Source organism: Hylaeus anthracinus, unplaced genomic scaffold, assembly GCF_026225885.1.
Source record: "Hylaeus anthracinus isolate JK02 unplaced genomic scaffold, UHH_iyHylAnth1.0_haploid 11997, whole genome shotgun sequence".
NCBI lineage: Eukaryota > Metazoa > Arthropoda > Insecta > Hymenoptera > Colletidae > Hylaeus > Hylaeus anthracinus.
In genome coordinates this window covers 6,099,935-6,244,113 of record NW_026534344.1, presented here as the reverse complement: position 1 = coordinate 6,244,113, position 144,179 = coordinate 6,099,935, and the positions used below count along the sequence as shown (strand labels likewise).

The following is a 144,179-nucleotide window of genomic DNA, read 5'->3' as shown; positions in this document are numbered from 1 at the left end:
AAAGACAATAAACGCTCGCGTCTCTTTCTCATCGGCGTTGTTTATTTCTGTCGGGGCTGACGCGTCCGGTTTCTTGGCCGGCAGACGTGTCGACGTAAAGCACGTGATCGAGAAATCGTTCGACTCTGCCGTATATGCGAAGTAAATGACACGAGCGTATCAGGTTCTGAGGAATCTGCAAAAGAGGCCAATCAAGGTTGCGACTGGGCGCGGTGTGCAACATCCGTGCAAACGTGCACACCGGGCCTTATCCCTTCCCCGTATGTGGCCCGATCGACTCGTTCCGCCCAATGTTAGCGAGTCTTTTCGCCTAATTGCCCGCTGCGTGACGCACTGTCCGTCAACGATCGCTTTTGTCCTGACAGCTACCGAACGACTATGGTCTCGTTCCGTTCTGGTCCCCCGAGGTGCCGTGTCCATGACGCTGCACATTCTGCTGCTGTCAAGGTCAACGCTTTAATTCGGTCGTTGATTCTTTGTGGTGGAAAAGCGCCGGCTGAGTAATTTCATGTCGCTAATAACAATTTGTTAGGACATAAATTACATTTGCAATCGTAATAACAAGAAAAGCGGTATAATATTACATAAACAAAATTCTCAAGCAATACTGTATAATGGACGTAATGATACTACATCTTCCGGCCTACAAGTTTATTTCAGTAATAAATAATTGTAATTAATTTTATTTAATGTATAGGATATAGTTTTCTTTCAAATACTTCTAATTTAAAATGAATTCCAGAAATATTCTCACTGTTCTAACCATAGTGTGTTAACATGATTTTTGTTGAAAAATATTATGCATCATACTTTTATTTGAGTATAAACATTCTAATTTATGTATCAGATATTTTAATGTAAATGTTGTACTTTAATAATAATAATTAGTACATGGAATACAATGTAAGTATCAAAACAGTTAAAAGAATATTTTTTATAATAAAAAGACTTCATGATGTGCTTGGCACTTAGTCATTCAATATTTCAACTTCGTAAGTATTGGTTCGAACATGACTTAGAAACATGAGTCGAAGCGTTATAAAAAATGTAGTGTTTACGTTGAGATTTACAGTATCAATTAATAAGCATTGGAGTCTCGTTGCAACAATGGTAAATTGTTCGACTTGCACGCCGATTGCGCAGGGCTCTCGAGTATTCCCACGCCACTTTTCGAAAAGACCGTGGAATTATGATCGGTGCAACACTAATCGCGTTCCATTAAATGAACACCCCGCTCAATATAACGCTGCTTTATATTGAACATCGCTTATGCAAACGCCATAGCAAACATTCCTGTAGCAATAATCCGTATTATTGAGCAACATCGATAATATTATTGTAACGACGTGATGCAAGAAGACTTCGAAACTTTATTTAAAAAAAAAAATCAGAGTCGCAAACTTGAAGTGTCGTTACAACAATTTGCCACTGAAAGTGTTAGATAATTTTCTATTAATGATTCATAACTAAAAAGTTTCAGTCTATCCTAATAAAATGGTTTAACAAATTTTTGGAAGAAAGGAAGAAAGGAATTGTAATTAAGAAAAATTTCGAAACAATATTATTAATGGAGAATCACGTTTTAAATTTTCCGTCCCACTTTATATTTTGACTTTTAAAACAAAAGATATTCTTCAAATATAAATACGTAAAAGTAAAGTAAAAAGTTGAATCATTTGTATATACTCTTCATTCTGTCGGTACACAAAGATCTGCAAAGTGTGCATCTCTGTTAATAAAAAAAAAATAAAGTCCCAGCCTCGAAGTGCTTCAGCAATAGCCTGAGATAACAGAAGTCAGGCATCTTCTTTTTAATGCGTTAACTCTAAGACTCTTCAGTGGAACATAAAAGCTTGGTGTAACCTGTTGAGAGCATTCGATGGTGTCGATTAAGTTTATGATTAAAATAAGGTAGCCAGAGCTACGATTGGACAATAATCGCTTCTTAAGCACCGCGTTATCTAAATTTTGTCACAACATTCCGGTCACTACATGTAGAAAATGCGTGAAATTTACAACTCAACGAAAAAGAGTGAAACTTAATAGCACCACGTTAAATACAAAACAAGAATTAGCTTGCTCCGTAGGCACCTTCGTTTGATTACAGAACCTCGTGTTTTATTTACCTGACACGTTTACCTGCCTTCTATCTACGATCCTACTGTTTTTCTGCGAATGCGAAATGTGCAATAACTTTCTGGCTGAATCATTCTCCTTCCCTCGGTCGTGTCGGAGTGCTCTCACTAACGAGATCATAATCGTGTGTATTTTTTTCTAACCGTGATAAACAATGTCACGGTGGAGTTGTTAAGCAGTTTGTCGGTGTAATTAAGTGGCCCATAAACCTGACTTAGTTTGAAGATGGAATGCTTGCCCTGGGATAACTATCCTTCTAAACCAGTGCTTCTCAAAATGTTTTGGCTATGCAGTGGGTGAAAGGAGTTTCGTAACTCGCCTACTTTATCAATTCTCAGGTGATGTTTTTCATTCTGATCTAGTTTATCTGGCTTCAACTGTTTCTCAATTCATTTACCTTTGAACGTTTTCTGTAGTTGATTTTCTTACTAATGATACATCGTAAATGAATTGTTAAAATTTTAATATGGTCTCCTCTTAAAAGCATTTTTTTTTCTCAAGAGTATTTCTCATAGATCTTCAGGTTTCGGAAATAATTCTTCAGCTCACCTTACATAAATTAACAATTAACAATTATGTGCTTTGATTGTTCTATCTTTTATAATTTTTAATTAATAGAGAAAATCCAAAAATTAAATGGCTTCAAATGATTAAAATACTTTTTACAAAGAAAAACAAAATTGTATATGGATCGAATAAAATGCTCGACTCATATGTAAGTTATATGACCTGTTCTAACTCAAAGATTAACCACTATAAATTCATAAATTCCCGCGTGTATGTATCATTTGAAACCGTGCACGCAGTAACGGAGGGGTTTGTCATCGATAAAAGTAAGGGTCAGTTTTCAATGTCTCACCAGCGAAAGTTTAACTAGCATGCGTGTACGCCTGGCAATGCTTACACAATGCACAGTGGCGTAATTTCGTACTCGGGGACACCGTAATAAATGTTTCAGTCCTCCCACACTCCAGTTCTATATAATTTACGTAAGGTGTGCGGGCGCGCTTTATACAGACAAACTGGAATGCAGTAGTTACGACTGGGTTCTTGTTTGTTTCGGTGAAAAAGTCGACTTTCTTAATCGTTGAAATAATAATTTAATATTATTCACGTATTCCACAATCATGAGAAAATCAAAAGAGAAAAACTGATATTAAACGTCGTATTTGCATGATAACCTTCATAGATTAAATATACAATAAATTCGATTTTTTCCATTTCTTTTTTCAATATCTGGATAACATTTTTCAAGTAACGCCGTGTTAAACGATACTATGAGACCAATTTTTGTTTGTTTGAAGGTTCAATAAAACATCATGAAAATTTTCAGACAACTCATCGTAGAGTGTATTTACAAAGAAATTTCTGAACATATCTTTATTTGGGTCCATTACAGTGTTGCACCCCTTCAAATTTGAAGTTAGAACTACCAGAAACCCTTTATATAATTAGTAGATAACATTCGCCCAATCTCGTAACACCGATCACAGCAAACCCGTCGCATCGTCGACAAACCGCGACGAACACCTACGCCGCTCCACGGAACCATCGATCAAACCGAAAACGAACAACGTCACTGAATCACGCACAGGGTCGCATGACCTTTCGCTCGGGCTGCAATAGGTCGCGCGAAGTGTGCCGATGAGCGCAAACATCGTCGTGGCGACGAAAGGCCGTCTCGTTTCGGGACTATTTTCGTTACACGAAAGCGACCAACCGGAGTAGATACGATCTTCCGATACGACGCATTTAAGGACAGAGGTGAAAACGTTTACGTACATTCTTTCTCCGGTATTGGATAATCGCGAGGTCACGAACCGGCACCAGGACTGACGAAGCCAGGAGCGCATCTACCTTGAGGCCATCGAAGCCTCGGCTTAGGCCTGCACGTGAAAGGGGGCACGAAATAGCTCCTTGTTTGATCATTTTTGCAATTTATTGCTATTTGAAAACAGGCTGGAGAGATAGTTTTGATTCTTGAAGAATGGCTCGGTTCGTGTGCAAATAAGTGAAATGGGTATGTCCGTGGTCAGACATGCGTGAAAGATACGAAAAATATAGAAGGAATACTTCCAGCGTACAAACTAAAAGTGCATTACGATGAATGACAATGTATGACAATGCATAACAATGCATGACAATGTATGACAAGATATGTTGATGCATGAGAATAATGGCGTACGAAGATATGTGACGATACCAAACGAATATATGACAATATATGGCTCTGCTTTTCGATGTAGGACACTGTATGGTAATATATGACTGTGCATGACAAAATATACGAAGTCGTATGCCAATACACAAATGTATAGCAATACGTGACAATACATGACAATCAAAAACACTGTATAACAACATACGGCGATGTATGATAATGTATGACAATATAAAACGAATATATGACCATATAAGGCAATGTATAATGACGGATAAAGATATATGGCTATGTATAATGGTGTCTGACGATGCATGACGATACCACTTACACATTTTCCATGCATCCTGCATTTAGGCATGAATTCCGCACACGAGTATATATTCCGATTGTTTGCATATAAAATATCAATCTGCATAAGCACCCGCAGTCTGTAAATAACTATCTGCATATCTGATATTGCAGTGGTTATTCCGCATTGCAAACGTGCGTACACGATGCTCAATCATGCTATATTAGAGAAGCATTAATAGCAAGTAATTCAGCATTATCTGAATAATTTTAGGAGAAACATCGTACAAAATACAAATTGTAAGATCCTCTTCACAGATTCTTAGGATTGAATCTCTAACTACGAAACGTGGTAACTGATCTAATACCTTACTCCAGTTGCGTTACAGCGATAGAAAGTTGCGATTGTTATAGCGTGTCTTCCCCTCGACGAGAATGCATCGAAGAGGAACGCTAATAGGAGAGGAACAATAAGAGAACAAATATTTTTATAGCGACAACTAATGTTTGCCTTTCATAAAACATATTATAAAAGGTACTGACTCTTCGAAGCAATCCTTATATAATCATCACATGTCGAAAAGTAGTCTTATATAATTTGATGTCGCCTGGAGCTGTAATATTGTTCTAATCTACTTGTGACCTGACGATTATAATATTTCGAAGAACATCTACAGGTCGAAGTAGACATCAAATTATTTAAATGAGCGTTTTTCTTAATCCTCTGTTGGCTTATCGAAACACTGAGTCTTCGATGACCAGCTAAAAATCCAGAATCTTTCCAAGTGTCCTGATAGAAGAAACTTGAAAAAGTTTAGGTATTCTCTTGAATTCTTAAACCTAGCATTTCTACTTTCAGAACAATCTAACAATCTCTCTCTTATTTATTGAGAACATATATCAAGAACATGTTCCTGAAGAATATATGCATATAGTCGAAATATTGAATCGAGTACGAATTAACATACTGTACTTGCTCTTATCTCCTAACAGCAACGCATTATTGTCTCGGATTAATTAGCTTCAGGCTCTGAAAACTTTATATCCGCCACTGGACGAAAGGAGAAGCGTTCCTTTAATAATGTAACGAATAGCCATGTGAAAAGTATTCGGGACATTGCGCGGTCGAGAGGCGCCTAGTATCGGATACATCATCCTAATGACTTCCTTATGCGTGGGCGGGTGTTTGGATTCTTCAGCGGGGGGCCTGGCGACCGTGGCAACGCGGTGACGACGTTTTCGACGCCTGGCGCCAAGAAATTCGATTTGTCTTGGACTTTCGTCATCGAGTCGAGGGAGCCCGAACTCAAAGCAATATACATATTCATTTTCACGAGGAGAGTTTACGAGGATTATAAGTCGAAAACGAGAAATGCTCGTATTCTGGCCAGAGTGAATTATGACGACTAACAATTGCTAAACGAAAAATAAAGTGGGAGGAAACGTGCGTTGCCCAACAGAAAACGTAGTCTTTATTCTTGGAACGTGGAAGAAAATAAGGGTTGCTCAAAAGATAGCAGCAGTGCATGATATCATTACAGGTACTGTAATTTCAATGAAACCTACAGTAACATCCTAATTAATGATAATTGAATTCGAACCAAACGTAAAGGTGCAACGACACGAATAAAATATCGTTTTCGATTAAAGGTCATAACCTGATTAAACATGAACGCAGTTGCCTGGGATGAACTGGCACTGGGGTGAACTTGTCAATTCGTCCAGTAGTGATTCGATAATAAAGAAATCCACGATTAATCACGGACACCAGCGGGAAGCCGCGACGACTTGATTACAAGGCATTATAGGCTCATCAAGTAATTACTCGCGATGCGGTTTTGCGTTACACCGGTTGAACGAAGGTTAATAAATCGTCCAGTCTCGATGCGCGTGTTCATGCACTCGTGCGGCGTGACTTCGTTGCACAGAATATGGCCGCAACGGGGGTTATTATTAACGTCGTTTCTTGTTTATAATTCGTGAAACACGGGACGATAAACGATTGCCACGACCAACAACACGAAACTTCTCGCGCGAATACTTCGGGAGAAACGATACGGAAACTTGGGGGTTACGCCATCTTTGTAGCTGAGTAGGTCCAAAAACTTCCTTTTCTATGAAGTGCATCCTTACGAATTGAGATATCTCAGGTTTCGTTCGACAAATCTTAGTAACGATCATGCTACCATTGTAGGGAATCAAATATCGAACAACCTAATGGAGTTGTGGCTTGATAAGTGGCTTACGTAGCGATAAGTAACGGATCAAGTGGCAAGTAAGTCTTGTCACCTTGCATTAATTCAAGGTATTATGACAGACACATTTCTAATCTCGAATTTTTTTTTCCTATCATGTTTAACTATATCCTGTAGTGGTTCGTTGAAATAAATGCTAGTTTTTTAGACAAATGCTGAAACCTCGTAACAAAAATTAAAATTCATGTTTGAGGCAGATGTTTATGAGAAAGAATGTCAGCAATTTTCATGGTTCACGTGGCTTTAGAACTAGAAACTAGACTTAGATTTCATTTACGCCAACGAATCAACTAGGTCTAACGACATTTGAATTTCAATGTTTAAGGCTAGTTTGTATGTAAATGACACGCCAACTAGCTTTAACGTTCTACATTTATTGATACCTGTTGGACAGAGTAGTTCGTGTCTGGCTACGTTCAGAAAGTATTTATGCCAATTGCGACATTTTCCTGGAACCGTTTAAGTAATAATGCGATTAGTTTACATGAGATTAATCTGCAATTAAGAGAGAGTATGCCTTCTGATTATAGTAATTGCAATGACTCGTCTAGCAGTCTTACATAGGACAACATTTTGTAGGTCACATGCTCCATATCAAAAGTATCGATTTGTTATTCTTATCGCCCATTTATTGTTCTATGATTGGCGTCCATCCATTTCTTTGTTACACTCATAGTAAGAGGACGTAGATTAAATAATGGTTCTTATATTTCTATCTAAAATCGTACTACTTTATATTTAAACGAGTATTGCTGTACAATTTTGTCGCATGTGATTGTACACGAAGGGCCTAGCCTTACGAGGAATGCGGAAGCGACATGTGGCCTTTCAATGCCAACAGGTTCCCTGCCCACCCCTGACCTAGACAATTTATAAGAAATCCATCTTTTCACTATCTTACAATGTGTTACGGGAGAGTTGTCGTAACTCTTGCACCGTATTCTTAAAGTACTCTGTGATGGAAGAGTCTCTGTGTACATGGCAAGCGTATAAAACCTTATTAAAAATAAATATTCCACGTCTTATTAGTGACGCTAACTAGAAAATGATTATACCGTTTATACTTCTATACAACTCTTGCATTTTATAATGTAATAGTTGATCATAGAGCAATGGATTAGCAACGTATTTTTAGACATGGAATAGTATCGTTTAAATTAGAAGTTGATGTTTTACAGTTCCATCTATTCAAGTAGAAAATTTTACTTAGAATGCAAAGGTGGATTATTTAAAATGTTATTCACCGACATAAAGGTTCGTTTTAATGGAGCTACAGAATTTTGTTATTTAATAATAATATGCCTCTGTCAATGTCGTCATGGTGGACACTTGATCGACATCATCATCATCTTTTATTTTGATTTAAGATAATAAAATGGGATTGAAAGCTAAAGCTCTTTATAATAAATTGTTTTGGTCAGAAAATAATAGCGTGGTCCTTTGGCTTCTGACAAAAGTGGGACGGCCTTTAACACGAGAATTCACGTGAAAACTACAGCCCTCGAACACAATTTGACGTACGTTCGTATGTAATTTGTAACAATTATCGAAATGAAAAATTTCAAAGGAGATCGTATCGGATAATTCACGATAATCGCTCGCGAGTAGCGCGACGTATTAAAAACGACAAATTGCAGCAGGAAACTGCAACGGATGGATGTTAGGTGAAACGTACCTAACCGTCTGGAATTCGCGACGAAAACAAAAGAACTGGCTCGGCTCGGATATTACGGAGAAAATATGTAAATTTTTCGTTATTATTTACGGTGCTCCGGGTTAATCGCGCTACTTTTCTGATAATTATCCACAACGATTTCTCTCCTGTTATAGTGCTTCTGGATAATTATCGCGCTGGCCCTTTCGATCACCGTGCGAATATTGATTACGACAATAAACGTAGTTCGGTTTCCTGTGAACACATTACTGGCAATTTATATGCTAATAATCCACACATTTTTTGCATAATAAAGCTGATATTTTCGGTACACGCCTACAATCGTTCCTCGCGAAATCACCGGTTTGCTTCTTGTGTTATTCGTTTTCAGTACGAAATTGAAAATTCCTCCGTTTAAGTGATTTTTTTACACCCTTATTTCTGATAGAGTAAATGTTAGAATTATTTTACCATCGCGAACGATTTCGTCCGATGAACAGTAAATGTTTCATTATAAGATTATAAGAAATATCGTAAGAAAAAGAAATTGTTTTACATTCACAGAAAGTTTCATTTAAATCAGAATTTTCAGGTTTGAAATCTTTTCTAATTTGACGTATATTTAATTAGCTGCCGTATTACATGGTTCTGTTAAACTATGGAACGTTTTGATCTTGTTATGCGAGGGTTTATTTGCGTCTACGTTGCGTGCAACACGACAACGCCGAACGCGTTCAAAGTTTCGCGGCAGATCGTTATGAAATCAATTGTTCCTAGCGTCTTGGCGACGAACAGGTCGTTGAGAACGATTTCTTAGCGCGGCCTTGCGATATTACGTCAGGAAAGCAGAGCAGGAGAGCAGTTTATCTGCGGATATGGGGTCTAGAACTCGCACACGCGAAACGTGAACCGCGTGCCCCGTGTCTATCCTAACGCGGTCTTTGATCGTGTGTGATCGTGAAAGGCTTATGGCAGCTACCACGTAAACACTATTAGACGACTGCCGGGACGTGTCGCGTTCGCTGCAGTTCTCATTTTAAGAGTAACTGCCTCGAAAGGTGAATAATATAATTAACCTTCTCGGACCGGCTTGAGATTATCATTTGACACGATAATTGATTTTATAGTATATCAAGTGTTACATGTATATAATTGACTTCTGTGCGAGCTCGTTTTTACGATAATTTGTGTTTGTTGAAAAGTGTTGCAGGTAGTCAATAGTAATGCAAAGCAGTAGTAATGTGAAACAACCCCATACCGAATAAAATTGTATAATACATTTAACACTGCTAGTATTAAAAAAATAAAATAGAAAATGTTACATATAATATATGTCCATAATTAACGTTTTCATGTTAATAGTATTAATACTTTATTAAGAGTTGCTCTATTTTACCAAAGAATACCCACGAGTGGGACATGTACGTGTGACACATAAAAGTCAAAAAGAAATGGAAAAAAACGGAAAATTGTAATTTCTCAAATTGCAAATACTTTTGCCTAGAAGTAGTTTTATTTGAAACAATAGTGGTTTGTTGGTAGAGACCATAGACGTTAACTGGGTAACACCGTCGGTCCGAGCGAACTTGTCCACTCGTGAAAGGAGAGTCGAACAACCTGCGGCGGGAACGCAGAGCCACGGAACGTAACCTCCTCCTTATTTCCTCCGTCCACGAGCTGCAAAGTAATTCGAAGACCGCCAGTTTTTACAGCAAGGTTTAATTGAGACGTGAAGGCTTTATACGACCAGCGCAAGGTCGTCAACGGACGTTCGCGATTCCTTCGACATGCAGAGAGCCATCTCGTTATTGGAAATGGCACCCCGTATCGGTCACTGTAAATATTTGCATCCCTGTTTCGAATTATATCCCAGGACATGCGTCAAGTGATTGAAATGGGAAGCAGACGGAAAGAAGGTCGAAATTCTCGGTGCTCTTCCTCGAACATCGTCAAGGGAACATTATCGGATGCAAGATCTTATAAACGATTCTTTGTAACAAGGGAATGTAGTCGAAGCACTACAAGTGAAGTTGAAGTGAATTTTTTTTATACATTTCGACCTTGTAATTAACAGTAGGTGGTCAAATTATTGTCTTCTCTTAAAAATTATTAATGATCTATTTGAAGATTGGAGAAGAATGGAATCGAAAATATACTTGATACGCAACAAGAATTTTTAAATTTTTAAAAAGGATATTATATTTAATCCTGGACAAATAACGCTTTCCCCAATTTTTTTTTAGGTAATTCGTATCAATGTTTTTCTACTAAAAATTGCCTATTAAAAAATTGCTTACAATTCACTACATCGTCTCGTTCTCCTTTAATTCCACCCAATGAAAATACCAGAACACAACATTTCAGTTCAAGTTTCAATGCCATCAGCATTTCACAGTTAATAATTCCTCCACGAAATCGAGAAATTGAATCAAAACGTCCAATTTGCAAGCGAGTAGCAATTACGGCTGTCGATCTCTACGCCTGTCGTTTAATTTCCGACGAAGTGGCTAATTGAATTTTGAAACTCTTCGAACGTATTAACGGACCAACTCGTAGAATTTATTAGTCGTACGTGAAATCCGTAATGCGAAACATGATATCGCGTTTATGCGGTGTCGGGCACGCTTTACGGTAGCCAAATTTGGAACCGTGATCTTATCGGCAATAATTATGACGCGGTTGTACATGTAAATGAGGAACAGCGAATTAAGCCAAACGCAAGCTCGCGGAACACTGTCTGGAAAATTGATGTCCTGTAATTGTTTCGGACGTTACTGTTTACATACTTCATACGTGGCATGTGTAATTACGCGTTTAATTAGTCTGAGTGGCACATCCGACTTTGACACTTCAAGTATCTCTTTCGTTTTTGCCGGTTGAAAAAACGTTTACCGCGAACGTTGTTTTTTTTTCTGGTATATGGTATGAAAGATATATTTTTCACTCTAACTTGAAATATTGAGGAGAAAATAACCTTGATTTTATTTACACAGTGAGTGGTAGGAGTTGCTGCCAGTATTTGATACCAGTTAACACGTCAACACTCTAGCTGTAAAGCTATAAAATTTATTCAATGAAGAGAAATTAAATGAAAAATATTCAACAGGAATAACGTTAAGAGGGAGTTTAAATTCTTTTCCGACATTAAAGAAGAGGAATATAAATTTAAAAGGAAATGGAAGAAAGAATTAATAGATAAAAGTTTCGGTTATCCAACGAATGCTGATTGTTAGTAGCTTGTTAATTCGATGAACTCAATTCGATTCCACTTAAAAAAAGAATATGCATCACAGGATTTCGCGAACGAAGTCAGTTACTCGTGACCCATATGTGAGCTTATTTAATCGAATTCCATAGATCCAAATATGTTCTAATGTTGCGATTGCATAAATATCTGCAATGCAAGAAAGATGCAACATTAGCCAGTCACGAATGTGCAAATGGGATTACACGCCGCCGACAGACTCATGGAAAATGACGTTCACGGTGGTCAGCGATTTATCCTCGAAAACAGGTCAACGTCATCGGTACACGTTTGATCTTGGCATTTGCGAGGAGTAACGTGTATCACGGTGAATTAGTGTCTTGGCTGTCAAAGCTGGTTTAGCTGGGAATCGGGTACAATGCCAGTGTCAATTGCTGTTTAGATGCTCCGAGTGCTACTTTGTATCCATTATATATTTGTTGTGCAATAAACATTTTCACTCCGTGTGTAGGTAAAGCGAACCGATTCACCTAGATTAGACACATCTATTACTTGATATTTAATAATATTCCACGAGCGATCAAGGATGCCCTCGCACGCGATTAGTCTCGAATAATCTTTTAAAGTTCACCTTATATAATCTAAAATCAAGCTGTTCCCATTCACAAGCTGACCACGGCTGCGGGTCTGCATACGTGCCCTGTAACTGTGATCTGTCTTCTTTCGCGATACGCTGCCGATTGCATAATCGATAAGTCGAGACAGAATTTCAATCGGTATTGATAACCAAACTGTTCACAAACATCTCTTAACAGTATACTATGTTACATAGTGCATTACGGAGAAATGGTTAAATATTGAAGAAGAGCATAAATTACAACAGTAAAAACATTTGTTAAATCGAGTGCTTGTTAAATAAAATTGAAACAGTTATACACTCTGGAAAGTCTAGTGAAATCAAATCAAAGAAAATTATTATTCATTCCTGTCTCAAAATACCTATCACCATCTTTTCGTCTTTAATTGCGAGTACTAAACAGAAATTCAAGGAATACAAGGAATACAAAGAATATCAGAACACCCTCTTTCCAATTCATAAAAAAAAAAACGCAAATCTAATACGGTTACTATCGCAATGAAAAGCAGAAGGCTGCATCAAGTAGGCTGTCGGTACTTTCACCGCAAACAATTTTTTCTAATTCTTCGGGCACATCTTCGGTAGCCCCTCACTGGAGTCCATGCTCCAATTACGCAACGTTTAAATCATCGGTAGGAAGGAAGCCGTGACTGGGCCAGCATCCACCTGATCGATCGATCGAACCATAGCCCTAACGATCAGGTTCCGACGAAGTGGGCAGGTACATCGCTCTGGCCTCGAATAACGAAACGTCTTTCGTGAATGGCTCGTTTTCGACAAAACGGAGCGTCCCGGCGAGAAGTTATTACTTCCATTGCTCCGCTGGAATAGATAGGCTAGATCTCATCTGGGAGGTGGAGTACGGAGAGCCGCGGCCTGGCATTTACTCACAGTTATGTGAAAGGCATATCGGCCGTACCAAGGTACTCCTACATACTTGCACAATACTTTGTGCACCGACGTTATTGAGTCCGACCGTCGCGTCGGTGAGACGGCAGAATAATTGTCCACGGTGGAGAAACTATGATTAACCAAAAGGTATCCTCCGTATGCCGGGTCACCCCCTTTCTCCTCGTACGGGGGTCTCTCTGATTCGCTGGTTACCAGTAGTTCAGCGAGGTGTTGGAGACGAATAAATAAGTAATAGTGAAATAAATCGTTGCTATGTAGTTACTCGCTTAAATAAAAAACAGAAACAGGTGTTGTAGACGAGATGCTGAATCTGTTGGTTGAAGTTTATTTTCGAGTGATTCTTCAAATTAGAATAGCATTCTTGTAAATAGATTGACTGGTATTTGAGTGTCAGTATTAATTTATAACTTCAGCTCTTACTTCATTCGATTCCCACGGTCTTCTTCATACCTTACTATTTATTCTGGATTTTCGTGTTATAAAGTCGCTTTCTTTTAGTTTTTTAAACACTATATTATGACCTGCAGAGGGATCCGAGAAAGCAGATTAAACGTATCCACATGATTAAAAAATACACTCCTTAATAGAACTTCTTTATTCATTATTCCTGATGCTTTAATAACTCAACAAGAAGGAAGAACTCGGCCTTGATATACTTGTTAATTTTATTTGAAGATCGTCACATTTAATAATTCGGTATCGAGAGTTTCTTTTACTTGCGACAAGTAATTCCAAATAAAATCGTGTACATGACATTTTACAATTTATCTTTCAACCTTGATGAGTCCCCTCCAGAAATGACTGTTTATCGAACAGGATATTATAAAGAAAATTAATGAAGACAAAGATGATCGATTGAACAAAGAAGATAGATTGTGCAATCATTTTAATGTTTCACTATTTAGTTAGCCTCATACCACGAAAATTATTGGTAAACACAAAAAAGTAATAACGGGCAATAAAGAGTTATTTTGAAATTGCTGTTCATTTTACAAAACACTCGCAAATATTCAGAAGTACAATAACAAAATAAACAATAGTAAGCAGTGTTTCTACAGGTTCTATTAAAATATTCATCGACAGTCAAGATTCAAATTTAAAAGAAACAGGTTCCTCTGCGAGTTACGTCGAAAGAATTTCCGATAAATATTTAAATTAATTTGTAGCGAACGCTGCCATTCATTTTCCAACGAATAGGAAAAGGATATAATATAAATATTTACCTCCGAAAGAATTTGTATGGGATACCAGAAATTCCTGTACGAAATTGTTGTGTTTCCAAAACTGATGTTTCTTTCCTTTATGCAGTATCGATAATAAATAGGACGCTGGTATTTAGTATATTAAGTCTATATTTTTTGCAAGTGATTTATTGTTTGAAAAAAGTGTAGATCATTAAAAGATATTTTCGTGAACATTCTTTGAATAGAAAGCTGTTATTTAATATATTAATCTTTCTTTTTCTGCAAGTGATTAATCGCTGGAAAGGAGGCAAATGTAGACCCAGTAGGAAGACCTTTTACATCGCTATTATGCCAGTTCCCGTGTATGTACACGTGTACGCGTGTGTAAAACGCCCGTGGACTTGTTGCGTCTGGAGAGTAATCGCGATAATCGGTGTAACGTTTCTCGTTAATCGTTCGTTATAACTCAATCGTGGTTGAAAGGCGGCCTTTTATGAATTACAGATAGACGTGGAAATAGAATCGCGGGTCTTGTTAGAGGCGCGCTCGTTCTTCAACAATGAGACGGGGGAAAAAAGACACCTCCGACAGGATTGATTTACGGTTCTCAGTCAGTAGATGTCACGAAATCGACGATCGATCCCGTTCGATCGTCCGCTAATTGGCGAACGACATAATAAACGGGCGTAGTCGCGAATTGGGAACCGTTAGGATCGTACGCCTTCATCGGACTTTGGAATAATAATTATGTCTCGCGATGATTTAACTGGTTTTAGCTGATCGAGTGCTTGATTGATTAGTATGTCGCATTGAAAATACTGAAGGAAGCAGTTAATATCATTTTGACGGAATGAAATATAAAGGGGTTTTAATGGATGCGTTAGAATTTAATTTTTAGTGCAACACAAATGGTATGGAACTATCTCTACTTGTTTATTTGAAATGAAAGTATGCATTGAAATTAAACGTGTATTAATAAAATACCAAAGGCGCTTTGTGTGTTTTTGTATGTTAATACGAAATATGAAATCCCGGTCCTTACACGTCACTTACACATGGAATATTGTAACTCAAACAATGTACGCTGACATAAATTAAGGGAATAGACCCGATGGCTCAACACAGTGAACTTTAATTTCTTTGTGATTGCCTAGACTCAGGCCAGATGTTTGACCACACAAATTGAGATAGTTAGGTTAATAAAAATCGATCCAAGTACGAATCGAGCGTCTTGTTCGTTCGGATAATTTGGGTCGAGATTGCGCGATTGATTATCTTGTAATTTACTTCTAAAGTAATTACCTTGTACTGACGTTTCGACCATTTGTATTATGCCCCCCTTTAAGTCCAACCTTAATACCAAATAAGCCAATAACAAAAGAAATTTCAGAAAAACGAAAAAGAAAATTATAAAGATTGTTACTTATAAATAAAATATCAAATATTTTACTGGGAAATTTTCTGAAAATAGTGTCCCGATAAATATACATTTCGGTACAGAAGCGTTTTGTTCGCACCAAGTCGGCAGTCGTAAGGATTATGTCATCGTATATTGTATCGCAATTAAACACAATCGAGTGTTACGACGATTACCTGCAGGTAGTAGGTTTAAGTGGGCCGAAGGTGGAATAGCTGCGATTGAATGCACGAAGTTGCAGCAGGTCGAGACCTTATCGGTACACTCGAGCGATGCATCGTATGTCTCCTGTTATTTCCATTCCCTCCACGAGATGCAAACGCTGAAGACGTCTTCTACGAGGAACTTCATACTTATGCGTGGGAACAGTCTTTCGTTTCGCGGCATTTAAGCTGATGATCTCTCGTCTCATTCAGCGTGAATGTCAGGGTCACGTACGAGATTCTTTCGCGAATGTGTCACTTCCGGTGATCGAAGAAAATTTATTTTCACGAATAAAGTGCACCTACATTCGCAGTGGTTTCGAGAAAAAATATTACTTCTTCTATCTTTTATCTTCTACCTTTGATAACATGTATACCTAAATTTATTGATATTGGTAGCATTGTAATTATTATTTTAGACGTGACAAATAATGATAAATTCGGGTGTGAAATAATTAAATGCATTAAATGCATTGCACTTTACACATCACTATCGTAATGTTTTTTAAATTTACATATTTTCGAAACAGTTAGGATTTTAAAGCTTTCAAATCTTTTAAAACATTTCAGATTTTCAAAACATGTTCGATTTACAAAATATACTATATATATATATGTAATCAACAAGGCTTTTTAACCTATTCTAAATACCTAATAAAAACATTCGCGTTGCTTACAATATATTGTGAAAATATCCTCGTTAATGTAAATTCTAACAAGGAACTCCAGTAACTATAACACTTATATAATAAAGAATAAATTATCTTCCAATCCTTTACCTATATTTTTAACAATTCTCTAACGTCACAATTTCTTTAAGCAAGTCCAAATCTCCTCCAACGGTGCCCTTCGTGATTTCGGTCGCGACAGATCCGTGATAGAGGGATTCGCATGACTATTTTACCTCGCGACCGTTACGCATAATTCACAACTCATTAGCCTATCATTCGTTTCCATTATGTCGTTTTTACGTCTTATTATAAATCACCGCGTCGCGTTACGAATCGCTTATGCGACCGTGACAAATTGTGCGAGATGTAAATCTGTTAATACGGTATAAAGGAACGAAGCAACAAGCCGGCGGCGCGACGATACGATCCGGGCGACAGCGGCTGAAACAACGATCCACCGAACCGTCTGATCGATCGCGGATGATTCCGTGCTGCCGAATTTTTCGATGACCGCGCAAGATTCAACGGTGACTGATGACAGCCACTCCCGCTATCTGACCGCGTAATGGATGCTGCATCGTCTTTCGGGCTGGCCATGACACCGTCTCGCGGATTCGCGTTCGCAATCCGCTTGTGAAACGCTAAAAACAATGCACCCGAACGAATCCGTTTGGTGGCGTGTCACGCGAGTTCGTTAACTCGCGACGTGAATTATTGTGGAACGGTCGGGGACTCCAGATCGACTTTTGGAAGTTCTGCGGTACCACGGCCTTGTGCCACATACATCTTTTAATTCTTCAACGTTTGCCGCACGGCCCTCTTAATCTACGCGGGAGATTATGTATAGCCTGTTCCGTTTCTCGTTTGTAACTGGCGAGGGTGTCTGCGAAACGCGATAAATCGATTACTGTTTGGGAGACACAGGAGAATTGGAGAGGATGGCCCATTCCATGGTAGTGCTTTGGATCGATGGTTAACCCTTTGCGCTCGATAAGAACTATTTATATCTTTATTGTTTGTTTCGATTAAAAATGCTGGATGTTTCCAAGCCAGAGTAATAATCTATTTTAAAGTTATAAATATTATGTGTTTTCTCTACCATTACATTCCAGTTACATTTCATTAGCTAGAATCGTTGTATGTTTTCGTATTAACTGGGTCTGATGTTAGGTCTACATTATACTTGATTTCTAATTGTAATTTTTGTTTAGATATTATGAAACTTGAAAACTTCAATCACTGTTTCTCTTCGGTCTATTTTATGGCGCTAATGTATTTTTAGATCTACTCTAGCGTTTAAGTATAATTTATTTCACTTTATATTAAAAATTTCATTGATTCTTAATTTTTTTACATCCCATTACAATATTTTGCTTGAAAACAAATGATTCCAATCCTCAATATAACCAACTTGCCAAAATTTAATTGGTAAGTATTCGCAATCGCTTGTTTCAGACTGCCTAATATCGTTTCTTATTTTTACACGAGTCAGAAAATCGTAAATGCCCGCGCGTGTGCACACGTGGAAACGGAACAAGAGACGAGGGTGTAGAACGGCAACCAAGCTTTGTCCATCGCGCCGCCATAAATCACGGGAAATACGAGGTGACTTTAATGGCTGTTGCGATTTTTATCCTTTGTCGAAGTGCTCTGCGTATTTTGCAGTCCCGTGGCAGAGAGAAAAAAGTAATTCGTTGCACGCGAAGTGTTGAAAGTATTAATACCGGAGGCGAGTGCTCGCTACGAATTACGAGAAGTTTCGTGATTTATATAGTCTGAATCATCCTTTCAAAATTTCGTTGCAAAATTCGACTAGCGAACGATATTATTTGTACGCGCAAACCAGTCCGATATAGAAACAAATGGCGACGAGTTGTGGCGTTGAATGAGAACTAAAGTGGAAATTAAAGAGACGGAATTCGTGTTTTCTTGAAATATGTACTATTTTATCCCAATCTTATTGTTTCGCGTGGACGAGGAATCTGGATATATTTTGCAGCTGCATCTAAGAATAAAGTAACGTGACAGGAAGATGAACATTGTTATTCCATTCGACAACGTTTATAATTTCTACATTCCACCAAACTGCAGATGGGACTCTTTCAAATTGCGTGACTCACTTCGAGTAGGTAATAATTTTCGGAACATTTGTTTAAAATAAAAGAACATGTTACAAGGTGCGCACGTATAAACTGTGAAAATTCTTCTCTTTGTTGCGAAAGGAATCTTGCATCGTTTTAAGGTTTCTTTTTATATCGCACTGCGCAATATAGTCTGAAACTCTATTGCTCACTCATCTTTAAAAATAACCTTAGGCTTTTAAGATAAATTTAATATCTCATAAACATATTTTATTCTCAAAATATGTTTCTTGACCAGTATGTGAACGTACATATTATTATTTCAAACTTATTGCCCATGGCGATGTCATCAGCTAATTTCTGTCGTGGATGATCTCAATTACTTTGGAAGAAAAATAATTTTCTTTTTCGAATAGTTTTGTTTCGCCATGAAGCAGATAATTGGGTGCTCCTCTTCGATCGAACCACCCTATATATTTTACAAGAATTAAATAATTCGATAAATATAATATTTTATTTGCTTCCTTACGTGCCAGATTATAGCACTTGAATGCTATAAAAATGATAAGGTAATTTAAATTATACATGATAACTATAATTTCTGTATTAAAAGAAATTATTTACAATTGTACAATTTAATATTCGAGATTTTATTTTATTAATTTTCGTCCACTGGCTAAAAACCACAATAGAATTTATGCTACACCTATCCAGTAACTCTTTGATGAATTGTTCAATGTTTATAAACGATTTAAATGCTCAATAAATTTAAAAGATTGCAAATAGTAAACTGAACAATGAACATTTCCGATCAATAATGTAGCCTAAATTCCAACTAATAAAATCATGACAGGAATATTAATACAGACCGCACTCGTGCGACTTCAATGCGTGGTAACAATGCGGTGACTTCAATGCGTGGTAATATTACGGGTGACTTCAATGCACGGTAAACGTACCGCTGGCCTCAGAATATTACGTTATAGGAATACGTTCTTTCGAGTACATATTTCACGTCACGATCTAACAATTGCCAATTTATGTAGTAAAATTTTTATTCCTCAATCACCTTTAATGGCGACGATAACCTAAATGCATCTCTAAATGACGTGGTGCGAAGTTGATGCTCGTAAAACACTTTAACTACCTTTGCTGGGGAAATGGACTCTTTTCAGGGCTCGAAACAGTCGAGGAACTTTTTCTGTAGGTTCAATTTCAAACGGAGTATTTTTAATAGGTTCCATTTGAACAGTTTAAATGGAATATATTTGATTGGTTTCGCTTAAACAGTTCGAGTAAAAGTTTTCAATACGGTAAATTTAATCAAGTTATTTGAAAAAGTTCTTCCATTAAATAACAAATTATACTTAAGAAAATAATAATTACTTAGATATACTTAGATATATATAGACCACGCGTCGTTCTCCACTTCACGGAACAAGATACACACTAAGGGCTCTATATTCGCGCATTGGAGAACGTGAGACTCGCAGTCGAATAAGGATCCAATCAATCATCTCTTTATCTCGCCTCGGTGGGGGTCAGTCCGACTGGCACGTTTCTTCATTCGCTGATTTCTTTAAAGTCTGAGTGAAATTTCAACACGAGCCTGACGCAAACGACACGGCTCTGATAAACCTAATACTTTTTTCTGGGAGCAGAACTGTCGGTGCACCACCGTGATCTTTCGCACGGTGCAGCGTTAATTAACAACGCGTCCGCTACACGTGTCATCCAGGTACGACTCTGGTTAACTCTGGAGATACTGTGATTGCGACTCGCCAAATGGATTCAGATTTACATCCTCGCTTTACGAGGCCATACTTATCAGCGACACATTGCGCTTCGTCTCGGGTGCTTCCGATCCTCCTTCTGGACTTTTTATAATTATCTTCCAGGTCTGTTTTACGACAGCCTGCGTAGTTCGGTGATTACGCTAAGGAGATAACGTTTCTTCATGTTTCATCTTGGTTTGGATTGTTTGAAATTAATTGTGGACTTCCAGTGGAGTTATGGCAAAGAGAAATACGTAATTAAGGCATTTCATTTATACTTGTTGGGCTTGTAGAGCGATCGGAATAATTGCACTGCCTGGTGTGCAAAATCAAAGAGTGTTAATTATATCTTTCTGCTCATAGACTGATTGAGGACGAGCATACTGATAATTGATAAATTGAGCTTAGTATTCATTTTGATCATTTTACTTCAATTTATAAATGAACTACATACGTGCTATATAAATATAAATATAATAAGTATAAATTTATATTCATTTATATCTATATAATCTATATCCATATAAGTTCATATCTATATATAGCAATATACATTTTAAATCCTTGATTAGACAATAAGTACGCATGTCTCACCTTGATTCGAAGGTATTTTCTTATTTCCAAAAGTAATGGTAAATTAATGATTGATCTAGTATGGCACCTGCGTTTCCGATTAAGATTAACTATAAAACATCTTCAAAATTTACCAACGATGTCGACGTACATAATTTTTACATGAACCATACCTGACATTTTCGAAAACAAAAATAAACTACACTTTTTAAATAATTTATGCAATTATAATATGAAAAATGGATAGATATTAATAATTGATTCGGTACAAATGGCACCGGCGATTTCGATTAAAATTGATTGCCAACGGAACGTCAAAATTCAGCCTCGATGTCGAGGATCGTAGATAGTCAACCGAGTATCCTGTTACGACTCTGGTTGAAGCGAGTTTGCGTGGCGGTTGGAACGTAAAAATGGTCCCCGGGTGTGTTGTCGTGGCAAGTGGACAAAGTACATGGACCCCGATTCGTGAAGGTCGTTCAATGCCGTCCCAGGTCCGATGGCTCTAAATAATTCCTGCTGGTATCCCGTCTACGAGTGGTTCTAACGATTCGCTTTTCCCTTTTCATTTTTTTTTTTCGGTGGAACGCCCGAGGAATCGGTCCTTTCTTGCTGGATTTATTAGCGGACCGATGCGAACCACGCGAAGAAGAATGTTACGGTTCTCAAGTGATATCTGAAATGGTCATTGACGCGGCAGATGAGTGGCCATTTTATTGCTCGCGGTTTTTTCCTCGGCTTTTATGCTTGTGGAGTGTTCGGGGCATTTTTTTTAAACAGTCGGCTACATAATTCTAAATTACATTTTCTTTCTTTTGCGATTCCCGGTACCACGGTGGCATTTTAACGGAGAAATGGCGCCTGCTCGGTGCCAGGACGCGATAGCACTTTAAAAATACACCGAGTCTGGGTCAGTGCACCTGATATCGAGAATTGTCAATTATTTCGTATGGTTGACAGTGGTTTGGGAAGAGCACTGTGATGTAGTGTTTCTTTTTTTTTTTGTGTAGCTCATTATCTGATGTCCATTTTAATTTTGTCTAACCGTTGGGGCCCAAATTCTTTTTTATGATCTACGTAGCAGTATCATGTTCCTTTCTTTTTTGATACTTCATCCTGTACTCAATTTTCCTTTTAACATTTTTCTTTCGTTTCTATGAACCTACCATTACCTCATTTTATTTGTGTATTTTCATACCACATATGAAATTCAGCTTTCAATCTACATAATAATACCGTGTTCCACAAATATTCTGACACAGAGCACCAAGCGAAGTAAATCTCGCCCGCAACACTTCCTCCATTATTTAAGGAATAAAAGTGCATTCCATTCGGAGGCACCCTGTATATGCATTGCATTTTACGTTCCCATATGCAATCGTGCAGATTACCGGCTCCTCTCCTTAATTCGTCGGAATGCATTGCACGTATTTACCGCGGAACTCGGCTGCGGATCCGGTACTGTAATCTGCGGCACCGAAAAATTCCTTTGGAAAGAGATTCGCGTGAATCCACAAAGAGACCGGCGCAACGAACGGAATAAAAGCCACCCTGACGCACGCACGTTTTGTCCCAACGCTGCTCGCCGCATTCGGCCCCGTGAAATTACACAGGAAATATGTCACATTGTGTTGTGGTCTCATAAAGACCGCTTAATTGCTCGTAAGGCTCTCCCGTCGCGGACCCTCTCGCGTATAGGTTATCCATCCGGTTTAAATGAAGTCTCGCAGGCTCACCTTGAAGATGGGATCAATTTAACTTCTTGTTAAAAACCATTTTTGACGTTGCCCTCGCATGTTCGTTTCATGCGGTTTCGCTGGCTTCTCGCCCGCACGGTGCTTTGTTCTTAAACAAACGCTTCACGCTAAACGAATACGATACCGACGTAAAATCGAATGTTCATTGTTGTATATTGACTTTCACGGACCAAGTTTATTGGAGAGAGATCATCGCAGCAATGGAGAGGCTCGAGGTTCCTCCGAACAATATGACTAAAGAGTACAAAAGTTACCTCGAATACGAGTGTTTATTTATTCTATGTGTTTTGATGATTAAATTCGAAGCATTTTAGTACCTCTAGGCACTTCAGTGCCGAGCACCATCAACTACTAATTTCCCAAAATATTCAATTTCCTCGAATCCAAATGCTTTTCATCTCGCCAACACCCGATTCCACAGAATTTCTTCCGAGAATTCTCGCCGTGGTGCAATTTCTTCATTCGCTGACGCATTTGTATTTGCACAAAGAACGACCCCACCTCCGAGCGAGAAACAGAATCCCGTCTCCCTCCCGAACAGGATACTTCGCGCCCCGTGGTCGTCGTCGCGATAACAAAACTACCACGGGCGGTGGCCGCCCGTCACCAAAAATTTAAATTGCCAGGGTAAACAGAAAGCAAACAGCAGACAGGAATTTCAGCGTGGAAGCTCGCTAGGGAAACGTCGCGTGGACAAAAGGACGAACGAAGACGGTAGGGATCGAGCCCAGGACACGTGGCTGTTTATCGAGCCATGGTTCAGCTTCGTCCTTGCGGAGGTCCTCCAACCCGACCGTGGACGGCGTCAACGGCCCAAATATATGACGCAAGGAATAGCCACGACGAGATAAGGATACCGCGAACAGGCGCGAGCGTGCCATGTTTGCAAGGGGGGCACCCACGGTCTCTAGGGGGGGGGGGGGGCGACAGAAATGATAAGCGATTTTTGAGAACTTGAGGAAAGATATTGGGAAGCCTTGGTTGGTGTAGCGTTAGTTTTACCTGTTTTTGGACCGTAAATAAAACGATTTGAGAGCTTTGAGTAGGGTAGCGTTACTTTTACGTGCTTTAGGAACCAAAATAAAATTATTTGGGAGCTTTGAATAGGATAGCGTTAATTTTACGTAATTAAGGAACCGTAATAAAATTATTTGGGAGCTTTGAGTAGGGTAGCATTAGTTTTACATGCTTTAGGAATTTAAATAAAATTATTTTGAAGCTTTGAGTGAGGTAGCGTTATTTTTACATGCTTTAGTGACATCTAAAAGACTATATAATTTAAGAAAGGTAGATATTACTACACTCTACGGGTCGATATTAAAAAGGAACATTCTCTTAGCAAAGCGAATGTCTAAAACAATATATAACTGATCGAAATGTATGTTTTCGAGAGGGTTGGAGTGAAATTTGACGGCGCCCAGGGACCAGGTAGCCTAGAAGCGTCCCTGGGTGCGAAGATCCTTTCCAAAAGTCTTGAAATCGACGCGCGAACGCAGTCACCGATATCGCGGACAAGCCCGGCGATCAACGGAGCAGGGAAAAAGGCGGAAAGGCCACGGATTAGTCTACCGTGAAATTCCACAGCGGCATAACTCTCTCGGGAATTTTAGCCAGGCGCAAGGAAAACCGCCGACGATTGCTCTTTTTATCAAATTCGCCATCACTCCGCCGCTCAGAGACGATTGCTTCAGGGAACCCGAAGACCGCGTCGGGCCTCTTGGGAAACGTTGCTGCGCCGAGTGTGAGAATTCGATTGCTTTTGCGCGATGCTTTTGCGCCGCGCAGTGCGTTCGAGATACCCAAGTACCGATTTTCAATGAAATTAATGGAACTCATGCAGCATACGGAGCGATTCTACAAGCCGCGGCAAGCTGTAGCACGCTTCTAAGGAGAGATACTAAAAATCGATGCCAGGAGGAAGTTAAATCATTCTAGGTACTGTGAATAAAAGTATTTCTTTGTCCTTACATTTTCTAAATGGAACTATGAATTTCGTTTTATATAAATCAGATCTTCTCATTGTTCAATATATAAGAGCGTTAGACTATACGTTGTAAAATATTTTATATTTTATGTTACGGGAACTTTTTAATATTGTATTAATTGCTTCTTTAGATTTATAATTCAGAAGCTAACGATGTATTACACTGAAATTTTGTTCAGAAATGTTTTAGAAGAAAGTAAACATTACATTTGTAAAGTTTGAAAACAAGGAAAGTATATTTATTAAAATATTGTATCCACGTTTTATGTGATAATATTATAGAAAGTCAGGTTTCATTCTGCTTTTCATTTGTGAATATGACAGGAGGTGCATTTAAAGTGGAGTATTCTCTAATTTATCAAATAAATAATTACCATTTTTACCATAACAAAATCCCTCCAAAAAATGCATCCACCATAAGAATAAAAATTAAATTCCTGTTTGTAATGGCTCATTTTCGTCTCCAAAGGAAGCCAGTTCCTCCCAGTTTCCTTCACTCGATCGAGATCTCCGCCTTTGGTGATTTCAACGCTCCCCGAATGGAACTCAGGGGAAGGCAGAAAAATCTATAACACGTTTCCTCGAAATTCCACGGGACTACGCAACGGTGGTTATTCCCGCGAAAAGTTCTCAAACGATTAAAGCGAACGATACACGAGCCATGAAAGAAATTACACGTGGCGATACCTCTCGATTAAAATAATTGGATTAAAAGTCGAAACGGGAGCAGCGTGTAACGCGATTCAACCGTGAATGTGACACAATCTTCGATCTACTTTCCAGCTGGCAGGAGGATTTACGAAGTGAACTCCTACGCGGCAGGCACGAAGCCCAGGGAGAGTTCGCAGACTAGCCAGATATTTTTTCACGACCTTCCTATCGGGGAATAAGTAATGGCGTGTCGTCGATGAGTTTAGCGCCATCGTGTTCCACCTATGTGTCTACACGTGTGGGTACAAGACTGATCTACAGCTCGACTCGTGTTGCCCATCGGCGTCATTTGAATGCTCGATCCTCTATCCACTGTTTCCCTCTATACCTATTTTTTTCTTGGATAAATCCCTGCTCGATTATAACTTTGCGATTGGCTTTAACACTTTGTGACAGGTAGATAAAGAAACGCTAAACGCTAAACACAATACTTTTAAATTAATTTTCTTTGGCTATTTGTCTCTTTCCTTTTATAAACAAACAAATTAATACAAAGCTGCCTACAAATTGGCATTAAAATTTCACTTAATCATCTCGTCGATCTCACTCCCCATTCGTCACTCCATTAAGAATCCTTGTAAGTTTCATCCTTTAACCAACTCCAATTCATATGCGCGCATTAAATTAAACATCGCGTAAAAAGGACAATTTGACGATGGCCAGAAGAAATTACAGCTTCTTTCATGGCGGTACGATGTCATAACCGGCGACATGCGTTTATATCTTCCGCGTCCGTTGCTGAAGAGAACGCAATAATCTTTACAGCTCCGACCCGCCCATGAAGAAGACGGTCTAGCAATTAAATGCATTCTAAAGGTTTTATTAACGAAACTTACGGTTTAGTTTTACGAACCAGGTGCTTGGAGTAACTCGCCCGTTAAAATGTATTGGTCGTTCGGACGGTGCCTCTTAAATCACGAAACACTGATAAGTTTCACAGTGAGAACACTTGTAGCTATTAACACCTGCGGGCATACGTCGCCTTGGTTCGTATTCCATACGAGTCTCATTGCTGGCCGAACTTCCCTTCCTTTTGGACCTCTTCCATCGTTTCACGCTCGGCCATTAATTTCCACCAATCTCTGCGATCTATTGCTCCTTTAAAATCTCGAGTCAGTACCTCGACTTAAGGCTCCTAGACCCGAACGTACACGGGAGTCAAAAGGAGCCGCTAAAACAGCTTATCGCGACTTCCACGTATTTTACCATCGACGACGTTCAATGGGTTCGTGGCTGGTGTTATCTCCATTCAATAAAATTGAAGAGGTTAGTCCTTGGCATAAATCAGACAATCGAAAAATCGCCGAAGCTCCGCCACGTGGGATTCAATCCTGAATTCACGGTTTATTCGTGGGGATTACGATGACGCAGTAGCGAGCGGATTTCCGTTGCGGTAAATCGACGTGTCGTGAACTTTTATAATGTGTTTAATACATCGATGTCCTTCTAAGTATTTTATTATTACTTGTATTTACGGTTCTCTTCTGTGATTTGAAATTCTTAATAAATATAATACACGAAGAAATGTTACATTTGGAGGTTACAGAAGAAAGCACCCTGTCTTATAAATATTTGTGAGAAAGAAGAGATTTTAAGTAATCAAGTACAATACTTAACGAAGGATCTTCCAGCAGAGGCTTTAAGATTTTATTTTTAATAAAATCACTGTTAGAGAACAAAATCTTGAAAATGAAATCATCCTTTACATCTCAAATGCTATATTTCGAGACATTTCAGGTACATGACCCATCTTTCTCGAGATTAACACGCTTTTTGAGATGCTAATCGCGGATTGGTCGCGTTCCAAGGACCACCATGTACACGGGTGTCCAAACAGACTCCCATAGGACGATTGGCGCACACCATTCCAGAGAACCGGTACAAATAATCTGCCCGCGCGACACCCTTCGCGAAACTCCACCCTGCGCTGGCATTCGGCTATATGTAGAAGCCGGAGAGACAACCTCAGTTCTATTAATAGCGGCGGGAATCCTCTGTCCACCTCGGCGCCACCCACGTCTCGACTCTTGACCGAGTGTCTCGCGGTCCAGGACAGACCTGCCCTTCACCAGCACAACCCCTCGAGGTCTGTGTGATCTCTGATGAAAATCTTGCGACAAACGTCTCCTGGTATCGTCAGAAGGGACTGACTGGCACCAGATGGGTTGTTTACGTACCATATTTCTTCACATATTCAGTTTTACAGCTTCACTAGCCTATATGTCACTTGTATCATAGATGGTATCAATGGTGGCCACTTTGACACTCTACACATTGATAAATAATAATAAATGACGAATTCAAAGCTCGGTTTAGATTTACATTTGATTGACATGACTGTATTTCATTCATTTTGAGTGGGTCATATGCTAGACTAGTTCTTGAATAAAATTTTAATTTGATTACGTGAAAATACCGCCTGCTTGTAGATGGAATATTATTTTTGTATTGATATGTCTCTATAGGATACATAGAAGTATAGGATGTTTGATAATTATCCACGTTAATCGTCCAGTAAATAAATAATATTATATGAACTCAAGCGATGTAGGCTTTAGTTTTCACTTCGTACTGAATTGAAGTAAACGCTAAAAGTGCCAACATTCTACTGTAAGACTATAACGCACCCTGCGTCTTAGTAGTAACTCTCGCACTCTTTGTAAGTTAATACCAAGTATCATCCGACATTTGCGTATCTTTCCTTGCGGATCACGAACGTCATTAATTTGTGTCTCATGCATAATGGATTCTAAATGTCTCTAAAAATGAAACTACGATGAAGTTAGGAGTCTTGACTTTGTGTACAGGAAATATATAGTCTGAATTCGATCAAAGCGATTTAGTTTCCACGAATATCGTGAACATTTGCGAAATCGTAGTTAGTTACTACGAATAGTTCAGTTTTTAAACAAAATGGGAAATTTCTGTCGTCAATTTTCGCGTAACGTGATACGGAGAGAAATTATCGCGAAACGAAACGTCGATTTCTGCCAATGAATTGTCTGCGCCGACTTTGGGAACCGTTTGAAATTATCTGCAGCTAGGATCAAATACTAGGCGCTTTCGTGGGGACCGCGCGTGTACAGAACAATGCCGCCTATCAATTTCAACGTGTCGCAATGATTTATCCGATAAATTGCCTAATGATACGCGGCAGTTTTTAGACCGAGGTTGATAGATACATTTGTATAAACAATGTGGTTGCTGCGGAGAACCGATCGCAACGGTTATTAGAGTGGCTAGAGGCGGACAAGAAAACTTGAATTTCCTACCCGAAAGTGGGACGCAATATAATTAAGCCATTATCTCTTTACATTTGACAATGTTTACTTGAATCTTCTAGGCTCAAATATTTCCAGACTTTAGTTACCAAAACTAATTTTATTTGACGTTATTAAGATTTGTTTGATATTATTGATTGCTCGATACATTAATTGTTTATTATTATAATTTGTTCCTGGTATTTAAATGTACTCGAATACTACTTGATATTTAAAGCGTGAAATTGAAACATGAAAACTATGAACTATAAAGTTTTGTAAAAGCTTACAGCGCTCGATGTCTAAAAATCTGAAAATCTTGTGGTCAAATTTAAACAGTTACCAACTAGGTTAATAAAATTAATTCTGAAGTTGAAATGTTAAAGAAAATAAATCTATATATGATTAATGAAGGTTTAGAGGGTTTGAAAATTGAGTGGTGGAAATTATAGGAAAAATTTAAGGTTAAGTAGAACACGCACTCCATTTGCAGAATAACTTGATCGAGTAGCGAACGTTCAGATGGCGGAGGTCACTCTGTAACGCCCCAAGTAACCCGAGAAAGCGATTCTGCAGCAATATCAATTAAACCACTTTCCGAGCGCTCATTGTCAGATCTCCGAGACACAGACGTCGAGGATCTAAGTCGCGGTTAGTGTTCGTAAAGCGCGCCGCATGAGTTATAGCTACAGCGGACGCGTAGGAGGCTTTTTCCGAGCTTCGATGCTGTGGGAGATCAAAGTGTGGCGAGAACGAGACGCGGGGGTGGCTGCGGGCGATCCGACGTTACGATCCTTGGGGCGACAAGCGAAATGTCGCAAGGTGGTTCGTTTGGCTGGGACAGTTACTCCCTGGGAACTCGTCTAATCGTTGTCAGAAAATCAGAATTTATTTTGTAGATGTAGATCAAATATTTGGTCACTCGATTGTGCTTTACGAAAGTCGAAAACGTTTGTTAATAATTACAATGCTTGATGTGACTCTTTTAAAAACGAAGCCATGCTTTTCTATGCCGTGTAGGCGAAAGAAGTTTTGTTTAATTTTTAACATTTCGTAAATATGCTTATTTCGTATTAATGCTTAATATTTGTTTTCGTTAATTATAGATAATTTGGAACACGAAGGGGTTGAAGTAACGCTTTTAGGACCGGAAGATGACAGCGTGGGGGGAACGTGTGGCGCTCTCGGGGCGACAAGCGAGATTTCGCAAGGTGGTTCGTGAGGATTGGACAGTTATTCGCTTGGAATCCGGGCCCGGTCTTTGTTATCGTTCAGGTTTAAAAATACCTGGCGCCATCCGATTCGACTGGCCCGAACACGTCTGGAAGTGTGAGTGCGGCCATATATTGTTTCCGAAATTGTTCTAGCGGCGAAAGTTTCGCACTCCGCGTGCCGCGTGTTTCCAATTTCGCCCACATTCTATTGATCCCTCTAATCTCCCTTCCACGATGGACTCTATTTACTCTTTTTCAAGTATGGTTGATTGGACGGAAAGTTCTTGTCGCACCTGGGCAAATATTTTGTGTTTGATTGGCCGTTTATAGTCCCGTCACCAACCTCTCAAATAACGCCCCTTTCATCCCCTTCGTGTTCCAAATTATTTATAATTTACATAAACAAACTGTTCATCGTTCTGACGACAAATATAAACATTTATCACGGTCGGATCATCCAACAATGAATTCTATAAAAACAGACCACGTTTCAGATACCTAAATCAGACAAAAATTGTTATTTAAACAGCACTGGTGATATTAACTTTAATAAATAGGTATCTAAAAAAGGTCTCATTAACTAAGTATTAATTTCAACGTTTAAATAAATTCACCACTGACATTCATTTAAGACCACTGACTTAAACGTAATTTACAGATCATCTCCAGCCCCAAACCAGTTATGAAAATTGATATTATGTCTCGTTCTATCGTAATATTTCGCGACAACAGTCGGTTCCTTGCACGATGATAATAGCAGTGAGGTATAGCTGATAGATGTTCCATTCTACACTCCCGTGATAAAAAAAAGGGTCACGATACAATTTGAAACAGGAACTATTGAGGAGAAACGACGATGCGTTTTATCAAGGATGCTAGATTGAATCAATTTGGCGCAGCGAACATTTGGTCATGCAACGACAGGAACTTGACAATACACGAGGCGGAGTTAGTAATAAACAAAAGCACTTCGTTCTCGTTATGAACTATTGACGGATGTATCTCGTTGCTGGTACAGGAAATGGGGTAAGGGATCACTGGCTGTGATTTATTCTCATGCGACTAGTGGAAAATGACGCAGCGTAATTCGTCAACCCTTCTCTTTCCCTCTGGAAAGTTCTTTGAAGAGGAGTCCAAACGAGATTCTGTAAATTACACTGCTTGAAACAAGCGAATTTATTACATTTATTATTTTTGTGCAGCATTAAATTGTTATACAAAATAATGTGGTTTCAAGCTTGTCAGATGAAAGAATTTTATGTAATAATTAGTCTATGCAGGAAAATGAACATTTTTTACTCTTGATCCATTTTACAAAAATGAATGCTATAAAGGTTGATGTAGATTATTAAGTGATGAAAATATCGATTACCATAAACAAATTTTCTTTCTGGACTATACTATACACTATAAATTTCCACGTTATTCCCGCATAACTCAAAATAAAATTTATAGTTTTAAATATTTCTTCCCCTAGTGTGTTCTTCCATGAATGAATTTTTAGTGTTGTAATGTGTTACAATAAAGAGAAAATTACGAAGCTCGAAGATAAATTGTAAAGATGACCTTACTCTTCGACCCGACACCCCGGTTATGGACCTTAAGGCGAAATTTGTAAACTTGCAAGAAATATCGATGGTTTGAAGGTTAAGCAGCCATAAATTTCACCTGTGATGAAAATATCTTTGTTTTAGGTGAAGGAGTCAAGAAGAAATGAAGGTCACCTTAAACTCTCCTTGTTTTAAGTGAACGTGTCAAGGAGAAGTGAAGGTTATCTTATACTGTTATCCTGATATGTTAAATATTCTTTATCATTTTTCTTCATCCTGTAGGTACCCTGTCATTTTTGATCATGTAAAGATTTGGTCGCGCGATAGTAAAAGTCTTTCGTACGAATGTTTTCAAAAATATTTTGATATTTCTCGCGATACATAATTGCTTCTCTTTGCGTGTATTTCAGTTCAACATTTTTATTTATAAATGCAAATGGCTGACGAAAAATTCCTGAAAAGCTCGACAATTAGTTTTGGTCCTTCCTCAGTATAATAATTCACCTTAAAATTTCATGTCATGTTGTAATATGTGTCAATAACCCTTAAGAAAACTGTACTCGAAACTAGTTTATGCTAAAACTACTTATACCATTGAAATCACTCGTTGGAATTCAAAATATTCTATTCCATCGTTCAACGATTTTATTATTATCCATCTCTAAATGATCAAAAATCGTCTTCCCTCTTCCTGAAGCACCGCAAACCTCCCGACTCGCACGCTGTCCTTATGCATTCCCCAGATAATCCGTGATCTCTCGAAAACAACGACCTCCCGTCGAACGTAATCTCGCGCGAGCGCTATCATTTTTTCCTGAATTGTACAGCGGTACACGAGAAATGGGCATCGTTTTCCCCGTTACGGGGTACCGTTACCAAACCACGACAACCTTACATGTACCCTCGCCACAATGCAGCGCGTGAATTCCGCGCGGCCCTAATGCTTGTTAACGGTACTGCGAGCAACAAGCCTATCTTCCCATTTCTTCCGCTTTGTTATCGAAAAACCCTAGGTACAGTTCGATACCTAGGTGGTGAGAACGCCTCTCGATACGATAGCTAAGTACCAGTTCGTTCGAATCGAATCTTGGTGAAAATAAATGTCTTAGTTAATGCATTTGCTTGCCAGGGACGAGCGAAGTTATTTTCGAACACGATGGATGAAATCAATGTTTTCATATACACATTTGTATAATAATAATAATAGTAATCCTACTTATACACTTTGATAATAACAGTCTTTACTGTACCTAAACAGTCCAGAAAATAAACGAAGCGATTAATGAATATAAAATGGAGAATAGTATGTACATAGAATAAAAAACAAATGTTAGATTATAAAGTTGAGGTATAGACTATGAGATATACAGGGTGTTCCAAAACTCGGGGAGGAGCCGGAAATGGGGGGTAGCTGAGACGATTCTGAACAACAATTTCCTTTGCAAAAATGTCGGATGGGGCTTCGTTAAGGAGATATTAAGAGAAAACCCCGACCAATCAGAGCGCACGTAGACCGTTCGAGCGGCCGCGGTAGCGAAGGCTACGCGCTAGGTCGATGCTTCGATGCACGTCGAGTCACTTGTCCGCGTGCAAGCGCGGCCACCAGCGCGTAGCCTACGCTACCGCGGCCGCTCCAAGGGTCTACGCGCGCTCTGATTGGTCGGGGTTTTCGCTTAATATCTCCTTAACGAAGCCCCATCCGACATTTTTGCAAAGGAAATTGTTGTTCAGAATCGTCTCAGCTACCCCCCATTTCCGGCTCCTCCCCGAGTTTTGGGACACCCTGTAGTCTAGTATAGACTACACGTCAAGTATAGACTACAAGATGTGCTCAACAAATCCTCGATTATACTAATTATAAAGGTACAGCAACGTCGCTGAATAGAAAATACCGTAACATCGGAATAGGACGTATCTAAGCGAAAAATAAGAAAGTAGACGATGCTTTCTACATGCAAATCGAACCGAACTTTTTGGTCAACTTGATGCCTTCGAATGCTAGACGTGCCATACATTATTCCGTGTAACTGTGCCCGGTTACGTTGTGACAGACACTTTCGTAACACTCGAGTTCCGGCAATGCTTCTATCGATCTTTCATCAAGCCTTACGTTTGTACTTGCAACACTTTTTCTTCCCTGCTGGACGTCTGGATTGTATTAGCACGAGGGAAGTGATATTGAAATCGAATCGACGTAGTTACGACACGAAATTTAAATTCTTTCGCGAAACCGTGACGTAAATTTTATCGATCCCGGGCTACTAGGGAGACGAAATTGCCTTCGTGTTAAGGAAACCGATTCTCGTTGAAAACCGAACGATTCAGGAAGTGTAATAAAATTGTTTCATTGTTGTAGGTAGGGTGCTAGTTCACAGGGATACTCGAAAATTCAAAAATGTAAAAGCTTTAGAATTTGCGTGGTTAAAATTAACATTTGGAGAAGCGAAACACACGGAACATTTATGAGAATTTTTACACGTTTTATTAAAGTGCTCAACTTAAGGAATCAACTGATCTCAGAAGGCTCTGAGTGTCTATGTGAGGTATCAAATTCTGGTTTCATTAAAAAGTTTTTTAAAAGAATATAATGTACTAATGTGTTTATATTGAATGGTTTTTGTATATGTGCATATTCTTCGGTTAGAATTTATGCAAAGACACAAAAAAGTTTGGAACGCCACAGGATGATTCTCATTTAAATTCATCGATTGACTCTAGGAATTGTTAGTACCCCCCGTTAGATACCAAGTCCACCTGATTCGACCTGACCTATCGGTCGTATCTAATGCTACACGCGGTTCATGAATCGCGTGATTTTATGCTTGCACGATCCTCCCCGCCATTAGCATTCTAGTCTCGAATTACCGTTGCGATGTTCCTTGAAAATTATTATTGCCCCGATCTTCGTCCAGCTGAACCATCGCGGGTGACCGTCTGCGAATTTCAACCCTAAAGACGCGTGCACATGAGCGACACACGTCAAAATGAATAAAATCACCGTGCGGAAACTAATTCGTTACGTTTATTCGATTAAAAGTTAGTCGATGATCGAACCAAGATTTCACACTATATTGAAGACTGTAAAATCACGCTGCATCCGAATGTTTTATTTCTATTTGCACACTCCGCTATGATTCTCAGCCTGCGTATTATAATGCTTCATATGAATCTATGCTCATAGTAGCTGTGTGTAGGGAGCCTAAACGAGTCGTGAAAGAAGCAAAGATCGATATTTGACGATCATCGAGGGATCGAGCGATCTGGTGGCATCGTGGTCTTCGTTATTTGTTTTCTATTGTATCGTTGGAATCGTTTCGCGGAACATCAACCACCGATGCCAAGGCGACGACGATAAATCCCTTCGTAATATTGGTAGACCGGTTTTCACCGAAGGTTTTCTGGAAACCTCGCGCAAGGCTGCTGCGTTTCAGCGATCCGACGGTCAAAAAGTGACCCGCGCGAAATTGAAGTTACGCATCCAGCGCAATTGGGACGTTTCTTTGGCCCATCTTTTTCTGCCCCGTCCCATTGTTTCGCGAAGCTTTAGCCAGTTGAGCGTTACGAGCTGCGCCGAGAAATATAGTTTGGCATTAAGGAAGTCGATTACTGGCGACTTGGAAATAGCGGTACCTTTTTGTTAAGAAGGAAAGAGTTCGGATCCGAAGGGAACGAAGAACGAATACGCCAGGGATTCGTGCAATAGCGTTCGAGTCCAGGTTTAGTTATCATCGTGTAGAATTGTGCATCGCGTTCCGATGGTATAAAATTGGGAAAAAATTCACAACAGGAGTTCTGTACGATCCTCCAATGCCGATCGTGCGTTCGTGTTTCACGCAGGTGCACCTTCGGATACCACACACACATAAAACAGTGTACCTGATAAGGAGTGCGGTGATTTATGCGTGAATTTCTGCAACCTCTGGAACGCGCGTTACAATACGGTGAACGTACCGTGATTGTTAACACGAAATGCTAGAACGACCGCAAAGTTCATTGTTTAAATTTCTGCTGAGAAGGCAATTCCACGGAATTCTTCTTGATAAGTATTCTGTGCTGATGCATGTTGAAGAGAATACTCGTAGAAATGAATAGGATACGTGAGGTTTATTTTTTAAAGATTGCCATGAAATAAAATCCATAGCACAAGAGGTTACAAATCCTAGAAAGCAAAGCACTACACTATCCCAATTTTTCCACATATTTTCAGCGATCCATCGAAGTATCAACCGATACTGCCACGTATGCACGATAAAACCTAACGACATCGTCGATGCGGCCATTGTGAAACGCGCCACGCGAATTTTTATTTAGAACCACTATTGTCAGCCACCGTTTCGCGATTCCCGTTTCGGCTTAACCGAAACCGATTTTTTGCCAGCAACGGGACAACGGGTCGTCGCTCCTTAACCTAGCGGTGTGTATCAGCGGTTTGTATCAATTTTCGCCAAGTTTCAGGACGCGCGTTTGTTCCAGCAGCCTCGCCGTTTAATTAACCGGTACAGAACCCACTCGAGCGCCCTGGATCGTTTGTCGTCACTTCCACGTCCCGAGTAGCCTTCGTAGGCTTTTCAACCCGAGCATCGTCTTTTAAACTGGCCATTATCCAATTATCTTGGACCTTTAAGTCTGGTGGCCCCGGTTGCCGCAATAATTAAACACCGCGCCGTGCGGCCGCGTACCGGGAACTAAAGCGAATTAAGAAACCATTCGGATGTGTCGAGGTGTCGCGTTTAATGCTTCAACTCCGTTATCGTTTCTCCTGGCAAACGTTTCAATTCGTCTTAGCTCGCTTCCCGATGGTGCTCGAGTCTGAACGGTTCGTGACTAGTGCGTTGAGATCATGGTCAGTATGTTACAGTCCGAGTCAATTTCAGTACCTGAAGCCCGAACAAGATTTTATAAACATTATAGCTGCGAGGATCTCTGGGATAATTTTAAATGACGATTCTGTTGTTGTTTCATTTATTTAATTTATTATTACGTCTTTTTAGAAAGATTTTTGATTAATTTAGAGCAAGGATAAACTATTATACAGTGTAAGGGTTGAACAGAATTAATTCACTGGCGAATTCATTGACTAATTCAGGGTTACTTTACAGATTTAACTTGAAAAAAAAAACATGTCTTTTTGGTTGTACGTAATATGAAATATACTTAAACCAATGAAGGAATATTTAAATGGCTGCACTATATTGCCTCCATTTAAATTACCAAATGTAAATAATTACTACAGACTGTCCCTATGATACAGTTCGAATTTCACATTTGATTGAAAATACTTAAATATTATTAACGAACATTCAATATAGATTAAACATTATACTGCATTTAAACATCCACTTCTGTGTATCTCGATACGCTTTACTGTCAGTCGTTAAGTGTTCCATTATTCAGCATATTAATTTCACATTTGCACTTACATCGAACAACCAAAGTTTGATTTTACGCGAGCATCGAGCGATTATTTTAAAACCCTCGACATAGTTACAAATTGGAAATAAATTCAATAAAAATTCGTACGTGGGAACTTGTGCCCCGAGAACCGTGACAGTAAAGCCCGTGTTTCGATCGAAGTACACCTCATCAATGGGTAATTTGTATAAATCGGAACTCCCGTGTTCGCCGCTTCATAATTATCAAAAGTACCACGCGCATTATTAATCAACCAGCCGAGCAAGGAATCTTTCGAAGAGCGGACTCGAGGTCGATTAATCGCGTTTAATCGGTCATTAATCTTCGAAATACCTTTAACACCGGCCATGGGGAGTGTCGTGGCGTCGTTTTGCGGACGCTAATTACACTCCGGTCCCCGTGTGATTATGTGGCCTGCATTGGAAACGAACCTGCCTCTCAACATGTGCGCACACTCGTCCCAATGCCTCGGATGCTTTTGGGGTAATCCCACGTAGTATTATTAATGAATGAAACGTTTGGAAATATGGGAAATTTAGCGATTTACGCAATACTAGAAAAAAATAATAGTTTTCAGGATACATCACTCATAGGACACTTTTTACATCACTTTGTAGCAAACAACTTCATTATACTTCGAAAAAGAAAATGATCTTAACTGAAGACTAACATCTGAATGTGACCTTGATCTTTTCTTGCAAACCAACCGTCTCCATTAGAAGCTGTCCCGCACTGAGAACATACTCCTTTCAACAGTTTATTTATATATCGGGAAATCTTGAACGTAACTGAACACATTCAATCATTTTCTAGAAATCATGACGGTTTTACTTAAGAATAGTATCATCCAGAATCTGTTTAACAATTATATAAATTAAATGTAATTATAATGTTTACAGATCCGAGGGTGGCTCGCATTAAATAGTCGAAACGTCGATAAATCGCGTGATCGTTTTTAAGGCTACAAGATGTGGTCTTAATTCCGATAATTTTATTGTGTCTCACTTGGGAGTATTTTCAGCTTACGTAGGAATTTTCGTATAATATTCGAACGAAAGTCCTGCAATGATGTCACAATTTTCAATTTCACTGAGATCAAGGCGCTACCGTGGATCGCGTTCACCCACTGGCATAATACAATGATTTATATTCCTTCGGTACATATGGGGGAAAGTGAGCACAACGCACAAAATTCGCAAACTGGGATTTCGTGGAATGCGTGAAACGACTATCGATTTACGGATATTTTATTCTTTTCCAAGCCAGCCCAGCATTCAGGTGAACTTATTTTCAACGAAACTGTGAAGAAACGTAAGACTTGAATGCAAATACTGCGTCGGCATTTGCAACATCCTGTAAGTTTCTAATTGTAGATTCTGGATAATAATGTTAAGAAATTTTGTGCTCTATGGAAAATAGTGGACAATCATTTCTTACTTTGGCAATTAGAGCAAGACAAATACAATTTTCTTTAGGGAAATTCTTTGTAGAACAAGAAAAACAGAATGTTTATAATATATATAAAAAAACGTTATAGAATAACAAAATTATTTGATTAAAAAAACTAGTAATAATAAATCCTTGTTCTCGTATTGATGAATGAGACTTCACAGCGAATAAAAATATAATAAAAATAACAAGCACGAGCGCAAGAAAAAACAAAAATGAATTCGACGAGAATGGTAAACGATGTTCCAGTGCATTAAATAGTTTCACTTCCATCAAAATGGTCGGCCTTCATCCACATTAAAAGACACACCGTCACGGATCAGACCTTTCCCCGATTTTCTAGATGACAGTTACATCTAAAACGCTCTGGGAATCATAGTTCCATTGCACAAGGCACGGGTCGACAACGCAGAGCCTGCGAGGCGTTTTCAAACGGCCCGTCAATCATTTTACGTATTGTCTGGGTATTGACGATGATTTTTATTAGTCGTTTTTCATATTTTAAGAAACAAAAACACACACTCACACCGTAGTCTTCGTAATAGATCTATATCTAAATTAGGAAAATCCCCTTGTCAATTTCTGATTTTGGTCTCGAAAACAAAAAATTGTGATCCAATGAACAAAGAACCTCGTACAGAATATTTTCAATGAATTCATGATCGATAGAGAAATGTACAAAATATATATTTTTTCGTGTTGTGACAAGAACGATGGAAGTGGTTCAAATGTTTAAATAGGGTAAAATATGTGTACCTTATAAATCACTCTACGCTACTCTAAAAATTTAGTTAAAAAGCTTTCGACTAAAGCAGAACTACTCCTCTCAGACATTCCAACAACAACTGCAATAAATAAAGAAAAGTATGGACAAAAGTCCTAGGATCGCTAAAGAATTAAAATAAAACCGCTGAATCCTCTTTTGTAAAACCTTCTGTAATAGGTATTCGTCGACCGTCGCCAGGATGTAACGTTGATGTTCCATTGTGGCCAGTGTCGCTATAAATTTTCCAACCCCCTAACGCAAAATAAAGCAACGAGGTCATAATCTTCCAAAAGAACCGCGGCGACTTGCCACTCCACACTTGCATAACGAAAGTGGTGTTCACCGGCAACGACATACGGCTTGCGCATTTGATCGCGAAAGCCGAGCCGCGCATGCATAGGCGTTCGCCCAGCGTGTATCCCGCGTTAAGTATAGCAATCACCGGCCAGATAACGCCTGTATCCTTGACTCTAAGCGCACACGTACCGCTGCGTGCGCCTCCGCACGCCGTATGTGAATGTCACCGAGGCGCGAGTGTACCCATAGATTTCAGGAAAACCGGAATAGCCGTGGCGATCGGTGGAATCGTCACACGCACAGTGTGACAGAATCCCCCGGAACGTAGCTAAAACGTGCGAACGGTGCTCCAAACCGAGCTTCGGGGGTTTGTTTAGTAACAGGAAAATAGATATGTCAATGTAGATCGTTTAAAAATCGATGCAGAAGTATGTATAACAATGGAATACGTATTTCATACTTGGATTTAAATGTAATGTGCTTCCGTTCTTGTCACTTAGACAATTTTAATATAATAATTACTAAACGAGTCTATATACATTTAAAGTCTTTTTTTTTTATGTTTAGGTTCTTTACAAATCCATAGAGATTACTGGATGAGTCTTGATGGTAGCTTAAAATTCTATCATTATTATGAAACTGTCTTTTCTTACATTCATATTAGTATTCGTGTCTGGTTTAGACCTATGTTAGCGATCTCTTACGTGTTATTAAATATTTTTTAACAGGGTCGATAACGTTCAATTTTACTTTTAATTTGATTTAAAATTTAAGGAGAACAAAATTATGACTGATGAGTAACTAGTTTGTTTTGTACCATCGTTACAAGAAAATGTAACAACGAATGAGTTGTCCAACGTCTGGGTGAAAAAGAGAATGAAAATTCGTGTTAATGTATTTGTGATGTCTAGATTCGTTGGTATCTACGCAAGTGATTCTGAATGCGAAAAAATTGATATTGGTGTTTGTAGAATATTAATGGTTACTATTTGATACTGCAAAGTTTGTACACACAGTGCCTTGCTCCGGGACACAGCACGGCGAGGTGGCGTGATTAGCATATCACCTTGGAACGAGCGTTATCTGCAAGAAATTCTTTTTCGAAAAGCCACCCGAGGATAGTGAGTGATGGCCCCAAGGGTGTAGGCCGAGATGACTAAAAGACAAAAAGGAGCGAAATTTGTTTCGGATGTCAGATAATGAAGATAAGTAACGGATAGTTAAACATGAATATCCTACGTACGTTATTTATATTATTTTAGATTTTTACTTTTAACTCTGTATTTTATGGAAGTATAATATTTCCTATATATATTTTTATTTCACTTAAAAAGTTACAGTATTTTGACCAAAATATTAAAGTAATTGTTATAATTGCAGTAATAAGTGTTTGTTCATGTAACTAAAACGAATTGGACGATTTTTTCACCTTGCTTTTTAAGCATAAATGTTTCTAAAATATAGATTATTTATGGCTCATTATTCGTTATTGAACAATGTATATCATAAATTAGTATTCCCAATCAATCAATAAATCATAATAAAAGGACTCGAAGAGTCACTTTTGTTAGGAATACGAGGATCTCTTCAAAATCCTTATGTAGGTCAAACTCCAGTTGCATCTAAGGCCAGGCTTATTAGGTCAGCCTTACTGACTCATTCACCAGTGAAACCTGAGTGAAACCCCAATTTATTTCTGTGGTTATCATACATTGATTGAAACTTTTAAGACTGGAACAAATTTTTGAATGATCGTAGTCATGTCTGTTTGTATTTCCAAGCATAATCGTGAAATGAGACAAATTCATTTGGTAGTCTTTCCTTTCTTTTAAAAATGAATAAAATAATATTAATTCGTACGTATTAAATTAGAAGGAATGTAATCGAGTAAGGATTACATTATCATTTAATTAAAAAAGGAACAAAATTATAAGTTTAATAATAAAGAACAACGAAATTCAAATGTCGAAATTTCGTACTTATTTGGCTATTTCAATGAATCGATCCAAAGTTGAATTAACTTGTCCCATTTTTTTTTTTATAGTAATTATGGTTGCTAATGCATACATATGAGTAATTTTCTGGAAAACGTTTAGCGTTAAACTTTAATGTTTTATATTTACTTCGCGGAGAGGAGAAGTGTATTTATTCTTCAAACTGAGAAAGCGCTGTTAAATATAGTACGAGAACATTGATGAAATCACTGTAGGAAATGTCACGGTTTGTATATAAAGGGTGGTGTTTCTGAAAGTATATGACGGCTCGCATCGAGGACGTAACAAAGGTTGATGTTAGCGAATTCGTGACATTTATGCTTATGATGTAATTTAGAGTTATTTAGTGTAGATGCTGGATGGTTACTCGGAGTTTGTGAAATAAGGAAATGGTATTCCTACCGAGTATATATGTTTGAGTTTTCTATTATTCATTATCAGTTCTATAGGTTACTCCAAACAGTTATTGCCGATGATAACTTGTATATTTTCAAATGTTTCATAAGCCTTGTAATTCTTCATCTAAAGTCACGCGGTGTCAAAGTATCGGGAACGTAGGATTATATTATTGTACAACAGATAGATTGGTCATTTGTATAAATGCATATGAATTGAATTGATTAAATAATAACAGTAAAGTAATGGTATTATATATCAAATTATCCAAGAATACAATATCACAGTCATTATACTTTTTTAATATTAGGTAGATTACATGATTCACTGACAAAGTATTAAATGTAATTATTAAATTCAAGCAACTTCATAAATAAATATATCGTTAAAAATTGCATGCAATTTATATTCAAAAATTAGCATAACGTTCCCGTTTATGTTAAATTACATGAACGTTTCTGAATTAGTTTAGTTAATTTAAAAAGGAAAGAATCCGGAACTCTCAGGTCAATTAGACATTAATTTCGCGTTGCTTTTATTCCCACGTACGTTCAAAATTACCGTAGGTCAGTGAGATGCTCCAGAGCTAAATTAGCATGGAACAAAAGTTGCACAGGTGTCTACGAAGCGTATGATCAAGTTTGAATTCCGTCGAGTTCACCGTGAATGTTACCATTAGAAAACATAACGTTCGGGTACTGTGCAATGCATCCTGAATGTATCGATTATCCTCGCGATATTTATATTCGTATCACAAGTGGCAACACACAAGCTCGTTAACCTTAAGGCACCTGGGATCTAGATTATTCTCAGTATATTCCATTTCCTTCAATTATCGGTATTTGCGTAATTTATTAAAAGGCTCCTTCTTGCATGCAAATCGTTGTACAGTGCTTAGAATTAAAGAAAGGAGAAATGTGAATACGAATTAATAATCGTAGCTTGGAAGTTCCTATATTGCACGTTTGAATTAACATTCGTGGATAATATTGCTTGACATGACTATTTTGCAATTACATGATCCTTAATTAATTTTATCCTTTCAGCTACGTCCTTCAGAAAAGTTTTTGTTTGAATACAGTCGATCATGCTGGTACTCAAGTTTCAATTTTTTTCGATACTTGCATTTGAATCATTACCTTATTTCATAGTCTTCAACTACTACAACTAGGCCATGCTTGACTCGAGAGGAGACAACTATTTATTTAAAAACGAATGATCTCCATCTCTGTCTATAAGGTAGAATGTCTCTACATCATAAACTGATCATTTGTTTTCAAACAAAGAAACTTTCTTCCGATTTAAAGTCGTACCTGACAAAATCCCAAATAAACATGTGATTGATCCCAGATGTTACTCCAATGACAACCCTGTAAAACTGATTCATATTCCAACCATATGAAGTGTTCCAAGCTCAAGCGATCGAGACTCGAATACATCCCCTAAGTGAACCCCCTAAGTGGTCTCGCATCGACGAAAATAAAATTCGCGACAGAGGTACTGGACACACGACGGACTTCCTCATCGTCGAGAAATATTGTTGCGCGGTCAATCAGCGATAACAAAGTCGCCGAGACTTTGAACGCACTCCTTCTCCACAAAGGACCTCGCGTAAAAAGTGAAAGTGCCACGTTCCGCGGTGGATCGTTTTATCAAACCTACTAGAACGATGCGCGGACAGACACACGCACACAGAGCGACAAGCATCCACATACGCGGGAAATAACGACGGGCAAATCGGTACTCACCAGCAGGAAAAATACCGAGCTCGTGGCAGTGGCTTCGAACGATATTCCGCACGCCATTTCTCGCGATCGAACCACCAGGCACCTCCTCTACCAGACCATCCTGAGACTTGTCAGCGAGGCATGCGGCTCCTGGCTACGTTGGGCTGCGGCGCGATTAACCTCCGATCACTTTTCCACCACAAAAACCACCACGATATACGAACAGGCCTCTGCTCTCCGCGAAACGCAATTTCAGGCTCCTCTTAATCATTAAAACTCCCCGAGTCGATCGCCGGAACGATTTGCAGCCGACGGTGTGTGTGCCTCAGCAGAGATCCCAGCTACGAACAGATCCTCGATCGCTGATTTCTCTCTCTGTCTCTGACCGCTGCTAGATCGATACCACCTTCCTGGAGATCGACTGCGCCAGGATACCGCTGCTCCCGTGGATCGATGCTCTATCGGATCGACGTGCCCCGTTTCCGATCGCCAGGCTTCGGTCAAAGACGCGTTGCGGAGCGAGGACTAGACGACGCGGACGTAAGCCCCAAGTCGATGATAATCGAGGACGATATACCGCGAGGTTCTCTCCTCGTCGATAAAAGGTGACGATTGCACGGTCCTAACCGTAGCACAGGGCTCGGGCAACTGACAGCGGGTCAGAGCCGCGGCACACGGCGCCACGCCGCTCTCACAGCTGATCCGAGAGAGCCGATCGCCTCTACTCGCCTCTCTACCCTCTCTCTAACACGCGATTCTCAACCTCCGCCACCATGTGCTCTCTACGATTTACCTTGGCTAACCGGAACGTCAAGTGACCGGGCTGACGAATCGGCTGGCCCGCACTAGCTGCGTGTCATTGCTGCACCATGCGGGCGTTGCAACCTTTGTGGACGGCGCACGGTGGTCCATACTACTCGGCACCGAGTAGAACGTGGCGTTTTTTCATTTAGTAACCGTGGCGACTGTTATACGGTCTATTGCGACAGATATTCCGTCTTCTTCTATGTTTAATAATATTGTATATTACGCATGGACAAAGGAAGGAAATCACGAGTCCATTAATATAAATGAAAGATATAAATGAAATTAGTTAAAATCACTGTTAATTATATACGAAATACGAGCTGAATATTACATAAACTTTGAAAGTACGATTGCGTCCTCTTTTGGATTTAATAGCGCTAAAGGTTCGCCTTTAAAGAGTACTTACATTCGAAACATCGTGTTCTGTATACGTGTCCTGAATACTCGAGTCCGCAGTGGGAGAGTTTTATAAAAATGGTGTTTAAGGTACTACAGAAAGAATTCGAGCGAAAGGAAAATCAAAACGATGATAAGGATTAGAATTTTGATTTTCAATAACAACATACTTTTTACTCCATATCATTTGCGTTTCGACAGAGAGTTAAAACCCTCACTTTTAACAAACCTTTCAAAAACAATGTTAATTCAAATTTAATGGAATCTGATTAATCACAAGCATTCATTTCATCGAATCCAATTTAACCTCTGACAAAATCATAGTTTGATTCACAGCAGACGACGTAAACTTTTGTCAACATTTACTGCAATTTAAGTATATATTTTCTCCTCTGTTAAACGCGTTCGTAGATAAGGTTACGAGTTGCAAGACGCGATGCAAGAAATGAAACCAGAAACACTACACCAGGGTGAACGACATCCCACGAAGGCGATTAAAATTTATTCCCGATACCATAGGAAATTTTCTTTCAGCCTTTTATACCTTCCGGTCACTCCTTTAACAACAAATCAAGCGTAGTAACGACCTGATAGCCATCGGTATATTTTTTCCAGGGCACTAGTTCACCTCGTTTATGCGCTAATGTTGTGGCCGTGATATTCAAGTGAAAGTTTTGTTGCAGTACAATAGTGTAAAGAGAAAGTATTGTGAAACACACATTACCGCACATTACAACGCGGTGTTAACCATAACGATTAAATGGACGTTAATGACGTCAAATTATCGCGTCTTAATCGGCCACGGCGAGAAGAAAAATGTGACATTGATGAATTGCCATGCCCATTTTCCTTTTTCTATCGAGTCGAGAATAATGGATCTGGCACGTCCAACCCTTAACGGTCTTATTGCTTTGTACGTTTATCGTGCGATACAATTTATCCTTAGAGCGTTTAATACAACTTATAATTGTACGACTAGTTATATCTCGGAACTCGAAATGTCAAACTATTTAAATTAGAGGCATTACTTTATAATATGCTTTAAATTATTCTTAATTACACTTGGATAGGATGTCCTGCCTGTCGCTCTAAATGTAGTTGAACAATTTATTATTACTAGAATGTGGATGTTTATAGATTTATAGCGAATCGAAATATCGAAACGTGTGTGAAAATGTGTGTTTTATAAACATCCGCAGTCTAATTATTACATTAATCCAATTGTCACATGTGATGACAATTCTTCATCTTCATAGTAAAAATTTGTATAACTAGAAAAGTGCTTCTCTTTCACTGATGTTTTTAACCCACCTATGTCCAGATTCACTACTAAACAAATACTCACCATTCAAAATTGTTTGAAACGGAGTTGTTGGCAGCGCAAAAAGCAGAACGTTCCTCCTGAACTGAAGAACCAATGGCAACTCTAAACGAGCTGCTGACATTGAACTGTTGTAAAACGGTCGAAGGCTACGAGCATTTTACGGACTGCACATCGGGTCGTGATCTTCCATCGCGAGGTCGGGGTCGCGGGTTGCGAATAATTAATACCTTAAGAATTATTTATAAAACATTAATTGCAACCATGCTCGGCTCGCTCCACGTTCCAGATTCGCGTACACCCCGTGGTGGTTTTACGAGCTTACAAAAAGATCTTCTGTTAATTAGACGAATAGTGCTCGTTACCGGGAATCGAAGGTCACGAGCAAACTGTCACAGTGGAGAACACTACGCGGCAGAGGTGCGCAACTTGAAGACGAATTGATTACAGTCTTAGGCGAATTGGAATTTTGTTAACAACTGGGAATAATAAAATTAACCAAACACCCTGAAGACCAGCTTAAACGACAAGAAATGCTTATAAAAAGTTATATCTTATTTACAAAGGTCAAAAATATCCAAAGATATATAAACAAGGATTAGCAAGACGATACATCCTTTTAAAATATACGTTTAATGTTAAATAGTATTTATAGAAATTTATAGTATTTATAGAATAGTATTTGTAGAATCAAGTCACGGTAGTGAATGATTATAGCAGGTAACATTCAAGGCTGCATGTAATGGATCCCTGCTCTACATCAAGTACTTGTTTGGCGTATGTACAGCCTTCTGAAAATGTCGTCCACGTGCCATCATCGTTTTTCTGAGAAGTAAATTACCCGTGAACCGATTAACGAAATTTTTAAAAAAACTTTTTTTATTCTGTTCTTATCGCAAACATGGCACCATCGTGGGCGATTGGGTGTATTTAATTGCACAGGGTATATTATATCGACAGAATGTACTTCTCGGTACGCGCACTGTCTGCACTTTATCGAACCAGTCCTCACAGAGATCTTCTTCGAGATAATGAAAGAGCGATAATCGAACGAATTATTCAAAAGTCTTGTTACCGTCAGGTTGTTAACAGAGAAGCGAGTATGTTAAATATTAAAAGTCTGATAACCATGGCCTGTACTAAGATTGACATCCGACGTAATACAGTGGTTTCCAAACTTTTTGTAACATGTTTTCCAGATAAGCGAAATGTACGTGTCTGAGATTTACAAAGAAAGAAAGCTTCTTTTAAATATATTCGATTGAATTAATTCGAAATTTCAATTATTAATTTTTGTTTAAAGAATTTTGCACTCTACGCAAGGAAGAAACATCTATCGGTTGCCGTGCTATTTAATTACTGATGAAATGATACAAATTCGTAGCGAATTATGTTTATTTTTAGACCAAGAACAGGCAGACATAAGATGACTCACTTGGATGGATTCTCCAAAAAATCATAAAACTGTATGGACAATTTACAAATTTTATCATACAAAGCGTCCATGGAAGGTCGTCCAAAGTCGCTTTTGTACAGCATTGAATCTCCTCGAGCATGATCCAAGCTTTTATTGCGCGCATAAATTCGGTCCTCGTAACAAAGAAAAAAAAGTCTCTACAAAATAAACTTAAAATCGTAACAACTGCGACAGATACAATAAACTTGAACGATGCATTCCTCCTTCGAACGGTGTTCGTTCTTAACAACATTTTGATATCGATAAAGTCGTTATTTATGGGGCATCGCCGGTTCTGTGGACTATCTCGCGTGATGCAACAAAAGATCATAAACCTCGGGGAGAGTGATTTCGCATCATAAAGCTACGTCAACGTTAATTTCATGAGACAAGAAAAATACGAATTTGCATGCTTGTAGGATAACAAATATTGCATGGCGATTAGCGTAGAGATTGTAGTGCAACAATTTTAAAACTAATCGAACTATCACTTATCAAAGTAATTACTTCAATTCAATTCATACTTTTTACAGTAATTAATTCAAAATTATCAGTACAATTTAAAAATTTGTTTTATTTATTCTTTATTTTCCAACATATTTTTTGACAATGTTCATCTTACCTTGTTCATGAACTGTGCTTTCGATTAGCTACACTATGGAATATATTCTCAATTTAAATATAGATTTTGCTATTTTAAATAAAAGAACACATTCTTAGAATTCAATATGAAGGATGTCAGTTAAGTGTCCGCCGGTAATCTGATAGTCATACCTTGATAATTAAACACAATATTCTTAAATATCCTTTCAAAAACCCTTTGTATATATCCTTCTCCGTAGTTCTTTCCTTTCCTTGTAATTCTCCTGGTGGATTGCACGATCAGACGGCACGGTCTCGAAATCCCCCGGAATCGAGCCACGAAAGAGTTCTGGTATGTCTCCGGGCGTTACGATAGACGGGCGCCGATGACTATTGGGGAATACAAAGCAACTTAATGAAATCCTTGTGCAATAAGCGCGGATGAATAACCGACCTTGCGTACAACCGGCACGACCTTCGTCAAGTTAAGAGCGCAAGTATCCTGCCAGTTTTTCACGTCACGACGGGCCGTGTCTCCGCTTAAGGGGGGATTCCCATTCAGAGGCGTAATTTTTACGATTTTTTCGAGAGAAATCCATAAGATCTTTTACAATGTGATTTTTCTTTACATACTAATGCAGGTTTCAAGTATTTAAAATTAATAGGTTTATTGTCAAAATTACAAACATGGACGTCCTAAATAATAAAATAATAATAACTAGTATTAAATAATAGAAACTGAAGTAGTTTCATGGTATTCATCATTCTGACTGTTCCCTTTATTCATGACAACAAAAAATATATTAAAATATGTGAGCTTTGCTAGCCAGTAAACTAGAACGGAAATGAAATGATGAAAATATCGATGGGTTCAATAGATTTTGGGATACCGTGGGTACCAATAGGAAAAGTGAAAATCCTGTTGCTCATTTATTCTCCATCCCATATATTTTCTAAATGCACAAAAGAAAAAAGTGATCCTTCCGAGCCTCTAGACGGGAATCTCTTCTTAAATTCGTGCGCTTCCAGGCATCGAAATCTCCGGGAATACCATGCGAACGAGACTTTAACCGTACAGTTCGGAATTTATCGCCCAGGGATTTTATTTCTCGGCTACCGTTCCGACCAGGATCGAATAAAATTCGACTAATATCTCGCCAGCCGGGTGCTATTAATAAATATATCCCCGTGACGCGACGTTCTATGGAAACGTAACGGTGTTTCGTGGGCCCACGTACCCGTCCCGTTGTAAAGCTGTAGGTGGATGGAATCGTGTCGCGTTAATGGTGTGTTTATCGATCCCGAGGGCCCCGCTGCAGAATATTTGTCTTCTTTAAGACGATGGGAATTTTGGTGATGCATGACAATTTTGCAGTGTCAAACGAGTTATTTCTTATTTATGTGTCTTTCCATTGAAGTTATCCTTAGATTTATAATATTAGGCAGACTGGAAAGTAATGTCGTTCCTTTTACACCAAATTCAAACAAATTTTTGATAAATTTCTATTTTTAAGCAATTACGTAATCGCCCTCGTTATCATCGACCACCTAGTGTCCGAATGGTACTGTTAAATTTACTAAAATTAAATGTGACTATAGAAGTAACTAATTATATCTTTCAAGTAGGAAACCACGATTGTAAAATAGAAAAACTTTTTATTATTTTAGATTATATATGTCTAAGTATCATTGTGAATCTGAAGTATTAATAATGCTTTTGCTTTCAATCAATCAATCTATCCTCTTCTATAAATAAATTAATGACGTAGACTAACGAAACTAATTGGTCTCTATACGACTATATCGACACTTCCTCCTTTAATAATAATATGCGAGCTCCGCACCCTTAACAAAGTTAACCTACAGCAACTTCCTGCATCATCCGCAAATTTCCCCGAAGACGACCCTCGACTCGAATCGAAATGACAAACCAGCACCGGTCGAACCGCCCCCGCAAACCACCGTCATCCTAATCCCTTCCCGGATACCCAATTTTTCATCCCCCTTAGCAGCTTCGTTTCTTTCTCGGGGCCAGAAGAGTGCCGATCGAAGCCCCATTCCGATCTTGGCGCTAAATTTTCCCTTTATCTGCATTACTCGGATGCCTTGCCGCGGCGTCTCCCCTTCGGTCGGCGCGTTTACTCGCGGCCGCGCTCGTTGGAATTCCGCCGGCTGCAGCAAACGCGTCCGCTTATATTGGAGGTCAGCCGCGACCTAGGCATATCTGGCTGCATTGTTCCGCCGACCGCGGCATTGTTTCGTCCCCGGTCAAGGGGTCAGCACGCGAACGCACGAACCCTGGATGCGTATCTCCCGGCCGCGGTACCCGCCGAGGGAGAATCCTTGCGCGCGCTGCGGACCCCTTCGTAAAAATCACCCCGTCCCCTCCGCCGGTGCTCGCGGATAACATCGGTGACTTTTGTCCACCGGTGGGGCACCGTGCACTTTCCGATATAATGAATGCATTACGCCGCGCTATCAGCCGGCAATAAATCCTGGCCGGCGCGCGGACGAAGGCACCGACACGCCGCGTCGCGAATATTACAGCTTCGCTCGCTGTGTAGCGGAGATAAACGTTTGACGAAGGACGTTACTGCGCCCCGTGGGCGTTCGCTGCCTTTTTTCCTCTCTGCTCCCCTTTTTTCCGACATTTTTCATCCATCGCGATTATTAATCTGTCGCGCTGAGTAATCTCTTGATCGTATCGACTCGAATCTTCTCTGAGGGGAGGCCACGGGTGTCTCGTGTCTGGGAAACTCCGAGGAAGTGGTAAATTAATGTTTGATGTTGGTGGGTGTTGGGGCCACAGGAAAAATTGTAAAATTGAGGACAAAGGAGGTCCCAAAATTCAGTCAAACATATCGGCTCGCTCGATAATCCACGATGGCGATATGTTTAGATTGTTTACCGTGAGAACTGAAGTTTCTTGTTACCACGAAGAAATAGAATGAAACTTCTCCCTTTCTAAAGTCCCTAAACAAAGAAATTAAGAGCGCAAAGGAAGGGAGGACTTTTCCACTGTTTCCTCTTGGAGAACAAAATTGGGAGATGAGAGAGTTTGGGCACATGTGACGATTTGTTATATCAATCAGTTATAATTAATTGAATTTGTAATTTCAGTTTACAAACTTCTAAACAATCCAACCAAATTTACTTCAAACACCGTTGAATACTATCATAACCATCCGTTTACCTAAAACTGTTATAGTTCGTACGTGTATAATTATGCTTGCATCTGCTTGTATGTCTCGAACGTTAGCGTAATAAAATAGCCAAAGATGTATGAAACAACCTGAGGGCTAATAGTTTTAGTATAGATAAATAAGCGACTGCATTGCTCGACAACCATGAACTCATAAAATGGTTCGAATACTACGCTGTAGGTGTCCGAGGCGATAGCGATAAGGTAAAGAATTTGATCCGGAAGGGTTTGTACCAGTCGAAGCGGTTCTCTCCTCGACTCTACCGTAACTCAGTAGTCTTGTTATTTATACCGACAGAAAGACGCTAACAGTCCATTCGGTTCTGCCACCTTGTGTGCAAAGCACAGTTTGAAAGCAACTGGTGCTTTCGCGGGCAATGCATCAGGCAGAGCAAGTGTGGCGACAATATGAACGTGTATGCGCCGTAAATCTCAACCTGGTGGTCAGGAGGTGTTTAAATTTCAACTTTGTCCTCGTGAGACGGCCGCTTGGATTATTGAACGAGGCCAGCTATGGGATCAATGCGGAACATAAAGGTTTCTTTCGAGGGGGGATTGAGGACTTTATTTTTTAAGAAAACACGAACGGCGTGGAATATATTCGACCTTTGTATTTCAAATGGCCAGTAGACATGATTATTTCTTAAGGTGAAAAATGTTATTTAAATGTCCACTACTGAGTGTTAAGAAATAAAATTGTAAAGTTCCTTTTAAAAAATCCTTCACATGGTCGAACAAAATTTCTTGAATTGTGAAAATATGGCAGCGGTGGTTTTACAAACATCAGTGACAGAGAGGTGATGCTATCTGTAATATCAATTTCTATCGTTCGAAAATAAAATTTTATACTCCCTTGTATAATAGTCTTTATTTTTAATAAACATGTGCATATTACACTTGCCCTTAGAAACATAAATTACACTACAACCTCCATACGACCATCATTAGACAACAAAAAAAATAAGGTTTCATACCCGCTTATTTTAAACAGAACAATCACGGAGTAATCAATTACTCCCGACTCTAGTTAACGCACCTCCAATCGCGTTAATCTCTTGCATCGTTCACGGGACATTAATCATCGTTCGAAGTTCACCGATCTTCATCTTTGAAGCAAATCCGCGCGCTCGGTTCGAAAGAAGGACGAGGCTCGTGGTCCTCGATACACTTCACGGTGCAGACGTCCGGGTTCGGCGTCTGTGCGACGAGGAAACAACATCCATACCTGTTAATCGTGCTTTTTCAAACATCTCCAAGGTTGCGCGGCAGCGTTTGTACCGTTCTCTGGTTGACAGAGGAAACAAGACCACGAAGACGCGGAGCTTCGTCGTTTTATTCGCTGAGCATGTTCACGGAACCGGACGTAATCAGTAGCGTGCGTCAACCGAATAGGGGATGTCAAAAGGGTTTCATTTGGCGATGGAACTTGTTTTGATACCATCGACACTGCGGGCGTAGCTGCCATATATCGATGTAACCGAAAATTGGGACTAGGATGATTGTATGACGACTACAGAATCACTGTATTAAAATGTCATAAACGAAATCAATCAAGGAATTGAATAATAGAGACACTTTTCTTAGAATTTGAATTAAGGACTTGTATATAATAATATTGTAATCCTAAAAGTGTTCTGCAAGCAAAATTAAAGGAGATATTAATCTACACAAATGTGGTAATTATGGATGTTAAAATAAATTACTATAATATTGTATTGAACAATTATACGAATTCAAGATGGAAAGTATGAAACCATTTAAATTCATTAAGAATAGTTAAATCATACCTGTATCAATTTTTTTAAATAATTTCAAGTAATAATAAGGAATTGTGAATTTACTTCTACTTCCATCCATCAAAACCTATTTTTTATTTAGAGTGTTAATATAAAGGATAAGTTGAGAAGCACTGACCTATATATGTATAATGATGCAGTTATGGTCAATCCGAGTTTTTCAGATGATGCAAGATGATTCAAAGATTTTACAATTAGAGAAGCGAAAGTTTACTGTATTTCACTGTTACCAGAAACTGCATGAGTCAAGGATCGACATGTGTGTTAATGCCACGGACACGTCGACAATATCGACGGCTGGTAACGGAGTATTTCATTAAGCAATAGCTGCAGCCTCATCGTCTCAATCATCGGTCCATTGCCTACCTCAAGCCCCAAACCTTGGAGAGGTATAATTTAATTATTCAACTTCGATCGAATCCAAGTGAAAACGTCACTGACAGCAGTCACGTCCACGCGTCGCTGGAATCCCTGTGATCCTCGTGATTTCATTCATGATTCGTCGGATGCTGTGATTAATATCGACGGAGGAATTTCATCTTTGCAATACCAGATACATCTGATTGAAATTGTTACGTAAGTTTGTTACGTCATTACGAATTAAGTAATGGTGTAGAATTGACGTGGCTTTTAGTTTTTGAGTACATTATTTTCATGACAAATTGTATATTATTGTTCGTATGTTATATATTATTGTACATATTGTATATAGTAATTCTTTGAAATGATAGTACGACATTAAATATGGTTAGGATAATACCTATCCAAAATGCAATTTCATTAAGTGGTTCACATAAAATTTTATAATACGTGCAATTGTTTGATGTTTGCAGAGGTATACCTCACGTATATTTCTAATAAATAATTAATTGTACTTAACTAGTAATTATTCAACTACTTATAATGTAATTCTTACTATAACATATTCTCTCTAAATTAAAATTCTAAGACGTTTTCTGAAAAACCTTCTATATGATTTTTCATATTACTCTGTATGAAGAAGAAAGTTTCTAAGGATAGTAGACAGATAATTCATAGAATATAACTGTACAAAGGTGGTTTCTTCACGTTCATGATTCATAGACCACAAAGAAGTCGGTTAACCCATTCGAACGCAAGGTTGAAGAAGGTCGTTACAGGTTAATTTCGTCCATTAGGTAGCAGAAATTAACGGCGAACAAAGGCCTTAGAATTCGTCAGACGATTACGATGGTTGCGTTAGAATTTAAATGACGTAAGAAATTCCGTGTCAGGTCGTCAGGGTTTGACGTCACAAGGACACGGACGAGAAAAATTAGCGAAAATCTACGTAAATAGAAGCGATATCTCCGCTCATAAGTACTACGAACAAGACTTTCATGTCAGATTGACACGTATTTTGAATTACGAGTAGAAATTAAGTTCTCGTGCACGCGAGATTTTTTAAATCACCACCAATAATTACACCGTTTTATGATTCACGGACTCAATAATTATTACCATTCGCGTCAATTTTGCTAATTTGCGTGAAATTGAGTTTAAGATAGTAACATCCGTAGAAACTTGCTGACGTAGGTATCCACGGCTGTTACAGTGAGATTTCAAATCTCAGAATATTTGTAGAATAGCGTGAGCAATTTTTGTATTAGGAAACGTGTTAGAGATTGACGTACGCGAATTCTTCATGCACAGAAATAAATCTTTTCCGTTTCCGAACATTTGCAATAATCAGATGAAGAGGTGGAAACATCGTGAATTGACATGAGACTAAATTGTGCTAGTAATAAAATGTTTATTTTGTTCTGAGAAGGATGGCTACAGCTTTTAGGGAGGAAAATGTGTATTCCTGATGTAAAAAATATTTTGTTCAGAAAATTTTTATCCACTGTTTTAATTTTCTATATATTTTCGCATTACTTCTAGCTCAAGCAAAGGACAAAGAAGTATATATATATATTACCAGTTTCAGAAATTATTTATCAGTGTCAGTTCGAACCCTTCCCGCGCGTTTGACGCGATTTCCTGTTTCAAATTAGCGCCGCAACGATAGGCGGCGATCAAGTGCACAGGTCCTGCCGTGAACGGCATTGTAAGCGCGCTCACGATGAAATAAAGCGCGATGACGCATATACGCGAGTGGTTTCCGTGAGGTCGAAGCCGACCGCGGGTTGTCTGTAACCATTACGCCTTGTCCTAATTGCACGTCGCGCAACGACAAAATCGCGCGTAGCTGAGCATCAACGTTGATCAACATTAATCAATTTTCATCAATGTTAATTAATGCTCATCAACGTTCATAAATATTCGTTATCACAAGTCTTCGTCGGTCTTCATCAATTTCCATCTTCATCGCGTGAATATTAATCATTTCGTTTTCTTAAAAATAATTCGATCGCCAAATAAGTCGATTAATGCACGAAGAAAACTAGTGAAGAACTAAGTGACCTAATGGCAAAGAATTCTATGTTCAACTTGATAAAACTGCTCAACAAATTCTATCAAAAGTAAACATAATCAACATTTAAGTGAAAAGAAAATTTTTCAAATAAGTTCGACAAATATGTTCAATTTTCCGGTTCACCACAAAGAATGCTCACCTGAGAATGAACACCCTGTATACTCGCGACATGATGAACGTCTAGTTTAGGACTACCTAAAATTTCGATAATATCCAAGTATCGTTTATTTTCCTACATCCGTTCTTTCTGCATAATTGATCCGCCAACGTTGCCCCAGGGGAAGATTGCCGGTTAGTCCCTGATCAGTTCTCGTTGTTTTCGTCCGGCGACGTAAGACGGTAGCATGCTCGGACCAGAGATTGACATTAAGATTGGATGCTGTTATTTATAACGAAACATACTGACCGTGCTGCCTGTCCCCTGCTCGCGTACCCATATTATAGACATCGTTTCGGGTAAAATATGACCGGATTATTATCATACCAATGAAATTTGATATTTTGTCCAATGTACGCAGCAAGTGTCCTAGAGAATACTGTCGCGCGTATAATACAGTGATAAAGTATGTTTAACTTGTAATATGTCAAGACGCGATATAATCTAGAAACTTCTTTTTACTCTGCTTCGAAATTTCGTCTGGAAAATCTTGGAAGAAAATTTTTAATTGGTTAAGAACGATCGATTAACATTCGACAGGTGTAACTTTTGTGTAAAAAGAGCAACGTGGAAACTATTCAACAGTTTCATGTTTAATTATTCGAGTACAATTAGCGCTACATTGAAGTGGACCCAAACGGAGTATTAAAACACTAACCGATAAATAAGTAATACTATGTATCGAATTGCTATAATTTTTACAGATTGAAAAGGATCACGCTGAGCAGTATAACACTGCATGACTTTAAACTCCTTCGAGTTGCATGATCAGGTATTCTCCGTGGCATGTTCGCCGTGTCTCATTAATAATTTCTGTCTATAATGGCAAAAATAATCACCTCGATACCCTTTCCGCTTTCATCGAATGATTTATACGGTTTTTAAACATGAGTTTACAGTTCGCCGTGAAACAGTTTGCCACGGCTTTTTCTGAATAAACAACACGACGAACGTGGAATAAATAACTCGACGGCGCGCTGAATCCGCGCGATACATTTAAACGAATCGAAGTTTTATTTACTGCCGAAAACACCATGTGTCGGACCAGCCAGCGAAAAATATAATTCATTCGCGTGGTTAATTTATGATTTTATCGTAATTGTCAGGATCATTTATATCGACGTCACATATTCACTGCGCGGCGATAAATTTCCCGTCGCGCTACATCATCCCGATCATTTTTCGAAAAATCGCGACTCCGTGTGTCTTTAAAAATTTCCGTGCTCTTTCGCTATAGCGACGGTGACGATATTTCTTCGTGGCATGCACGACATAATTGCAAACATTATGCACCGATGGAAATTAGTTATTTCTTGTTATTTATTTAAATAAATGTACGCTTGTGAAGTTACGATTCTTAATAAATACTACAAAAGGACAAGTTAATATGTATATTTACATGTATTTCCACTAATCCCGTTTTCTAAAAATATTGTTCGAGTAAATTAGAAGGTTGAACCAGAGGGTTTTATGATATGTTATAAATATTTGTGTAATATTTGACCAATATCAAATTAATTAAAAGAAATCGAATGAATCGTACCTATAATAATACTAAAAAATATTTCTAAAAAAAATATGTTAACCGAAGATATAATATCATTCTTTTAGAAACGATGAAGGTTGTGAGCCACTGAATTAAATCAAGAAACGAACCTCGAAAGTCTTGTCCATAGCTACGGGGTGCCAAAGGATGACCAATTCTCTCTCTCTTTCTCTTTCTCTGCTTGAACATGATCGACGAGACACGATGTTCCCGCGTACGATCGATTAACGTCGACACATAGGCCCGGTTAATAAATGCAGGTCGCACGAAATTCCGGCAGATCGATCAATTATCCGTGCGCACGACAGTCAGCTGATTGGTCGACGACAGGCGTCGGTCAGCAACCATGAATATTCACAGTTTGCTGCTTGGCCTGGCGACAGTTCGTTTAAAAGTATATTAATTATAGCTTGAAGCCTAAAGGTACTTAAATCGCCAGAGGATGTCGTTGGAGTCGTTCAAGTTTGTCGGTGTTTATTAATGGGACGAAACGATGCTCTTTAGCAACGTGTGAGGACATTGGCTTTGGACTTTGATGTAGTATGTAGTTTGTAACAATTGGTAGCTATTTGTGTTGGTTTACGTCAGTTGGAGTGTGAAATTTAAACCTAAACCTAGAAAGTCAGTTGTTATGGGATTCCTGTTTCTATTTTGTGAAGATTGAAAGCCGTTGTTCTAGTTGTGAGTAGTGTGGAAACGTTTGGAGCTGTTGGTAAAAGTATGAGTCGCTTAGAATGTAAAATTGCACGAGTTGCTCGATTGTATTGAGATTTCCATGTTTAGCATAGCTTTACAAATAATTGTTTCCAGTTGTTGTAATGTTTCACAAACATTGGTATTCTATAAACCTCTTGGTTTATGTTGTTCGATCTATGTATACGATGAAAGTAGGTGTCGCGTAGGTAGAATGTAAATAGTGGGTTGATACACGGATTCGTGTGGGTTTCCTATGAATCTAGAACACTATATTTGATACATCAACAACTTATTAGTCACAGTATGCTAGATACATTTATTCCTATGTTGTAAACTTTTTTCAAATATTATTTTGTGTACATAGAAGCGATCAACACATGTAAAGTCATTGAAAGAAATTTCTTAAAATAAATAAAAGAGGACTTGCACCTCTACATTATTTTATTCAGGTTTTACAAAATAGTGCGACAGAGATTAAAGAGAACATTAATCCACTCAAGTGTAGTTTTTCATCTTTTACACTCAATTCTAATCATTTATACTTTCCGTTACAATTTCGGTTTTATTAAAAAAACAAAATCTCAACTCCACTCCTACCCTTGTTATCCTTTATCCTTTATCGTAAACCCTTTATCGTTCTCAATCCTAATCAGACCTATAATCAAAGCATATGATTTCTTTAAAAAATCAACAGCTACAATTATTCAAGAATGTTGTATCCCAAACATCGGTGATAAATGGCGCCACCAAATGGTTGTCTCCTTCGGACGATCACTTTCTCACGTGGAAAAAACTGGGTTGCATGATCGCGTGTAAACACAATGGAGAGAATTCCGTGCATTTTTCCATCCTGGCGCCGTGCGAAAATTAACACGTTTGAAGGGAGCCTGACGGAGACACAATCAAGAAGAAAATCGACGATCTAGTTTCTGCCGCCGACGCCGACGTCCCGTAATAATTCGGATCGTTCTTTATGGCCGGGAAGAGGCACTTTGAGATCTGCATTTTTCGCAAGGTGAACCGGTCCTTGCACCACGGCGACAGCATGCGTTGCTCCCACCACGCGGCTCGAATTTCTGATATCCAGAGGCGCGGATGATTTTTCAAAGTCGTGCCATTCGAAACACGTCCTGATTTGCATAATGCGAGCGAGCGTGGCCCGCTTTTCTGCCCCGATTCCGCACTGGAGCAGAATCAACAAAAATTGAGGAAAAATTCAATCAAGTATTAAATGTGAAAGATGCTATTAAATTATTAGATTAAATTGATCGTTATTCAAGAACGAAATCTTAAAGATTTTAGGATGATCTTTATAATTTTAATACGTATTCCTATAACAAATTACCTATCTTCATTTCTGTTTTTCTAATATTACCATAGACCAACGTTTTATTTCATTTATTATTTTAATACATTACTTCCGGTTTTCTTAAGCAGTATTTCAATCATGCGAGAGTCTAGAAAGCATTTTTCTTCTCAAATTAAAATGACACTGATTTGTGGTAATTTGCTGGTTTCTTTTAAGCTGTAAGGTAATTAAGCCTAAAATTGAGCTTTTTAGTTTCGTGCTAAAGAGACTGCTCGTTTACGATGACGGACACGCTGGCTATTTAAATCGAGCCGGTACGTTCGAATATTCATAATATTCATCATTTCCGATGTTCAACACGCAGTCTTGCGTTAACGATCAATTATACTCGGACAAAAAACGGCGGAGGGGTAATTTTTCACGCAAGTCACGAGCGTACGTCTGCTCGGTGTAACATGTTACCTTGTCAGATGAACGTACAGGACGGTTCAGGTAAAGCGTTGCCAGTGATTTTGTGTAAGATTATCCAAGCAACCATTTCAAACCGACAAGGAATAAATAGTTCATTTTAAATACAACGTTCAAGTTCAGTTGCTTTCACGTTTTTCAAATCTCCTTCAATGACGCAAAACGCAATTCGCTTATGTTATTCAAAGTATAAAAAATGTTAATCTTAAAAACTAATTCGAAACTCAAATTTGTTTAGACTAGAGGAATATTCCATTTCTTCAAATTTAATACTCCTAATAAAATTTCTCATTTTCCAGAGATAGAAATTTCCAAGAATAGTTTCCAAGCCACGGAGTTCTCCTAAATCATTCTTCTAGTTTTCAAAACTTACTCATACTCTCATACAAAATTTTTATTTGTCAAGTAGAGAAAACAAGGGTCACTGGAAAATTTACACATGCCTCTGTTCTCTGCGTGCAATAGAATCTATACTATTCGAGCAACAATTTAAACAGCACGTTAGAATGAACGATAATGCGCTTTTGAATCCGCGAAAGTAGCTCGTGCAAACGCTGAAGCTCGCGTGAAATCTGGAATCACGATCAACGAAATTAAGTCGGTGTTCGGTTTCGAATCGGAGCATTCTGCATGGAAATTCATTGAATGCGACCGGCGTAATGATTACCCGTGAAAGTTCAGCGAAGAGTTTACGAAAAGCCGGTGGTGTTCATGAATATTCAACGACACGAGTCATGCTCCGCTCACGTTTGAGATGTACAAATAGTCGACAAACCTATCCGACAACTCGTTCCCTTGTCGCCATTAAGCCCACCGCAGTCTCCGTTTCCTGACATCTCTTTATGTCGTCCTCCTTCATTTATATTCACGCATATTTGCTCGATGCATCTGAATTTTTGGTCGGCAGCGATTTTATACGTTTCGTAAACAAATTGTTCGTCCACTCCCTTTTCTATTCGTAGTGCGAGGTATTTTTAATGCCATATTATATATTGAACTGATCAATATAATATTTTACTAGTATTCTTATAGTAATATTATATTCTAAAAAAATTTAGAATGTAATAATATAAAATTTTTGATATATTTGGTGGACACGCACACAAAATGTGGTTCAACGATTGATTGGCAAATTCATTGATACTTTAACATTTACTTCGCAGGAATTAAGATACCATGTCTATAAACAAGTCGTTGCTGAAACAAATGTAATGTTTTATATTTTCTCCAAACACTTTCATTTTGGAGAACAAAATAATAAATTTGTATTTCTTTTTCGTTTATTAACCTGTGAAAACGGCCACTTTAGAGAAAACATGTGAACAGTATGAGATTCTTGGAAATAAAATAAATTCTTATTGCTACAGGAGAAGCACAGAAAGGAATTTCGAAGAATTCCTATCTTTTTGCCTGTCCTTATCTTGTCCTACACGCGAAAAATGGCATCCATTTCGTAGATTTTAATCTGTATCAAGCAGACACGAATTCGCTGAATATGGACCGTTCTCACCTTTGTTTAGTTTATTTTTAAGTATTTCTCATTGTGCCTTAAGAAATATAAACGATACATTTAGAAGCATGAAATTTAATTATTCATATATCGAGTGATGTATTGAGTATCTATTCCAACATACAAAAACATAAAAAAATAAATAATAATATATAAACCAACTTAACAGCTTAGACAATAGTATGTTTAAGTAATATATAGAGAACCCAGTTTTTCAGACATTTTCATAAGATGATAGATAACAAATATCCCAAAGGAATAGTAAGTATATATATTCATTCCAATATATTTCATTCCACATCCCCAATTCTAATTTTTACGAAACGAATAAACGGCTGCACGTCATTTATTCGTTGCTCAACATTTTTATTTAAATAAGTCTTCCTTTGTACCACCAATAGCGCAGTCAGAGTGACTCAGATATATTCCACAATGCCGGGCGTCTTTTAAAGTGCGAACTCTACCGGATTACCCGACATCCAGATGAACCGTGTCCAGATTAAGGACGGTTTACCATAATTTGAATAAGCTGCGGTATTCAATCGTTTCGCTGGTGCACTCGTTGTACTCGGGTTTTACCGAAAAAAACTATAGGTGTCAAGGTTTCAACGTGCACCAGATTATGCGAAGACGAGCCACACCGGGAAACTGGACGGAGTGCAATAACGAATCCAATACCGAGAAGAACGTATCTGGGCAAACGATATTTCTAACTACTCATTCTCTGAATCATCGAATTTTAGTTCAGCAGAATATCTGGTCTGGACCTTGAAGTGAGATCATTTCATTTTATTCGCATTCAAGAGAGAGTATCGACCGTTTATTCGTGGGCAACAGGAAGCTCCCTATTTCGCATGATTTCATTCGCAATTAGTTGGAATCCTGGACTAATATTCGGAAAGGAATTTTATATTGGGTAATTCCAAAGATATCTGCTGAAATGACTAAGCAACATTGTCACAAGTTAAGTATCGCATCCGAGTTGAGAGATATTTGAGAAGATAATTAATAAATTAAGTTTTGTCTCCACCATTTAATCAAAATATGTAAATAATATTCTTATGGATGAACTAGATTCATTTTCAACTTGTTCGTAACTACGGAAATGTGTGTTTTCCAAACCATGTTGCATCGGTCTGAACAAATGATAATCACTTGGGGCCAGGTCGCACTTTTCGGTGATTTGATGCAATTGATGGTCGTTTTTCTATCAAATTATCGTGTAAACGCTTCAATTGTTGGCAATAACGTTTGACGGTGACTGTTTCATGTGGTTTTAACAACTCATAAAATATGACGGCTCTCTCTGTCTACACTAGTCTACAGTATTCGCAGTAAAATCCACGTATACATAAACAGCGGCTTTCAATGCAACCTCCTAATAATAATAATAAACAAGAAGACTAAATCAATTCCATGTACAACTTCCTTCGTCTTATCCTTTAAATTTAAATGAAAATCCGCCTTCAGATCGCCAAAAAGGGCTCAACTCTTTAATCGAATTAGTAAAGTGTACGTCGATACATTTCCAAGTTAATTTATTCGTGTTCCTCGCGGCAGATACACAGAATCCGACAACACTGCACGCGATGCCGAACTTATGGCGGCACACGCCTCACCGTTTGCATACGTTTGTCCGCGTTCAACCCCATAAAACCGTGTTTCGCAAACGCAGCGACCGTAACGTCGAACTTTAACATCTGCATCGACGACATATTAGGTCCTTGGACGATTTTGCGCGCAATGCCAACGAAGGAATCGAGCGGGACCGGTTGGACCTGGCGCTGAGAACGCATAGGTATATATACAGTGGCTGCTAAAAGTTTCTGCCAATACTGTAATTTCATAGGTATTATGAAATATACTTTGCGTATACATTCAGTTTTTCTTGAAAAAATGTATTTCAAGACGTAGTAACGCGATACTTTTAATTTAGGAACTCGACTAAGTATTCGAACAGTTCCCATGGGGAATCTAGGTCAAACACTAGGAGCATAAAAAGATTTTAAAGACTCCGCATCTCTTAGAACGTCATAATATTCTTGCTCCAGTAAAACCAAGAATACTAGTTTCTTTTCTTAATTGTAGCGAGGGTGTGTTTAAGCTGCACGTTCCAATTTATATACAAACCACAGGAAAAAATAAACAGAATAAACGAGAGAATAATACACATTCGATAAATAATTCCTTCGAGGTTACGTGACAGCTTAATGAATATTTAATGAACCGCATTCAACAATCTTGGAATGTTATTACTCGTCTCGTCTTTTCTTCCCGGTACGCAGCGAAATTGATATACACGCGCGTATTATCCACGTTCGGTGGTTCGATAAAGGCGAAGGCTGTTCGAGGGCATACATTATGGTCGCAATTACACGCGGTGCCAGCCGAGTTTAAGTTCAACGCGAACGTGAATCGTTACATCCTGAACTATCACCGGTAGCCGATGGCGGGGCTCTTAACGTTCTCTGTGCGTTGAATTCTCCTCCGTTTGTATCGACTTTGTACAATCGAGACTCGAACACTCACAGTGATTGCCAAAAATTTCCAGCTAAACAACTCCATTGTGTGCTATTCGGAATAAACCTACGAGAGACTTTAGAATTTTTTAATAAAATACACGTGGTATGAAATATATTCAATTTTAATAGTCTTACAAATAGTGATACATATTTTATAAGTATTTAAAATAATCTTATAGATACTCTGGAATATTTTATCGATACTCCCAAATCGTATACTTGTCATGCATTGCACTGATTATATTGAAATATAAGAAAGCAATACTATGAGACCATAAGTGTACACCATGACTACACTGGCGGGTACGTTCTTTTAAAAAATAAACTCTTAAGGCTCATGCAGTTAACACTTCACTTCAATTTGTATATATACTAATTTATCTATCTACAAGTACATGTATAAAACATGCCCCAAAACTGCCACATGAGTTTCATCATTAAAATTGTTAAAGCCCTTTTTAGAAAATCCTTTAAAATGTTTTCCATCTATAATTCGAACACAATTATTAGAAAAATTGAAATCTAACTAACAGCACAATACAATCAGTACAAGTTCATCCAGATAACAACGTAAACCCTTCCGTCTAATTAATTCCGTATGCAGTCGAAATCAGCACACTGGTCATTCTACAAACAACAGAAACGATTTTTCCGAACCTTGGCAGTGGCTATACCGCGAGTTTCCTTGCCATAATCGTAAGCTGGTTGCTTAATCGTGCTCTAAGCTCTATCAATTTAGTTTCGCCTGGGACGAACACAATCAGATACGGAAAATTACCGAGCCAACCGTGCCATTGCGCGCCTTATTACCGGCCATGAGAAACGTTTTAATTGGATGCCACACAGAATTTCCATTTGCATACGAGCGCCGCGGGAAAATATGCGACTCCGTGGCTTTTTAGAAACTACCAAGTCGGCGGTGGTATTTGAAGCAACCACGCGTTTAGGTCGGCGAACGCACCGCGTGACTCGTTTTTAGAAGTTTAACTGCACTGTTCGACGCTGAACACGGCGAAATTACTTGCTATTATGTTCGGTTGTCTGTGCTGTGCGCCGCGTCTTGGTTCGACAAAACATTAGGCGATTAGTTCAAATAAACGCCCGTAGAAACTGAGAGGTTGCCTCTTACGGGACACCTTCTTTCTTGAAAAATTGCATTTTAGTGTGCCATTTAACGTACAAGGTATCTAATGGGTAATTAGAGGAATGGGTTAGTAAGCCCAACGAGGAACTCAATTTCTGAAACATAGGTGGATGTTACGTGAACGTTTTAGGCAATTGCAAATTGTGATCCATCATTTAAAATCGTACACCTACATCGATTTTTTTTCTATATAAAGTACGAGTGCGTGGAAACATTAAATGTGCCAGTCGAAAGTCTTTTTTTAAACAACTCTATTGTTAATCCGGGCAATAAAATCAACTACATTTCAAGTGAGTTTAAAAGAAACATAGTAATACGTTTTTGTCCATACAATCTCAGGTACAGAAATACTCCCTCCATTTTAGAAGGGCGCCTTCCAAGAACAGAGTACAAAGTAAAATAAATGTGTAAATAATATATTCGATCGATGTAAAAAGTTTCTATTTCGCATAAATAATTCACGGTTTGCCAATAAAAATTTACAATGAAAAGATATTTTCTCCTGGAATATATGCAAACTTCAATGCCTCGTCTTCTTTTTGCATTTTAATTAATAATATCTTTTAATAATCTCCTTTCTTGAGATGCTTAACGACCGTGAAGGTGGATCTGTGATTGAATTAAAATTTCGATCGCTCAGGCTCGATTTCCTGGCAGCGTGTAACTTGCCGTCCGCCTTGTGTTCTTTTTTCTGGGATCTTATAATCCTCGAGGGTAGCAAAAACTTCTCGATTTAAGTCAATAGGAGGGATAAGACGTCGTTTCGTGAATTTATAAACGATACATATTATCTTTGAATGTCTTCAAATTCCATACCCTGCGTCAAAAGATTTTTTACGATATTACTTTAAGCGGCTTTGCATTTCGTAACGGCACTTGCTTTGTATACCGCAAAATCATCATAGTAATTATTATAATAACAGTAACACTGTACCATTGTGATGGTTGGAAGAATAATAAATAAAGGTAACTTAAGTTCCAACATTATTTGATATTACAACGTTGAATTTCTTCTTTCTTGCAACTCGAGGTTTTGTGTTTAACTAAAATATATTTTCATCGTCGTTCTTTGTTACAGGAAACCGATCCTCGACAACGACATCTTTCTCAGCTACCGAGAACTGCTAATTGCCGCTGTATAGTACTCACAAGGACCATAAAGCACGCCGATTTATACGCGCCGTCGTTCCAACAAAGCCACGTTTATTTACGTACCGATTCGGGGCCCGTTCGATTGCAGGTGCAGTTTGATTGCGATCCGAATACGCTGCCGCGAACAATAATTGGCTCTCGATTATGATATACGGGACAAAATAATTCGAACGAAATTGAACCGGTTGCGGATCGTTCCAATGCCGTGATTCATCCTTGATTCGAGAGCTAACCGTAAATAATTGTAGCTGCGGTTACCATTATCATCGTCGCGGAGTCTTGGAAATGAAACAAATTTTAACATATCAACGTGAATATTTCAACCTTCCTCTAACAATCTCATGTCATGCGTCTTATATATCTCATAAAACCCATTAATAATATATGCTCCCTTAAGCTCCCATTATAAACGAACAGAAATTCCCCCAAGAAACGAGAAAAATCGGTAAACGTCACCGAAATTATCCACTAAAATCGGTGGCCACATTTTATTAGCACCTCTTGTTTCGCTATGCCTTACGATTGCGCGATTAGTTCCACCTCGAGAACGTTAAGGCCCTCGACTGGATTCCACCGTCGAAAGAAACGATTCGAAGGGAGCGCGCAGTCGTAAAAAGTTTTCTGCAGCCTGTCTTCCTCACCCTCTCCTTCACCCACGCCCGAAAATCTGTCCCTAACCGCATACCACGACCGTTTAACTTTGTAACACGACGACGGCATTGACAGTTACTGCCGCGGCGCGGCGTCGCGTTCCACCGATGAAATACACTTGGGGTATACGCGACGATAATATAGGCGAAGTGCGCGCCGGAACGATAATTGCCCTTTCATTATACGTCGCCTTAATCTGTTTTATGTGACGTTTCAATTTCGTATATCATGCGCGAAGCGCGGGTCCGCAACGGTGGCGCGAGGAACCCTCGGCCGAGGTCTGAATAGGCCCGCTAATCGAGATTTGTGAATTAACAGAAGATATGGGTAGATTAATCGTCGACGGTCACGGCACCGCGCGGTCCAGTACGGCCAGTATACCCGATAAAGAATCGGTCGAGTCAATTAAAGTAATTGCATGAATATGCAACGTTGACCATTATCGGGGCGAGTTTGTCTCATCTTTTATCATCGAGTCTCCTAATGTGGATCTCTACGGTGGGTAAGTCGCAGAGGACTTGCGTTAGACTTAGGTAGAAATGAGAGCAGAAGTTTGTATAGTGCTGAAGACTGAATTATGGCTGTTTTTTGATTATCATTTGTTATCGTGGCAGACGGCTGAGACCAATAATTCTTGTATCGGTAGAAATAGTAAATCTACGATCGCTTATTGAGAGCAGTTTAGATCTAATTGTGCTTGCACGCGGGCTGTCAGATTCGATTCAAACAAAATTCAAATTGCAGAGCGGAAATTTTTCCATCTATTAAATACTTTGTATCATTGTTAGATACCCTTAAATAATTGTTTTATTTATCGCTACACTGACCAGAAATATGATTCTTGTGTAGTAGTTGATACCCTGATAGTTAACTTAGCGGTTTCAGGCATGTAAATATTAGTATCAAGGACATAATAGGATACTATAATGAAAACGTTAAAATAAATATGTAAATTACGTAATAATAATATAATGTTTAACAAAATCCAAGCAAACGACAAATTCATTAGTTCCACTTTGCACCTGATCATCGACTACTCATTCTACTGCGCTGCTTGAACATGTACGAGGAGAAAGGAGCCTGTCACCAACATTGGGTCAGCCTTAATGTTTCTTGATATGAATCATGGTCAGTTTTACAGTGTATAGATTTTTGAAAATTTATCGATAAAGAGGTCATTTAAAACTGTCTTCTTCATTTATTTCAAATTTTTCAGTTTCCTTTAGTTATAACAACATTATACTCATTTGTAACTGTAAACAACTGAAAGTTAACAAAAATTGTTCCAAATTGTGTTAATTTAATTAATGTATAATGTATATTATAACGTAATTGTGATAATGCTTATTATCCTATACCTATACTGTAAGCTTGAGCTCATTTCTTATTTGTTTACTGGTTTAGCTGTTATAATTTATTCAATTCTTAATAATACTATGTTTCAAGCAGTTATTAGTTTCAAGAAGAAAAATGTTTCACAATATTTATTGCAATTTGTAGCTCATTCAAGTATTGTTTCGCTATCTTCAATATGCAGCCTTTTGTCTGTTCTCATTCGTATCGCGCAGTAGAATTGGTCAGCCATGATCAGGCGCTGCGTTCAACTCGCGATTCCAATTGTAACAAGGTGTCGTTACCTTGCGGTGTATCGAAGAACTTCGTTCACAGCAATCTACTTGGTTCTCCAGACATTTCAATACATGTACTCATCGTCAAATAATTGTTATCATTACATGTACTTTGCTCTATGTATATTTAAACTTTGGAATCATTGCGCACTGACGTAAGAAATAGTAGATAAATCGAACTGTAAGTTTCCTTTATTACCGTAATTCAAAGTAATTTTTATTTTTTTAATATTTGTTTGGAATTCCATAGTTCGTTACAGATATTATAGCAAAAATAAATATCTTATAATTATTATTTAGCGAATCCAGTATGTTCGTATCTAAAAATATACAAAATATGTGTAGGATAAACTAATGCAATATAAACAAAAAGTGCATGTAGAATAAATAAATAATTCATTTTGCATAAATGCATATATTTGGGACACATTGAACACATATTTTTCATATTTGTATAAGCTGTAAATTCGAAGTTGCAAATTGGATTCAATTAGAGCAGCAAATGCAGGGTCTACGAAGAGACATTCTTGTATGGGCATGTATCGCATAACTCTCCAACTGATACCTGAACGTCAAGAGAAGGAAACGATTCGATAAATGACGGCGTCGGAGTTAGGGTTGAACGACGTCGTGGTTACAGAATGCGAGCACGTTTGAACGACGTTTCTCGGCGAAAACAACGAAAGTGAACGCCTCCGTCTTACTATGATAGCACGAACGCCGGCATTAATATCGAATTATAACGCTATTGCGTACGGGTACGTAACGGCGTTGCATAAATGAGACAAGCCTAACGTCTCTGCGACGGACGAGCATTGAACTCTCCTACTGGCTCCGGCACGATTGCAACGAAAACGTCGCGCTCGCTTCGACCGCCTTGTTTATCATTCCATGAATACAAATTCCGGAGCACTGTCCTTTCTTACTTTCACTGCAACTGCACGCAGATATTCCCCGCGACAAATCCATTTCGATCACGATCGCTCGCGAATCGCTGGACGATTTTAAATGGTAAATTGTGCGACGCGACGAATCTATTATCCCAGGAATGAAATTCAGATAGAATAGCATGTGACCTCTAAATATACAGGCCTAAAAAATGATTCATTGATCATCAGTTGATTCAGGAGTTTCCGGATTTTATTATTCATTAGTTTTAGACTTTTACTTTTGTTATTTGACTTTTTTTGGGAAATACTTTGTGACTAGTAAGTGAAAATGACAATATAACAAATGATGACAGGTAAATGATATCCATTGAAATAAAATGAGTGTTTGATTCTAGGAGTTCTTTTTGCTTAGTGCAATGGAATGTATGAAATAACAGGAAGTACATTTTTTATTAAATTCAAACAATGACTCAGTGATAACTAATATTTATTTTAATACAATAAATATTGCATTCATTACTTAATTTTATAAATGGATAAAAACATTTTAATTTCACGTGTGTATTAAAATTGTTATTGTTGATCCAATGATGGGAATGCCTAAGGGAAGTTGTGTAACGCCAAAGAATCGCTTAAAAAGATATTATACTTCTAAACGTGAAAGCTATTTCTTCAGAAATTGATTCTCACGAATCGAGCGGTTGGGTTGCAAGATTGCAAAGTGTATATTTCACTCGGTTGAGCCTTATAATGCCCTTAATACTATCACTATAAATGTCAAGAAGTTCTCTTATATGATCGAGAAAGTATCCTCTTAACCGACTATTTGTGTAATTATAACCCTACAACTAGTCTCTTATCTATGACCGAATTCAGGAAACCATAAACAGGTGGAATAATAGAAATTCTCTTTGCATTTTCAAGCACAGTTTTATCTGTATTTTTGTTCGAGGTATATACAATATTGCATACGATGTCCTTGCGAATACATCGTACTTGCCCTGAAGAAGATCACCTTGGAAAGTCACGTTTCTGGAAGCGTAAATGCCCCATATAAACGTATGATCAAGGACTTTCCCTGATTGCAACTATAGTCGTTCCAACGTAACTCGCGGTAATAAAGTTTAATTTTGCAAAATTAATTTCAATCTTACTAATCATTACCCTATGAATATCGAATTCATTTGTTATCATATTAGATCATATGTTTATATAAATTAAGACGAATTAAGAAGACACTCTTTTTTGGAGAGGTAGATAAATTTACTTCTTTTATATAAAATACATTACACGCTACGTCCTGAACTAGGATATTTTCATTATTTTAAAAGTTATTATTTTAAGTTTAATAAGTATAAAAAATTTCAAAAGTCAATTTCAAAATCATGAAAATTGCCTCGAAACTGGTTAGAATAAGAGTACTAGCATGTTTCGAGACAACTGCCATACTGCGCGACGTTGCAGCGTAATCGATTTTCCTATTTTCCGCGTTTATGCAAGAGGAATGGGCGCATCAAAAACCGGAGGCATGTCATGCTCGACGGTGAATGAAAATTGGCACTTTAGAAATTTTCAAAGTCGCTCCTCGGTGCGGTGAACTCGCGCGCTGAGATCGCTGCGAGGTTGAGGCGGTGGTCGGGCCCATGGGCGGGCCCCGCCGCTCCCGAAGGGGACCTATATAAGTTGCCCCGCGGTCGGTGTAAAGCGATCCTATAATACAATCGCGTCTGCCTCATCAGCAACGAGACATGCGTCTTCTCGTGAGTACTCCTCGATTTTCCTCTTTCTCTGACAACAGAGATGGGCACTATTTTTATCTGGATAAAAGTTGCAAACAGTGAATACAAAAATAAAGGTCACCTATTAATTCATTACTCGATAAATAAAAATTTGAATTTGAACAAAAAGATGAAATATACCATTGTGAAGAAACAAGTCACGTCACATAACATCACAAATAAATTACTACATGTTGATCTTATTGTCTATTACAATAAATTCCACAAATAAATTTGTACATGATAGTTTCTTTTTTTGTTATCTATTATCTAAATAAAATGTTGCCCATCTTCAGTTGGTAGTGTCTCATTGATGCCCCGTTGTGGAAACTTGGATTTGTTGTATTGTCATCGACAGTGTTTTTTCCCATTTTTTTTTTCACGGGACAGATGTTTTACAAATAATTTGCTGTTACTCGAATTCAATTGTTTGGATCATCGATAGTGCATCTTTACGCGTTCGTTTCTGTGCGAATTCGTTCTTCAGGGATGAATTATTCCTATCGTTGTTAATATCAGAACTTGGAATTAATACTTATTCGTCATTTTTTTTTGTATTATTTCAATCAGTGGTTTTCCTTCTAACTGTCTGGATAATTTGTTAGTACGGTGTTTTTCTTCTCTAATTGTCTTAACGACCTAGACCACTGCTTTTTCCGCTTCAGCTGCCTCGACGGTTGAAACAAGCGGTCAATTCCTTGTACAACGTGGTTGTTAGTGATTTTGTCTAATGTAATTAGATTTTAACCGTGTGTTTATGCATATACAGAAATGGAATAAAATGTGTTTTATAGTGATTTTAAATGATAGTCTTCTGTGGACTTTTCGTGTATTGATTATTACCGATCACTCGGATGTCATTCTTCATTTTCTACATTTATTTAAAATTATTAGGTAGAAGCAGTTAAATATTAAATTATATGCACTCATTTTCACTGATATTTTATTTGTTCGTGCTGTTTTTAATTGAGATTATCGCGTACTAATTAATACACACAAAACGTAAAGATACTTTGTCTATTGTTCTTTACCAACATTCAACAATACTTAAGAAGCGAATAAATTTATTGCAATGCATGATTCAGAGAATTGCATTATTCGTTACAAGGTATCTTAGCCTTTCCTTTTGAAAGAATGGTTTTGTCAACCGTCCATTCGCGATTTTCTTTTACTGTGAAACCCGGAGGTAACCCCACGTAGAAATGAATTTCAAACGCGCAATCTCGTCACTCGGTTATTTTTTACCGCGCGCGAGGTTATTGGAAAGTATTCGAGTGCCAACTATTTTATGCAAACCCGTGTCACCAGGTGTTGTCTCTCTTGTTTTGCGCTGGCCTTGCGCTCGCCCAGCACAATCGGTACGCTGTGACCACGCCGGTGCCCATTTTGAAGCAAATAAACAAGTAAGTACCGCTTTACTGTCTCTACTCATTTAACGTACCTAACATTGTATTCCAATCGCATTTGGAAACTTAAAACCTTACTACCTGCTCGGAAAAACTGAATTTGTTGATAGAAAATATCTCTATGTAAAAATTGAAAAGACGTATTCTTTTGATCATCCGTATTCGTTAAATTAAAGAATTAAACATTTAGTGTTCATTCCTTTCTATTCAATCACAGAAATGTCATGAATGGAACGACCATTTAAGGAAGTGTTATTATGTTTTATAATGTCGTTATAATACAATTCTATTTTGTTTAATGTTTCGACCACGCAACGTATGATCTTCTTCGGGAGAACTAAGTAACTAGAATATGATAGGGATTAAATGAAGATTTTTAAACTTTCGAGAATAGAATAGAAATTTTATTTCCTTTGATCCTTTGAGAAAGTGTTGCAGTAAAATTATAAAAGCTACGAATGTATGCGTTTCTTTGACGACCAGGTGTATTGTAATAAATTTGAAAGCATACTGTCCAGACCACAAATATCTCCTAAACGGAAATGGAAATTTGTTTCACTCGAGAAAGTGCTACTGCCTGCACACGCCTAATTTATGCAGAGATTCTTAAGCAACGAGCGACTGCGAAAACTGCGCGTAAACCCTCTATGTGGGCGTAGCGGTGAATAGTTTTGTAAGAAGTTTTGATTATTCTGCAATTTCAAGGGCAAGTCTATACTTTTCACCGATTCTGCAACAGACAGACAATGGCTGTATTGCATTAGTCTGATTTCGTGCGTTTGTGTAATTCCTCTGCGGACATTCGTGACCGATTGACGTAAGATGCAATGCTAATCGCTGACACATGAATCATCTAATGCATTTAAATTATTTTGCAAGAATTAATTCCTTTTCCCTATTATTTTTAAATTACACGCGGTGTCTATGCAAGATTATTCTTTGAAAGTGTTCTCTTTTGACAACTGTTTTAGTAATTAAATAGTTGTCAATAATGTCAATTGCTTTTAGGTGTATTAATTACTGATGGACAAAGTAGCTTAACAAGCATTTTTCTAATTTAAAGGAGGAGTGGTTTTTAAGAATGAAAATTACTAATAAAGTATATCAATACAGAATTTATCAATCATAAATTGTTTCGAACGATATGTAAACTTAAAATTATATTGTATTTTATAAATATCATACAAAGTACAGTTTTGAAAATTGATATTGGACCACTGAGTTGTCTAATTAATTCATATCCTGGCCAGGCACAACGAAGATGGCAGCTACAGCTATGGCTATGAGGCAGCTGATGGTTCGTACAAGATCGAATCGAAGTATCCAACTGGCGAAGTTTATGGAAAATATGGATTCGTCGACGATACCGGAAGTGTTCGCGAGATTGAATACGGCGCATCGAGACGTGGTTTCGAGCCTGTTGGTCCTGGGATAAACGTCCCACCGCCCACGTTAAGGGGTAACAGCATCGCTGACCCTAACGAACCCATCGACGACGGTTCGTACAAGGAAGACCCGTCTATTTATTACACGGATCCTCGATACACTAATGGGGAACGTTACGAGCCGATCCCTCGGCAACCACTCGTTCAGAATACGCCGAGGCCGATTCCAGCGCCGATTTACAATCCACCCAGGTCAGTGACTAATCAATTACTCTGATTATTAGTACTTGCCTTACGCTGGAAGCAAAGAATCAATTTATCTGTTATTTCTGAAAGAATTGATCGATTTGAGTGGGAAAAATCGTTTTGTAACTCCCAAGACTGCACAAAGTTAAAGAGAAACTGATTTAATTACAAAATTAAATTTTTAGTAAAATGTGAATTCCGTAAGATTTTATCGTATTTAACAGAAAAATAATTCCCTTCATATTTTACATATTCGTAGACCCACGTGAACATCTATAATTCCTATTGCCAAATATCTCCTAGATTCATACAGGGTGTGCCAAAAGTATCTTGAACAAAACCAGATTAATGCACAGATTGATACCTGAAATTAATAATAATCACAGAGATCTTTAAACATACAAAACTCGAAGCAAATCCATGTAAGATGTAAGGGTTGTCAATTCCAAGTAAGGTCCTTAGGAAAGAAGATGATCGAAATCCCATCGCTAACAATGTTCCCTGCGCCAGATTACGATCGCGAAATGGCCATTACCATTTCCACGAACCGTAGACGGGGAGGGGGGACTTCCTCAACATGAAGTTCGCGCATCTCTGTGCAACGAACCACGTAAATGTCAAGTGAATCTCACTTGAAAGTGCAGCGAACGTGACTTGCTCGACTCGCGGCTACTCCCGACTCGGCTCGCGGGAAAATAAACAGCGGTATTAACTGGCAGCATCTGTTTCTCGGCTTTCCAGGTATCCCACGCAAGTGCAGTACCAACCGAAGCCCCAGTATCAGCCAGAATATCGACCGCAGTACGGATCCCAGTATCAACCACAATATCAGGGCCAACAACAACCTCCCGCGTATCGCGTCCCGCCGATACAAAGCGGAATTCAGGGTCGTTCAGGCCCCAATGTCGATCCCAATGCCGGGTTAGCCTCTTACACGGTTAATTACAGGCGATAGAGATCCCGCCACCGCCTCGCCGCGTGTAAATATTGCGTTATTAACGCCGATTCCGCTGACGCGTCTGTTGGGGCCAGTTTCCACGAATCGGTTCGATCACGGAATAATGACTTAGGCTGCGGATCTTACCCGTGGCGTATGTAAATCATTGGCTAACTGCAAGAACAAGATTTCTGGATTTTATTGAAAAGATAAGGGAACTGTTAACTTTGGATCGGTACCGTGAGTGTTTTGTTTTTAATTATCTTGTAAAATATAATTTGTTGAGGGAGTCTCTTTGAAGAAGTTTTTGGAGTTGGGCAATTCAAATAGCCTATTGCAAAGTGATTGGACATTTGCGCATCTCCCTTGCGCATAGGAGCCAAGGAAAGCCACGAAACCATCTGAAATGGCGCGTACTGAAGCTTCTGTATCTATCATTATTCTGTGATTCAATCCGTGAATATCGGAGCTGACGTACACGTAAGCTTGAAATGTTATAGATTTTCTTCTGTTTAATTGTTATGGATTTTTTCGACTGGAATTGTTAACACTTGAACGACTGAACAAGTTTGTGGGCATTGAGTTTGGAAACTGAAATTTTAAGATACGACGGGCACATTACTTCGCGAAGTTAATATTCAGGAGATATCTTGTAAATTTAGAATCAATGAATTCGTGGTTACCAAGCATGCTGATTGTTTATGTGCTTGTTTGAGGTTGAAATTTTGTGAGTGACTACATGATGCCCACAGGTTATCCAAATATTTCATGGACTCTTACAAACTCACCTGAGTTGGAGAACGTGGACCCAGTTATATTACCCAAACCCAGTTATATCACTGATATTTAGTAATTATTGATTACAGATAAGGATACTTTTTAAGACGATAGTTTGCCACCTTACCTTCCGCATGACTTTCACGTCTTTTGTCTTCGCGATTTTTATATCGAGTCTTATAAGTAGTTCCTCTGTAAAGCTCTACCTCTTTTTCATTCTTCTACCTGTTCTTCTACCTCTTTATACTCTCGTAACTCAATTGTTTACATCTCTTAGTGTTACACGTTTCTTTTTAGCATCTATTAGTTTTAACGCTCAAACCATAATGACTCAGACTATTCTCTGCGCGTGTGTTATTTTGTGATAAAAATTGTACAGTAACTCCTCGATAAAAGATCCACCCCTTATGTGTGTTATTTGCGTCTTTTATCAAGGAATTATTAGTTTACACCGAATCGTAACGGCATCTCGCGTTCGGTAGGTTGTTCCGCTGTTTTGAAATACAGATTGAGTGACGTCGACTGGTAACTGCGTTCTTCCTCGTCGCCCCGTGACAACTGGGGTGAACAATTCGCGAGATATGCGCTGGCGAAATGGAATCCCGTTCATGTTAATCAGCGTGTCGCGAGCAATTGCAAATGCGAGCATGGGTGAACTTGACTCGTTGGCAAAAAATCGCGTAGTTGGAATGCCTTCGAGCCGGCATTCTGATGATATCAATCGATCCATGCATGCTGGCGACCCGTCCAGCACGCGTCGTAGGCGATCCACCTTAAGAATCGCGATTATGTCTGCGAGATTCCTGTATGAATAATAAGGAACTGAGGAAGGCGAGATACTTACATTTCATTTTTTATAAGTTCCCTTCGTCGAGGATCAATAGGAAATGCAAATGGATTGCGTCGATAGATTCATGCAGAGATGGACGAAATTCTATTCAAAGATGGTAAATAAAAGCGACGCATAGCGTGTTATATGATTCTATGATTAAAATTGTATATTTCACTGTAAGATTCAGATGTTCTTTATCGTGAAGGTCTAAATTATGTAAGTTAATTTTTGTGACGCGTACATTTAATGTATTTTTACGCGTTCATTTAACGTTAAATTCAGGGTTGCTTGTAATTAATTCTGAAGCAAACTACGTGGTTTCTTTCAGTTTATATTTCCTCTATAATTGTATTATTTTTAATATCCAAAGGAGCCTGGAGCATAGTTTAAACCAAGCTTGAGTTAACGTATTGTAGTAACTCCCAACAATATGTACAGTGATTTTTGGTTTAAGGATAAACAGACAATTGTCTATTTCTTATTCTTATCTAAATAAGAATTTTGTCCACCTCTGATTTCTAAACATTCATGCGATTAACAGAGAAGCAGTAATCGATGACTGGACGATGTAATAATACACTGAATATCATGTATCTCGTATATACAATCGTCAGGAATTTCTGTAGCCAAGAAGAGATACTGTTAAAAATGTTACACGTGTTAGTATAGTAAGGACATTATTTTATGTGCTATCTGCATTGTTTTATGGTAATTTACTGTACTACGTAATAAAGTATTTATGGAAGAGTGTGGTGACAGTTGTTTTGATCATTGGAGTATGCGACCCCTTTTACTACGGGTGTAAACAAAGCTGCGTATTTATGCTAATAAGCTACATAGCTTTATCAATCTTTCTTGAATTATTCCTAAGTCATTTTTTTTCTAGTTGCCTTTCACCTTCTCAAGAAATAAGACAGTTGAAAAAGATGAACTCACCAAAAACATTTTTATATCTTTTGTAAGTCAAGATTCCTAGCTATTAAGAATTCTCTACCTTGTTTTTGTTAAAAAGCTGTGTAACTTGTTATCGTTAACAAGTTTTCTAACAATTTCTTATGTCATACTCGTAGATATTGAAAATTATGAAAGTACCCAATAACAAATATAAATCGACGAATCAAGCCAGCTTCCCTTGTACAGAGTGTCCGGGAACTACGAGTAAAAAATTCACTGGTCAAGAGAGCTCGCTCCAAGCCCTTCACTCTGTCTACAAATTTCTCTCCTCGATGCGTGGCAAGAAATGAAAAGCAAGCCTCTCCTCATTTACAACGCCAACGACTACCAAAATGGACGACCTTGTCTGGACGCACGAATGGCTCAGACGCCATCGATAGCCATGCAACTGCATACACCTTGGTAGTTTTTTGTACTTGCAAGGAAGGCTGTCGCCACACCCAGGAATTTCATCCACGGTCTTCGACCATCGGATGCATTGTGTAATTATGTGGGGCACCTGTAGGTGAAACTTGCTCACTGAACGTGCTCTTATTTTTGCGCGCCAACAGAGTCGATGAGAATAAACGCTTTTAGATTCAGACTAATTTCTGCTTATCCTTCCACAGAGAGTTCAATGGCTATATTTTCACCGCCATTGACACTTAAATAGCTACCGATGCTTAAACAGTCACAGACACTTAAACAGTTTATTGCTACTTCGTACAGCGAGGTCGGCATTTGCAGAGTTGTTCCAACGCGCCACTATAATCGACGTTGACCCATAATGGCGGGCAACGGTCGTTTTGCGAGAGTTATGAAACTGCAAAGAGCAGCGTTTGAACGTGAAATTCGTGGCTAACTTTCTTTTCCTTGCACTGTTCCTCGGTCAGACGTTTCTGAAGTTTCTCCTCGAAGATTCGAATCTACACTCGTTCTAACATCGACTGCACGTACGGTGCAGCTTTAAAATTAGACCGACATAGTAGAAGCAGATTTTCTTTATTGCAGAATTATTAACTATGCAATATTGTGTCTCTTTATATTTATATTGTGTCTCTTTCAAGCTCGTGATTATCATTGGAGTTAAGAAATAAATCAAGGAATAAATTCTTCTGGTGCTCCAAACAAAAACTTCATTTTTCCTGAAACTTTCGCAACGTAATTCTAACTTTTCAATTTTTATTTTCGAAACCAACCATCCTACGAATAAACTGTAAATATAAAAAAGTTTCGTCTCATCATCCCTTATAAGCTGATATTTTTTAAAAATTGATCTAACGAATACAAACGGATCTCTGAGCCCATTTCTCGAGGGCGTATGTATATAATGTTAAGGTTCTTCAAATTTAACTCAGGATTCTGTAAAAGTGGCGATCCCCAGGTCCGCGTAACGCAACCTTCCACGTCAGCCTTCCAGATAACCCAACCTTCAGAGATTTCCTTTGTTCACCGTGAAAATGAGACCCAAGTGGGCGACTGGCGTCAGCGAACAACCGAGACTATTCTGAACGCCACTATGTGGGTATAACAGGAACCGTTGGCTGCCTTCCTACTCCAACCTTTTATTCTGATCCTGAACTGTCCCGCACGCGGACATGCACGTTACGCATACCTGATACGTGGAGACTGCCGCGGACCACCGCCCATGCCCACCTTTCACAATATACGTGCCCTCGCTTCGGGCTCCTCGATCTGGCCGATCTACTTGCCGATCGGGGCCCGCTGGAAGCGTACCCTGATGCCCTTTACCGAACTTACGACGACTCGCGGCGTTCCCTTCTTTATTTCGAATTTTAATGCATACCTCAGCGTATGCTGCTTACGTATTCTTAGAAGGATAAATATCATCGACTCTCAGGATGTAAATTAATTATTGTGTCGCATACATTTAACGTATTTCGTATTTAACGTTAAATTCAGGATTGCTTGTAATTAATTTCCAAGCACTCTTCGTGGATTCTTTCGGGTCACATTTTCTCTATATTTATAATATCTTTAATATTCAAAGTAGCCTAGAACATAGTTTAAACCAAGCTTGAGTCAACGTATTATAATAACTCCGAACAATATTTACAGTGATTTTATCAGCGATGGATTGTGTGCATTGTTCTGCATGAGAATCGTGGGATCGCTGAACTGTCTACGATTGGAGAGCTGGAGGACCTTGAATGGAATTGTTATTCAGCGAAATGCATTTTTACGAAGAGGTTACTCGAGTCCTTTGCAGTCGAGAGGTGACTTTCAAATACTATATGGTTTTATGTGATAATTCGAGTCGTTACCGAGATGACAATCTTTATTTATGTTAAGTTACGAGTGAAGATGTCACGAAGCGAAGTTACATCTATGAAAAATACAAATTGTTATTGAAAAATCTTCGTTGACCCCTACATGCTGTCTACCGATCGCTCGGGTCATAGTAAAGAAGAAGGTATCTCAACAGGTACCTCAATACCCTGCAAATAAGACATTATAAATAACAGGTTAATAATTAACGAATAACAAATTCATTTAAATTACATTTAGAATCTCTAAATATCAATATATAGAAAGAGGACACAATGTTTCGTATTTCTATCAAAGAACTTTACCTCTGCTGTAACATTTGTTTGCCGTCTAACAGGAGGTTACGCGGCACCGCGAAAAAGTATAAATAGAAGCTTGAACCTTTTATTCCTTATCTAACCGAAAGTTACATAGCAAACGCGATAAGAAGTCTGGTATCGAAACAGAATCCTTGTCTTGAAGTTGAAGCAGGAACCGCGGCAAGAAAACACGAAGAAAACGCGAGTCATAGTCTGAGAAAATGAAAAATATTTTATCTACCGTGACAGAAGGCTAGGTTTATTTTCCAAGCACCTATGAGCATTTCATTTATACACTCGTACGCAATTTCGTGACTCCGCGTTCGCCTTTAGTGACATTCTGATGCAAGGCGTGGTACGACAGTCTATCGAGCCAGATATCGATAGAACTTGCTTTCCTTTACTCGAGCTAAACACACGCACGACTTTCATTTCATCTTTTACTGCGCCTGTGTGATTAAATGGTTCGCCACAAAATTTATTAAAGTTCGTTTATATCGCACCGACGACTGATAGTGGACCGTAAATAATACGAGAATTAAAACGGATTAATTTATCGCTGGCCGATCAAAGTTTTACTCTTATTAATGATTTGTTTAGAAAATGACGCAATGACACGACTAAAATATTTGCGCGTATTCTCCCTGTTTCTCTCGCTTAATTGCGCGAATATTTTCTCATAACTGCGCCGTACATCAAGATGTCCGTGAAACTTGGATCGTGAGAGACTAAAAAGTGGAAACAAGTGCAACGTCTGTATTGTCATAAGAGGATCGCCGGAGGATTAATCACGTGATTAAGAATTCACACAGTATGACCTTCCATAAATAATGGACAGCAATTGTTGGGTCCAGAAGATAGGACAATAAGTTCATGGAAATTCTCATGTTGAAGAAGTAATCTATCCGGTTGGTACGGAAATTCGCACGAGAATTGCCCTGGCATCTTGTTTCGTAAAAGAGCAAAGGTTGTGACGTTCGCAACCACTTCTCTGTATAGATTATTTCAGTAACAAAGATAATAATAATAAGTTTGTACTGTAACAAGTTTATATGCATAAGAAATTCAAAATTGAATGCAAAGAAAAATGACAAAGAAATGTATGTAAATTGAATGTTGGGTACCAAAGGCAATGTGTATAGGTATACACGATTACTAACCTAAGCAGTAATTGGTCTAAAAATTCACGTCAATGTTATTTCGCCTTCACTAAGAATAATATTTATTTCAAATATAGCCACTCATACAAAAACATCTAAATATATACTTCGTGTTTCGGACGAGATTTCAAACAGCTTATTTGCAATAACGCTTAATACTTTCTATTGTGAGAGGAAAAAGTCGAGCGAGCGAAAAAAAGTATTTCTCAATCACGAGTGCAGCAGAGTTTAATCACGTCTTTGCAATAACACTTCCAATTCGAGCGTGATCTCGTTGTTGGCAACGCATAGATGTAACAACGTTTCGGATTGTTACATAGAAGTAGAAAGTGGAGTATGTTCAATTAGAGAATGCTGCGCCCGCTGAAAAGAATGCCAGTGAAAACAACATCGACGGAGCCACGGTAAAAAATTGTTACAAAATTCCTTTGACATGTTAAGATAATACCCATTCGACTTCCAAAGTAGGGTGCTCGGCTTCGCGTGGTTTAATTAAAAAGTATAATGCATTTATATTCGTGCAAGCCAGCTTTTCCTTACCGTGGCACTGAAACGTATTAGAAACAGCTGAGGGTTGTGAAATATGTGATAATATTTCAGGCAATGTTAAATGATAATACTTGTGGCTCCATTTGCTCGGTTATAATTGGTATTGTGTAAGCTACAAAGGTTTTTTAATGCTCAGAATATTTTTATTCAGCTATTTCTCACATGCTCGAAATTTAACGTTCTTTCATTGTTTATATCAAAATTTATTTATATCTACTATTTTCTTGTTCAAATTTCTGGTTATCCGAATCATCTGATCAGACCGAGTACGATGTTTTGACCTTTGATTTTTCTTCAACAGCAGTTGATCTTGAAAACGTAATTATACGAAGTACTACGAGTCAATAACGCATTCCACGAACGTAATTAATCATTCGAGTCACGTCCGTTATAGTGGATGCAAAGTAGATGCTCGACAAAGTGAGTTCCTCGTTGGGTAATTTCCAATGCAATCGAATCACTGCCAATGTCCCTTGGACGTTAAGTTAATTATGGAAATCGCAAACGATAGCGACGTGGAAAAAAAATGTATCGCTCTAACAGTTTGATTTCATTCCACGAGTGGCCTCAAATTAATCGTTAACGAGTGGCGTGGCTCTGCGCATTTCCGAAGAGGGTGACACGTGAAAGGCGAGAGTTTGCAGTTCTATTCGGGCTGACCTTGCATACCTTCCAGTAAGTCATATCGTTCTACGGTTCGCGCGCTGAAACGGCCATAATCTTTCTCTTGGATTCTACCGGAAGTTTCTGAATCACCCGCAATGTTTCCGCTCCAAATCACGTTGGAAACTAGTTATTGGCCAATCGAAAATATTCGATAAACCCCCGTATAATTCTATTCCTGAAGAATCGATTCCGTCGTTAACACAGATACCATTATTTATGACGACAAGACTGGACCATATGTGCACTACTGCTCGTAGATACTTTAAGAAATATTCCAGAGTTGAGTAAATTTGATTTCAATCAGTGAATAAATCACTGAGATTTAGTCGTGAGTATCCAGTAATGATTCTAGTCGACGAAACGTTATTCGTTATTTATGGATAAATTTCAGCGAGAATTACTCCAGTAAAAATTTATTGGATACTCTAGAAGATTAACAAGACCAGGAGATTGTTTCTCTTCGATACACGTTTACATAATAATCTTAATTGTAACATTTACAGATTCTAAAATAAATAGTCCAAACGTAAAATGAAAGCTCGAAAAACATATCAAAATATGCTTCGATAAATAATAAACAAAAAATCTTTATAATTAAAAGAACAAGTACTTTTATGTTCTGTTTCTTTGGCCCAATAAATCTAACATTGCATTATTAATTTGCTTCTTCATGCCAACCATAAAAAAAGTTCACTAGACCTACCATGCCCACTCAGACGAGATACATCCGAATACAAAGGATTGAAACTGATCGAATCATCTGCTTCGAGGCCAACAAATTTCTTTTTTTTTATTTAACAGTAATGGGAAAGAAGCTGGTTACGTATTCATCTTCTACTCTTTGAATAAGGTTAAAAGGCGGCGCGATTGCTTCTTGATGGACACACAAAATTGACCATCCGATCTCCCTTTCACCGACTGGCATTGAGACCACGCCACAAAGAGGGGTCATCGACGAAATGACGTTGGACGAAGGCGTAATCTGGGTCGTCGGTGGTTAATTACCATGGCCCTTAATCGCTTGGTGCACGCCCCACGTGGGGTGTTGCACCGAATGAAATCTTCCCAAAGGCCTTGAAGATGTAATAAAATTACGCAATGATGCAATTCTATTGCATCTTCAAGGAGGCAAATATTGTCACTTCGGCAATTACTTCGACGTCCGTTGCGGCTACGTAATGGAATCGTCCGTTGTTATAATTAATATGGGAGCCATGAATGGGATTCGAGTGGGTCATGCATGAAATTCGCGTGGGAACCACAATGGAGGCCGATCTTTGTTGCAAGGAGCGGCGATCATTGGACTTTTAAGAGGGCAAAAGTTGCCATAGGTTTATTTACCTTTGTGGGTTCTGTTACGTGAGCGGTTTCTTGGTGGAACTGTGCTTTCTGACTAGGCTAATTAATACTTATGCCTGAGTTCAGAATTCCAGTTAATAATAATGCAACTGTGAAGTAAAATTAAGCCATTGTATTATAAAGGGTTTGTGTCAATGCTAAATTGTAATTATAGTAACGTATAATTATTATATCTCATTTATGAAAAATGGAATACAAAAATAATAATTTCTAAAATATTGAGGACAAGAATAATAATTTAAGAAATCTAGTACATTGGTAAAAGAAAATTGATATAATAATAAAGTATACTTATAATATATCAAATACAATTTTTATAATGGGTACCACTTTCTAATAACGTTATCGATTGAATTAGTTATGTAGCAATTAATTATTAATGTCGTACATAGCAATGGATTGGAGTTATATATTTGAAGAAAGTTACGGAAGCAAGAGGCCGAAACACAAAGTATTGGCCTACAACAAATAATAAGCCAATAGAAAGTTGCAAAACGTAAATCCCCCGCTAATTTAACATTAGACTCCGAGACAGTCAGCTACCTGTTTCGTAAAAGCCAAGTGAAAACGCTCGGCGCGTTTCCAAAGGTCGGACACTGTTTTAACAAATCGCGATTCAGCCTTGCGTTCGGTCAGTTTCAAGGTAACAAGCAAAGCACTCGATGCTCTCTTTACCCGTTCCTTGCACACGCGGCGCAAATTTTCACCCGAATTCCACGAGTAAACGTAAAAGTGAGTCGTCGCGCTATGTTCCGCCATTTTGAAGTTGCAGAAGTCGAATCCCCAATATAAGAACCGTTTAGAAAGCTGAGGAAACAAACAGGGAAGAGTGTTAATTTAAACTAGGACGACGTGAAGAAATTGAGCGATTATTATTTTGTACAGCGTTATGTAAATTGAATAAATAGTATACGATCCTTCTTTTGATGAGTTTTTTCGAATCGTTTATCGAGTAGTTTCCTTTATTTGTCAATCTTGTACAAAGCAGGACTAGAATGCATGATGGTTTTATTTATTCTTAACGTTTTAATCTCAAATTGAATCCACTTCAGGTATGATTGTGAATTCAGTTATCCTCATATTCCTAATATTAAGCATTGTGGGTATTAATAATTAAAAGACTCTTGTTATTCGTGTATTATATAAGTATATTAAATTAAGACATGAATTTTAATGAATTCATTCTGATTTTATCAGTACTCTTTACTCGTTGCTATTCATAGAAAATATTCTAATTTATTATAACTTGTTCTTTATGGATAATAAGTAACAGATCAAGATAAATTCCTGATCTAATAAATTTACTGCTGCTTGGAAATATGATAATACGATAATGGTAGAAATTTGAGGTATGTGTACTGTTCTAACTAGTGCTTCATCAGTCACAACTTTATAATTAAATGATTAATTAATTTCGAGGGAACCAGGTCTGCCAATTTGAGTATGTAAGAATTAAATTAATCTCATAAACGTTACTTAATTGAAGTAATCACTCTTACATCATTGAAAGTAAAGTCGCATACAGCGCTATAATTAGATATTTAGCGCGTGCTAGCTGGTTTCTTCTGTCTCATTCTATTCCATAAATGTATGACCGGTATGTATGAACCGACAAAGTAACTTGTCCGTTTTCAGCAAACTTCATCTAATAGATTGCGCAGCCTATAAAGCACTATTAGAACAGTATGAAGTATATATAATATTGTAAAAAACAAAAAATCAGATTAGAAAATTGCAGAAACATTAGTCGAGTCCTAATTGATTACACGACACAATTAACTCGAAGTCCTCGAGAACTTAAATCTTCCAATTAAAAATATACATTATATATTTAAACAGGACGTGTTAAAATTTAGATATTGCAAAATATAAAGTATTCTACTACAAACGTTGCAAATGAAATAAAATATTTTTTCTAAATTTTAGCTTCGTTTCCTACTTACACTATTTTAGATAACAAGATTCTCATTTGCAGAGAGTAATTTTTAGTCGACGTAAAACTATAAACCCTCCAATTCATCAATCAACGTTCGCAGGCGTCATTATTCTTTATGCACAATTTCACGACGAAAAGGATACACACGAGTTAACTGCAAGGTGATTAAATATAGGCAACAGTGCTCGTAACGGTAGTTCAAGTCTGACATTTAAACTTTGAAACTTTTTCACCGACACAAAGCTGAAGGACACGTAATTATTACATGCAACTCATAGGTTAACACGACGCAACGGGAACTTTACATGCATTCGTTCCTTTTGTTTCTAATTCTGTACCACGCTAAGTCTGAATTGAAGCCATTTCGCCAATAGATTCGAATTGCGAAAATATTCGAGCAAATGAAGCAAGGTTCGATGGAATTTTAATATTTCGATTAACCAAATGAGACAAATTTGTGTCGCCCGAATAAAAGTATATATTTAGTATCCTTCAGAAAATTATATAATCCCTTTAGAAAATTATTTTCTGAATTCATTTATACCTAATCGTATTTTTCCTTCGTGGAGATTAATTCCACGAATGAGCATATGTGTAACAGAAGTTGCAAAACTCGTTAAGTTAGCAGACCTGCATCACCTAAAGCAAATTCTTGAGTGGAAATTTCAGACGGCTAATAGTGGAATATTTTTCACCGACTACCGGCCAAGCTGGAAATAGTAAAAACAGGAATAAATTTTGGAGCACGGGTTCGCGTTAACGCTCCGTGGAGTTCGCTAAATTATTTTATTCAACATTTATACATGCATAATTTCTCTTACGTGACCTCATTATCTGGATCGCTACTTTTACATAATAATTTCACCGCATAAGCTTACTGCAGAACAGTAATTCAACGCAGGATTCAATTTTTCATTGGTCTTCGCTCTCGTACTATAAATCACGCACGCGAAGGACGGGTTTAAAAATTCTAGAATTAATATTGTTATGCTTGACGTTTGAAAAGTACGACGTACAGCGCGCTTACGGATGTCGAGTGAAAAATAATTAAATTATTAATTTAACTGTGCCGCATATGTTGGCATGTTTAGATTAATGACTTTAGGACAGTTGTATGCTATAATGTTTGTGCTTCTCAGATTTCTTTTTGATGCGAAACAATTAATTTCTTCTTGTCACAAATAGTATACTTTTTTAATGTAAGATGACCTATATTATAGTATCGTTAATAGAATATGATTCGTGTTTTATATACAGCAATGAATAATATAACAATAAACTGAAATAACTTGATCTAATAGACTAGATTAGGTAACACTCCTATACAGCAAAACTAAACTAAACTAAACTAAATGAATATCACTTATAACTAGCCAGAAATTAAATTGGGTTGTAAATGTGTAATAAAAATGTCGCAGGAGAAATAGATACTTTAATGTATATTATTTTTGTTACCCAAAAATGCAAGCAATTTATTCTCCAATTATCGACAAACGTTCAAAAATTCTTCGACTCGAAGGAAAGTATTCGATACCGATAAAATCGTGCAAGGTGTAATGAGACACATATAGCGAGCGAGCATTTGAGTACCGAGCATACAGTGAAAGGTTTAAGGCGGACAATAAAAATTCGTCAGCGCTAGATCGTTAGTCCAATCGAGAACTTAAGAATGATTTTCAAGTGTCACGAGAAACTGGAACAACCTGCCAGGCAACGTGTGCTATATACTATATACTATATAGTTACAGCAATGGTAATACAAGAGGACGACAAATTAGATCCATTCTCTCAATCAAAAACTAGCTGGACGCTCGAAACAATTTTTCATCGACAGCCACCCACGAGCGTCGATGCACGCGAAATAATACTTCAACGTCTTAATCGCTTATGTAATAATCGAGAACCCAGCGATTTCATTGCGTCGAGAAGAGCTCGAAAAAAGAGTATTGCGAACTGGTTTCGTAACCACCGACTTCGCACTCTTGCTTTCCTTATCAAGATCTGCGATCGGCCAACCGGCAAAAATCTGTAGCAATTTCGGAGTCCTCTCCTGCATTTCGAGTAGACGAGCAAAACTGAGGCGTGATTCTTTTTTTGGAATAATAACGGGAAGAATAAGGAAAAAGAATAAGAGAATTAGGTTTAAATATTTGATGATATTTTTGAAAATTGAATACTATATTACATCTATTATTAAATCGAATATCATAATTGAATACTGTATTCGTTATCTGACATATGTGTGACATGGACGTTCAATGTTTGCGCAGATAGAATAACGAATTCAGTATTTGACTATTCCAGTACAATTCGAATATTTGAAATACTGTTCGTGTATTTGAATATTCACAGCATGGATTATGTGGACTATAACGATTTGGAATGAATCGAAATTGAAGTTTTCTCAGAAAGTATCTCAGATAAAAAATATGCATATGTAACGATAAAAAGTGGTATCCTGAATATAGATTTCAAATTTCATGTCAATCGGATAAGTAGTATCCGTGAAAAGTTATCCACCAGTTTGAAAAACCGGTTTCGAGAAAAAGGCGTTTAAAAGTTAAGGATCGATTACTTATCGCTGCGACACGCTTCGTGGAAAACGTTATAACTTCGTTAATATTAATGAATTTCAGATGAATATAGTATTCTCAAAGTATTTTAAGAAGTCACAAAAGAAATTTAATTTCGTTAGAGTATCAGCCTTCGTTGTAACGAATCGTACACATACATTTGATTTTATATCTACACGTGCTCTCTTGGAATACATCACTTAGGAAAAATTAAAAGTTCGTATGCTTTTTCTTCACAAATAAATGGTAAGTTTATCTCGGAAAGATACGGAATTAATTTCTACACCTAATAGAGAAGACCGGACTGAAATGTTCGGAAACGGTCGTTGAACCGATCGTGGCAGTTTTGATGTTAAAACTCCATCCTGGCGACGAGTACGCACAGAATGTCCCACTATCAAACTGTCGAAACGGTAGCAGCCGTACTCGAGACACGCAGGAATGCGAGTCTCATTTAGCCGATAAAACTCAACCGGCGTCAAAGTCGTTCGGCGGTCCGAGACGGTTGCGATCGATTTTCCAGATTCTCGAGAAACCGGGCCAACCTGGTGGGGAATATTTAGGGAATATAAGGTGCTGTAACAAGACAAGGCGGCCGTATATACAGGAGTCGAATAGATAGTGAAAGTCCCCCAGAGCTAACAGGAGCGTAGAGGGCAAGAGGGGGGTAGGAACGGGGGACCCCAGTAAGGTATATGAGGGCCTCAGTTCGAGCAACCGCTGGTACTCTAGCCTCGCTGCCTACTTACATTCACACACACTAACACAACTCACCACCTGGAACACAATGCACACCGTCGCGACGGTACGTATTCAAGTGCGCCATCATCGTCATCGTTCTAATTCCACCAGCCATTCGCAACAATTTTCGCCAACGACGAATACCTAAAACCTTCGTCGATCGCGTACTCGTTGATATCCGCCAGCGTCGTCGATGATCGACGACCGATCGATCCCAGCGTGGAACGTGATCTCGCGTGTGATGTGATCGTTTCTGGTCGTGACGGGGACTGTGCTTGTGATTTGTGCATTGGTACACCGCGATTGGATCACGACAGCCGCCGGCAGGGGAACACGCAATTCGGCGATTCCGTTAGCTGCTCTCCATCGAAGATTTTGTAACGCCTGCGATTACCAAGGTATTTTAGCGAATGATTAACGAGAATTACGCTTTGAACTTACTGTTTCGTTTGCCATAGTTAGTTTTCTTCTAGTCGTCCTCCTGCAACGGCTCTCTCAACGACGGGAGTTTTTGAAAGCTGTCTCGAGAGTGTTGGCCATCTCGTGCCTGTAGCCACGTCCTCGTAGTCCTTTTCGAGGCTTTCATTGGTATCGAACCGTTTACTCCTGAAGTTTTGGGAAAAGGTAGAAGTCGCATTAGATAGCAATGAAGACTTTGGCAGGACTCGGAGGAAGTGACCGAGGGTGCAACATGGTCAACTCTCTCGTGGTGGCTTTTAAGAACTTGTTCATCGTTGAGGGAGATGCGTGGCGAAGGGAGGACATTGTGTGGAGAAATAAATATGGGAACTGAAATGGTGAGTTTCAAGTATTATTTTTGCTTTTCATTCGTTAAAATATCTTGATTTTGTAGGAGTTATAAAATTAGAGATATTAATTTTTATTCGATCAATGTACGAACAAAATTTCTATTCAAATAATAGATAAGGAACGAAAGTTCAATCTTAATAATCAGCAATATATTAACGACCTTTCGATTGAATGAACTTCAAGATCTTTGATACCGATAGTTATCTTAAATTTCTGACGAAAATTTCACAAAATTAATTTTCATGTGTATCGTTCATCAGTAAAATTCTGCTAACAGTTTCAATTTTTAGAAATTGTGATATTCGAAAGTAACGAAAGAAAAAGTATTATTAGATTGTATTATGAGAGAATGAATGAAATTACTGACCTACAAAATAAATTTTATATTAGAATCTAGAAAATCATTCTTATTTCGTGGTTCTGCTGTTTATTATCATAAACATTATCTATCCAAAATGTTTTATGAAATTCTAGTTTAAAACTTCAAGGTAATCTTTATTATTGCAGATCTTCATAATGATAATACATAAAGTCGAAACTTCATTAATAAATTGCTCAATAGATTGTTGAATGGGCAATTCAATTCTTATTTGCTCATTGTGAAACCTATAATTCTCTAATTCAAAATTTCATTTTCACTCAAGTTAAACATCACCGTACCAGATTGCGGTCCCGCACACGGCTCAATTCTACGAACGCGGAGAAATATGCACCACCTCGTGTATCGGCTATCGAGTTCGCGCTGGTTGCACGAAGATTATTATCTGCCCGTGAAAACGTTGCAACTGCATTACGATTACGGTTATACAACTCGGTCGCGAGATTGGACGTCGTTATCCAACCCTTTTATTTCTAAATTATTACAAATTCACAGTATTTACGAAGATAATTTGCTGGTTGAAAACTAGATTCAGAACTCTTTTCATACTATGTTTAATGTACATATACATATATGAAAATTTGCGTTGCAAAGTCTTCACGGAGGTTGAAGGTCCTTTCGTTTATCCTTTATATTTTTTAAACGATATGATACCACCTGGTATCAAATAATTTTAAATGAAGTGATCAGATTTTCGTATGTATATGTTTATATCAGGGTGCCCTATAAAATTCATTTATGTTTAATAAATATTTAAAAGAAATACAGCGACAGAACGAAAAATTCTAACTGAAGGGGCAACGTATGTTTGTACCCGTATTTACATACAAATCGTCCTTGAAAATTCAGTTCTGTTTGGTAAATATTAAAAAATAAATGTTTGAATTCAGTTAGACCTACTTCAGTAGTACAACAAACATCCTTTAAAATTCTTTCGTATAATAAATCTTAAAACAAGGGATCACGCATGGGGGGTGCTACTGCTACCACCATTCACAAAAGTTAAAAGAATGTACCACGCATTCGCAAATTAGAGAATCTAGATGACATTTAACACGATAATTCGAAATGTGTCGCCATACGGCTGGGAACGAAAGGGTCAATTACGATTGTGTCTGGAGGGGGCAACTATTCCCGTGCCTTTCCACGTTGCCCCGAAAATTATGAAAGTCGTTCGCAGCGCGCGCGCGGAACGGCTTCGTTTCTTCCACCGTCTGCTCGAAGAAACAAAATTATATAATGAGTTACGCCAAACAGGAACACATTCGAGAATTATGTCGGCCAACGTGCGTGGCGATAGAAACCGTTTCTCGCTCGTGGCCATTCGGCCGGAACTGCGCCCGTTGCTCGGATCGAACCAGTAAAACTCGTCGAGCTCCGACCACGTGTAATCTACGCGGGCGGATTCAGTGGGCACGTAACGTTCATGCGCCAACGAGCAGCCAGCTAGCGGCTTGATTACGCTTATTGTTGCGAGAAAGAAAGATCAGGCCGGTCGAGACGTATAACTAATAATAACTTGCTTGACGCACCCCCAAGAATACTACTGCATTTAGGAATTTTAAGATTGAATATCTTTTTAATTTAAAGGGAAAGGATGTAACCGTAGGAAGGTCACATTTAAATACATATATCTTGTAATATTGGAATTGGAAAATATTGGAAAATGGCATCGGATTTTCATTTGAAAGAGCGTTTGATTGAAAGAAATTTTAATTAAACGATATGGAGTTGTAGGAAATATTTGCCTGATTGATTTCAAATTTATTTTCGTCATTTGCGTCATTATATCGTCATTTTGTAAAGTATTCATATTTTGGGGAATCATAGGATATTTTGAAAAATGAACAATCCCCAATTTTGACTAAACTTGGCATACTGATAGGATATTGAAAAGTATTAGACATCACTTTCGATTTATCGGCTGATATCGTATTCAAGGGGTGAAATCTACCCTCGATGTATTGACTGACACACCTGTCCAGGAAACTATGTACAAAAGAATGGTGAATCGAGGCTAGGTTGGAAAGTAGCCTCTGGCTGTACCACACCCTTGTGCAAATTACTTATTCTTATATAAAGCGTACCGTGCACTGTTCCTGTACGTGCAATAAAAACGTCTAATAATTGAAAAAGTGCGTAGCATGAACAATGTTCAGCTATTAAGAATCGATCTATTTTACGTTCCAACTCTTTGATTTAGTGTCACCTTCGGAACATGGAAATGTTATGCTTGAATTTACTAAATTAATTTAATGACACTTCTCATTGTTAATGGCAGACCTCGCTATCTGACTCAATACAGTTCGCTGTTTCTTGGACTGATCTTCCTTTCTCCCTCGAATATTCGCCATTCGCGTGACATATTTCCGTGGCGTCGAGACTTTTACCAAGTACTGCGGAGTCACGATCAAGAATCCGGTATCCTTCGAGTGTGGTTATCTGCCTCGACACGGTGTAATAAAGTCACGTCTGGCGGTTAAGGCTCTGGTAACGCCGGAGGGTCATGCATCATTGCTTTCGGACCTTTCTGCGAGCAATTACGTTTTATGAAGTCTGAACTTAACACTTTGGAGTTTACACGATGCCGGCCGCACGTCGATTAACCGCGTAACATTTTTACTGGCGCCACTCCACGATTATAAATTATTACATACGTGGGCCATACAGAAGATAACGATAAGATAATCGATTACAGAAGTGATTCAAATTTATTCGAATAATTATATTTAATTTTGCTCTCTCATTCTTTTCATTACAACATGAAGTCTTACACGAAATAAAATTATAACATTTAAGAAGCATATCAATTGAAAATTATACTATTATCAGAGTGTGTTACTTCCCAGGTATGAATTACGTATTATAACACAGGTTCCTTGAAACGTAAATTTAATTGTATAGCTTGACTTTTCCGCGAAAAGTCACCCATTTTCCCCAGGAAAGAAACAGCGGAAGTGGAAGGTAGTCTGGTAATTACGGTCGTGATCTTTACGAGTAGTGCTTGCAAACGGTTGGAAATCATTTACCAGAAACGATTGGAAACGACGACGCTGGCAATATCCGACTCGGCGAGTTGAATAGTTTAGTAACATGGATAGTTTAAACACTTTGAAAAACTGGGTTCATACGTAAGTTTGTGCAATTTTATTTTACCCAATATTTTGCTATAAAAAGAATACTTGGCCATGTGTGTTATAACATTCTATAGCTCCTTCCCTGTACAATTTCAAGAATTAATTCCCTATCAAGGAACAACTCTAATCTTTCGTATAAACACTTCGCACGCTTCACATTGACCATCTGCTATGAAAACAACCACATACGAAACGATACAATACTCTTACAATATTTCCTACACAAGACCAAACACTTCTCAATATTTTTAAACACAAATCCCTTTAAAGTGCTCCACGTACATCAAACACACTGCAGAACACACAGCCAAGAAATTCCTCTAAAAATAGAATCCAATTCAAAACAAACCAGCACAAACTTACGCGAACCCAACAATTAAGAATCAATAAAGAACAAGAGCGCATAATCACCAGCATCACGATCATATAATTTCCACTCGCTTTCCCGCTAATAACACGTCTCTGCGCTTCCTCCAGGTACTATTAGCGGTAGCTGCCATACTCTCGGTATCGGCGCAGCAATACCAGCAGCCAGGTGGAAACTACGTCGACGAGTACTCGGGATACGAGTCTCCAAGACCAGCGCATCCGACACCGCGAAGCTACGCGTCGGACTCGGCACCGTCGCGGCAATCCGCTGGCCCGACCACCCCTAAGCCGACACCAGTGGCCATCTTGAAGCAGATCAACCGACACAACGAGGATGGCTCTTACACGTACGGTTTCGAAGGTGCGGACGGCTCCTTCAAGATCGAAACGAAACTGGCCACGGGAGACGTGAAGGGTAAATACGGATTCGTCGACGACACTGGCAAAGTGCGCGTTGTGGAGTACGGAGCGAATCAGTTCGGCTTCCAACCGGCTGGAGAGGGTATCACGGTGGCACCGCCGACGCTGGAGGACGAGACGACCAGCAAGGAAGCCCTGGAAGCTCTGAACTACCAGGACGGTTATCAGCAGCAGGTAGCCAGGCCAGCGCAGTCCAGACCTCAGCCACGCCCAGCACCCCTTCAGCAGATCCAATACGATCAGTCAGCCTACCAGCAACCCCAATCCCACACCCAGGCTGTCTACGCCCAAGCTCCAAGACAGCAGGCCATTCCCAAGCCACCGATTTTCACGCCAGCCGGCGGACCTCAGCCCGGATTCCCCAGACAGAGCCCCATCCTTCAGGGCGACGACCCCTCGCCACCTTCCCAACTCTACAACCAAGGCCCAGCTCAATTCGGTCCAGCACCAGTCCAGGAACACCGTTCCCAACCCCAGCCGCGCAGCCAGAGCGGCGGAATCCTCGATCAGCTGGCTAGAGACTACGCTCTGCCCCAGGGAGGCGCACCGCCCTTACACGACATCAGCTTCGGTTACTACTAAGTCTTCTAGTCCCTCCCGTGTCCGCCAGGGTGGCCCTCGTTCATTTTGGTCTTTTCGTATCGTCTGAAGACGCGATGCTGCGACGGCGTACCTGGTCCTCGAGATCGCTGCGCGCCGTCGATCGTTGCCGAAGGAAAAGGTCAAGGGCTGTCGATACAGAGAGAAATTGGACGGGTAATTGCTGCAAGATAAATTAGTGGATTTTTTTCTGGTAGTGAGAACGATTGGTGGAATCTTCGTGAGGTCATGTTTTGGCTGGAATTGATAGACAAATTGAATTCGAGAGCTGAATCGATGTTCAGGTGAAAATTGAGATTTAAATGATTGATGGACGATGAATATGAAATAAGAATATTTGAAAATGACAATGCAAGTAGTAGCAGGAATATTAAATCAAAAGCTGAGAGTAATAAAGAGGAATAATGAATCAAACTGAAAATAATATGTCTTGCATTTAACAGAGTAAGCAATAATACTTAAAAATGGTAATGCAAGTAGTAGCAAGAATATTAAAGTAAAAGCTGATACTAATAAAGAGGAACAATGAATAAAACTGAAAATAATATCTTTTGCATTTAACAAAGTGAGCAAATTAAGCTCTGTAGAATTGAACACCAATTAATTATCGGACTCTTTACGTTCAGAATATTTTCTTCATAAATGTCCACCGCTCAAGATATCACTAACTCCTTTAAAAAAATATACTGATGTTCAATTCTGCAACTTTTAAATTATCTAGTATTTATATTATTTCTCTACCCAAATAATAGACATTGTCCATCAATTATATACCAAGCTTGAGAAAACCGAGTATTTCTGGTCGAGATGCTACTGAATAAATTATGTGTACGATTGATCCTCACCACCAAAGAAACTACTAATTTCATCTACAATTGTTTCAAGAATCAAGAACAAAGTGATCAATGCATAAACCATACATATCGTTTCTTGTTCTGATTAAGTTTTTTTTCTCACGCGTAAAGGATGTGTCGAAGGTCCTTGATCTTTGTTTCGGTAATACGAGCGAGTCACTGTCATGTCTGCCTACCGAGTCGTGCTTTTGCTTCTTCGATGAGAGCACGGGGTATATTCTTGCCATTGGAAACAAACGCTAAGGGAATATTTGATGAAAGATTGCTCTGATCGTAAACGTCCGTGGAGTGGAAATGTCGGTACTGTTCAAGCAACTAAAAAATTTAATGCAATCCCTATAAGAAAAACTTCCCTAGAAATAATTCTACAATTTTTAATATAATTCTACAGTGTCCAACTAATGAAATTATTTTAAACGTGATTGAAATTTTGGGTCATCCCATTGCGTTTATATTTAATAAAGAACTATAGAAATTTAGTAAAACAGTTAAAGGTATACTTGGCGCGTTAGTTTAAATGCCACGATAATAAGTGGCACGATCTTGTGGGATGACCTAACGTTTCCCCATTTACACTCCACCCCCTGAGAAAAATACATATCGTTGTAAAAAATGGTTAATGCCGTGGCGAGGAAGGTTGTAAAAATATTGTAAATAAAATTCCACGATCCACGGTAGGCGCCCGTGCTGGTTTTAATCCTAGAGAACGCAGTTTGCACGTTGCGGAGATACCGTTGCGGATTTCATTTCAAGGAGAACCTCGTTTATGTCAAGCTGCGTCTTCGAGTTCGCGTCTCGCGGGACTGCATAATGAATTCAGCACGCTTACTATATTGTAATTAGATTATTGTAAGGTAACTAGATTGGAATAAAGTAAGGCCAAACCAACAAGACAACAACTGTAATCGTAACGTCGACCTATTTGTATCTAACGTGAATTAAAATCTGTTTTCATCCCGGATTCTCATTACTGTCCCGACAGATTCGGCGCTGGGCTACTTTTCTTTTTCATTTTCTCGATAAAAGTGAGATAAACACCGACGAGTATCCCGAACGGAAGGTGAAATTGGAGCAGCTTCGACGACTTTCTAAGAGTTCCTGTCTTTCGAACTGGTTCGGCTTACGTAACAACGCGCGACGAAACGACCTTTCGAATTATTCCTTCTATGATAAAAATAACAGAATCGAGTATCGAGTTGTTCCGGAACTGTGCTCGATGGAATTTCAGTTACGAAATTTCAGCGTCGACCTTCACGGTTCTACCGCAGAAAGGGTACTCGGCTTACGCAAATATTACAATGGTGGCGAAGGATTACGATAGGTTTTCAAATAAGAACTAACTCGGCGAGTTTGCTTGTACGATTAAAATCTCGTTCTTTTATTATAGCGATTTTTGCTGGAGGCGACAGGATACGAGAGGTTCTCACAATGCATATACTTTTAGAACGTTTAGCGAATATTTCAATTTTATCGGAGTATGTATCGTTGAGGAATCGTGGACTGTTCCAAGCTGCTACATCAGGTTTATAATTTTGTGGCAAGGCTCGTGCGTTTATGTCATATCGTGGACACTTTCGCGACAATTTTCTCACCTCTTACTTGTATAAATTCTTTAAGATGGTGGCCGATTGGGTAATTACATTCTACGGTGAACCAGTACAAGTTTGTGACAAAATTTGCATACGCCTTCTTGATCCTTCTATGGGGGTCTCAACGTGTTCTTGATTAAATTTGATAAAAATTAGTATCGTTTTGAGATGCAAGTACTGATTAGTCTATAAGAGATTATCCAAGAGATTAGATGAGTGGCTAATCACGAAAAATAATTAAAGAACTTCATGTACTTGTCAAACTTATAATAATAGAAATAATAATAATATTTCATGACTTGTACAAGATTGCACACAAAACAGAAAATCAATTATTAACTGATAAAAAGAAAGAATCAATGTGTAGAAATGTGAATAGATGTTCGTAACAGTACAAAAGCGAGGTACAGCTTTGCATTTGCTATTAACCTAACTTGACCTAAAGTACGGCCTGTTTCTCTTTGTTTTCCACTTATGCTTCCGTGTTCCAGTGACTCGTGCAAGCATTCAAATGAAATGCAATAATTAAATAGTAATTTTGGATTTTGAAAAGAATTGTTAGACTCGAGATTTCATTACATATGTTGGGACCACTTCAGGAGCCTCAAGTTTAAAAATAGGTATTGCAGCGTGTACTAGACGTTCATCCTTGAACGATTGCAACCAGGATTGCACTCTTGTAAAGTGGGTTTCATATTCAGTTCGGCGCCACTGTGCAGAGTTGGTATCAATGCTTCCCAAGTAAATTCTAACGAGAAAGATAATGACCCTTAATCTTGAATGCTTCCAATTAACAATTTAAAAGATAAATAAGATTAAATATTCAAAAAGTATTTACCTACTGTGAGTAAGACCTTTTTGCAAACGTGATAGTGTGGAGTAGTCGATAAATTATTAGACTTCTAACGCCATATTCGAATGCAGGAATGGAGAGATTACCCAGTCAGTAAGGTAGAGTATTCTGCCAGCAACGTAGTACACACTGTCGGTAAGACTCGATAGTATAGAACTCTTACTTATCGATGAATCAATCAACAGAGTAATCTACACTATCAACATGATATCCTTTAAAGATAAAATGCTATAGTTGAAAAATGTTATGAAGTTACACTTTTAACACGCGGCATTTCGCGCACCCACTTTGTTTTTATAGTTCATTCAAAGTCTCCCTTTGATTCTATTGAACTGTTATTTCTGTAGAGAGTTGATATCGACCCTGAGATTAATTAAGTGTATATTATTATCGATGAATGTTTTCGCCTTCGAAACAATTCCTTTTGCGCCTACCGTCGCTAATTCTTGCATTCTATTAACCTAACATTGTGTATTCTGTAGTGACCAAATATCGACATTCACTCTTATTTCGTATTCAATCATGCTGTCGAGTATTACATACTCCTGTATCTTGGATTTGAATACCGATTGGTGCTTTCTATATTCGGTATCTGATTAGTAAAGAACACTTGCGTTCAATTTCACTGATGGATTAGAAATACAAAAATTCAAGATGAAGTGTAGCGTGCTATCACCATGAGGACTACCTTTATATTCTAACTTTTGATTTAGAAAAACCAAACTAAACTGAACTTATAACTTACAGGTACTGCTTAGTAATTAAATCTAATTACTGTAATACATTACCATAATTTCAAATTAACAATTTAGTGAAGTATTCATTATTCAAATATTTCTTTCAATATATTTTTCTGATCCACGAATAAGGATGCTTATTTTCCTAACACTAAACAATTCATAATTCTACACTTAGAGATGCTTGAGCCTTGAATATGCTCCTTTACAGTTTCGTTGCCCTAAATCTCAAGTATTCGTCGTCCTACTTAAACAATTCCATGTCATTACGCCAGGTTGTCTCAGTTATAAAATGACGAAACTGGAATGAACGAAAGAAAAGGATTTCCATCCAGTCTCTCACGTGGCAAACAAGCTCAAAAGCGTCGCGAAATTCTATTTTATCGGTCGGATCTTCGCCACCGAAATTCGTACTGTTCTCCCGCGCGTCCTTTTGTTGCAACTTAACAGTCATCTATGCTACAACGACGTTTCCTTCCATGTAGTCACAGGGACCATTCTCTAGACAAGACATTTAATATGTGTACGAGGTAATTAAGGCAGCTTTGTCCAACGAATTAATACTCTATTCAGAGGATCTCGAGGATTAATGCGACGCTATTGTGTCATTGAAGGACATGAATATTCATGATTGTTTTATTCAGCATAGTAGTAAAGTACGTTTAACGCATTACGTATTGTCTGACGAAATCGTGAATATTGTTTCAAACTTAAACGAGTTAATACTACATATTTGCATGCATGGTTGTAATTTGAAGAGTTTTCTAGATTTACTAATTGTTTATTTTGAAAGCAGGTGAAACTTTGGTTAGAGTCGATCGTGAAAGGAAGGTTCGTAACGTAACTGTTATGCTATTTATTTACTTTGTAGGAAATGTGCAAGTATCACTATTAATCTAATTAAATGGAAATATTGACGTTGGTTTTACCTTCTTTTGCAAGAGTCAAAATATTGGCAGTAAATAGATATTTACACTTAGGGGAGACTATCAAATGGAATGGAAATAATAGCGTACTTTTTAATATTATAGTATAAGTCAAAATGGAATTAAATAATGTATGAAATTTAATATGAAATTTAATATAAAATATAATACGGGATTTAATATGAAACAATAACATAAAGATTGACCAAACGTTTCACAAACACTGTATAGAGAAAGTGTAATAACACTGCCCCGTGAGTTTTGTCACGTACCCCTCATGCTCTTGACAGGTTGCGTATTCAGGACTGTGTTGTCTCAAACAATGCGTCATAGACCTAGAAGCAAGTCAGATACTAAATATAGTATCTGACCGATACAATTTCGTTTAATCAATTCTTTTCGAGACAAACATCATACCTCGAAACATCCTGTTCAGCGATCCAAATTAATTTCGCTCTACAGATTCAGAAATCGCGTTCCCCTCTGTTTTGCTCTATGTCTCAAGTGTCGTTTAGCGGAAAGACTTTTATATATGGTGCACTGATGTCACTACAGGTATTTTTTTTTTTCTTTCAATATTTCTCCAGTGATCACAGAGTGGATGATTCTTTCTTTTTTTTTTTTTTTAATTGTTCTTTCATTCCAATGACCACACAGTGGCTGGTTAGAAATTTAGACTGTTGGAGGCACGAACACTGTAAAAACTTGATCAACGTTTACGTATGAGACACCGATACCACTAAACTAGTTGGTCTTAAAATATTTTTGAAAATTGCGAGCTTTTTCCACGCGGAACGCAACTTACGAGGATAATTACGAGGTGATTGCATCGCGTGTGGCGGTAGGGACCAACCTTAAATTAATATGAAGACGGTGTTGAAGAGTACAAGTACAAATTACAATAAATGTCTCGGCACCGTGCCAAACGATAACATCATAATGCACCTCTGCTCGAGGTGAGCATTACTCCATGCGCATTGACCTTCTTCGGTGCAACGCAAGGCTGCCGCCATCACGTTCGTGGCGCAGGTGTAACGTTATATGAAGAAGCGCAGCTTGCGTAATCGCGTATAATAATATCCACGCGTGCATGAAGTCAGTGACTTCGGGCATGTAGAAAGCCGTGCTCGTCAAAACAATTTTGATTTTCTTCCGCGTTCCTTTCAATTGTATCATTTTCCTGTCCTGAAAATTTTTGAATGTTGGACGACGTCGAACGTGAGACGATGAAGAAATGTAACACGAAATAAAAATATGAAATATTCTTCTGAAAAGAACCCTATCTGACCTATCAATCCTAATAACGATTACGTAATCCCTTTACCGATATTATAATGCAGGGAAAAGTTTGGACGGAGTTTGTTATCGTCTAACCGAGTCACGCAAAATGTGTCTACGAGTTACAACATTGCAAGCCATAGTTACAGAACCTGCCTACTTTGTCGGAATTTATCGTTAACGCTGAAGTCGCCCATCGATTGATGCAAGTCGTGTAACCTACTGTCGAGTCCAGTCTGTCTGAATTATAGAAATCGTGTTGGTAAACCTCGTCCATTGGCCATTTGTCTGCGACAAGAATGCAATTTGTGTAAATTACTTAACATGACGCAGATTATTGTGATAAATTGGATTTTATGCAAGTATTTATAGAAGTATTTTATAAAGTTCTGTGTGACCTATTAATGTATCATTGTACCACTTAAAGATATCGAGTCATTTATCTTCATCTACAACTATTACATTAATAATTATGTGTTTTGTACGGAACAAGAATTCTACTAAAAAATAATTAGTTCATTTTCTTTATTTTTTACTGTGGAGGATTTGAATTTAGGAGTTGGAATGCCTATGCTACTGCTAAAATAATATTTTACTGATAATACAATATTATGTACTATAATTTTATCTCATAATCTTGATGCATTTCTTCTCCATACCAAAACAAATACAGCATAACACAATCCATACTTAATTAATACTTCATGTCGAGAAATCTCCGTGTCAATGTATGAACTATTTGTAACATTCAAAAGTGAACTCATTTTTATGCTACTCTCACTGCACACTGCGCCTCGACTGAACTAAATTCAACATTTCTTATGTGTTAATTAAATCTCTTTTTTATGTTTGATAGTCAGGTGGAACGGAACAATCGCTGTACACGACGAACAGTGTAAATGAACTTTATATCCGTGCTTTCATTTGCTTCGTTTTTTCCATCGATGGCGCCGAAAGCGATCTCGATCCTCGCCCCCTTCTAGCGGCAATGAAAGTAGGTAAGTGCATTTTCTTCCGAGAAACCGGCTCCGAGATCAGGCATAAATCATGACGGATAAAGCAGGTTGTCCGCGTTGTTGATTCCATTCCGTCTGCCAGTGTTTCATGTCACGTTAAAATCAGCCATGGATAAAAATTAATGGTCGTTTAATGTAATTCACTTTCTATATTACAGGAAGATTTGCAACGGTTGCGTTAGTTTTTTTTTTTTTTCATGTTGAGATCTCAGGAAGTTTCGCGAGAATTTTTGACTAATTAATCTGATGGGGCCTTTAGAATCCTGTACGTCAATTTTGAAGTATTATCCGGAGCAGATTTTTGAAAGTGGTTGTACTTTTGCTTCTTAAGTTTCTCATTATTTTGCACCTGTATCTTTCGATCAAATGGAAGAACTACTTTCCAAATACAAAATAGCAGTGCCATTAGCGATGATCTGGTAATTTGGACGTTCTAATCAAGTTCCTTTATTAATTTCTTCTGTTTAATTTCAACAGGCCAGCAGATTGAAATTACTATTATTATTATGCATCTCATTTCTACGTTAAAACTTTCAATCCAAATATGACTAAATTTGTAAACTTTGTGTCTTTTAATAAACGTGATCACTTGGTTCTACAATTTTACAGACGACGTATTGAATCTTGTTTATCATGAAAGATATTTTAACTTTCACTACACTTTTCGTTATTTTAATCGTTTATATTTAATTACATTGAGAAAGCATTTTCCAAGTGTTTTATTATTATTATCGTCAATTCATTTATATTAATTTGCCAAAATTCAATGCACTTTTCGTATGTACAAACCTCTCAAGGAGAAAGTTTTCGTTCCTTTATTTTCACTTGAAGATATTGAAAAAAATATCACACTTCTTCGCACTAAGCTTGCAGGTGTAAATTTAACCTTCGCGCGACGTTCAAATTTTATGTGAAACAGCACTTTGTAAATTCAACTCTTGTGAACTGTTGTACACAATTTTACCTGAAGCGGCACATTAGCTTTTATTGGCTATCGAATCATGCATCCCTTGCACGTTAATGAAAGTCGGTAAACTTTATGTAAATGAAATATTTTACCAGTGTTACTTAAATATAACTTTACTCTAATAGAATTCAACCTTTTTGTCTAAAGAAAAATATTTCTAAAGCAATTAAATCTATTAATTTAGTGAACTGGAATGAATTACTGAAACAGAAATCTAAATTAGCCTTCTAATGGCTCGAAGGCCACGAATGTTCCGTACACGGCGTGTGAACTAGGAACATCAATTATAATAGCTCTCCCAAATGAAAAAGCAACATTTTCAAGGCGTTTTAGATATCATCGATGATCGCTCCACGCGATATAAACCATACTTTCATTTACCAGATGCACCGTGAGGATCACGCCGTGAGCATTCAACGCAATTAACACCCTATTAAATTATACTACGAAAACATTCAATGCTGTACTATGCTTCCTATTTTCTAATTAATTTGAGAAAGACAATGCTTCAACCTGTTATTTACTTACACGTTTCTACCCTTTACTATAGAATCGTGTTCAGAATTTATAATGTTGCATGTTATAATTGAATTAACATACAAATGGAACTCGTACGGAAAGATTTAATGATATCAAAATCCATAGCGCTTGAATCTGTTTACAATAATATTTTGTGTCGAACATAGCAAAATTTAATTTCTTATTACTGATATATGTAGAGAGGAATCACATTAGCGAATAAAAAATTTGAATGCCAGACACATCGACCTAATAATTAAGAAGCATGTTATCAGTAAACTAAGATGATAACACATATTATAATAAGTGTACATCAAGCTAGCATGATTCAATTTAAATATTTCGAATCTATAAAATGCGATTTTTTCTACTTAAAAATATATCAGTAATTAAATTGTGTAAGAAGATTACGACACACGTGAATTACTGTACAAATAATGTTCAACAAATTATGTTGTTGATCTATATGTATCATAAATAACATTAATTTTGAGCACAACTTGTATTATATACTTATCAGGTAAAAAACGATGAAATTGTTGAAAATGTTATTAAGATCTGTGAGGCCAGGAAGACAAGGATTCTATTAGTATATTCGCACACTTCTCAAGCATACACTGCTTTAGGAGCAGCTTTGAAATAGTATCTGACCTAAACAGAAAGTAATTTCACCGAAGCAATGATATTAGAAAGAATATATCAGCATTGGAAACTCAGAAAGGAGAAAGGAGGAAATAGCTAAATTTTCATCCAAAGTTTCTTGTTTCAGTTCGATAGCAGAATATTCTCTAATAAAGTATCCCTCTATATGTGAAAATTCAATTAAAGTAATAATATAGGTAAAACCATGCCCAAGTTTGAACATGCGTCCACTTTAAACGTTTGCTTTCAGCTTCGAACAAATCTGTTCGCTTCTAACACTCGAAAAGTATACACAACACACACATCGAGTAAACTAAAATTGATTAAAAAAGCTTCATAATATATTGACAATAGAAGCAAAGTCTAAATTAAGATAATAAAATATAAAGTATAAAATAAATTAGCTTATAATTCGAAATTAGAAGATCACGTCAACAATACGAGAAGTAATTACGCGTTTCAAAAGAGAAATTTGAAACCAAAATGACAAACCCTTAATGACTCTCACTTATTGTTTTCACAACTTCACAGAATCAATCCTGAAGTACACATAAATGAAGGAATAACTATATTTCCATTTCTTCAAATTAACAGTTGTTTCAAGAGTGGCGAGGCCTCATTCGTTTACACTTGAAAAGGCCTGTGTTGACGTTGCCGTTAAAAACAGCTGTAAGATCTCGTTGTCAGTCAGGATCACGAGATCATTATCGAATCACGATTATAAAACGCTTCCGTCGGCCTGGGGTCGACCTATATCCAGCCAACCGGACGCGTTTCACGCGGGTTCGAATAATGCAAGTTACGTTCACGCACTCCCATACAATTTGGCAATGTCAGACCCGCGACGTTCTGGTTTGGCAATGGCCATGCCAACGTTCGACCTCCGTGAATCTAATTTACGGGTGTTACACGCCGTCAAAGAGGACGGAGTTACTATCCACGGGGGCCCCCACTATAAGCAAAACCGTTCGTATAGGTTATAAAGGACCGAGCTCGGTACTATACCACTGCACTCTCTCAGTGAAACTCACGGAGGATCGATCCCCGGCTACTTGTACCCTCCTCATCCGCAACGCGTGCACCATGAGGATTATAACTTTGGTACGTAGCCAGCCATTATCCAATTTCGTCTCGATCAACTTTTCGCGTGGACTTTTGCACGGACTTTTGCATGGGGCGGGCTTTGAATCGTGAATTTGTTAAAGTGTGACAAGGTAACGGTGATTCTTTAGAATAATATCGGTAAACACTCCCCTAGTAATCATCGAAAGTGCTCTGACTTAACTTCTATTAGGAGTGGATTTATTCTTTTGGGCTGGACAAATATTTCTCGTGTGTTTTAAATTTTATGGATAATTGTAATCGATTAGAATTAGGATTTTAATTATTATAGTGGTATCTATCGATAGTTGTTGACTCATATTTGGTGTGAAAGTTCGTTCAAGTATAAATCAACACCTCAAGTTAACGTATATAAATATTCGCGAATATTAATACTTACATTGATATTTCTTGATAATGAACAAAGATATTTATTGACTGTAAGAGTGGCACTTGGTCATTTATAGTTTAAATGGAAGTAAAGGTATTAATAAATACGAAATTTTCCTCCCAAGAAATTATTAGGCGAACGTGAATTCGTAACTTTGACGAAAAAGACTTAGATATCATCTAACCAGATGAATATTAAGATAGGAGATATGAATTATGAGTTGTTGGATGGTGATGGAGAAACATTAGTGTCGCTTCGTACTGAATTTTCGTATAACCCGCTCGAGGCGTGTTGCTATGCTCGTCGTCTGGTTGGTGATTTCAATGCCGGGTCAGTGATAGCGCGCTGGTTTCGAAGTGTCAGTTTCTGTTGAAAATTATGCAATGAACTGTGATCGGAATACATGCTACAGAGATAGACGTTCGTGAGTGTGTTTACAAATAGCCTTAAGTAACATTTTCAGATTAAAGATAGACTCATCGTAATCTCTATTAAATCCAGCGTCTGTTAATAGGGGAAAGATAATTAACACTGATACTAAACTTTTATTTTACAGAGAGTACTTAATTATAATTGACAGCTTTAATATTTAAAAATGTATGTGTATTTATCCGTCATGTCGACAATTGATGGAAGTTTCACTACCTTCTTATTTTATATTTTTCTTACAATTGAAATGGTATTTGCATCCTGTCTTAATATTTGAAAAACATTTCTAATCAATTATTATTTCTACGAATAGAAGATTCTCCTTCTTGAACGATATTATTAAATTCGCAATTCAACAATTTCGAATATATAAATTTACCTTCTTACTTCGCACAGTAACCAAGTCGTGCAGAATTCTTATTGAATGGAATATTGTTCGCACAGTCGCTGCAAACGTGCAGCAAACAATAGTTTCTGTTACCACGTATATTCATTCAGACAATAATTCATTAAACCCCTATGTACACAGGCTTCATCCTGTTGTGGGTACACACATTGCTAAAACGACTCGTTAAGAATAATTTCCTATAACATGAGACTTTATATTCCACCTTCAACTTAATCCCCTTTATGGAAAAGTACAATCTACAATAAATTACACAGTCTTCTGCCTATTTAATGTTCTTCTCAATACTTCTACAGAAGTTTAAAATGATTAAAATACGAAGAAAATTTATTCCTGGATTTCTGTTGGAAGTAAGGGTGGTTAATCCATAAGTGACGTTAATTATTTATCGGTGGAAAGAAAAATATTGATCATTTTTATTTAATTTATGTACTTATAAAATTCGACAGTTTCTTTGATTGCCGTTCGTGGAGATATCGTGTCCCACAAGTGATGTTAATTATTTATTAGCGAAAAGAAATATATTGGTCAATTTCCGTTCCATTTATCCATTTTCTGACATGTCTGCGTGTCCTTATAGATTAACAAGTATGTGCCTATATGGAGCAACGAAAGTGTCGCAATTTATGTGTCGCCTTACGTGCCGGTGCTTCGCCATTCGTTGAAAATTAATCGTAAATAACGAAAGCATTTTCTTTATGTAGTCAGAGAAGCATTCTTTCCCCCTTAATTCCTGTGGGAACTTTCGTCCGCTACGGATTTCACTTATGATCTTCTCGCGTGAGATCGAACAATTAATTGTGCGAAACTGCGTAAAAGAAACGTAAGTAAAATTTTTATTTCACCGTTTCTCCTGTGTGACGATTGTTCATTCGTGAAGGAATAATTAATTATTCAAGTTCGATTCTTCTATTCTTTTCCCGTTTTGTGGTTAATTTTCTCCTTTCATGAGGGAAGCGCGCGTATTCTGTGCACGAGTAAATAACAATGAATTTTCTAATTGTCCGATCAACTGATGAATAATATCTGATTTGAATAAATTATGAATTCTGTGGAGTTGTGAATTATTCCCATTTTAAATGAATTATTCGTTATTTCTAATACTGAGTTACTTCCTGTGACATTTTCAATTGTACGACAAATTGCAAGACAAAATGTTCACTGCGGTTAAAACACTTATTCTTAAAACAAGTATTCTTCCATTCTTCTCTCATTTTATGGTTACTTGAGCAACTGATAAATTGCTTCCATTTGTGAGCTACTTTCGTGATTCTTCATTACACTAAATACTTGTAGCATAATTGTAAAGAATTTTCTATTTCATTCTGAATACTTGACGAGTAGTTTATGGTTAACACCAGTAAATTTTAATTACATCTTTACTATGTAACTGGATGATTAATCCACAAAGCTGCAAACATTTAAATATTATGGTACATAGCGATTTCGAGTAATTTGTCCTTGACTGTATCGCAATTATTCCTGCAACTCGATTTTTATCGTACATTTCTAACGTATGCGACGTTGTTAGAAACGTCGTTAAAGAAAATACGAGACCAAGTGGTGAAAGATCAGCAATGTGGTTGACCGGCGAGTTTTATTACGGCTGCTTTCACCAATTTAGACCGAGACCCGTTATTTCGTACATTCTTTTCACAGTAATAAACTAACGTTTAATTTCATTGTCGTGAACTTCATTGTCAAATGTTACTTAGTCACGAAAGCTGTAAACCAATGTCAGAACGAGACAGTGATTTACATGTTACAAGTGGTCGTGTGAATTTCAAAAGTCACGTTTCGAATGTAAAAATATTTTAATAATTGGTAGTAATTTCATGGAAATGAAAACCCTAAATAATTAATTCCCTATTATTTCGTGAGCTTCAAATATAATTTTATTAACAGTTTTGTGGACAGTAATCTGTGTAGTATGTGTTAAATTTTGTAAATGATCTTCGTTTGAAGAAACACCTTGTGTGCTGCTGTACTTTCTACCTGTATTCAAAATACATTACGACATTAGATTCACAAATCGATTTCTACAGTGAAAATGGATCGATATGGTTTTCACTTTCGTTTTAGTCTGGTCAACCATGAATAACAGCAGACGGTACGCAATCGAAACCGGCATGCCAGGTTAATATGAATATTTCATACATTCCGACCTGCTTCTAATGCATTTCACAGTTTCATGCCTGGTTCAATTGGTGACAATGCTTCGCCAAAGGTTTCTCAATTTTAACTAAATTTTGAACAAACAATTCTGAAGTAGTATGTATAAAGTGAAATTTCTTTAATTTGATATCATGGAAGTAGTCATCAATTAATCAGTTTATACTTTCTGAAAAATATATTAACAAAGATATTCATTTCAAAATATCGTATAACAATTGCTGGTCTGAAAAACTTGATTCTTTTGCAAGTGTCGCTCGACTAGAACCTACCTCACCGATTATTCGATACAAATCAACGGATCCTATCGCACGTTCGACAGAAACGTGACCGTCATAACAACGACCAGTCGATTTTGAACGCGTCGTCGCCGAGACCTAGATTCGACTCATAGAAACCAATGACGGTGAAACTAACCAGCAATGAATTGCGAAAGCGAGTCTAATACGTACGACGCGGGGGTAAATCGTTGTTGCTTTCTTCGGTTATAGTCATCAAGCATCGACACTTACTCTCTACCGCGACACCGATAGTCCAAGCGAGTTGAAATATAATATTTACTCGTCTGCCACGAATCAAAAGCGACATCATAGGCAGTTTTGCCTATATTTTTTATTATTCGAGGTAAAAATTTAGTTGAAAACCAGAGAACACATCTACTTTTGCTCTGAATTATGTTTTATATAAGAAATCTATTTGGTTTCGGAGCATTGAACGCACAACATCTGTGTTAGAAACCAGAGAAAACTGACGTTGCAGTCATTACTCTTCAAAGTAAGAAATAAAATACGTACAATGTCATGCATGGATTACGCTATGTGTTAAACTGAATGTGTTGGCCAAGTAAAAACATTTTCAACAGAAATCTGTTATTTAAATCTTTTATTTTATCATAATACACACTGAGAATACTTTCCTAGTCATTTGAATAGTTTTTATTAACCTTAGATTAAAGTATGATTAAATTCTTTGATTACGCAACAGTAATGTGCTTGAAATGTCACGCGTAATTTCATCATAATCTGGCCAAGTAAAGTACTCGTAAAATCTTGGCAGATAAAAAAATTCCTATGCATGCTATTAATTAGCCCCTTTTGAGTTTGTCACTCAACAATATTTTACTTCATTGTAAATAAATAAGTAAATAGAATAAAATAAAAATTGAGTACAAAATGTTTGAGGTATCAGTGAAATCTTACTCAGTGCCAACATTTTCAAACGTGCCATTAATCAGCCTCTTCTAAAAGTACCAAAATTAACTGCTTAAAACTTTCAGCACCGAAATGCTAGCATTGAAATATACATCCATCAATAATAATAAGAGAAAAAGAAATCGATCTAAAAAGAGATCGAACGAGACAAAAATTCAGTAAAAATCGTTCAACGAACCTGTTGAACGTATCAAAACTAACCGCGTACCAAAATTGGCAGGCGTGCCATTAATTTTCCATCGGCGCGGTAAACCGAACCGTGGGCTTAAAAAGGTACAGAACCGCTGCTTTAGGAAATTGGCGTAACGCGAAACGGTACGGTAACAGTTTCCAGTAAACGGGGTTTTAGCGCTGACTTTCCCGTTTCTGCACGCCTTCGCAGGAACGGGCTCATTAGACAGCCGTGCCGCTGAAAAAGTGAGAGCGAAAATAGTTCAGCTCAGGAAGAACCGCGTTCTCTACGAGAAGTAACGCACCTCGCAAGAACTTCGGTTCATTACAGCGTGGCGTATTCATCAGAAAACCTATGACGATAACAAATCCCCCTAATTAACAGTCTAACGCAGACTTTCTCAGTCTTGCGTCTCACCTCCGAATAATCTTGCGGCTTAATTAGACGTTCGATGAACTACGACTACCAGGTGCTTTCGTAATTTCGTTGGCACCAATCATTACGTGAAATATTAATAGCTAGTATTTTCTTTACTTCTCCATGGTAGATAATCTTCGAAGATGATTTATTATTGGACCCCTGCATCCAAACGTATACGTTTTCAGATGGACGTACATTTTTGTATAGTAGTTGAGACGGTTAATTAGAAAATTATATTTATGAGTTTTTTTTTACGTTTCTGAGAAAGATGAGCAAGTACCATTCTATTCTTCTGAATTCTAGATCTACACAAATTTGTACCTTGTGATTTTATTTGAAGATTTCTACTTAAAAAAACAATTTTTCAATTTTCGATATTCGATGAAATTTTGAAACATGAACGGGAGAAAGTATAAATTCTCGATAAATCATACAAGAAAGTACTTCGATTTCCTGTCAGTTCTCTTATCTGGATTCCAACAAATATTTTTTACGATCTTATACTTCAATTTTCACCAAAGAAATCGTTAAAATATTTTCTCAAATTAAGTTTCTACTCGCTCACATTTTCTTCATCTTCTGTTTGCAATTATCAAAAAAGACCATATAGATTTTCACCGAAGAAGAAGTTAAATTGAAAGGTCAAAAACGTCCCAGTAAACTTCACGTTCGGTGAAGCATGAATGACTTCAGTTTTTGCTCTGAACAACCAAACAAACCCTGCAGTCACTGCTTCGACAGATAACGTTCAACGATCGCCGATATAAAGCTTCCTGTCATGCCTGTCGACGATTTCTTCAGCATACACAAGAGAAGCGACAGTTTCTCTTTCAACGCCTCGGCTATGAATTTTTTTTCGCTTGCACAGAGATACGCATCGCTAGCTGCCGGTGCAACGACTGCTGACGCCGTGCTCCCGAGGCACGAGAAATTTTTCGACGTGTCTGCGGCGGTGAAATGTGAGAAACGAAATGCAAAATGAAGTGTGGGAAACTGTGAAAGAAACGGGCAAGAGTGAAAATGCGAGGCAAGGGTTAAACGTGGTCATGCATCGTTGGTTCGCAGCGCACCGATGCAGCCGCGCGGTATCTAATTTTCCTATGCTTCCTTAATCGACGCTGAATAGAAACTTTTTCACCAATTATTCCATCGTGTTCGCGAGTATACGTCGAACAATCATGGAAACGAGTCGAGCGATGATTGAGCGATAACAGCCGCTGGTGCATACTTATTTCCTTCTATGTTCGAGCTGCGAGTGAATTTTATTATGATTTGGTTCGTGAGGTGTTTATATTATTTTTTACTGTATATGTGTGAACTTAAGGTTTTTGATATTTAGGCATTGATTATATGAAGTCGAAAGTAATATTGTCGAAAAAAAGGAGAGAAACTTTAAAGGAGAGACACTTCGGATTTATTCTGGAAATTGAACATTCGAAGAGTTCAGTGTTTACATTGTTCTTGGAAGATTTTTTCACTACGTATTTCCGTTATTCACTTTCTTCGTTTAAATTGTAACTTCTTCAAGGATAAGGATTTTTACTGTTTGGGATGAAAATCTTGGTAGAGCAGTGAGTTTAGAATACAATTGCTCTAGAGTGTAGTATTGTAATTTTCTTATTGTTAGAAGAGGAAAGAATTGAAGGTGCCTCTTACTAGTGCTTTTACCTCGAATCGATTCATTTAAACACGTCTTCATAAGAAGAAGAAGCTCCTAACATTTCTTCATGCTCTATAATGCGACACGTTTTCAATTAATATCCTAAACAGAGCTAGCAAGTGCCTCAAACGTTAAAATAACACGTCAAATTCTCACTTTCCAAAGGTACTTACCCTCTCACAAGCAAAGAAAGCAGATTCAAAGCAGCCACAGTCCTCGGACTAATTCCATTGTGTAATATTCAAACGGCAGCGGAGCGTCCATTGAACCGAGTCCGTGGCGAGGCCAGACGCGATCGACAATAGCTCATCGCAATTTTCAAGTCGCTGGTCGCTTTCCAACGGCCAAACGCAGGAAAAAGCTAGCGCAAGAATACCAACGGCTACGTTCATAAGACAAGGGCATATCGGTCCTGCATACCAATGGTCGCGGTCTCGACGCCCATACGAAATGAGTCACGTTCGCTCTCGCTGCTCTATGCGAAACCATATTTAGACTCTATACGGTTTTTCCCGTGCATTTGGCTGGGCCCCGGTTTTCTCAACGGGAACGTTTCGCTCTTTACACTTTCAAATATCTGTCCCGACCTTACGGCGACGGAACAATCACCGCTGCCAGCATTCATAGGCGCGCGTTTCGCGCAACCTTTCACATCTTTCACGCTTCCGGCGGATACATATCGCCGGGAAACGGGACGACGTCGTGTGTCATCTCGCATCCTCTTTCGCGCGCACGCCTAACTGGCTGGCCGGGGATCTTAAGAAACGCACCTGTCGCTGGCTTCGCTGGGCTCTTTGGATCTGGTCAACGGCACATTGGATGCCAAATTATGGTTGGGTGAAAGAAAGCAACGGAGTTCGGCTGTCATTTCAACGTTCGAGCCACTTGCGGGCTCTGTTTAGGGAAATTATTCTTCTATCCCTGAAGAAGTTACAATGTAAACGAAGAAAGTGTATAATGGAAATACGTACTGAAAGAATCTTGAAAGAATAACGTGAAGGTTACAGGATAGTGCAAATTACACTAGTATATATTATAATAACTAGACTGCGGATCTTTATGCATTTATAAAAAAATTGAATGTGCAAGAAACTACAAAATGCAAACAATATGCAAGAATATAAAAAAGATTGAAAGTAAAGTTCATATTATAATATTTGAAGAATAAAATAAATTCATATTTAGGTTCAATTTTTCAATTTTATTTTGCATAAAGATCCGCAGTCTAATAATAACACTACGTTACAGAGTAATTGAAACTAGATATCATCCACTATACACTTCGAATTATTATTAGTCCGAGGACCATGGTTGCTTTGCATCTGCTTTATTTGCTTGTGAGAGTGTACCTTTTTAAACTTGCTCTGTTCACGTCACTATGGTTCGTATCGTCATCCTGCCAAGGCCTGTGTACTGTACAATTATCTAGGATTTTCATTTTCATAGTAGGCACGTACGGTACACCTGTATTTCACACGACAGCGGCGCATAACAATGATGTACTCATCGTTTGGCTTCACTTTCAACGAAACTTGAAACTTCTCACTCTCGCTGGCTTCGATATAGACGATATAATTGGCACTTGCGTGTGAAATACTCGCAGCCGTGATATTTTTACGAATTCTAATAAAAGCTAGCAAGTTTTCAAGACTTTGAGGCTATAGAAAAATTCTAAAAATGTGATACTTTTACTGTTCTAAAATTGCTCTTTGAAAAAAGATTTCGTGGCACCCATTTCTATCCATTTAAGATAAATTTCTGCGAGTTCTTCTTGTGCTTGTTTCGTTTGATCGTTTCAAAAGACCTCGTTCAAGAAAGTTTGCAAAGCAGAGCGGTCTCGTTATGATGGAATGATATATCGCTTTATTTTTACGTGACCACCATGTGACCGAAGGAAAGTAAACGTCTGACCCAAATATGAAATCGTATTAATCAAAGCACCACCAAGGTATACTGAAAGTAAATCTTTCGGGCGGGACCTTGAGACGAATCCTTGACTCACGTAGGCGTCAGTCTCTACACTATAATAATTATTATAATCGCATCGGAACGGTACTAAATTATCTTAACCGCTCCCTTATCATTTCATTATTACGTGTTTCAGTATTTCAAGCAGTATACAGAAGTAACGTTACCGTAACTCGATACTTTTCTTAACACCACAGGAAATCGTTACTCTTCGTGTCGGCGTTTCAATCTTTACTTTATTTGCATATATGACTCTCGTTCTGTGATTCACTGCATTCTGAATAGATGAGAGGAAACTCAGTGAACAGTGACTAAATATGCATTCATTTCTTTTACTGTTATTGAAGGATATGGATTCTTTTCTAACTAGCGAGTGTTTAATTTTGTATCGATGAGATAAAGTAGAAAAACAGTAAATAAATTTCAACAAAGCTACTCCTACTTACTTCCCAAGTACCAGGTCTTCTTCTTCCACTCCCCTAATTTCAAATGCCATCGGCTGATGTTCATCGCACTAAAATCTACAAAAAGAACCCCACGTGCCTTTCGTTGAACTGTCTCTCCATTCTTCGTACTCACGCGTGCCCTCCTTCACTCTGACGATTACCTCTGACAGAAATTTCCATTCTAATTTTCTCCTAATGCTTCCTTTGCGTAAATCGGCACGAGTTGCGCCACGTTTAACAACGTCAGAACCCAACGAAAGGGTCGTTCGTTACGTCGGTCGGTTAATTAAAGTCCACGGCCGGGCAAATTAATCTGCGTCGAGTCATCGATCCTGCTCAGCTTCCGCTACGGAAATACGATCTAGGAAAGTCCGCTCGAGACATTTTAACTACTTCCTCCGTTGCAACGAGATCTAATCGAACGCGAGCCACACCGGGCTGTATCTGGATCAGGTATGGGCCATGGGCACGCATACGTGACCGGTAGTCCAGTCCGTGCTATTCTGAAAATGTAACCAGTTACCGGCACCGCGATTCTTTTTTTTCTCTCTAAATGCAACGGCTTACCTTCACCGTGAAAGTGATCGTTGGTTGGTATCGTGCAGCACGTTACCGCCGACCTGCCGTTTGCGAACTGATGCGTGCAATTATCGCGATAATTGGATCGATCCAGGAAATCTTCATCGCGAAAGAAACACTCGTGAACGATTAACATCTCACAATAACGTGGTCAAATCTCGTTCTGGTGCTTAGCATTCGGTAAACATTTGTTCGTGATGCATTTCGTTGAAGGATTTTAGATTGAACGAGCTTGTCGAGTGTGTCGTTGCGTAATTTTACGCTACCTTTTGATGTCTAATTTAAAGTTTTTAGAGTTTTTAAGATTTTTATTGTTTTGCTTTTGATAACTCAAAGATTACAAGTAAATTGGGAATGAATTGTATCACCAGCAACAGGAGAAAGAGACACAGAACATTTCAAACAACATTAGGCTTGGTTTCCTAGATGGAATGTGCAATGGAAATAAATTGAACCAATCGCAGTAAATAGGAGCAGTGCTTCCAGCTACCGCCTTCTTCAGAACAACAAGCTTACTTTTACTTTCGACAGAATAGTCCAGAGCGGCTCGATCAAACCAACATTACTCCTTCTTTCTCTGTTCATATAGTGTGCCCGAAGTCTAGATAGTACAACTATTCCAAGCTATTATTCTGTCTGTAAGTCTTGCGTCATAAATTTCACACAGAAGTTAACGGTAATTTGCAAAATTCTAGATCTGAAACTTTCCCACGATTAAACGCCTTTACACGTGACAGGTATCGTTAGAAGATAAGATTCAAGGCTTTTCATTCTTCGGGAAAGGCAACTTCGTCAAATCCACGTCACAAGAGTTTTAACCATACTTGAACGCAGGTATTCACTTTATTTCCTTAGGTTCTTCTAGATAAATATGAATTGAAACTTCTATTATACTTCAGAGACACTCTCATTATTAGATCCAAACTACTGTTAAAGCATGAACAAAAATATAATGTTTATGATTCCCTGAGAAGGAAAATTTAAATTCTCTAAATCTAAATTCATCGACAAAAATTAAACATTTTTTAAATTAAAATACAAGAATTTCTGCGCGCATACATAACAACGTACATCTACTCTAAACAATTTAAATTCACTCGTCACTGAAATTTCCAAATCCTAAATCTAAATTCATCGAGAAAATCTGAAAACGTTCGTCTGAAACCGCTGTCGTAAGACGTCCGCAGTAAATTAAATTTCCCTCGACGAGATCTCAACGATCTCGTCTGTTCGTATAATTTTGTCCCGTTTCGTTGGCAGACAAACGGTACCTAGACGCGATGGAAACGTGCAAACCGTCTGCGTTCAGCCATACGACCAAGGCAATAACGTTTACTTTCGTAGGAGTATTTTAAAATCGGACAGGTTTACACGGTGGTGTTGTTCTTCCTTTCTCTGGGAAGCCAGTGCTAGAGGGCTTAGACAAGGCGTGGTAGACCGGGGCCGATTGCTTCCAACTGGATCGCACCGAATGTATCCCGTGCCTCTCACTGTATGTGACTGGCATGCTCTAACGCTGATTACGGGGCCCTGCCTCGGCGTCACGATTTTCCAGACCAGATGGAGAGTCATTAGACTTGTACACGCTTTCAGTGGGCCAGGCTGTCGAGGGGGAGGGAGAGGCCGGAATGCTCTACCGCCGAGAATAATGACGCAGTTGCGAGCTCTTCTGATTTCCTACGACTTTATAATCGAACCCCCGTTCGATGATTGGCTCGATAATAAGCGAGGATAAAAAGTGGTCCTTCCTTGGGCTACTTGGTTTCGTTCTTCGCTAACCTAATGGGTACCAATTATCCCTCGTTTCGCAACGAAACTGTATCAGGGACATTTAGAGGGGCTCAATAGTGTAATAATGGACAAATTGAAGAGACAACTGAAGAGACAAATTGGAGAATTTGAACGTAATTAATATTCATTCGCATCAATGTTTTCAACATCGCACCAATCATACCGAATAAACTGGGCTAACCAAACGAAAGAACTTACGATTAAATAATGGCCAACATAAATACATAACATGATGTAGGACTTTGTTAAATAGAGCGATTACAGACGTTTCTTTCATTTGCATTTTCTTTCCTACGACCTTTATGCTACTTATGCAGGGATACCTTTCTGTTGTGTGTAAAAAGTGTTCTTGATGCAGCGGAGCGCGTAACGAAGTGTGAATTCATAGCGTCATTTTAAATCGAGTGTATCGAAGATTTCTTCATCAATTAAACGTTACGCTGTACACGTCCCAGGGCATCAAGTCACGACCAGATCCACATTTTCGATACGCAATGCTCAAGGCGTTCAGGGTTTCTAAATCGTTCTTTTTTGTTCGACTAACCATCGTTCCATCGGCTCACAAATCGACGGAGATCCGTTCCCCGATGGTTCTCTAGATCCTTCCAAAGGGACCTTCGATCTTTTTTTTCGCTGACACATCGTTACGAAACGATCATTCTCCGTCGACACCCACTGTTTCGTCAGCGGGGAACACGCCGTCCAGGACAATCAAAGCGATGAAGGAATCGCCGTATTTTATCACGGTTCAGTTGGAAATTAATCGACGCACGCTCGGCGAACATGATGCATACGGTATCGTTCGAAAGTTCCGTGACAACGTACCGCCGAGTCTCAAGGACGAAACGTGTGCCAAAGACGTCTCGAATATTCCAACGACCGACGACGACCGATGTTATCGTTGACACACAATCTGATCCCGTTTGAAGGCTTCGGGATACGATACCATCCATGATACTCTCCTAGATCTGTCCTCGATCATCGATATATCCTGCGATTAGGACTGGGTCGATTCGATGATGAAACATTTGATCAGGTTTCGTTAAGGATGGAAGACACTTTTATTTTTGTTTAATTCAATCAGTAATTTTATAGAGGTGTATAGGTGCATAATACTATATCTTGTATAGAAGTAGTCATCATTTGATTAAATTAGGATTATTTTTATACTGTAAGGACTTTAATTGGTTCAACAGTATATTGTGCATAAGCTAGGTGTTTGGTATTGAAATTTAAACAAATTATATTTACTTTTTGCTAAAATCAACACATTTTCAAGATGTATGGTTCACCAATTTGACTTTTGAGAGGATCAATTATCGAAACACCAAAATAGCTATAACTTAGGTGCAAGGTCAAGTAAAGCACACGATTATATAAACGTCTTAACTGAAGTAGGTCCCTCATGCTATGTTACAGTCCGTGTGCACAATGCCAACGTTTCGGTTGCGTCGGAGTCATTTCTTGACCTATGATATGCAAATACGAGTAACGCCATATAGAAATTCAATGGGTGCTTGAACGTATGATCTCTACAGAAACTTTTGGCCAAGTCAGTCGACATAAAGGTATTGGGATCATTATGAACGAACTCGGAGCTGTTCCCACGGAAAATTTTTGAAATGACTTCGCAAGAAAATAATGTCTTGCACCACCGCAAAGAAATTATGAGATTACCAATTATCACATTATGATATACACTTAGAGAAATAAGTAATTGGATGATTATTGTCAATGTAACTCAGCTTCGATATATTTTATTCGATTATTATTTTGAAGAAATTCTGGTTTTATTAAGAAAGACTCATCACTGTTTATCGTCTTTGGGATTCGGTTAGCATACTTTTGACTAGCCATTAAATTCTGCATGCTTCGTACACGTATCGTAGAAAATGGAATCTGAGTTCTGGATTAAGAGGAATGTGGGACCACGAGTAAATAGAATGTGGACAGCCTCGAGTAATTTTTGCGGCCTTACGAAGGTTGACTGAACAGTCTGACCAGTACGGTCCGTAACTCCTTTCAGCGCTTGCCTTTCTGTTTATACTAAACGTGAATCGCTTGACACAACAGGTTGCACCTCAAACATAAATTGTATTATTAAAATAATACATGATACAATTGTACTGAATTCGTCTTATACGTATAGTAACATTGTTTGAATATTATCCAATATATATGGGGAAGAGCTGAACCTCTAAATTGTCTATTTTAATAGATTTACGGAGCATATAAACTCAATGAGTCAAACTAGCAACGGAAGGTTAATTTTAATCGATAATAACGTGAACACTGAAGTGTTCACAGTCAGTTAATTTTAATAATCCAAGTATATACTCGATACCATCTGCGTTTGATTAAAAAACAAATCCCTAGAGCCCCATTACTAACATTCATATTCATTACACATACAAAAGTCTATCTAAAAATCTATCTATCTTCTATCTACAAAGACAAAATACACTAACGAGCATAGGAACTGCTTCCCATCGAATCCACCATCTCGCAAACGTAACCTTCCTGGTATGCCCAGGCACCGAAGGCAGTAATTAAATCGCTTTCTGCAGACACCCGAAGGCGTGTTCGGTTTTATGCAAGAATTTTCTCTTGCGTCGGTTCCACCCCGGTTCTACATACCGTGGTGGCATACCAAAACAAGACGTCGCGTAATTTTATACGCGGTTACGTTCCCGCGTATCGGAAACTCGATAGAACCACGTAGACAGATGGAATCCGTGTTACACGTCCGAGTAATATACAGACATGCATTAAACATGAAAAATGATCGCCGAGCTTCGCGCGTTCTCTCGGTCCGCTTAAGGACGTTAGAGCGTCCAAAGAAGCCGAGTACGCGACGACGTAACCGAGGAAAGTGGTGTGCAACGATGCGAATGCGTGGTGCGATGGGGAAAGGGTATTCGCGGGCACTGAAAATAATTTGCGTAGACGGAACAATAAAATATATATTAAGGAAGCACTCCAGTTTGGAACTTTGAAGAGTTTAGGAATTTATATAAAGAAATTGCACAACGAAAGAATCGATTTTTTCTTTTTTTGAACTGAGAAATCAGAATGGCCTCCCAAAGTAGGGGCCGTTAAAGAAAAATAATGAGGGTTAAGGAGAATTACAAGCAACGGAAGTCCTGTTATTGGTGTCGCAGTGTGTACATAACCGTTGAAAGTGATAGTTGAAATGGCAGTTTCCTGTAAGTCGACGAACGTGCGGTAGTTTGATCGAAGGAATTGAGTTCATAGAAGTATGGTTTATATAATAATCACCGTGACCAGTACAATCCTGTTCGCCGTGGAAGTATAGTATGCCGGAGTACCGCAGCGAATCTTTAATTTTCTTGCCAAGTACTGTCCATATGTTAAACCATGAAATAAGAAACGGTTTCTTACTTAGATTCCGATATACAAAACCATTGATTGATTGTTCTATGAGAGGTTCAAAAAATTGATTGAATGAAAGTAGACAAAAATTTGTCTATAAACTACAGGAAACTTTCTATAAAATACCTCAATAGTTTAATTATTGTGCATACCACCTGCGCATTACGATTTTAGAAAGACTAGAGGGAAAGGGCATTTTTCTTCGAGGCGTTGAGTTGGGACATGATCAATAATAAAAACGTTTTCCTCACCTTCCATCCATGTACCAATTGACACCCTACTCTTCCAGAACTTAGATAATTGTTAGACCAGAGGATTATCAGACTCTTTAACCTGTCGATGTGGGGCATGATCCAAAAAAAGTTTTCATCTTCCATCCACATACCAATCCATACTCCGCTCTTCTAGAACTCAGTCAACTGTTAAATTAGAGGGCCATCGGACTCCCCGAGTTGTCGAGGTTTTGGATCCCAAAAAGGGTTGGGAAACGGCGTGCTAACAGGATCTGTGGGTGAGCCTCCATGATCGCCGTGTAATCCGTTTCGCGTGCTGTGAACGAACGTTAAAAGTGACAGTCGAAGCGTTTCCTGTGGGTCGTCGCGAGGCGTGGTGCGCGCCTGGCGTCTTTTGTGCGAGCATTTTGCTCTCGGCGCGGTTCAAGGAGATCCAGAAGCGACGGCGTGGCGAACCAGCGGCGAGCTACGACGCTCTGAATCTGAATCTCTCACGGTAAGCACGCCGCCATGATCCTGCCTCGCCCCGTATTCGGGTCAACCGAGTAGTAGAGGAATTACGTAACACGTGTGCGCCGGGGCGGTTCCCACCGAGTCGCTCTACCGGAAGTCGGGACCGCGTCTTGTCGTAAGGACATACGGTCAGCCCGACGGGCATGGGAAACCGCGATCATAATAGGAAAACCTGCCGACGAAGATGAATCAACGACGGTGGAAAAGTATTACAAGGAAACGCAAACGGTATCGGCAGACGACGTGGAAATGAGAATGCAGAAACGTCGGCGATGATAGAGGAGACGAGCGTATTGCGGAATTAATTCTCTTGGCAAGGTCGCGGTAGAACTTGTTCTGGCGTCCTGGGATTCCATGTTTCGTAAGCTTTCTTGGTTTGTGATGATTGTTAGTGTTGATATTCCTTCTTTCTTTAAAAGTTATCCCAGTGGTTTTGAAAAATGTTCAATGACATCTTCTTTTGAGACAAGAAGTATGGCGTTTCGGATTTTTAGATAGGAATTGTTCTTTTATTTTTTTCAGTTAGCTAAAGCTTGCTTTAATTAGGGAATCTTCATTAATAAATATCTGTTACACTATATACTACAAAGAAATCGATACCAAGTGAATAATCACGACAATTCGAGTAATATATTTGTAATATTTTTTTAAATAAGATAAGCGGTATATTTATATAAAAAAAGAGTACATTCCCAAATTACATGTCCACTTTAGTAGTGTCCACTGTGAGACGGACGTTTCAATATCAGGATACAATTTAATTGCAATTTGCAAGAATTCTACTTTACAGGACTTCGAGTGAATGAAACCAATTGCATAATCCATCCCATTTTTAATGCTCACTGGGTATATTTATCACATTTCTGTTCTCACATTACGTCGAGCACCATGATTTACAAATCATAATCCAGTTCCCTGAATTTCAGTTTTTTTATTATACGCCGCGCGGTAAATCAAAACATTCCACGTTTTACAGCAACGATTTCTCACGAAATACTACGAACTCTAATCAGCTCTCTACCGATCGGTAGAAATAGTAACACTGTAATTTCTAATGTTATGATAGCCAATTGCTACTTTGAAACCACAGACTTGTTACTTCGTGGTCTCCACGTTTATGTAACAAGATTCACAGAAAGATAAACAAAAATCTTTTGTCACCCTTTACAATGTTTAGTACGTGAAATTCACTAAAATGAAATGCGATAACGTTATAATATCGATAGGTTAAAATATAAATTAAACAAATGTGTAAACGCAGTAGTAAAGAGACTCAAAAGTCTGACTAATTTCAGACTTTAAAAATTGAGACATTCGAATTTTTTTTTTTTTTTTCAAATTATTAGACATAAATATAGTCAATTATGTAATCCATTTATTAAGCTTTTAGATTACTTATTACAAAAAATTTGAGTCTATATTATTCTATGTTTTACCTTTATTCTTAGTATTAATTATATTCACAACAAACCCAAGAAGTTTCACATGAATTTATTTTCTGAAATCCTGTCAGAGGTTGTAAAAAGTCATCCATGGAACAATAACTGTATAATATTTTATGCATTGTTTGTAACGACTCAATGAAAGTCGGTGCAAATGATCAGCTCGATAAAGTTATTTTAGTAGTCCCTAATATACGGATTCCAGTCTGCAGTTCCTGGACAATACGGAGGAATTCTCTTCTTCGGATCTCAAATAAACCTACGAAAGCGCAAAAATTAACATCGACACAGTGGAGCACACGAAATGGAATACCAAAACGACAGAGACTCTCGAGTATCCAGTGCCATTCCACTTGTTTGCATAATAAAACCATACTTTACCACCTTTCCTCGTAATAGACCAGATTGCATCGGGTCCTGGTGAGTCCGTGTATCGCAACATTTCACCGACACTGCCATAACACTTTCCTTCCTCGGTCTGGCCGGCTCATGGTGTTCATTTTAACGCTTGGCAACGTTAGGCCTGGCTCGAGCGAGCGATAAGGAATTTTGCCGCACATACCATTCGCGCGTACTTGAGTTCACCGATCCGCGAAACCCACTCTCTCCTCGCCATCTTCTGTTTCCTATTGACTATAAACCGTACCCAGATGCAGATCCGGTTTCGTGCATGGAAACTGGAATAGCGGGCTGGTCTGCCAACATTCTAGCGCCAATCCAGCAATTTGGATTACAACTCGCTGTGACGCGATAAAAGCATTTCTCTCTTTGCACGCAAAAACCAGGGAGGAAACTAACCTAACGAAGTTTTAGTTTCGTGACGATTTTGTCGATTTATATGCTGGTCAGAAGCTGAGAGGAAAAATTTTTTCTTGCTAACTTCCTTATTTTTTCATTTAACAGTAAATAATAGTAAATGATAATAAAGGAATAAATAAATCAATTAAAAAGAGAAAGGAACCTCTAAAAATAATTAGCTTCATATCCTAATAGGTCTGGATCCACTTGATCCGACCGATAAAACCCGTCAGACCTCGCTAGTTCAGCATGTCTGACATATTATGACTATTTCTACTTATTTCCCATGCTATCTCCAAACATTTATCGTTATTACGCATGCACGTGTAATTGCACGTTCAGGCATGCACCAACGACGAATATACAAATAGACTGATTGCTTGGAGCATGTAATCAGGACAGCTGCTGTTACGTGGATTTCACCGTCGCTAATTATAGAAATCAAGACAAAATCGAACGTTCATAGGTCGCGTTCGTTTATGGAAATCTCGTGCTCGAGGATATGAAAGTCAATTTTGAATTAGCTCTGGAGAAAAATAAAAGTTCTAATTCCAAGTTCCAAAAGAACATCGCTTTGTTTATTAACCTTGCGAGGACTTTCAATGTCTCAATTGACCAACGCACTTTTATTCATCATTTGTAGTTGGTTTCTTTTTCTTTCAACTATTAGTTTTCACTCAAGAAGACTATAATGTATTATTGAAATACTTTTATCTAAATTCACTCTATGAATCATTACCATCGATATAATAATAAATTCACAGTTCTATAATTTAGTGACATTTCTCGTTCTATCTACAGTTAGTCCCATAAGTATTCGTACCCTTTATTTCTATTAAAGACATTTGTCTAAATTAAATGACAGGTATTTATGTTAATTTGAAGTCGTCGAGTCTGTCATTTAATTCAGACAAAGTTCTTCAATAAACATAGAGGGTACGAATACTTGTAGGACTGAAATAAAGCAAACAACCCAGATTGTGCTTCAACAATTACATAACTATTTAAAAAAGAAAACAATAAAACAATCCTATCACTATGCTAAATTGACAAATTTTAATCGAATCAATCCTCTTTTCAGGTAATCCCAGCATGCTTCCTGCTGTTAACGGAAGGAAAGCGAGCGGATCTCCGGCCACGCATAACCGAGCCGCAGGTGTACTACGAAGAAGACGACAGCCAGGCTGCCGAAGACGACTACAACCCAGCGCTCTACCAACCGCGAACCCGTGCCCTTCCTTCGCCCCGTTCGAAGGACGCTCTGCACCCATCCAAGCCGCCCCCAGTCCAAACCATTCGCAATTACAACAAGGTCAACGACGACGGATCGTTCACTTTCGGCTACGAGGCAGCAGACGGTTCGTTCAAAGAGGAAACTCGTGGAACCGACTGCGTGGTCCGCGGTAAATACGGATACGTCGATCCCGACGGCAACAAAAGGGAATTCACCTACGTCTCCGGCAATCCTTGCGATCCAAACGCGCCCAAAGACGACGAAGACGATCTATCCGATAAACAGGAAGAGGACGACCTGAACGCACCAGCCAACTATCCTTCCGTTAGACCGATACCACGACCTCTGCCAGTTCGACCGAGTTACCAACAATCCACAACCCGAGCCCCAACGACGATCTTTCAAACGCAGTATCAACTGGACGACGACGCCAGTCAGGAGTTAGGGGAAGAGGACGTCGTGAAACCATCACAACTGAGGCAAGGCGGTTACAGAACTGCCCAACAGCCATCCTACGTTCAAGCGACACCGTCTTCGGCTCTCTACGAACCGTCGCCCACCGCTAGCCCTGGTTTCTACAGACTAGCCTCGTCCACCACTCAATACCAGAGCACAGCGTCGCCGCTTCTTCGGTCCCAACCGACACCAACATATCAGGCCCTCGAATCGACGACCCGTCGTCCAGTCACGCGTCACCCGAAGCCGCAATCAGTCGCAATCACTCCCCGGCCCCACGTTGCCCAAGTAGCCGCCCAGTACGTCTCCCCGAGTAGCACAGAGCGTCCAGCGTTAGCGTACGCCCGTCCCTCGGCGGTCACCGCCTCGCCTAATCTTCGCACGACCACCTTAGCTAGCGCAGCTCACCTAGACTTCGCCGCCGAGCTCGAGCGTTACGTGAACACCGTAGGTCACAGGCCCGTCCAACCAACGTCCCAACCATCCAAAGCTAAATTAGCCAGTCAAGCGTCGATAGCCGGCAGCGACCCCATCTACCAGTCGGAGCTGGTGTACGATCCCGCCACCGGTCAGTACAATACCCAACTATATCAGACACTACCCCAAACCGTGGGTGACTTCACCCTAAGTCACAAACTCCAACCGTTCGTAGCCCAGCCCCAGTCCTACCTTGGACTGCAGCAGCTCCAGCAGCTCCAGCCCCAGCAGCCCCAACGTCAGTCGCCGCTTTATAAGCAATCGGTAGCACAGTCGGCCCAAACCGCCCCCGCTGGCGCTGTCAGCCAGCCCCAGGAAGTGTTGTACAGGAAGCAGCAGGCTCAACTGCTCCAACAGTCGCAGCAGCTCTATGCCCAGCAGCAAAGACGCCAGCAGCAGCAACAACAGCAACAACAGCAACAGCAACAGCAGCAAGCTCAGTCCCACAGGCTTCAGCTGTTGGAGTCCCAGACGCAACCGCAGTCCTTCTACTACGTCGCGCCGGCAAGGTCCGCCAACGCAGCCAGCGCGCCACTTTCCGCTGGACAGATCGATCACTATCTCCGCGCCGCTGGCTACTGATCCCAATCGAAGCGTGAGTCTTTGATCGACGTACGACATTTTTAGGGATACCCTGCCGCGACGTTCTTATGTTATTCGAGGGCCCAGGACTGCCGAGGCACCCCTACGGCAAGGATTCAGTATTTGAGCATGCACCGTTGCTTAACCGTTTCAGTCCGTTGCTTAACTGTTGAGATTTTACGTTGAGAAAACCCAGTACTCATTCAGAAAAAACGCGGTCGCGCTGTTTGAGATTCTTCGACAGTGTTTTTTCAATAAATTCCTCCGCGACTTAAACGGTTAAATATGTCGAGCATTTCGTTGAATGTCGAGGAAACATTCTGTGAGGTTTTGTACTTGTTTATTTACCCTTTGAGTGCCAAGGAGCGATATATCGGTTCCTTATGCGCTTCCAAAAACGGCCAAGAGCAATGTACCTGCTGCTCATTTGTTTGTTTATAATCGTGCAGTTTTGTTTAAAATTGTCTGACATTTCTCGGATTTCTATGAAAATTTCCTCTGGTACTCGAAGGGTTAATATTACTAATTGGTCGAGTCGATAAGGTGACTTAATGGTTCAACGAAATGATTTTTGGTATTCTTGCAGGGTGTTTAGTGCATATGAGATGTAATTATAGGTTACTCGGGGTATCTAGGAGGTATTGAGTAAGGTGTTCCAGGTATTCGAACGGAATATACTTTGATGAAATTAACGTGTTTCTCCGGACAGGTGTCATTATTGCAATGCATTTATTTTTAACCGATTCGTGGACTATATAATTACATGGCATATGCATGATAGATTTCGTATGCATTATACACGGACCAGTTTGCTAAACAGAGCTCCTGGGACGGATGAAATAAAATGTCCAGGAACGAGCGCGATACATCTGCGTTTAAATAATTCTCGTGGTACGAATATCAACGGGGAAATTGCATAAATATGACAACCTTGACGATATCGACCTGAGCACGTAATACTGTCGATCTGAAATTGTCGAATACCTTCGAAACATACCACTCAGGCTTACTACTGTGATAACACCGAAGTCTTGAATAAATCTATGGACAGAGTAAATTGAGAATCCTATTTAGAAATTTGCAGGTGTGTTTCGGCATTAGGAATGGCATTATGGGAACCTGTACCTTTTATACCATTTTAAATATTTCTCTCATCGTATTTAAAAATGTACCAATTTTTAAATATGTCACAACAAGTGATACATCAGGGTTTCGCAAGCATTTGAATGGACCAAAAGCTTTCTTCAATTTTTATTGCAAATTAATTAAAGTAAACGTACCAAAAACTCCCGTTTTTAGAGTGAATTTCTCAAAATGTTTGAAAATCACTGTCCTAGAGTTTACACAATTAACTGTTACTGATTTCGTAATTAATAATGCCCGCATCACGTTACATAAAAAAATTTTACACACACACACACACACACACACTGTGTTGCGTATGCCACGCTCAACTTCACCGCCATTACACTTAACCTATAAGAGTTCTTTCACAATTACTCCACTTTCAATTTCGAGGCCTCGCGTACAACTCGCGCTGTAATTTAAAATGGCGTTGGCTTCGCAAAAAAAAAATAGTACCAGGACCCATGATTATTGAACGTCTTTCCTTGCGATCTAGCTGCACAATACACCTGCAACTTTTGCAACAGGACTTTCGACTCGTTCTCTGTAATTATGATCGTCTCCAAACTTCCTGAAGATCTTAACCGGTTGTACCTGTCCAAATTCACCTCGAATAATGTCACCGACGAGAGTACCACTTTCTAATTCCGAATATCGCGGAACTTCTCGTCCGTTCCGTGACGATATCGATTCGAAAACCGTATCAGTTCCACCAGCAACCTGTCATTACAGTCACGAAGCCCGAAACGGCATTAGTAGCGCCGATCTCGAGACCAATTTTGAGAGCGTTTTTCCATTGTTTACGTCGGGGGTGATTAGCGTCGGCGAGTGAAAGTCAATGACCTGACGCAATAACCGCGTACACGAGATATATTACCATGGGCAATTTCTCATCGCATCGGTAACGTGCTACACAGCACAGATTCCGCACCGCGAGTGGAATATACACCGTGTGCACGCGAACTTTGCAAACACGCTCCCGGCCCACGTACCCTGACTGATTTGATTACAAAACACCGTAGGATTGAACCGTATAAACATTCGCTGTCGTAACGATGACGCGACGATTAATCACGGGGAACAGAATTAATCACATGTTTCCCAGAAGCTCCCCGTGAAAGAGCCCAACTGTTTGTCGAGTAATTGATCGAATAATTAAATTAAGACGCAACTGAAGTTGATGTACGCACGAGAGTCGATCGGAATTTTTCTTTGGTCTTTGGTGCACGATGGACGGAATTGTCGAGACAGATTATGTACTTCTTTATTTATTTTTTCGATGTAAAATTTATTTTGAGTCTTTAGGAGCCATGTGTTATTTAGGAATACGTTACATTTATTATTTTCAATGCTGTTGAGTATTAGTTTATGTGATATGGTGTCCTGAACAATAGTAAAACTTGACAGTAAAACAAAGAGAGTAAAACAAATGAATGTACTCAGCAACAACTTCGAAAAAAATTTGAAAACTTGTTCGATTCAGCACGAATCGATGCCCTGGCGAGTCACCTAATCGGGAACGAGATCGCCTATCGCAACGAACCTTGCAAGCTCGCTTAAAGTGAGATTGGTCTGGAAATGTCTAAAGGGAAGTGGCTGTACTTTCATTGGCGTGGTCTGGCGCATAGAGACATTCTATTCAGCTCGCGGAACTTTCTATTTGCATTCCCTGTCGCAAGTGTGAGAATCGATTCGAACCTAATGCGTCCTACGACTCGGATTCTGTGGAAAGCTACGTGCTCCGGTACACGTGCCCGTGGAAATCCGCGCTCCTGATCGCGAATCGAAAGGCGCGGATCCAGGGATCACGCCAAGTGATTTCACAAGCAATCAAAGGTCCTTTGCGAGCAGTCGTGGGCAAAATTTGTGCCTGGATAACAGTTCCAATTAACGAATAAAAGGTAATCAGTTGTTTATCCGTTACTCGTGGAGATTAGAGTTTAAAATGTGGTACTGAATATATTCAAGTGTTCCTTTTAATTTAAAGTTTTGCACCTTGAAAAAGAGGAAAATTGTCTTATATCAACGAATGGTAAACATATTCGATAGAATTTAATAAAAGTAAACGGTACGAATAAATCGCTTCACAATCAAAATTTCGATCAAATCAAAATTTATATTACGTATATATAAATAGATGGAGTCGAACCAAGCATACACGTATAATAACTTAAAGTTTCCAGTCTCGTCGAGGGTCCTTTGACAATGAAAAACATCTTCATAGATGAAATACATTCCTCGGGCTACAATATAAATTTCAGTCACGAATGAATTGGTACATATTGATTTTATTCGTTGCCCATAACCCAAATAAATTTTCTCCATGTGTTAATCACGCTTTTACGAATGCTTTCTTTAATGCACCAAGTCGATAATTGTCAAGTTCGTCGTATTTATAGTCTATTTATTAAAAGTGAGCTTGAACCCCCGGGCGAATAAATCTCTCGTCCAACAGACGTAGACGGGGAAAGAGAGGCGTTCAGGGGAAGGGGTGCGTGTAATTGCGAATCCAGTGAATTGCGATTATTGTAACGGTGTACTTATCTCGTCGATGGTACCATAAGGAAGCGTCGATATGCGCTTCTCTACTCACATTGTACATACTATTTCGTTAGAATTAATATTTTAGCGACTACCTAGCGATTTATACGTTCAGTACTATGTCGGTAAGGAGAACGTTTCTTACGTTTATAGTTGTTTTTTTTTTTGTATTATTTGTAACCGTGATCGAAGAAAGATATACTGTAATGAATATGTTCGGCGTTGTTTATTTCTTACTTCAAAACCCCTCGACAACTCTCGTTAGACGATCGCTCGGCGTACAGGAGGGAAAGTAAAAGCGCCCGGGAGGGAATCGTAAGTATAACAAAAATGTTTACAACTTCCGCGATTTTTTGCGAGCACGAGCGCAATTGCGTGACCATCGTAGCGTTTTACAATTCAATTGTGCGTTTATTAACTGACAATGGAGATTTTAAATGAGTTTAATGAATTCTGGGCTTCCTCTTCCTGAAAGAATTAACAAAACGTTACAAGATGATCGATACGATTGCTTTTAGTAAACGTGAAAATTATTTGTAATTTTTAATGGAACCTGACTTTTTTGTATCATGAGAAAAATAGATTTTTCTACTTATATTTTTCAACTAGTAGTATGTAAAACCTGCAATTATTTCGATCACTCGCTAGATCTACATAGATGCTAGACTAGAAGGACCCTTAGTGGAGAAAAGGAATGACGTTCCTCGCTCGACTCGCAGACGAGTAATTCCAGCAATAGGACATTAACGAGTTCACTCCTGACAGCACGCTATTTTCTATTCGTGTTTTACAGTAGTTAAGCACACGCGGAAGACGCTTCCGTAAAAAGAAATTAGAAAAGTAAGGAAGCCAGCGTCCCTGATGTGTAAGCGTCATTACGTCACCAGGAGATCTGTGTTATTCAATTTCTACGTTTTCACTGATCTACTCGTAAATAGCGTATGTAACAACTACGACCAATAAGGAATGGTGCTTAAATGCGAATCGTTCTTGAAATTGATAATCTTGAACAGTCTAATAGGATTAAGTAGCGGTTATCGATAGATTGAAACGATAATGATTTAGTGTCAAATGGATATAATATGAAAATGAAATATTAATTCGTATTGACTTATAAATATAAAAGATGATTTATAAAATGAGAATCATAGAAGAAGACCTTGGTAGGTTCGTTTCTGCCAGTTTCGATGATTTTTAAATTTGATTTTTAATCGTAAATTATTGCATTATACTTTCCTATGAGAACAAAAATATTTATGTGCTAATTTGAAATGGATACGTTCTAAATCCCTTTATGGGAACACCTGCGCCAACTCTTTCCATGAATCTCGCAAACGAAGACGGATGGGAAATATGAAACAATAATCAGGAAACCGTAATCGAACGTAGGCGGACATATACCTATACATTATCGTAAATAATTTTGCTTTTGTTGTAAAAGTAACCTGTAAACGCTTTGGTGAAAGTCGTTGAAAACGAAAGGTAATAGATTAAGCATTAAATCATACCGACCCAACTTTATATAAGTCGAATCGTGCTAACAATAACATTTTTTATACTTCGCTTTCAAGTGTAATTGCGAAACCGTATCGAATGATGTATACGTGAAACAAAACTTCAACGGTCTGCGAGTGATAAATGTTTCTCTTATGATAGTTACTGCGAAACTATTGCGTGTAGCTTTCGAAAGAACTTGGGTATTAATCATGAACATTTTTAATACTGATTTACACTTCCAAGATAATTTTTAATGATTATTCTTAAATATCGAATAAATGAATGAAGTTCTTAAACAATGACTGACACTTTGAAGAAACAGATAATGATAAAGTAATCATTGTTAACTAATCCTTTTCAAAGTAAACTACAGTGAATGCTATTACTTGTGATACAATACAAATGATTCGGATTATTTAGTATTTAAAGAATGATATATATTTAGAAACTAAATATGTCTTGTCATAGTACATCGCATAGACACAAACTTGAACTTGGTTCACATTGACCTGAAACACGAAGGTGAGAGATATACTAATTTTTGTGCACAGTTATTGCAACTCATAGCACACTAGAGAAAGTTATACTGCCGCCTCCTAGTTCACTATTTTACCGATGGTTGATGAATGGTACAACCAGAGCAGTTGGTTTCTTTAGCGCAGGTAAGTGGTACGTTCATCGAGAAATCATAATTCGCATTTATTTTTGTTGTACCAAGTAAAAAATGTAACGTGATAGCTACTATTCAATGTACTCTGTTGCATTTAATCTACTTCACTTTGAACATATTTACGATTTCACCAATTATGAAAACACAGTCCTACTGTTACTAGTAGTTGGTAAGTAAAATTCTAAAAAAATATATGGTTATTTTATTACAAACCCTTATTCTCTGGAACAGATTTGTAACTGCTGATCAGTGTGCTCATTTAATATTAATTTTCTTATGTATTAGTATTTTAGGGTATTTAACAGATTTCATGATAAAAAACAAAATATGTTAATGTATATTTTATAAAATTTGAACACACGTGAAGTAATGAAAAAAAAAATTAATAAGTTTCTCAGATTTGAAAACATTTTTCTTATATAGTTAATAGTGACACAATAAAATGACAATTGCAAATCCCTAAGGAATAGATCTCTATAGATCTTAATCACGCGACACAGGATGAAACGGTAAAAAATTACTGTCGCATGCAACATCCTTCGTTTATGAAACGACGTCCATTTCCTCCTTGATTGTTCAACGAGGACTGCACAGTATGGATTGGCATAATTCAACACTGCTGGCTCCATTGGTTTTAACATTTCCGCCAATCAGATAGATTACGAGACGTCATTAGTAGTGTTCGCCTAAGACCTACTATTTATAGATGCCAATTATCATTAAATTATACTGATTTAGAGGATTGCCGACCTTGCTTTCGTTGCACGTGTCGCGACTTGTAATAGAGAAAAAAATTATATATACATTCGAAATAAGAGAATTTCAAATATACAGAAAGTTATCGGGGAATGTTACAGAAAGTAGCGCACAAGTTCAAACAATTCTGATCTCATTGCCTAATTTTGAGTTACTCTGAACAATTCTTTATTATTAGTAGGTGCATTTTGATTAATTCCAATTTACGTTACAAGTTTTAAATTGATGTTTGAAATTTTTATTCTCTAAAATAGATAAACATACACAGTCCAAATATAGAATATAATTTCAATTAACTCTCAGAGGTTGCTTTTATAATAAAGTAAGTATATGTTCTATTTCAATTATTTATATAATACATGGAAGAGCAAAAAAAATGTAAAACACAATGTTTTGATTATAACAATTTTATTCAATAGACTTTTCCCTAAAGAAGTGGATAAAGAAGATGGATACAACCCACGATAACTTACTAACAAGTTACATTCATTCAATGACGTCGAGATGGTAGTATGTTCAAGGCGTTGTGTGTCATAAATGAGTCATTAACTGTTCGATATTTCATTGCGAGCGATAAAATATGTATCTAGGGTGGGAAACACGTTGCAGATCACTAACCATGTTATTTCTCCAACAAAATTGTTTTCAAAGCTGGCTTCTGTTAGAGATGTAGAATCAATTTCAAAATGAAATTTTTAATTTTGTTAGAAATTGGTATTTAATAAGAAAATTCCCATCTATGTAATTTCTTTTTTTCTATACTTCTTAAATTAATTTCTTAAAAAGTCAGGGAATTTGAAATTCTTTTCGGCACCACGGAACGCCAAAAACGGAATACAATTGTTTAGTTCTCAGCGGAAGAATGTCAGACTTTCGTGGGTAATGATGTAGGAGTGCCGACTGAACGTAACCGTGGTAATGTGTGGCCTGCAGTTGCGTTACAATTAGCACCATGCTCGCTCTAACTTCTTCCGGAAAGTGAGATCACATCTACGTCACCTGGTATACGTTCTTCGGACTATCTAGGACACAATTCTTAATATAAATCTTACGATTTTCTCAACACTAACAATATTGAACAAGGGGAGTGTTCGACACCAACTGCAAAAATTAATGTTTAAAATTTGTCAAATTCAAGGAATGTATTGAGTTATGAATTCTTTTGTAGCTTCATAATAAAATTATTAAATGTAAATTGTAATTTTTGTGATGGTAGTCACAAGCTGTTTACTTTTTTACAAATTATTGGAAACTTTTCATTTAGATGATAATTTGGTCTGCCACTGCTTCAAACTATTGAATGGGAGCGTACACGTCTGTAAGTATACTAATCATGTAAGGAACTCGTGGCACACGAGCTATGCATACCGTAATTATGCCGATCAATTAAATTACGCAATGAGCACTACATTCTTATCTGGGAGCGCGCTGCGATTGAGTATTTCCACGCCTTGATACGGTTCAGAATTAATATAATAGTGAGAGATTTTCCAGCCCTTCTCCATTAAATAAAACTGGAAAATTAGCCTACAGAATGAACAGTTCCACGGTATTCAACGAATAATAGAAATGCAAATACTCAGTCAAATAAACGTCACGAATAAATGTCCATACGGTAATTTTATTCGCCATCTGTCCTTCCAGTGAAATATTGCCCACCTCTGTAAATTGAGCAAGGCACTCGTCTCAAAATAGCATATAAAGAGTCGGAGCCACAAAGGGAAAATACAGCACAACGACCATTCGCGAGAAGCGCGAGAGTCGAGCCAGAGAGATATACAACCGATAGGTCCAAGACATGGCATATCAAGGTGGCATCAAAAAACTGTGTACGAAACCCCCCGAGGAAATTGCATGATGTAATAATTGTCCTGTGGGAGTGTCTAGAAACGAACACCACAATACGAGTGTTGCACACTATGGGAACTATTGTTACAGATTTTACAGTCTACTACTGTTCTTGCTTGGCCGCGAACTCCCACGTGGCTTTCACTTGCGTCCCCGCGAACCCAAAACTTCATAGCGCTCTATTCCTCCGGTCGCTGGCTTCCTCTTTATCTTTTGCATGGCTGCCAAGGAAACTTCCGTTCTTTCTCGTCGACGCTTTGCGCGCACTTTCATCGTGATCGACGCCTAACGACCCTTTTTCTGTCCCATTATTCGTTTCGCGGACGACCACCATCGTAGAACGGTTACGAAAGTTTGGAAAAAAAATTTCTCACGTTATTAGGTCCAACGAGAATGGAATGATGGGAGTTCGTGAAAAACGACTCCGGGCAAATTTTAACGCGAACGGAGGCAAGAAATGGGCGTTTGCTTTATGAAAAAATATATGTAGATCGCTCGATCGTATCTGGCACACGTATTCCAAAGGTTATCAATTGCAAAATGTATGAAACGAGTATAGAAAGAAATCTGGTTATGTCTTCAGCCGAAGGTAACGATTATATGCGCCGTAGACGGTTAGATAATAATGTGTCTTTCATAGCTGGGCCAACGAATCGTTTAAACGATGCTACGTTACGATGCGCATAGTCGCGCCTAAAAAGTTTATAACCCATTGTTGGCGCGACGTTTACGAAGCATTATTCGAGATTTGTTGGCGCAGCGTCAACGAGGTATTGTAAAACGTTTTATAAAGAAGAGAAATTCAGCTGATAATTACTACAGGCGGGAACATTATGTAAAACACATTAAAGAAAGTGAAGTAAAATGAACGAGTAATTATACGTCGTGTATATGAATTTACTGTCGTGCGTTATTGATCGTGGGAAAACGAATGTAAATTAAAATTGATTATCGTTACTTTCAATCCTAGGATGAATTTTAATCTCTCAATTGACTTCATTCATATCTGAATTATTCAGTATAATATTTTTCTGACGATGTTGAAAGTAGACAATTTTATACTTTCAAAAGTAATGAAATAATGTTGGCAATCACAGATCTTAATTAATTCTCCATTTCTTTTAAATGATTACCCATACTATTTTATTATTCGATAAATTGTCTCTGCAAACAAGACGTTTTATTTTTTATATTTCCAGACATAAAACTCTTCCCTCCTAATATTATCTATAAATACTACTCCATCTAATCGCTAATTTAATTTCATTGTACACGAAACATTACAATTTCGCTTTTTTAAGTGAGCCCACTGTAAAATTCCAAACATAAAAATATGTGTAAGTGCTTCAAATACATGTCATTGTTTAATTAGCCTTTTAGATACTACAGCATAAAGAAATAAATATAATATCGAATAAATGGATTAATGGCGTTGCACGATTTCTAATTCAAGAGGCAGAAGTACTTTATTACCGTCTATCGTTCAGCATTATACTATTCCGTAATTGGCGTTTAGGGGTCATCAAGGTTGAACGTGCCGTTGGAGTGTGCGGCAGGACGTGCTGGAAAGGGTGGTGGTTTTCTACTGTGTCACTCTATATATAACGGCCGTCAGCACCCCACGCGATATTAAGAACGTTCACCGCATCCGCGGTAACATGGTTTCCAGTTACAAGGTACTTACTCTTCGCAACTCTAACAGCTCACCTACAAGTGCACACCTGTGTCGAGCGGTCGAAACGATTAGGAACGAATCATTATGAAGACCCGTTTCAAAGTAAAAAAATCTAATTAGAGAATAATACAGTGCTTTTCGCGTGATTGTGAACATATAGTGCATCATTGGTTCGCGTACAGTGCATGGTTTCCGAATTGATTAAGTGTTCATGTTTGCAAAAATTTATTTCAAAATTTAACAACTAAGACATCCCTATTTAGTGACAAGTTCGAGTGCTTTGAAGTGTTTCAATTTGTTCAGTCATCATTTGATTATTTTTTCGCTTGTGTCCGATGTTTTATTGTACACTGTTTAATAGGGAATGAGGCTGCCAATATTTGCATTTATGAGTAGCTTCTATGGCAAAAAATATTTTGTGTAGTCAGAAAGAAAGTTCCTTAATAGTTTCTAGAGCTGAACTTTGACGTTAAAAAACACGTCCGTGTTTGTATGTACATTAAAATTTTTTGAACGAGACGTATAGATATAGAAGTATCGTAAAATTTGTTTTTATTCGTGAACATCTATGTTCATTGATGTGATCTATGTTGAATGCATTTTTTAGAAAATTGTATTTGTTAGGAAAAGAAACGAATATTTTTTAGAAAAAAATATTTCGCTCTTCTACCAAGAGATCACAAACGATTCGAAAACGTTATCTTATTATTATTATTATTATATTTTGTATTACAATTCCGACACGTCCAAGTCTTCGTCGTATAATTATATTTTTTGTTATTTACCTGTAGATATCGCCTCCCACTTTAAAAATGACAACGTGGCTGATGGCAATTTTCTGTCTGGCAACAGCGGGTTGCTCGAACGTCACGGATCAGCAAACATCTGAGACACACCACGATCAGCAGGTAGCGATCTTGAAACAGATCAGAAAAGTGAACGAAGACGGTTCTTACACGTACGGCTACGAAGCTGGCGATGGATCGTTCAAGGTAAGCTTCGATTGCTGTTAATGCGAATGACTTGAAATGGGTGTACTCAGTTTCTCGGTACTCGTACTATCGACTCACCGTTGTACGTAACACATTCCAAATATAACTTAATCACTTCAAAGAACATTTTCATTATTCAACTCTCTAGGGCACGCGATTTAGAAGGAAATAAAACTCAAGCGGCATAAAAACAAAAACAGTGTCAACAACCTACTAATTTGCAAGTGTGTCGTACATGTAACTATGCTAGCATTTACTGATTTGTTTTGGCTTGTATACATTTCTGTCTTCGCTTATTTAACGTTACTTCATAGCACTGCCATATGATTAAAAATGAAAACTTGTTATAAATTTATTTGTTTGAATTTAATGTAAAAGAAACGACATTACTTTCTGGTCCCCTTAATATATATTATATAAATTATATACAAATTTCACACCATTTGCGTTTCATTTACAAACAAAATCCTATTGTGCCTCTTGGAAAACCTTCTATTCAACAATTAAACATAATATGCTTACTTCGAACAAATCTTGACAAACAAAAGTCCAAAAAATAAAAAGAAAAAAAGGAAAAACATTTCTCCGAGGTGAAAACGCAGAGAAACTAGTGCCTACATTATAAAAATTGATTTAATGAAAAATATAGACTCCTGAACGTAAGAAATGATTGTCAGGTCGAGAGTCGCGACGTACTAGGCAACATCAAGGGTACGTTCGGTTTCGTCGACGCCGACGGCGAAATAAAAAGGGTGTCGTACTCTTCCTCTAACGGGACAGGGTTTAAAGCAACCACCGTGTCACCATTGCAGGAACAAGTGTCCGTCGTGCAGAGCATACCGCGCGTAAATCGCACGACCACGACCAAGAAGCCAAGCATCGTTTACCCTTCGTCCACCGAAGCGTCCACGAAGTCGTCCGTCGTCCAGATGATACCGCGCAACAGAAAGACAACGACGACGTCGACCACGACCACCAGCACGACCACGGAGCAACCGAAATCGATATTCGGTCATTATTTGAAAGGGACTGGCAAAAGCAGGCCACGATTCGTGATCAACGGCCAACAGAGGCCTATGGTGATCGACGAAGAGAGCGAAGAGGACGAAGATTCTCAGATAAACCGACCAAGCACCGAGGACAAGACCTCCACCTACAGACGGATCATCTTTGCCAAGAGACCTGTCGATCAGACGCTTCGGCCAATCTCGGACGACTTCGTGGAAAAAGATGACGAGGCTAAGGTGACGACAGGGAACAATTTAAGAAGACAGCTGCACGATGAGACCACCAAGCCCAACCCAGTCGTGGAAACCAGTAACGACGACCATCCCGACGTGTACGGAGGATCTTTATCTACCACGCGTCCTCTATTTACAACGACCACGCCACCGAGAGTTCTTCAACGCGTGCCAGCCAATCGCATCGACAGAACCAAGCTTTACTTGAACCGAGAAAATCTTGGACCAGCCAGGTTCGAGAACGTCAAGTACGACGGTTCTAGGGTCTACGAGGCAGAGACGAAAGCACCTCGCGAGGAAACTCGCGTACCTAGCCGAGTCCAAGAAAACAGAGAGTACATAAGGCAAAGCACCGAGCCAGTGTTCGTCAGGCAGCATCCAGATCAGTATCTGAGAGAATTGCCAGGCGGGAGGATCTTGTTACCGTCTCAGCAGAGTAACATCGACGAGGATCCCGCTTACAGACAGATCCCTCTCAACAGAATCCTGTTGCGTCCCATTCCAGGCCAGCAGCCACTATATTCAACGACCACGGATGCAAATATTCATTATCTGACGGAGAATCCTCTCCCGGGTCAAGAAGAGGACCCTCGGTTAGCGGTGACGCAGGGATACATGCGTCCAAGGCCGTTCCCGAGGCCAGTGATCTATCAGGATCCCGAGCCGAGACCTAGGCCAGTTCTGAGACCGGTTCCACAGCCGATGAACCATGCTGAGGAGGACAGAGAGTATCCAACGACCTCGGAGTATCCTTACAGGGCCAGCACGATCGCCTTGCCTCCTGAGCCACCAAACCCGATCGCTCCTCCCCTCAGTCGAAGGGACTTCCAAATGCTGCTTAGGAGACTGCTCGTCAGCCAGTACGGCGTCCAGGCGCTCTCTTATCCGAAGACGTACCTGGAGGACGCTCTGTACGATCAGCAGCCTTATCCTTCTTATCAGCCGGGCTACCAAACGCCCGCACCGCGGCCTGATATAGGATACGATCAGCAGCTAGCTGTTCAGTACGGCGACAGGGTACCTCTGAGACGTCCCATGTACGCTAGAGCCCTGAGTCCTGTTTACCAACAGCAACAATTCGAAGATTACAACGACGGGAGGTTCGCCAAGAGAGTCTACAGGCAAAAGTTCTACACTCAAGAGGTCAGCGACGAGGGAGACGAGATCCTGCCTGCTCCTATCAGGGAGGCTCTTTTGCTGAGGATGCTTCAGCTGGCCATCAATTCTGAACGTCCACCCATGGCCACGACCCCGATGATGACCACGACGACGTCGGGGTACAGGAAGACCGGGCCCGTCAGGAGCGTGCAGATCATCACCGATGACGACGAGGAGGAGAAGGAAGCTATGAAGAAAAAGATGTAACGGTTAGATTATTCGAGATTTTTAAAGTTTCAGAGTTTATTTTTGTACGGTCTGACGAGGTAGCAGTCGATTAATCGATGGTAGACAATTTAATGGAGATCGATATGTATCTGATATAGTTTCTTAGTCGAGTTGAACTTGATTCGTGCGTCTCTTGTTGGAGATAGAACGATAGTAGAATTATAAATTTTGAGAAATTAAAGTTTGTACTTAATTAGAGAGACGTACTGTGCAAAATTTCTGAGAAATTCGGATCACCAATTTCAGACTGTATTATTTATTTCTTTTTACGAACGTTGCTTTCTCATTTAACGGTTCATTTATTCTCCTGCACAGGTCTAGCTGGGACTGTAATATTTAGAATACGAATTACATTTATACCAGGAGAATGCTTGAAAAATGCATTTAAAGTATACTTATTTTAAAGAGAATTAAAGGAAATATCACGTTATTTCTGGAATTTTCAGTTATTGTTAGAATATACAGTGTGTCTTCCATTGGGTAATAGAACCGAATGGAATGTGATACTAGGTGAAAAAAATGAATGGAAAATGTGAAGTAATCTTTTCAATTGGAGGCTTTATTTTTTAAGAATTCGTTTTCAAAGTTCCTTGGGCCATGCGATTTATAAAAAAGTTTCTTGGACCTTAGATGTCAATTTTGCTTATATACTATGTATGACGGGGATAAATTTAAAATCATAGAATCAGATAAATCAGGAATATTATTCTTGAATAGTTAACTGTAATTCAGTTAACCTAAAGATATGTGCGAGTCGAGTCTCACAAGTCAGTATGCGCCAAAACAGATTTAAACTCGATTATCTCAAGAATGAATCTTCGTAAAAAAAAATTGTATTAGACATTTTCGATTCATTTTTTCACGTACAATCATTTTCATCTCGGTTTACCACTCATCGAGGACCTTCCTATTAGTTATACACCGCTCAACAGTCAGACTTTCCTTTTCTTTCGTTTAATCTTCAAGCTACATTACGGGCGCCCTGAACATTTCAAAGAAGTATAAATAATTATGAAACATCCGTACGAGCTGTCCCATACAATGAAATAATTCTCATCAATCCAGCGTTCCACGTTATCTCACGAATTACTATGGCAGCGTGATACAATTCCCTAGCTTTTATTGTTTTTCGAAAAAGGAATAATCCGCCGGACCAATTTAGAAATGAAAAGTGACAGTATTAATTACGACGGTTGCGGTATAATTGAGAACTCATCATTTCCTCGTAACGAGAACCGGCGTACAAAAGACCGTGAGAAGATGAAAATGTAACGCTGATAGACAATCGCCGCGGCATAGTTTTCACGGAACACGCTGGAATCGTCGGCGAAACGAATCGCCTTCTCGGAAAGGGAAATGTCCTGTGTGTTCGTTCGACGATTTTCCGCACGACAACTTTCAACAATCTCACAACGCTCGTTTTTGCTTTCAAGACAGATCGTCGTTGCCTTCAAACCGTTCCAACGAGGGAGCAATTAAGAGTGCGTTGGTACACGCGTGACTATTATGTTTATCATGCATACGGCCGCATTACACTCTGTCACGTTAAATTATAGCATAGACATCCCAAAGATGACCGGTAGCGTAAACAGTAGAGCACTGAACGAAAGTACTTTAACTCTAGTTTAAACGTGGCCACGTTCAACATCATCGTCGACAATTTTCGGGTTAACCGCTGTGTCAATCGTGAGGCTTGATTATGTTACTTTACTGATTATGACGGTGGAATCACATTTTAGTAGATTGAATTTTTATTCAAGTTGAAGGGACTTTTATTTTTTTTTTTTTTTATTTTTTGGAGAAAGAACATCATGTTGACTTAGTATATGATTAGATTATTGCACATTTCTTGTTTTATTCCATTGATGTCCAAGCCTTATTCTCGTCAGAGTAAACACCTTCAGCTTATGAACTACCTAGATGGCTTTCTTATTTCTAGTATCTCTAGATACCTTTATTAAATTCTTAATTACACTTGTCAACGTTGTTGTTATACTTTCATCCTTATTTATTCAAATTAGAAACTGTCGTTTCTTGCTACAAACTTTCTAATCGATTCAATCCTGTCATTTCCTTAGCTGATTGCTCAGATAAACAAGATCTAATGAAACTATCTATATACGCTATCAAATGGTTTTACAGTGAAAGTATATAATAATGATATACTGATGGTGAACTATATAAAATTGACACGCTTGATGCAAAACTTGTCATACTATAATATTACCAATATTTCAATCATAGCATTGATATAATTGCTCTACGTTGATCTAAATTTATTACATTGAACCTGAAGAAGGTTTCTAATAAACAATGCAATTCAAAAAATTTCTATCAAATTTACGAACACGACCCGTAACTTGTCGCGAAATTATCGACGACGGCGTTAAACGTGACTGGGCCTCCTCGTGACATCGCCCTTTAGAGTTCGATCCATTGTAAATATAACGTTATATACACTAGTGTAAAATATGTATCGAAATAAAAGGAGATAGATGATAGATAGCGTTGGTGTGAGAATTCATTTCATAAGCCTCTGAGAGCCGGCGCACCAGGAAAGAATAGTAACGTGTCTCTACCGCTGGTAATTAGCATCGTCAAGTTGCGACACTTAGCCGACGGATACGCGAACTTGTATTTGTTAGGCAGTGGTGTAGGCCCACACGGCGAGGGCGGAGATCATGGGACTTTGCACGTGAATTCCACACTTCCACCTATTCAGAACTCGCTTAGCCGTTGCCAAATGCCCGGATGGAGACACTCAGCGTTCGGGAAAGTCTGTGCCACTGTTATGTGAGAAAGCCGACCGATTGGAAGCTAACCAGACCATCTTTGTTTCGAGAAGAAACACCAGTGACTCGTGACGAATGAAGACTGTCCACTATAAGTCACTGGGCTCTTACAATGGAAGCCCATTATTCGCATTAGGGAGCTGCGTACACCTGGAAGAAGCGTAAGTCAAATGAACATTGCGCATTCCTTGTTAGGGAAATTGTGTCGTAAATGGTACGAGTAATCCATTTAGAAAGATTTAAATTGGGATAAACGCAAGTAAGAACGAGGTTGTCCTTTTTGTTTCGGTGCAATATTTATTTTGAATTGAGAAGTCATTACAGACGTTCTGAATTTCGTATTATTATCTATTGTTCATACATTCAACTATTAATAACTCTGGTTTAAATGAAAATATCCACCCCCCATTTTGGTACATTAAATAATAATGAAACGCACGAATTGCTTCAATATAGCTTTTAAGCAGTTTAGCTTTTCAATATGTGCTTTTTGGCATGTGTGACTGAGGGAAGATTAAAAGGTTAAGATTAAAGTTCTATGATTTTTCTTTCTAAATAAATTATATGTTTACCTTAGAAAGGCACAGTACTAATATCTACTCCTAATAGTTCATAAACGTATGACATGAAAACAAAGTTTAAATCATTACTCATTGATTATCTATTAATTCCGTCGGTTTCGTTTGGAAATTAATCAAACAAGTAATATTCAAATCATTATATGATGAAACTAACATTTACGTTTCAATTTACTCTTATACACCCACCACCGTTATGCTTTCGATTTAGTTCACAATTACACGTGACATTCATAAAGAACATACGTTCACTGCATCTGTAAATATCAGTTTGATACTGTAGAATAGGTATATGGAAAAATGGGAGCAAGACTTTCTTTACCGAAGAGATATTTATAATAATTTCATTCTTGCGTGATCGTCAAAGATTTCACTTTCATATGTCGTTCTTTTATGGATGATAATTTAATACATTAAAAGCGAATGTAGATTGTTATTATTAACGATAGAAGCATATTATAAAGATTACTATTATTTATGAAGCACTACTATTACGTTAATTAAGACAATTCAGTTATATTAATTAATTATTTTACGATAAGTTTGGCACAATTATATATGACATAGTCAAACGCAGCTCAATATTTTCGTGTTTATGTTGTGTGCATAATAAAATGTCCTGTGGCGTTATAATACAATAATTACCGAAGTATGATTAGTTACACTTCATTTAAAAATCATAACACTTTTCATATAAGCATTTAAATGTAACCCATTTTATAACTCATACATTTATTTGTGAATTCAATGTATTATAACTTCAACAACTGGTTTCAAATTCTTAGAATAATTAAATCTCCATCACTTGTAGCTAATCATCGATCATTGGAAATCAAACCAATTAAAATTGTCCAAGAGCTTTAACAAGAAGAAATACTTTCCGTCACTTCCTGACATTTA

The 144,179-nt window shown here is 38.5% G+C and overlaps 5 protein-coding genes and 1 long non-coding RNA gene across 10 annotated transcripts in view; 4 read left to right on the top strand and 2 right to left on the bottom strand.

The window, feature by feature from the left end:
- The window catches only part of LOC128889824 (uncharacterized), a 60,807-nt gene extending 16,508 nt beyond the window's left edge, over window positions 1-44,299 (bottom strand). The window contains exon 1 of the mRNA XM_054147826.1: window positions 43,694-44,299. Within this exon, the coding sequence (XP_054003801.1) occupies window positions 43,694-43,750 (57 nt within the window). The 5' untranslated portion in view covers window positions 43,751-44,299. The remainder of the gene's footprint in view (window positions 1-43,693) is intronic.
- Window positions 44,300-66,974: 22,675 nt separating this feature from the next.
- On the top strand, window positions 66,975-77,450 carry LOC128889773 (uncharacterized). 2 transcript variants are annotated; one of them, XM_054147736.1, is made up of 4 exons: window positions 66,975-67,322; window positions 72,429-72,523; window positions 73,777-74,163; window positions 74,899-77,450. In XM_054147736.1, the coding sequence occupies exons 1-4, from the start codon at window positions 67,308-67,310 to the stop codon at window positions 75,110-75,112; spliced, it is 711 nt and encodes a 236-aa protein (XP_054003711.1). In that variant the 5' UTR covers window positions 66,975-67,307; the 3' UTR covers window positions 75,113-77,450. The 2 variants fall into 2 exon arrangements, with proteins under 2 accessions (XP_054003711.1, XP_054003712.1); XM_054147737.1 differs by lacking the exon at window positions 66,975-67,322 and adding an exon at window positions 71,059-71,102.
- Window positions 77,451-88,099: 10,649 nt separating this feature from the next.
- Window positions 88,100-96,122, top strand: LOC128889778 (pupal cuticle protein 27-like). The gene is made up of 2 exons (XM_054147748.1): window positions 88,100-89,272; window positions 94,012-96,122. Exons 1-2 carry the CDS (start codon window positions 89,255-89,257, stop codon window positions 94,903-94,905), a joined length of 912 nt encoding a protein of 303 aa, XP_054003723.1. The 5' UTR covers window positions 88,100-89,254; the 3' UTR covers window positions 94,906-96,122.
- LOC128889779 (uncharacterized) lies at window positions 89,241-91,704 on the bottom strand. 3 transcript variants are annotated; one of them, XR_008460502.1, is made up of 4 exons: window positions 91,505-91,704; window positions 90,679-90,782; window positions 89,650-89,814; window positions 89,241-89,592 (listed from the first exon to the last, which is right to left on the bottom strand). It is a non-coding gene; the product is annotated as an uncharacterized LOC128889779 (long non-coding RNA). The 3 variants fall into 3 exon arrangements; XR_008460503.1 differs by lacking the exon at window positions 90,679-90,782; XR_008460501.1 differs by lacking the exon at window positions 91,505-91,704 and having other exon boundaries at window positions 90,679-91,088.
- A 9,202-nt stretch (window positions 96,123-105,324) lies between the features above and the next one.
- Window positions 105,325-130,547, top strand: LOC128889174 (transcription factor SPT20 homolog). 2 transcript variants are annotated; one of them, XM_054146559.1, is made up of 3 exons: window positions 105,325-105,405; window positions 124,511-125,687; window positions 125,772-130,547. In XM_054146559.1, exons 1-3 carry the CDS (start codon window positions 105,388-105,390, stop codon window positions 126,176-126,178), a joined length of 1,602 nt encoding a protein of 533 aa, XP_054002534.1. In that variant the 5' UTR covers window positions 105,325-105,387; the 3' UTR covers window positions 126,179-130,547. The 2 variants fall into 2 exon arrangements, with proteins under 2 accessions (XP_054002534.1, XP_054002533.1); XM_054146558.1 differs by having other exon boundaries at window positions 124,511-130,547.
- Window positions 130,548-136,218: 5,671 nt separating this feature from the next.
- LOC128889170 (uncharacterized) lies at window positions 136,219-142,978 on the top strand. Its single transcript, XM_054146555.1, has 3 exons — window positions 136,219-136,291; window positions 137,082-137,282; window positions 137,960-142,978. The coding sequence occupies exons 1-3, from the start codon at window positions 136,274-136,276 to the stop codon at window positions 139,886-139,888; spliced, it is 2,148 nt and encodes a 715-aa protein (XP_054002530.1). The 5' UTR covers window positions 136,219-136,273; the 3' UTR covers window positions 139,889-142,978.
- The last annotated feature ends 1,201 nt before the right edge of the window (window positions 142,979-144,179 follow it).

Bases quoted from the DNA above. Each gene is read 5' to 3' on its own strand.
- LOC128889170 (XM_054146555.1), top strand. The intron at 137,283-137,959 runs GTAAGCTTCGAT...AATGATTGTCAG, and splicing joins CTGGCGATGGATCGTTCAAG to GTCGAGAGTCGCGACGTACT.
- LOC128889773 (XM_054147736.1), top strand. The intron at 72,524-73,776 runs GTAAGTACCGCT...TATCCTGGCCAG, and splicing joins ATTTTGAAGCAAATAAACAA to GCACAACGAAGATGGCAGCT. The intron at 74,164-74,898 runs GTCAGTGACTAA...TCGGCTTTCCAG, and splicing joins CCGATTTACAATCCACCCAG to GTATCCCACGCAAGTGCAGT.